A 144179-nucleotide genomic window follows, 5' to 3' on the forward strand; every position below is an offset into this window, starting at 1 on the left:
AGGGATCATTCTCTGCCCCGACGGGTTGACTTGACACATCCGAGCCACCGGACATTGTATTTCCTTTCAATGTCACATATGGGGAGAAGATGATGCTAGAACAGTTTTCTTCCTATGCGATATACTTTATGTTCTTCATGGTTCCAGAGCAGTTCCGTGGATAGGACTCGTCACGGCGTTTGGTTGTAAGGCCTATGTGTGCCAACCATAATCTTGGTGGGTTCCACAACTGGGCACGGGGCTTGGGTTGTACGATGACAGCTTACCCGACTCCACACTTTGTGAAAACAATTTCCACGGCTGATAAATCAATCATTTCTCTCCGATAAACAAACTAATCAAGTAAAACTATCTCAAGGAGATATCTCAACAACAATCTTCCAACGTCTTACAGTAAGTTTGTTGATTGTGATCTGATTCTTACCAGCCATGGTGATCCTTTGGTGCCATAGGGTGAGAATACAGTTCTGTGCCCCAGGACGGGCCACCCCAGGGTTTTGGATTCATCAGGGGCACTTCTTTGCCCCTGAATAAAATACATTTGTTGCCTCCTGCTGGAATTAAAGTTACAGACGGTTCTGGCTCTATCTATAGTTCTGATTTGGATTTGGAAAGAGGGAAGCAGAATCGGTCCAAGTTGGGCTGGCGTGCTTAGAGAAACATGACATTACAAACCCTGTAGTAGTAGTAGCAGGGCAGAAGGTCCGCACAGAGTAAGTGGATATATGTATGCAGGGGCCAGGGGGCCACTAGGCATTAAGGCCCCCAATGCCAAATGCAAAAAGCAGCCATCCTTAGGTTGAAGGCAACCACCGGGGGAGCCCTTCTGGGAAGCTCTTGGAAATGACTATTAAAAAAAAGATTGTGGAATTCGCTTACAAAACATACATTTTTTAAAAAAATACCACAAATTAAACCATTTTTACTTTTTAAGGCACTCGACCATTAATTGTGATTCTGCTTCTTGATTCACCATTTTTAAGCACTACGACTTTTTTTACCAGCTTTTGAGAATTCTAACATTGAAGCCTCCCGTTTTAACTGTTTGATCGCCGGGGTACGCTTCATATTAACCCCTGACTGCCGCCGAATACCATCCGTTCTACAAGAAGGCGACCCATTAGCCGGAATGTTTTAGTGAGATTAATGAATGGAAATCCAAGTATTTTAATCTCCATTTTTTGCTTGTGGTAATTGAATTACTCGGAGCACAAGATAATTACGTGAATGCAGGGCTGAACAAACAAATGCTCGCTACAATACTTTATCTGCGTAATGTGTTGATCTTGTAATTGCTTCTTTATCTAATATTATACTGAATAAATCAGGCGTCTTATTTTATTTATTATTGGTTAAATAAAGGGAATTCTCTGGCTGGAAATAATTTATCTATTTATTAATTTATTTGTTAAAAATTTAAAAAAAAATAATAATAAAAAAAAAATTATAATAAAAAATAATAATAAAAAAAAAAAAATATATATATATATATAGATTTAAATATATATATATATATATATATATATATATATATATAGATAGATATAAATATATATATATATATATATATATATACCGGTATGTATGTATCTATATTAGAAGGTTTAGATTTGTCTTTTTTGAGAAAGGATTGCAGCGTTTAAAGCCATAAATGATAAAATTTACAATTGGCACCGTTTTGCCGTATTATAAATATTCATTCTTTTCTGCAGTAGTGAAAACCTGATACTCTCCATGGAATTATTTCCTTATATTTTTATTTGGGGAAAAAAAGTGTTTTTGTTCCACATTCCAAATGTCTTCTCCGTAATACTCTTTGGCTGAACACCAGTCTAAAAAACACAAAATAAATAAAATAAATTTAATATTTTGAAACCTTTCGTATTCCGAGGGATTGCAAAATTGGCAAAAAAAAGGGAAAAACAAGGAAAAGAATAATAAAAAAAACAAAACAGTATTCTTATGGTATTATTAAAACCTCCTACAGAGTTGCTCGTTAGTAAATTATTATTATTATTTTAAATCTACCCCTTCTAAATTGCCTGTCCCTCTAAGATGCAGTTATTTTTAACCCTTCGAGCGCCAGGTGTGGATTGTTAGCTTGTTAAAGGGTTACTATGTTTTTTTTTATAAGGAAATGCGGCTTATTGTATCTGATTTTTTTGTATTTCTGCAACTCATTAATCATAATAATTATCGTACAGCGAAGCAGTTAATTAGTTATAGACCGCTGTATGTATGACGGGCGACAGTGTGCTGTATGTATGACGGGCGACAGTGTTTCGGAGGCGGAGGAGGAGGGTTTTTTTTTTTTGGAGCTTTCTCCAGCATCTTGAGGGAGGGATTGACAAGTCTGAAACACACAGTCCGTCCCCTCACACTCCTCCTAGCCCAGCACAGTCCACGCTTGATTCCTAGCGTGGAAATAAAACGAATTGCTAGTCGGTCGCCCGGATGGAGAGAAGGACAGGCATCTTCACGCGTGGAGGACCTTCTGAAAGCCTCGGCCGGATCTCCCGCAGCAGAGTCCGCTGCTTAACCGAGACAACTTGCTGACAGCTCGGATTCGACTGACATCGGAGTTCCAGAAATGATGCCGATGTGTTCGCAATGTGCCTTGTGGGGCTTTCAAGCAGAGTACGCGCTTCGTGAGGGGGAAGCAGGCTGCGTCCTGCCCAGGATTAGGGATTTTGAGTCTTCTTCTTCCGTGACAAGGCACAAGGTGTAGAAGAAGCTGTGGGCAGAACACCGTGAAATGTCTGCCCCCTTGAGCCCTGGTCCTCAGCCCCACTCATGGGATGTGGATTCATAAAGCCTCGCATTGGATTCGGCCACTTGGGAACACTGAGGGTTCAGCCCAAAGTCTCGCTCTTCCTGACTATGATCTTCCTTTTCACCTACTTTTTCTACTGCCTGACCGGGTCCTGCTGTGAGTCTCAGCCGGGTAACCCCTCTCCGCGGGCAGGGCTGGCGGCAGCCCATGCGCCGTCTTCTTCCATGGGGACCTTGGCCAGTGGTGCCCAAGACCCGTTGCACTCCGGTTCTGCTTTGGGGGGACTCTTGCGCTCTAGGTCTGTTCTCGGAGACCCAGTACACTCTAGCGCTGTTTCTGTGGAGAAGTTGCAGCCTGACATGGTTCTTAAGGACTCCATAGAGTCCAACTCTTATCTTCAGCGCTCTTTGCACTCCGGCTCCGCTCCGAAGGACTCCTGGAGCTTCGGTTCCGCACAGGAGTACCCTGCACACACAAACTCCGCAGGTGCCGAGGAGGCACGGAACTCTATATCCAATGGCTCTGCGGGGAGATTGACGGGACCATCTCATCCCACCAAAGCCGTGCACAGACACACTCAAAGCCCCGGTGCTGTCTCCATTCACACCGGCGCTGGGAGTAAGAAGTTCCCCCAGGCTATAATTGTAGGTGTGAAGAAGGGTGGAACCCGGGCACTGCTGGAGTTCCTTAGAATTCACCCAGATGTCAGGGCGCTGGGGGCCGAACCCCACTTTTTTGACAGATGCTATGACAAGGGACTGGAATGGTACAGGTAAGGACATTAATATGAGAATATAGAATTTGACAGCAGATCAGACCCATTTTTTTTAGGCTGTAAATCATTCTTTGGTCTCATTTTACATCCAGGAGTCATATTCCTATCCCGTGCATGTTTAAATTCCTTCACTGTGTTAACCTCTACCACTTCTGCTGAGAGGCTGTTCCATTTGTCCACCACCCTTTCAGTAAAAGGAAAACATAATCTGGATGTGCCTCTGGCTGAAACCTATGGAGAAAATCCCATTAACGCCAGAGGGTTTCATGGAGCAGCAGAAGTAGCGTCAGGTCCATCAAGTAGGAGATGGGTGGCTTCAGGATGACTTCTAGACACTCAGCCTGAACCCTGATGGTTAGACCACAGATACAGACAGCTGTAACGGTTTTGTTCTGGGATTCTCTTATATCCAGGATTAATAAACACAAAATACTAAACTCCACATGATATTGGAATTTCCTACTGCTCAGACTAGTTTTAGATTGTAAGCTCACGAGGACCCCCCATTCTTGCCAGGAACTCTGTATGAAAGTGCCATAAGGCTAGATGGCAGCTCACGGACAGGGTCCTCAACTCCTGCTGTATCTGTAAATGGATCGGTGTTGTTTAACCAGTTAACTCCCATATTTACGCTACGGAATATGTCAGCACGTCATAAATGAATAATAATAATAGCAAACACGAGCTAGAAGGTAACCGCGTACCTCGTGTGACCTCGGAAACGCTCGCTCTCCTGTAAGTTTAGGGCTATTGAGTTAATCGAAGCAGATTTAAAGTCATTTATAGATAACGGATGTCCCCGTTAGCAGCCTAATTTTTTTTAACACTTTCAATACCATAAGCTCTGGAATTCCAAGGGAACTTGTCAAAGCAACTGTTAGTAGCCAGAGGGCAAGTTGTAAAGATGTATTTGGGTCTGAAACTTTTTTTTTGTGGATTTTCTAATAAATAAATAAATACATAAATAAAATAATTTCTTTTAATGTAAATGACCTGTTTTGATGTTTGCTGAGTATACTGTTTATCAGGGTCTTGTTTCGCATGTTTTTTTTTATATATATAGGACCTGATGGGTTTTTGAATGGTCCAAAGTTTCGAGATTCTTAGAGGAAATATTTTTTCACCCCCTGGAATGTTCAGTGGATTTTTGGAACAAGAAATCTATACCAAGATTTTATTTTTTATCTAAAAAAAATACATTATAGTCTCTAAACACATTTTTTATATATATATATAAAAAAATATTAAGTAATCTGACCTCTAGTTTGGGAAAGTTAAGTTCTTGCATTTACTTTTTGTAAATATTTGTAGAGAATAGATAATGACATCTGGCGATGACATCATTATATAATCCTCTATATAACAGAGGATTCATTTAATACATTTAGAACGTTGGGGTCAAGGAGCGTGGGAAATAAGATGGAAGGGTCCATAAAATACTCTAAATTGTTGAGGCTGGAAAGAGAAAGACTCCCAGAGAGGTTAAGTTCCCTCATTGTATGAGCCTCTACCACCTCTGCTGGGACGTTGTTCCACTTATCTACCATCCCACAGATACTGGCTAGGCAGTCTGTTTCTACTTTTCCATTTCCCAGCTGTCCTGTATTGAAAAGACATCTCGGTTTTAACATGTTTGGGAAATCGAATGTTTCCCATTGTACTGTAATAATTAATATTGTTTGAACTTGTTGCCAACGGGCTTATAAAAAAACCAACTTCTTTTCTTTTTGGAGAAAATTCCAATAGAAATGCGAGTGTTTAGTAAGAGCTGTAAGAGGAGGTTTTTATGCTCTGTGAGCAATTTTATTTGGGCATTTAATGGAAGGAGCGTTGCGTTTGATCTGTGTCTGGGGCACATACTGTCCGTATTTCCTAGCCCTCCTTTGCCAAAAATGTGATAACAATACACAGCTTTATGGTAGCATAAAACACGCATCTAATGTATGATTACATGGGCTGGATCACCCCTGGCTATCGTTCGGATCCAGACAGTTTCCTCTTTCACATTGCAAGGCTGTTGCCGGTGCAGTCGGGGAAAAAGAAACATATAATCTGCCGGCAGATCGGCCCCATTCGGCCCCCGTCTAGTCAGCTGTTTCTCCTGCTGTAACGACTCAGACCTTAATCAGTCGTTGGTCTCGTCTTAGATTCAGGAGCCGTATGCCTATCCCATGCATGTTTAATACCCTCACTGTATTACCCTCTACCGCTTCTGCTGGGAGACTGTTCAGTTTATCTACCACCCATGTCTCCAAATTAGCATCATCGTCATTCCTTAGAAGCTAATGCTATTAGAAAATTACCAAACCGCACTTTTTCCTATAAATGTAGAACGGCTTAAGGTGCAGCTAAGTAGCAGATTTGTCATTTTCTACATTCCACTGAAGCTTTAAATATATATAAAAACAACTTTAAAGAAACATTTTTAATTTCCATGTGAACATCCTATCAGCGCCACCGTCCGTGTCACATGATGTTTAAGCATTCCCTTAAAAAATGATGAATTATGATCTTAATGCTGCATTTGGTCCTAAAAGTGTAAAAATCAGAAGAGTAGCTGGAACTGCAGCTTTAAATAACTTTGTGAAAATCCAAATGAATCGCAAATGTTGGGTCCGTCCGGGTTATTATTCTTAGTTTGGGTGTTTAATTCATTCGTTGATGATTCTGCCGATGAGTTGGGAGTCCGGGGTCGCTTCTTATTAAGTTTCCGTATGATATCTTCCGCCCCGAGTTGTTCGGAATCTCGCTAACTCGTTTCCAGGCTGTTGTTATTTTGGGTAAAACTTACTAATAGCGCTAACAAGAGGGTCATGGCCTCCGCAACGTGATACTCGTAGGATACTAAACACTCGGTGTCATGACCCTCGCAGGGTGCCGTCCGCGATAACCTGTTCCTCTCTAAATATGTCGAACCCCTGCAGGTCTCAGCTGCACATTACCCAGAAGCCTCTTCTCGTTCCAAGACTGCCTTGAAGTATCAGGACTTGTTCTTCAGTCTCAGGGTTGATGATCAGTGTCACAAAAACTGGAGTTTTTTTTTAAATAAATTTTATATTAATTTTTAGATTTATTTATTTTTTGATGCCAGCGTTTTTGCATTGGGGACAAAGTAAGGTTGTGGGAAATCCTTTTGTACAGCACTGCGGAATAGGATGGCGTTATAAAACATTGAATAATAATAATCGTTGTATAAAATTCCAGATACAGGTTCACTAAACGCAGCGTTGCTCGTTGCCGCAGCTCTCTTAGACCGCGATCTACAGTGTTTATTATACGTCAGATACTCTCCAAACACTTCTAATGCTTTTGAGAGGCTCCCCTGCCTAATCCTGAGGAGATTAGCGGCTCTTTGTAACGGTGCCGGCGTCTTCACGCCCCAGAAGCCGGTTCCGATAATGTTCTTAGTGTCAAACTGTCTATAAAGGGAATTAGGCTTCTCTGATACAGCGTGCGCTCTCATTCCTCCTGTCTGTCTCAATCTCCATATCTCAGAGATGGGGAGGGGGGGGTCAATGATATTGGCAGTTCCAGATACTCCGTATCCCCCCAGGACCCCCGGGTGTCACCGCGTTGGAAATCTAATCCGTAACTTTAGAGAAATCGCCCGAGAGTTACGAACATGTAGCAACCAGAAGAGGAGGATCTGCGGGAAACCAAACCGTTCATATTCATGAACTTCTTGAAATGGTTCCCCCCCCCCCCCCTGTTTTTAACAAACTGAGTGACGTAAGAAGGCAGATTACGCGGAATCCTGTGATTTATCCGCACGGTCGGGGATGACGGCTGAATTGTAGTGACAGGGAATACTCGATCAGCTTTTGTGGAATTCTTTTTTTTTTAGAGCTGGAAGGTTTCCCCATAATGGAAAAATTATATTTAAAAATATATTCAAAAACAGCTTGGTTACAGACATTACGTATTTCTAAATTCACATCATATTTGAACAACTTAATTTAAAGGTTATATTCCAAAGTGTTTTTACTTAGTACCCCATAAACTGCCCGTAGCAATGCTAAATATTCGTTAAAAATAAAACTCCTCTTGATGGGGTGCCTGCGACTCTCAGCTATATCCGGGAGCCTTCTAAATGAGCCGACCCCGACACTCTTTAAATAATAAGCCCTTTAAGTGCCCGACATGCAGATTCTATGTAGCGACTCATCAGATTTGTTAATCAAGTGACCCTAATACCGGTCGTCATGGAGACCTTGACTTGTCATTATTTAAAGATACACTTAATCGGGTCACCTGCATTCAAGCAGGGATATCACCCATAACATACTGGGAACAAAAGCACCAACTGGGAGTCTCATAAATGATCACAGCGGGGAGAATAGGAAGGAGTCAGGCTGTGCGACCAGGAGAATCTGCCCCTTCACCCTGAGACTGGGGCAAAAACCCTGAGATTCGGGGCAAAGTCTGAGCATGCTCAGGGGAGCTGCTATTATAATGGGGTTTTTTTAAGCCAGGGACCCCCCAGCGCTGACGCTGGGGTTGGGGCGTCTTCTAAGCCTAGCCATTAAAATTATTGGAAACACAAAAGAGTCCAACTCAGACCTTCTCTGTGAATTAGCCGAGTGTTCCTACTCCAGTTCAAGTGAGTGATGATGGGTTACGAGTACTGCTTTCAATTGGTTTAATGTGCGGCATTGAAGTAGTCCTCTCCTACAGAAAAAAAGATGGCAGCCGTCAGCAATCATCATTGCTTAAGTTTTATGAAGTCATTAAACGTTCGAAAACAAAACACCATCGAGGGATACTATAGACGGAGGCGAGTTCGCGTGAAGAAGGTTTGACTAATTAGTTATAAGACGGGGCTCACGTTTCTCTCCTGCCATCCATTGGCTTCGCCTGCCAATAATTCCTTCGAGTAACCGGCGCTCCCGTCAATGCCTCGTCAATGCACTTCCCCATATCGACTTAAACAATGCTAAACGCAACGTCGGAGCTCCCTGTGGGGTTTCTAGATGGGTTTAACCCTTTGCTGACACAATACACGGTAAAATGATCCTTTTTTTGACTCATCAAAAATGATTTGTTGAGAAAGCATCAACATATCCCAATCATCGAGTTGCCAAACAACATTACTGGCAGTGAGGGCTTACAACCTAAACTCACCCAGGATTGAATTCCCTTATCTATTTTACTCATGATAACCCTGCATGCATTTCATATCTAGAAAAACATCCAAAAAAAGATCGCATATAAAAGACTTAAATAAAAAAACACTACCCAGTGCGTAAGGTAAAGATGGCTCTGCCTGTAAGATGACAATTTAGTGCATCGTCCTCGTGGCTGTCCATGCCCGTGTTCATAGTGTTGTCTATTAATATATTCTGTGTCACTGTGGTAGAGCTTCCCTTAGCTTTGTTATCAGTCGCGATCTTGGCCATGAAATGAGCTACCGGCTGGGCTATCGGAGATCTCCGTGCCCCGGGCGGTGTCTTGCTTGCCCTGGGTTTGTATGAACGGGCAGAGGATGCGCATCCGGTTTCCTTAGATCGGTTTAAATGATACCATATGGGCAGTGGAAGCACCGGGACAGCCCCGCACCGGATCTGTCAGATGTCACTGCTTCCCGGCCGCGCTGGCCTCTTTCTACATTGGGTAGTATCAGCCGTGTGCCTTTCACATTGGCCGTATCCATTCTTGTTTGGATAATTAAGCAGGCGGCCACAAAGATTTACGTTATTTCTTTCGCTCTCCTGGACGCTGCCCCATCACAGGGGAAGTATTAATAGTCCAGGTTCCGAAATATGTAAACTGCTAGAATGGTCGTTGGTCTTGTCTTAGATTCAGCAGCCATAGGCCTATCCCATGCATGTTTTAATCCCCTCACTGTATTAGCCTCTACCACTTCTGCTGGGAGGCTGTTCCGCTTATCTAGTATCATCTCAGGTGATAGAGTACTCTTACCAGTCTTACCAGGCTCTTGATTGCTCTGGAATTATCATGCTCCTGTTGAAATGGCTTGGAAATTGACCGGATCAGGCTCATAACAACAGAGAATTCCCAAAGCCACACTAAGTCCCTCTAAAAATACCATCCACAACAATCTCACTTTAGTGTGATTTTTATATACAACCCATCACGTGTGTATAGCATAGAAAATGAGTGTACTGAGCGTGTGCAAGACCTGTACAGGAGTATGCTTCCTGCTTTAGTAAAGGTAGGTGGGGGAGGAGTTAAATAAAATAGACAAATCCAATATCAATTTAAGATGAAAACAGGGCTGGAGCGGACCTGTAACACCCTATGAAGATGATTTTTTTTCCTTCCTTATGAGGCTGAACAAATTAAGTTGCCTGTAAGAGGGGAAACATTTGTTACATGCAGGGTTGGTTATGGCGAATGTACCTGACAAAGTAACCGTATCAAAGCAGATGGCGAAAGCTACAAGGCGAAACATTTTAACAAGGCTCACCTTTAAAGTTCACGTTTCTCTTTGACATATGAAGTTGAATTCGTATCTTACCGGTCGACTTCATGCTTTTGCAAACAAATGCACTGGAATGGTGGATTTCAAACAATACTAAAAGCCCAACGGCGGTAGTGGCTGCACCTAATTCAATAATAATAATAATTATATTAATAATATTACATAAAATACCATTGCGTAATAGTAAATAATGCAATCTAAGCAATTGAAAAATGTTTAATCTAAAAAATACATTTTAAAGCATAATTTAAGACGTTCTAGACTGCTCTGTTTCCAGGAAAGGGGAACTCATTTTCATTCGCACCTTTTCACAAGAAAACTTCCTGAACATAGGGATGTGAAAGGCACACCAGGAAGTTACTGAATCCATGTGAAAAATATATAAACAGAAATCAAAAAGCGTATTGGTTTATTTGGTAAATTTGCTTCTTTGGCAGAATCTGGTTGGTTTTGGGGTCCCTGAGAGGGAGGGGTTCAGGAGGCTGTGGGTATAAAATATTTTTATGGAACACACTTTTATGCCGTAAAAGCCGAGTACTATATTCATGCCTGGAGCGACTCCCCCGTTGCGGGATGTGGGTAGGCGGTCTCGCTCATGTTGGTGGGCGGACCCCATGGCGTCAGTGGGCGGCCCGATGACATCAGTGGGAAGTGGGCGAGGAGTGGGGCATCCCCCAATGCTGCTTCCCGGGCCCCGGAGTTTTCCTGTAGTGACTCAGAGACCCGGGGAAGCTGTGCTTCACCCGAAGACTCCGGCGAAACCCAGGAGAGTTGCCAGGTATGATCATATTGCTCTATCAATATTTACCCGTAGTTAAGGTAACGAGTTTAACACGCCGATAACTGGCCGAGGAAAGCCTCGCAGGCAGTTCATGTTGGGCTTTTTATACTGTGTGGCATGAAGGCAATCAGGGATAATTTGTCTAATTGAAGACATCTTGTGCATTTCCTATTTGTTTCTTTCCATGATGTCTGAAGCAAGGACATGGGAATGTTTACAGCACGCAAGGCATGAGGGTCCCAGCGTTTCGACCGCAGAGGCCGTTAACACCAGCGGAAGTGGAAAACAAACTACTTTGGTCTCATCTTCTGGCATATTAAGGGCATGGACCTCTTCTGCGCATCCCCCGTGGATCACAGAGGCTTCCATTGCTCTCCCAGCCGGCACCAGACCCCCTCCACACATCGGAGATGCTTTTCAGGTTGACAGCACCCCTCACCCCCGGTACCCCCGATATTTTCACTGTATAAAGAGGAAGAAATGTGAAAATTGAGAGAAAAGTCTTCTTTTTCAGCCACCGGGTATATCTGTCATTATACAAACCTTTACATCCTACGTGTTACTAACAGAACGTACCCTTAGGTGACATTTGTAATACAGGAAGGCAGTTATTGCAGGATAAGTACAAATATATTGCAAGAGAAAATACCGGCTGCTATCATTAACCGGCTGCTAAAAAAAGCCAAGCTGTCTCACGAGCGGGAGTAACGTTTTCTGCAGAATTGGGTTTCTGAGCAACAGGTTGGTAAATCGAGGCAGCGAAGACCCCGTGTCCCACCTGCCCCGGAATCTGCTGCTGAACTCCAAAGAGCGCAATGCTTTCCCTTGGGCAGGACAGAGAATGGCGTCCGTTCTTTTCAGGCAGATGTCATTCATTTGTGGTCCCTCGCAGCATTTTATGTAAACGGTACTGGTCTGAAGGTTTAAAGCTCATCCAAGGCATCGCTGGGCTCACAGATCGCATGAGCCAGCGTAAGCCACATTGTTCTGAATTGTTTCCATGAGACATTTTTAAGCCAGGCGAGGTGTCTGCTGGCAAATCCTGTGGCGCACGTCCCAAGTCAAAAGGATAGTCTCGTCTCATACAGCCCCCCCAAATAGAGAATGCATATTAAAGGGAGAATTGTAGTCCCTGACAGCCTCACCAAGAAAGAATGCCTATTAGAAACAGAATTAGACAGGCGATAGGAACCATTCGGCCTATCTAGTCTGGCCATATGTTGTAAGTAAAGCACAAAAAATAAACGTTATCCTAGGAAGAAGCTGCAGTTCCAGATCTGCAGCAGAACATCTCCTCCGTGGTCCAATGATTCTTGCCACCGACTGACTGCTTGTACATTTAAAGGGACTTCTTATCTGTCATTAAAGTGCACATGATGGCTGGAGTGCCCCTGTAATGTACTCTGCGAGTATTTAATATGCATACATTAACCTTCTACTTTAGTAGAAGCTGCAGCTCCAAGCCAAGGATCTGGGAGTGGGGGGGCTAAGAGCAAAGATCTGGATTCTGGGTCGGATAATCATGCGTTCTCCAGAAGCCAGTTGTAGAAAGTTACACATCGAGAGTTCAAAGATCACCTGCAACAAATGCGTCCCCCCCCTCGAACAAGCATTTCAAAGCCCCTCTAGGGTATCAGTGGGCTATTGTGCGCTCGGCTCGCATTTTTAGGCTGCACTTGAAACGTGTAAACTGCGGGGGTTCAAACAGCTTGGGTTTTTGTTACATTGCTTTTCCCCGGAGGGCACTTTATTTCACTGTTCTGTATAAACCTGCGGCTTCCCCTGACCAGGAATTCACTGGGAAACTTCATCGGTTTCATGGACCAACAACAGACCCTCTCTCTTTCCTTAGGTCCGGCTCTAGGGTTTCATTAGAGCTTGAAAGGCAGAGTTCTTTCTCATCTAGGCTAACGGTTAAGTTATCTGATCTTCTTTTAAGGCAACATCTGGCATGTTGGGAACTCTTGCAGGAATCCGGGGGTTATGTTCACTGTTCACATACCAACAAACACAATTCATTGGACTTCTTTCATTCCGTGTTCAGGTTTCCTGACGCGGAGACAGCATGGGGAATATACGTTACGGTTTGGAATCTAGTAAAGCAACATGGCGTGTAAGAGAATCCAGAAGCCCATATCAGAAGGTTAAAGGGTATGTTTGCCCCGGGAAGCTTACGATCGATAGGCATGTCTGGCGGGGAGGCAGGTATCTGCCGTCGGTTGTGTAAGATGTCTTGGCGTAGGCGGCTTTGGTTTGGTCCGGGATGGGAATCTGCTGACGAAAAGGAAGTTCCTGAGATATGGAGATGGAGATTCCCGTATGGAGCGCATGCCTTGACGTCATTCCCATTGTGTGTTATTCTGTGAGAGATAGCCAACAGGCAGCAGTCCAGATGTTGTGGAACAGTAACTCCCATAATGCTTTAAGCAACCAGCCAATACCTCCCAACAGTCCCGATTTCAGGGTATTGTCCTGTTTGTGTGGGCAGTGGGGATCATGAGCCAGTTGGGAAGATCCACTGATCAGCGGTGGTCTCCCGGGTTCTTAAGACGCTCTGAAGCTGAGCGCTGCCTGTTCACTTCGGCCACTTGCCCCTCTCCCCGTCTCTTGCCTCGGACCCCTGGAATGTTAGGGTGGAAAGCCGCCCCCTAAACAGAAAATGAATGTGTTTATAAATGTGTAAGGAAGGCACACTCCATGACGTTAATGCGCATGGTGGCTGGGAGTTATTAGCTCGTAATTAACACGTTTTCATCCAAATCGCTTACGGGGATTCAGTAAATAAATGGAATCTGATTTTTTAAGCCTCGTTTTTTTAAATCAATTAGATCGTATTTTGTTATTTACGTTCCACGTACGAATACCCCATCTACAAATGTGATATTAGACGTACTGTACGCACCCTATATAATTATGATAATGCTAATGTGGTTTTGAGGATAAGAAACCTTTTTTAATGCCTATAAATAGTTCAAAAGGGATTTTAACTAGACTTGGGCACCAGGGGGCTCTTCGTGTTCGTCTTCGTGCTCGTCTTCGGGGAAAAAAAAATCTTCGTATTCCGCGAATATTCGCCCGTTCCTGTCTTCTCTTCGGGCGAATATTCGCGGACATTCTTCGTGCTCGTTTAATCTTCGTTTTCCTCCTGGTTGCCTAGCAGGGGTTAATACGGGGTTAATAACACATCACAGCAGCAGCAGCTGCCGTGAAGGTACGTGTGTGCAGCTCTATTGGTCGTTTCGGCAGGGGGCTGGTCTGGCATCAACGAGTGAATTGCAGAACTGCAGAATGCACTTCATTCGTTGATGGCAGGCGAGCCCCCTGCCGAAACGACCAATAGAGTTGCACACACATACCGAGGTGTACTGTCCATAGATGTTTAATAAAAGAATAGGGAATATTTTACATTTTTAAATTGATTTTGGACCACTTTACATGCCTAACATTTGCTACCTATTTACAATGGCATACTTTGCAACAACCCAACTTACTTATTGGACAGGACTGGAAAATAGCAGGACTGTCCACCAAAATCTTGGGTGTGTTGGCAGGTATGCTGATGGAAAAATGTTGGACAAGAACTAAAAAATAGCTTAGGGTTAATGTACGGTTATGTTTAAGATTAGTAGCAGTGCACTGGTTTGGTTAAAGATGGATTATGTCTAAATAATAATAATTTAATTTTAATGTTTTTTTTTTAAAAAAAAATAGGGGTTTATTTAAATGTATTTTAAAGTTAGATTTATTATTTAGTACTTGATTATATTTATTAAATGTTTATAGTAGCGTTACCTACCAAGCTATAACTACCTATGTGTATTTGCATTTTGCATACCTAGTTTAGCTAAATTAGATGGGACAGGACTGGAAAAAAGCAGGACTGTCCCTGAAAAAGTTGGGTCTGTTGGCAGGTATGTGGATGGAAAAATGTTATAGGGTGAAGTGTGAGTTATAGTGTTAATGTAATGCTATTAGTGAGTGAAGGCCAGGGCAAATAACAAGGAAAACGTCCTTGTGTTTTGTGCATTGTAAGTGTGTGTGTATGTGTGTTATGTGTGATGTCACTGTGTGTTATATGTGTTATATGTGTTATTGTGTGTGTTATGTTTGGTTGGTTGTGTATCAGAAGGAAAATAATGAAATGGAAAAGGAAATGGGAAAGGCAAATGAGTGGGCAATTGGCGACCCGCTCACCTGTTTCACCCCAGGGCAAAGCACCCAAACACTGTCAGTCTTAGACGTTTGGCAGCAGACTTCCAGAGCTCAGACACAAGGCCCTAGCGTAAGCTGGCCACTCCGGCGGAGGTAGCAGGCGTTGCCACACCGCAAACAGAGGCAGCCAGGGGGGAGAAACTGCCCTTACCATTAGGGACATTTTGGGCATGACTCTAGCCAGGAAGCGAACTGGCAGAGAAGAGATGCTGGCACCACCACCAGCAGCAGCATTGAAAAGGCGAATGAGTGGGCAATTGGCGACCCACTCACCTGTTTCACCCCAGGGCAAAGCACCCAAACACTGTCAGTCTTAGACGTTTGGCAGCAGACTTCCAGAGCTCAGACACAAGGCCCTAGCGTAAGCTGGCCACTCCGGCGGAGGTAGCAGGCGTTGCCACACCGCAGACAGAGGCAGCCAGGGGGGAGAAACTGCCCTTACCATTAGGGACATTTGATTCATGACACTAGCCAGGAAGCGAACTGGCATCGAAGAGACACTGGCACCACCAGCAGCAGCAGCAGCAGCAGAATTGGGAAAGGCGAATGAGTGGGCAATTGGCGACCCACTCACCTGTTTCACCCCAGGGCAAAGCACCCAAACACTGTCAGTCTTAAACGTTTGGCAGCAGACTTCCAGAGCTCAGACACAAGGCCCTAGCGTAAGCTGGCCACTCCGGCGGAGGTAGCAGGCGTTGCCACACCGCAGACAGAGGCAGCCAGGGGGGAGAAACTGCCCTTACCATTAGGGACATTTGATTCATGACACTAGCCAGGAAGCGAACTGGCAGAGAAGAGACACTGGCACCACCACCAGCAGCAGAATTGGGAAAGGCGAATGAGTGGGCAATTGGCGACCCACTCACCTGTTTCACCCCAGGGCAAAGCACCCAAACACTGTCAGTCTTAGACGTTTGGCAGCAGACTTCCAGAGCTCAGACACAAGGCCCTAGCGTAAGCTGGCCACTCCGGCGGAGGTAGCAGGCGTTGCCACACCGCAAACAGAGGCAGCCAGGGGGGAGAAACTGCCCTTACCATTAGGGACATTTTGGGCATGACTCTAGCCAGGAAGCGAACTGGCAGAGAAGAGATGCTGGCACCACCACCAGCAGCAGCATTGAAAAGGCGAATGAGTGGGCAATTGGCGACCCACTCACCTGTTTCACCCCAGGGCAAAGCACCCAAACACTGTCAGTCTTAGACGTTTGGCAGCAGACTTCCAGAGCTCAGACACAAGGCCCTAGCGTAAGCTGGCCACTCCGGCGGAGGTAGCAGGCGTTGCCACACCGCAGACAGAGGCAGCCAGGGGGGAGAAACTGCCCTTACCATTAGGGACATTTGATTCATGACACTAGCCAGGAAGCGAACTGGCATCGAAGAGACACTGGCACCACCAGCAGCAGCAGCAGCAGCAGAATTGGGAAAGGCGAATGAGTGGGCAATTGGCGACCCACTCACCTGTTTCACCCCAGGGCAAAGCACCCAAACACTGTCAGTCTTAAACGTTTGGCAGCAGACTTCCAGAGCTCAGACACAAGGCCCTAGCGTAAGCTGGCCACTCCGGCGGAGGTAGCAGGCGTTGCCACACCGCAGACAGAGGCAGCCAGGGGGGAGAAACTGCCCTTACCATTAGGGACATTTGATTCATGACACTAGCCAGGAAGCGAACTGGCAGAGAAGAGACACTGGCACCACCACCAGCAGCAGAATTGGGAAAGGCGAATGAGTGGGCAATTGGCGACCCACTCACCTGTTTCACCCCAGGGCAAAGCACCCAAACACTGTCAGTCTTAGACGTTTGGCAGCAGACTTCCAGAGCTCAGACACAAGGCCCTAGCGTAAGCTGGCCACTCCGGCGGAGGTAGCAGGCGTTGCCACACCGCAGACAGAGGCAGCCAGGGGGGAGAAACTGCCCTTACAATTAGGGACATTTTGGGCATGACTCTAGCCAGGAAGCGAACTGGCAGAGAAGAGATGCTGGCACCACCACCACCACCACCACCACCACCAGCAGCATTGAAAAATTGGAAAGGCGAATGAGTGGGCAATTGGCGACCCACTCACCTGTTTCACCCCAGGGCAAAGCACCCAAACACTGTCAGTCTTAGACGTTTGGCAGCAGACTTCCAGAGCTCAGACACTAGGCCCTAGCGTAAGCTGGCCACTCCGGCGGAGGTAGCAGGCGTTGCCACACCGCAGACAGAGGCAGCCAGGGGGGAGAAACTGCCCTTACCATTAGGGACATTTGATTCATGACACTAGCCAGGAAGCGAACTGGCATCGAAGAGACACTGGCACCACCAGCAGCAGCAGCAGCAGCAGAATTGGGAAAGGCGAATGAGTGGGCAATTGGCGACCCACTCACCTGTTTCACCCCAGGGCAAAGCACCCAAACACTGTCAGTCTTAGACGTTTGGCAGCAGACTTCCAGAGCTCAGACACTAGGCCCTAGCGTAAGCTGGCCACTCCGGCGGAGGTAGCAGGCGTTGCCACACCGCAGACAGAGGCAGCCAGGGGGGAGAAACTGCCCTTACCATTAGGGACATTTGATTCATGACACTAGCCAGGAAGCGAACTGGCATCGAAGAGACACTGGCACCACCAGCAGCAGCAGCAGCAGCAGCAGAATTGGGAAAGGCGAATGAGTGGGCAATTGGCGACCCACTCACCTGTTTCACCCCAGGGCAAAGCACCCAAACACTGTCAGTCTTAGACGTTTGGCAGCAGACTTCCAGAGCTCAGACACAAGGCCCTAGCGTAAGCTGGCCACTCCGGCGGAGGTAGCAGGCGTTGCCACACCGCAAACAGACGCAGCCAGAGGGGAGAAACTGCCCTTACCACTAGGGACATTTTGGGCATGACTCTAGCCAGGAAGCGAACTGGCAGAGAAGAGATGCTGGCACCACCACCACCACCAGCAGCAGCATTGAAAAATGGGAAAGGCGAATGAGTGGGCAATTGGCGACCCACTCACCTGTTTCACCCCAGGGCAAAGCACCCAAACACTGTCAGTCTTAGACGTTTGGCAGCAGACTTCCAGAGCTCAGACACAAGGCCCTAGCGTAAGCTGGCCACTCCGGCGGAGGTAGCAGGCGTTGCCACACCGCAGACAGAGGCAGCCAGGGGGGAGAAACTGCCCTTACAATTAGGGACATTTTGGGCATGACTCTAGCCAGGAAGCGAACTGGCAGAGAAGAGATGCTGGCACCACCACCAGCAGCAGCATTGAAAAGGCGAATGAGTGGGCAATTGGCGACCCACTCACCTGTTTCACCCCAGGGCAAAGCATCCAAACACTGTCAGTCCTTGGCGTTTGGGAGCGGACTTCCAGAGCTCAGACACAAGGCCCTAGCGTAAGCTGGCTACATTGGCGGAGGTAGCAGGCGTTGCCACACCGCAGCAAGTGCAACCAGGGGGGAGAAACTGCCCTCACCATCAGGGACATTCGAGGCATGACACTAGCCAGGAAGCGAACTGGCATTGAAGAGAGACACTGGCACCACCACCAGCAGCAGCAGAATTGGGAAAGGCAAATGAGTGGGCAATTGACGACCCGCTCACCTGTTTCACCCCAGGGCAAAGCATCCAAACACTGTCAGTCCTTGGCGTTTGGGAGCGGACTTCCAGAGCTCAGACACAAGGCCCTAGCGTAAGCTGGCTACATTGGCGGAGGTAGCAGGCGTTGCCACACCGCAGCAAGTGCAACCAGGGGGGAGAAACTGCCCTTACCATAAGGGACAATTAAGGCATGACACTAGCCAGGAAGCGAACTGGCAGAGAAGAGATGCTGGCACCACCAGCAGCAGCAGCAGCAGCAGCAGCAGCAGCAGCAGCATTGGAAAAGGCAAATGAGTGGGCAATTGACGACCCGCTCACCTGTTTCACCCCAGGGCAAAGCATCCAAACACTGTCAGTCCTTGGCGTTTGGGAGCGGACTTCCAGAGCTCAGACACAAGGCCCTAGCGTAAGCTGGCTACATTGGCGGAGGTAGCAGGCGTTGCCACACCGCAGCAAGTGCAACCAGGGGGGAGAAACTGCCCTCACCATCAGGGACATTCGAGGCATGACACTAGCCAGGAAGCGAACTGGCATTGAAGAGAGACACTGGCACCACCACCAGCAGCAGCAGAATTGGGAAAGGCAAATGAGTGGGCAATTGACGACCCGCTCACCTGTTTCACCCCAGGGCAAAGCATCCAAACACTGTCAGTCCTTGGCGTTTGGGAGCGGACTTCCAGAGCTCAGACACAAGGCCCTAGCGTAAGCTGGCTACATTGGCGGAGGTAGCAGGCGTTGCCACACCGCAGCAAGTGCAACCAGGGGGGAGAAACTGCCCTTACCATAAGGGACAATTAAGGCATGACACTAGCCAGGAAGCGAACTGGCAGAGAAGAGATGCTGGCACCACCAGCAGCAGCAGCAGCAGCAGCAGCAGCATTGGAAAAGGCAAATGAGTGGGCAATTGACGACCCGCTCACCTGTTTCACCCCAGGGCAAAGCATCCAAACACTGTCAGTCCTTGGCGTTTGGGAGCGGACTTCCAGAGCTCAGACACAAGGCCCTAGCGTAAGCTGGCTACATTGGCGGAGGTAGCAGGCGTTGCCACACCGCAGCAAGTGCAACCAGGGGGGAGAAACTGCCCTTACCATAAGGGACAATTAAGGCATGACACTAGCCAGGAAGCGAACTGGCAGAGAAGAGATGCTGGCACCACCAGCAGCAGCAGCAGCAGCAGCAGCAGCAGCAGCAGCATTGGAAAAGGCAAATGAGTGGGCAATTGACGACCCGCTCACCTGTTTCACCCCAGGGCAAAGCATCCAAACACTGTCAGTCCTTGGCGTTTGGGAGCGGACTTCCAGAGCTCAGACACAAGGCCCTAGCGTAAGCTGGCTACATTGGCGGAGGTAGCAGGCGTTGCCACACCGCAGCAAGTGCAACCAGGGGGGAGAAACTACCCTCACCATCAGGGACATTCGAGGCATGACACTAGCCAGGAAGCGAACTGGCATTGAAGAGAGACACTGGCACCACCACCAGCAGCAGCAGAATTGGGAAAGGCGAATGAGTGGGCAATTGACGACCCGCTCACCTGTTTCACCCCAGGGCAAAGCATCCAAAAACTGTCAGTCCTTGGCGTTTGGGAGCGGACTTCCAGAACTCAGACACAAGGCCCTAGCGTAAGCTGGCTACACCGGCGGAGGTAGCAGGCGTTGCCACACCGCAGCAAGTGCAACCAGGGGGGAGAAACTACCCTCACCATCAGGGACATTCGAGGCATGACACTAGCCAGGAAGCGAACTGGCATTGAAGAGAGACACTGGCACCACCACCAGCAGCAGCAGAATTGGGAAAGGCGAATGAGTGGGCAATTGACGACCCGCTCACCTGTTTCACCCCAGGGCAAAGCATCCAAAAACTGTCAGTCCTTGGCGTTTGGGAGCGGACTTCCAGAACTCAGACACAAGGCCCTAGCGTAAGCTGGCTACACCGGCGGAGGTAGCAGGCGTTGCCACACCGCAGCAAGTGCAACCAGGGGGGAGAAACTACCCTCACCATCAGGGACATTCGAGGCATGACACTAGCCAGGAAGCGAACTGGCATTGAAGAGAGACACTGGCACCACCACCAGCAGCAGCAGAATTGGGAAAGGCGAATGAGTGGGCAATTGACGACCCGCTCACCTGTTTCACCCCAGGGCAAAGCATCCAAAAACTGTCAGTCCTTGGCGTTTGGGAGCGGACTTCCAGAACTCAGACACAAGGCCCTAGCGTAAGCTGGCTACACCGGCGGAGGTAGCAGGCGTTGCCACACCGCAGCAAGTGCAACCAGGGGGGAGAAACTACCCTCACCATCAGGGACATTCGAGGCATGACACTAGCCAGGAAGCGAACTGGCATTGAAGAGAGACACTGGCACCACCACCAGCAGCAGCAGAATTGGGAAAGGCGAATGAGTGGGCAATTGACGACCCGCTCACCTGTTTCACCCCAGGGCAAAGCATCCAAAAACTGTCAGTCCTTGGCGTTTGGGAGCGGACTTCCAGAGCTCAGACACAAGGCCCTAGCGTAAGCTGGCTACACCGGCGGAGGTAGCAGGCGTTGCCACACCACAGCAAGTGCAACCAGGGGGGAGAAACTACCCTTACCATCAGGGACATTCGAGGCATGACACTAGCCAGGAAGCGAACTGGCATTGAAGAGAGACACTGGCACCACCACCAGCAGCAGCAGAATTGGGAAAGGCAAATGAGTGGGCAATTGACGACCCGCTCACCTGTTTCACCCCAGGGCAAAGCATCCAAGCACTGTCAGTCCTTGGCGTTTGGGAGCAGACCTACAGAACTCAGACACAAGGCCCTAGCGTAAGCTGGCTACACCGGCGGAGGTAGCAGGCGTTGCCACACCGCAGCAAGTGCAACCAGGGGGGAGAAACTACCCTTACCATCAGGGACATTCGAGGCATGACACTAGCCAGGAAGCGAACTGGCATTGAAGAGAGACACTGGCACCACCACCAGCAGCAGCAGAATTGGGAAAGGCGAATGAGTGGGCAATTGACGACCCGCTCACCTGTTTCACCCCAGGGCAAAGCATCCAAGCACTGTCAGTCCTTGGCGTTTGGGAGCAGACCTACAGAACTCAGACACAAGGCCCTAGCATAAGCTAGCTACACCGGCGGAGGTAGCAGGCGTTGCCACACCGCAGCAAGTGCAACCAGGGGGGAGAAACTACCCTTTCCATTAGGGACATCTGAGGCATGATTTCAGCCAGGAAGCGAACTGGCAAAAGATACTGGCACCACCACCAGCAGCAGCGTTGGAAACGGAAAAAGGTGAATGAGTGGGCAATTGACGACCCACTCACCTGTTTCACCCCAGGGCAAAGCATCCAAAGACTGTCAGTCCTAGGCGTTTGGGAGCGGACTTACAGAGCTCAGACACTAGGCCCTAGCGTAAATTGGCTACACCAGCGGAGGTAGCAGGCATTGCCACACCGCAGCAAGTGCAACCAGGGGGAGAAACTACCTTAAACATTAGAGAGAAAAAATTTAACTTTCCAAGCTAAGAGCTGGGTAACCCAATTTGGGCAGATTGAATTTAAGAAAGGCAATCTGCTCCATCAGATGAGGTGCCATGCGTGAGCGCTGTGGACTCAGTATGTTTCCAGTCATAGAAAACACGCGCTCACTTTGAACAGTGGTTGGCGGACATGATAGAAGCTGCTGCGCAACCCATGAGAGTGCAGGCCACACACTCTTCTTTTCATCCCAGTAGCTAAGAGGATCAACATTAGGAGCAGAAGGAACTTCACAGAGGTAAAGTTTGACCATTTCAGCAGCACTACTCTCCTTTCTGCTGCTAGCTCTGTCAGATGGTCCAACTATACTGCCAAGTGCCTCTTCCCAAAACGCAGCTGCTCCACTCAGCTGTGTTGTGCTGCTTGTGGCACTGCTGCTGATGCTGCTGCTAGGGGTAGCAGACCACATCATCTCTTCCTCCTCCTGCACCTCACCCTCCTCGGACAGCATTCCCATTTTACGCTGCCAGTCACGCACCTTGTTGACCAATTGCTCCCGGTAGCTACTGAGAACATTGAATTTCAAAGCTAGCTTTCCCTTAATTCTTGGATCACAAAGGCACGCTAGCATCATTTCGGGACTCTCTTCCATTCGCTTGCGAAGGTGTACTTTTAGCAGATCCTTCAGCTTCCTGACTATGGCTGCTACGTCAGGATGTAGAGTGCCACCTTGAACAGCCTCACGGTTTCCAAGGAACACATCCATCTTGCTGCCTAGATGGGAGAACACTGGGATTACCTGGGCCAGACTGGCAGTGTTTGAGCTTAAATTTTCTGTGGCATCCCTGAATGGTTTAAGGACTGCCACTAGCTGGGCGATCACTGTCCAATCCTCCCTATTCAATGGAGAGGTAATCCCTATATTGTGCTCTGAGGCAAGATTATGGATTGCCCTCTGCTGCTCCAAAATCCTCTCTAGCATGTCTAACGTGGAGTTCCACCGTGTACTGACATCCTGACGTAGGCAGTGTACGGGAAGACCTGACCTCTCTTGCTCTTCCCTCAAAAGTTGGCTAGCCTTAACACTATGGTGAAAGTGCCCAGCGATCTTTCTGCAGCGGGACAGAACTACTGCTGCCACATTAGTTCCTTCTGACATTGCTGCCTTCACTACAAGATGGATGATGTGGGCTGCACAGCGCACACCAACAATATGACCATCTCGCAGCGCTTTCACCATATTGGCACCTCCGTCAGTTACCACAAAACCAACTTCAACATTGGTGCCCGCCTCTGCTCCCACCCAAAGGCTAAACATTTTCCTAATCGCATGCAGAATATTTTGGGAAGTGTGCTTTTCATCCATCACTTCTGCATGGAGAAGGAATGATCGGTAGCCTGCTGCAGCAACTTCCTTAGACACACCGGGCTGCCACCAGTGTGCTGTCAAAGAAAGAAAGGCATGCTGGGCGCTAGGTGCACTCCACAAATCTGTAGTGAAATGAACACACTGACCAGCAGCCTTGGAAAGCTCCTCTTTCACTGCTGCAACACAGGACCGATACAGCGAGGGGACAATGTTCCTGCTGAAAGTGGAACGTGACGGAACTGTGTATTGTGGAGCCACAGCCGCCATCAATTGTTTGAAAGGCTCCCCTTCAATCATGGAGAAGGATGCCCCTCCAACAGCAATGAACTGACCAATAAGTCGCGTTACTTTATTGGCCTGCTGTTTGGGCATCGTTCTCTTGGAGTGGAATGCCCCAAATTCTTCCAGGGTGGGCTGGGCATGCAGTGCTCCAACCTGCCTTGGTCTCTGGCTGCCAGCACTAGTTGCTGCTGCTGCTGCTGCTGCTGCTATTGGCTCAGAAGAAGAAGCTGTTGGGGTTTTTCCACGGCCACCAGCTATGCTGCCTGCACTAAGTTTTACCTCTGCATCTTTCCCCAATAGCACAGCGTTGTGTTGAGTGCTGAGGTGATGCTTCATGCTAGCACTGGTAAAATGGCCAGACACTTTCCCTCTGCTTATTAGCTTCCCACAATGTTTGCACTTTCCATAGCGCCCTTCTTCAACATTTTCAAAGTGCTCCCAAATTGGGGCGCGCATAGCCTTGGAGTGTGCCTTGGGTGCTGCTCTTACTGCTCGGGGTGGATGAACAGAGGCAGAACTAGTGGTGGTGGGACTGGTGGTAACAGTACTGGCCATAGTGGGACTGCTAATTGCTTTAGATTTGCTAGGTTTTGCTGCTGCTGCTGGTGGTGGTGATGGTGATGATCGTAGCGGAGAAGGTGGAGGCTCAGGGGAAAATTGTGCACTAGTCATTTGGACACTGCTCCCTGAGGAATCTGATTCCTGACCACTCATCTCCTCTACTTCCTCTGGCTCATAGTCTAGCTCTTCATTAGCCAGATCGAATGGAATTCCTGCTAGGCTGGAGCTAAGACTGATATCGTCGTGAGACTCGTGACTAGTAGTAGTGCGAGCAGGAAGAATAGACTCTGCACTTGGCCTCTCAGTCTCAGGCTCCTCTGCTACCTCGCTAGGTGGAGTTCCACTATGTGTAGCCCTCTCTCTAACTGTCTTTACAAAAATTTTGTAAGGACTTGGTGGCTTGCTAGAGGTACTAGGAGGACATGGCGTGGCGGTACCAGTGGGAACAGTAGGCGCAGCACTAGTGGTGGTAGAGGCGGTAGAGGTGGGGGTGGTGGTGGTGGTTTTCCCTACAAAGGAATGAGATCGCTTTGGTTTGGGACCCCTCTGAGTCTTGCTGCTAATTTGGCTCTGCTTGGTACCTTGCATGCTGCTGGTGGATGGGGAAGATGCTGCTTGGGGCAAAAGGCACTTCTTTTTAGTCACTGGGCTGGTACTACTTGTGCTACCCTTTAACTTTGAACGTGCTTCTGGTGCTTTAGGCTTTCCGTAAAAAACCATAGAGCTTGTGGGCCTAGCCGCACTACTACTGCCTGCTTTTGGTGCCTTTCCTTTACTTGATGATCCTTCAAGCAATGCTTCCCCAAATGATAAGCGAGAGCTTGGCCTACTTGGCCGACTAGACTGACGCAAAGGCTGCATCTTAGAACTGGTGGTGGTGCTGGTGGTGGTGCTGGTGGTGGTGGTGGTAGATGGAGCTTGTCCCTCCTTAGTCCCAAAAGGAGGATCCATTTCAAATTTTGTGTTGTGTGTGTAGTGTAGTGTAGTGTAGTGTAGTGTAGTGTTTAAAAAACTATAAAAAAAAAATAAAAAAATAAAAATAAAAAAAAGGAAAAACGAATTAAAGACAAAAAAATTAGAGGAAGTTCTCTTCAGTGCTACTGCTTAAAAAGTAAAACTATGCACTACTGCACTGTGCTGTGTGCAATCTGCCAAAATCCTAAAGTTATTTAAATTATTAACTCAAGATTAACTATTTAATAACTAGCAGTATTTTATTTTTAATTTGAATTTACACGGGCCTAAGAGCTTAGCCTACTACTATGCTAGCCTAAAGCTATATTTCCTTACTATAAGTCTACCTCTAGGCAGACGCTCTCAAACCCACTAAGCTAAAGTGAGGTTAAATCAGATTCAGTATATGATTTATTAATTAATATTAAGTTATATAATATTAATAGATTAGAACTAATTTACTTATATATTATGTATTATAGATAGAAGAATATAGATTATGAATTAGAATTTAGAATTAGAATTACTTATATTATAGATTATGAATTAGAATATTATTATTTATAATATATTATAGATTAAGATTAAAGAAGATTAGAATTATTTTAGTACTACAGCTAGTAGCTTGAAGCTTTGCTTAGTACAGCTCGTCACAGTCAATTTTTCTTGAAAAGAATTAGAAATAAAATAAAATGTCACAGCAAAACAGTTATCTTCACTGCTTGCTGCACTCACTAGCCCAACAAGTTCACTTCACTGATGGACTGAGGTGAGCAAAACACTAAGGGTACTTTTAATAAAATTGAAATAAAATGTAAAATAAATGAGAAAATCTTTGCAAAACAGTTAACGTCACTGCTTGCTGATCAAAAAAAAACACAGCACTTATGCGGCTGCACTCACTAGCCCAACAAGTTCACTTCACTGATGGACTGAGGTGAGCAAAACAAATGAAATAAAATGAAAGATTAATTAAGAAAAATTGACTTGGTCTCTTACTGTTGCTAAAACAAAGCACAAACTATAGAGCTGCAGCACCAGTACTAATAAGATTAGCTGAACTATACGCTAGTAGTAATTAATTAATATTATTACTTTTATTTATAGCTAATTTAATTAACTATTAAGATAAGAAAGAATTAGAGAATTATTGATATTACTGATTTTAGATTAGACACTAGTAGATGTTCTGAATGTCTACAGTACACTCTACACTAGTATACTATTACTAACTATAACTGACAAATATATATATTTTATAATGAATTCAATTATTAATTATATTAATTAATATTACTGATTTTAAATTAGACACTAGTAGATGAATGTCTACAGTACACTCTACACTAGTATACTATAGTATATATATATATATGACTGACAAATATATATATATATATATTATAATGAACTATTAAATTATAGATTCTATTAAATTGTAATTTATAAATTCTATTTAATTTATTTAAGCAGGACAGGCAATAGGCACTAGTGCCAGCCCAGGGCAAGGGCACCCCAGTGCCACTGAGGCACTGGGTGCACTGTCAACTCAACAGCACTTACACTAAAGTTGATGACAAATTAATTTTAAAAAAATTAAATTAATCAAATTATTATTATTAAATTAATTATATTAAGTAGCACTGAAGTGAGGATGAAGTACACTGTGAGAAAGGCTTACCAGTCTCACACAGAACAGAACAATCTCTCTCTGTAACGCTCGGATGCAGCACAGCAGTGTTGCCAAAGCAGTCACAGCGAAAAATGAATGGATCTCTCAGGCAAGCTCTGGTCTTATAAAGGCGCCTTCAGAATTCAAAAAACAGCAGCACAGGCATTGGACGAGACCCTTAGCGTTACGTCACAAGAGTGAGCTGATTGGACAGACGAGGATCAGCTCACTCCTGTTTGAAATTTTGGCGGTTGCGCGGCAAAAACGAAGACGATCACGAAGAATCTTCGATTCTTCGTGATTGTGAGTCTTCGTCTTCGCCTACGGTTTGCCGGCACTGTATTCTGTTCTACGTTCCTTCGGAACGAACAAAAAAACGGCCTCTTCGTGCTCGTTTTCATGTTCGCCCGAAGACGAATGCACAAGTCTAATTTTAACATGTGTCTGGCCTGGGGAGGAATAAATACCCGCACTTTAACGTATTTTGACAATTTTTGCACTAGACACAATACTTTGGCCCTTTGTCTTCATTCCTGGGATATCTGCACCACCTCCGTGCCTCCAAGTGATTACTTCTGCTGCAGCTTCGGCTTTGATAATTGGACTTTAAACAAATTTGTCGGAACCCACAAAAGAATGTTTGTTTGAAGAATAATTACAGTCTAAAGATCTGACTCTCTATACTGCATTTAACCCTCCCTATACAGAGAGTACAGAGCATGTTTCCCAAAATCCCTTGCTGTATTAACCCATACCGCTTATGCAGGGAGGCTCTTCCACTTATGTACAACCTTCTCAGAAAAGTAAAACTTCTTTCCATTCCATCTCAGCCTCTAATCCTCTAGTTTTAGATTCTGGTCTCTTGTTCTAACTTTCCTCCTCCTTTGGAATAAACTTCCCTCCTGTACTTGTTTCTATCACATCTCCTCTCTCTCCTCCAAATTATACATATTTAGATTCCTTTATTTTAATTTTTTATGAATTTCCTTTTCTGCCCAATACTGTACAGCGTACCAAGATACAACTTACTATAGAGGGGATAATATACGTCTGCCCTTTTATAAAATGATAGGAGGTCCCCTAAACATAGTCCTCCCTGAAGGTGGCACTTATGATACTTTATAAGGGGTTTGCAGGGTTCTTCAATAGCACCACATTATTATTATTTTCATTATTAGTAGTAATAATAATAACAGTGATAAAAATAATAACAATAATAATATTATTATTTTTATTATCACTGTTATTATCTATTTATATAACGCTAACAATTTACGCAGCGCTTCATACAATACATACACTCGAGGGGTATGATACATTAGGTGACCGATACATTAGGTGGAGAGGCTCGGCTCGCAAGCTTACAATCTTGAGATATTGGGAAAGGTGCGAGTATTAAGTTCCCTACACTAATTAGTAAAGGTGCTTGTTTTGGGACTTTAACGATACGACGGGAAGTTTGCCCGGCGTGAGAGATGGCCGGTCCGGGATTGGGTCGTGCGACCTGACGCTTGACCTGCAAAGATAAGGTCCTGCAGGACACGTCTCTGCTCTAATGTGACGTCCATGAGGAGCAGCACCAGTCTATTATAACAGCTCTGTAATTATTGTAACATCAGTTGCCCATCAGGAAGAATAAAAGGGTTCCATTTCTCATAAAAAGAGTCGGAATGCAAACCTCAAAAGGGATTCCGTGCTACTGAAGGCTTTTAGCAGATACAGCCACTTTAAAGCGAGATTAAGGAGCGGAACAGACATTAAACCTCAACCTTCCTCTAAAGAGCAAACTGTAAGCTCTGCAAAACTGGAAAGAAACTTTCCGACTCGACAGAAAACAAAGTATCTTTTCATCTCATTAATGCTTCCCATGCACAGAAATCCGTTTTTTTTTTGTTTGTTTTATGCCATCGAGTCATTCAGATTCTGATTGAAAGGGAACGTCGACTAAACCGCCTGTAATTCCCAAACATATAAAAATCATTAGTTTTATTATTGGGATTAAATGAAAATTGCTATGAACGTCTGGTTCAAAAGTTGAGAGGTTCTACAAGTCGGCACGAAACATCCTTGCCGGGATTTAAATCCTTTTTCCTCCCCATAAAGGTTTTTCATCCCAAATGCATGTCCTGTATTACTGATGATGCCTCGCCAATGCTTCATTTTCCCCCCTCTGGAAGCCATGTCTGTTGGGATCACATATATATAAACGGAGTAAAATTATTCATCTCTCCGGGGGTTTATGTCAGTGCTTTCATAGCATCTGCCGATTGAGGAAGAGACGGGAATTATTGCTGCTGTCAGCATGTTTGATTACATATTACCCAAGCCAAGAGACCTGCGGAGGACCAGCGTAAATCTGTATTTAAAGAAAGGCTCCAGCGTTACTTGGGGGGGGGGATCTAATAATCCAGGTTACATCTGCCAAACCCAATTCCCATTTAGGTCTGGGGGGTACCTGGATCTTATTAACTCAGTTTGCTTGTCTGAACACTAATAAATCAGGTGTTGGAAGTAGTATCCATTTGTAATGCTCGGAGTTTTTGAAGCTTGTCATACAATGCGCTATGGACTATGATGGTGCTATATAAATCTTAATAAGTGATATACATCCTAGACCTTAAGATCCATTGAGAAGGGCCCTCCTTACCTTTTGTCCCTGTAAGTCCAAATTGTTATGTCCTGTTTTCCAAGTGTACATCGCTGGGGAACATGACGGCGCTATATAAATCAATAAAAAATATTAATAAATTGCAAATGCCAAAAATGTTTAAATGATGTTTATAAGGCACACAAAAAAAAATTAAGTTTTTGCCTAATGTGACTGCATCTAAAGTTTGTAGGGTATTGGATAAATCAGATGGGGCCAACACCATGTTAAGGTTTTTATTACGCTGCGGCCGATGGTAATCTATTTTTGTTTAAAAAATAAATAAAAATCCGAAACTATCCTTTGCTCTACGACCGCATAAATAGCTGATCATGCAGTATATCTGTCCTAAATGTTCTAGTTTTAAATGTTGTATTTTATAATCGAGTGTATTGTATAACTCTATATATTATTTGAGGGCAATTTCTAAGTTTATAGTTATTATTAATGATTTCGGATTAAGTATATAGCGCTGGTAAACGGTGTCTCTTACAGCGAGATGTCACCAAGAGACCCCTCCTCCCCCATTAAATATTCCAAAATTAACGCAAAATAACAGAATGAACTAAAAGTTTTAAGGAATTCCGACCCTGGGTCGTACCAGAGAGACGTACCGCGCGTGCTTGTAATACTGCGACAAGGAATGACGTTTTAAGTAGATATCCGTTTAATGCGATAATTTCATTCCTGCATCTAGTGGGAATAATTGATTTTAGATTGGGGTGGGGGAGTCCTGGCCGCAGGCTCACAACCTCGGCTAATTTTATTTTAGCTGTTTATTAGCCTGTCTCGGTCCCAGGAGAGGCTATAAACGTGGGCCATGTTGATGATGGAGAATGCGTCCGTCTTTACAACTTCGCAGACATTGAGCAAAGTCATTTGAGTTCGTTATTTAGTGCAAAGAATCAAATAATCGCAGGAAAAGGGGCATGCTTAGAATGGAGTTATTCTTCAAGATGAATGAATTTACACGATCCAGATTATAAACGTAAAAGAACAGAAATAATGAAGCCATGTAAGATGCAGAACTTGTGGCCTCATCCTTTTCATATTAGAAAAATACTTTCCGCCCCACCGATACACAGACAGTATGAGTCAACTCTGCCGGTCGACAAAGCCACCTAACAACCGGAAAAAAAACTCTGTCTGACTGCTCCCCCATAAAGTGTGCACATTGTCACCATACCTGGGAACTCCCAGGATTTGCCCCTGAGTCTTTTGAGTCTTTTGAAGGGGCAAATTCTCAGGGTCCTCTTCTCCGATCTCTGATCATATATAAGACTCCCAGTTGTTACTTTTTTCTCCCAGTATGTTATGGTTGATATCTCTGCTTGAATGCAGGTGATTCAGTTAAGTGTATCTATAATAAATGACAAGTCAAGGTTACCATTTGGGGTAACCTTGTCTCAGGGTCGGCTCATTTGGAAAGTTTGCAGATATACTCGTCACATATCTCCAGGCTCACCTATTTACCATGGTGGACCCCCGCTATGGTCAGGTCCCACCCTACTTTAGGCTTACCAGTCACTATAGTGAAGAGGTGAAGACCCCCAGATGCCCATATGATTCCTGGTGTTTCCCATGCGTTCTTCAGTCATGGAATTATGCGCATCAGAAACATTTACGAACTTCTGTTCCCATACCTGATCCAAACATCCGCCACTCCTTCCACTCTTCACCTTGAAATATCTGTTTAAAATATTGAGAATTAGGTTTTTTACATCATTGGCCTTTTTTTTGTTTCCACAAACCAGTAATACGTTAATAAGTGAAATATGCACCGGAACTTGGTTTAAAAAAATATCCCAGCCATCTTCTAAAGACCGGGATGCAGTAATAATGCCCAGATGCTTCGCACATGCGTGGCCAGGGACCCTGCCTTAAGCAGCGTTAGAACTTTAAAGGCAACGCGAAGCATTAGCGTGGATTAACTATATGTCTCGCTGCTCATTTATTAGAATATGTCCTGCTAGAGGCGCGTAATCCCGCTAAGTGTCTTCGCGCAGGACAATGTTCTGTGATTAGAACGAGCTTTATGGTCCTCTGGTGAAGAATAGAACATCCGTCTATGCCTGGGAGAAAAGCCACTTGAAACGCTTCCAGTCTACCTGGCGCAGTCCTCTCCATCAGTGCCGTAATTAGGCAGTTGGGGCAAAGGGCAAATGTTATGGAAATTATTTAAACCAGCCCCCCCCCCCCCCGATGCTAAGTGAAACTGCCTTGAAGTCAGCGGGAACAATTTTGATCCCAGACGGATCATTTCCTCATTAAGCGAGGATATTAGCATATGCATCTCCAGCTTAAAGGCAATTAAATTTCAACCTCGCTGGAGTGCGAGCGGGGAGGCAGACTCGAAAGTTGGCTGGCGGCCTCCGCACATACACAGCAAACAAATGCACAAACGGACAGAGAAAGGGGTACCGTTTACAGGAGGACCTCTGAAGCCCCCCTGCTGTGTTTTTAAGTGCCCTAAAAAAAAAAAAAAAACCATTGAAGCCATTAAAAGTTTAGACGGAGATTTCCTGTAGCCAGTCTCCAAAGATCTTGGCCGTGCTTTCCGGTTAAGACATTGGCACATGGTGCATTTGTTCGAACAGGGGGCAGAAGATATGTAACAGATGCCCCTTCCTACCTCTCAGGGTGAGACGTCGAATCTGGCAGGCAGTACAGGCTCCATCAGGAGTAGCCCTTATGGCTGGCATCAGGGTGGCTCTGTGCAGATAATTGACAAAAGCCTGGCTGACCCATCTGAGGTTAATTTTCTTATTAGCACTTGTTTGTGCGCGGTGGGCGACTGTTGGATGTATAATGCAGAGAAGCGAACATCGGCTTCGTGGAAGAAAGGGTACATCGCCAACGTGGAAGGTCGTCAGTCCTACGTGCAGAAGAATGCGTTGTTAATAACAAACAAAGGCACATGCGCTGCAAAGAAACATACTCGTTACCCACATGTATTAAACATTATAAATTTATAGCTACCTCCTACTCTAACAATAAAGGCTTCTACAATCAGCCTACAGAGAGTTCAGAGCTTACATTCTCCTGGAAGGCTGCTTATACAGAATGACCTTTACTGTACAATAAAAATAGATCTAAAGACGACGGACATAGAACTATAGAAACACAGAATTTTCCGGCAGATCGGCCCCCGTCTAGTCTCCCGTTTCTCCTACTGTAAAGACTTGAACCTTAATCAGTCGTTGGTCTCGTCTTAGATTCAGGAGCCATATGCCTATCCCATGCATGTTTAAATTTCCTTAAGGTATGAACCTCTACCTCTTCTCCTGGGAGGCTGTTCCACTTATCTACCACCCTTCCAGTAAAGCAGAACTCCCTTACATCGGGCAAAAACACTGGGGTCACTGGGAGAGTTGGCAGCAGAGGCTACAAGAAAGCTTTAACTCCTTGATTCACTGTACATTATGAAGGGCCAACACCAGCAGGTTCCTACCAGCAAGAAGGGCTGAGCTGGCCCTGTATAATGGAGAAATGACCCTGATTTAACTATACATTATACAGGGCCAGCCAAACGCTTCCTGCAGCAGAAGCTCGCTGGCGTTATTGGATCAGTAAAGACGTTATTGCTTTTAGTCTTAGCTTGTAAGCTGGTAATAAAACCCTTTTCCCATCAAACCGCATTACTGGTTTTAAAGATCATAAAGGTATATATTTAGGGGAGCCTGGCAAAAAAAACCCATATATTAAATAAGCCGTTTTTTCCCCCAAATACTATTTCATTTTGGGGAATTATTTCAGGCGGTTTCCGATCCCTTTTTTATATCTTTTCCCCGGATATTCTGGTAGCGGGGAGAGTAATTGTTACATTCAGAAAAGCTTCTGCTGCCATCAGCCCATTAAGAATCATTAGAACAGAGACCAGCGTTCAAGCAGTAATGAGACTTTGTGATGAGAAATCAATTTTTGCGTGTAATGGGATAAAAATGTAGTCTTGGAAAATCTATTCAGGTGCATTTTCAATATTGGATATATTTTTAATAATTAATAGTTTATATTTTTGCAAAAAAAAAAATAAAAAAAAAAGAAGCTACATAGACATAAATCAGCTTTTAACGATGTTTTAATATCTGCATGTTCGTCAAATTGGTTTCCTGTTCATGGCTGGGCATCAATTGACCAAATATAATATTTTCACACATATAAAATTACATTTTTTTGTAAACTTAGCTGTTTTTTTCTGTGTTGTATCTGATTTAGGATTTAGTGAGCACTCAACTCGTTAAGAGTAGTTAACTTTAAATTTGACTCCAAGTGCCACAAGCAGCCAAAGCTGGCATCGGGCTATGCTTCTCATCTGATGGCTAGAAGAATCTCCGGTGGAATAAGCAGAGACCAAGCTCTGTAGCGTAGCGAAGAGCTAGAAGGCCAAATCTCGGGACCAAACAGTCTGGAGCGGACTCCTTAGTACACATTTGATGATATATATAAGACTCCCAGTTGGTGCTTTTGCTCCCAGTATGTTATGGTTTGATATCCCTGCTTAAACGCAGGTGACTCAATGAAGTGTATCTTTAAACAGTGACGAGTTTCCATGACCGGTATTAGAGCCATTTGGGTCACACACATTTGGCGAGTCACTGCGTTCGTATCTTCCCGATGGGCTGTTAAAGGGTTAATATTTCAAGTGTCGCCGGGGCGGCTTATTTAGAAAAATTCCCAGGTATGACCATGAGCTGGCCTTGTCACCGCTGTCAACAGGTGCCACCACCCCCTGGGTCTGATGAAAAGATCTGTGGGAGAATTCATTTCTAATCTTTGATAATGTCTGTCGGAATTGCCTTGAATTTCACTCCAATGCAGTTTAGTACATAAGGTCTTGTAGATCACGACAATCCTGTTAGATCCTTAAAACATTCTGCGCCCGAGTCTTGAACCTTCTGTAGCAATCATTTCATATTAATGTATCAATGAGGTTAAAAGTGACTTTGCTGTCACGTAACAGAGATGTAAACATTTATAATGTTCCATCCTTAGATGAAACGTCTGAGTATCAACTGCGGCTAACAGGGGTCCTTTCCATTTCTCTTATCGATGTGTCCCACACACAGCCAAACTATGGACGTTTCCAAGTTGTTGAATGTTCCCTCTACCTGTCGGTTGACCCGTCTGTTTACCTGACAAGACATTACAAATTGATCTTTGTGATATAAGGCTGAATGTCTGCTGGCTTTACTGCAGATCGTACACCGCTCTTTGAATTGGCTTTAAATACCTCGAGGCTCTGTTTAGCATTCCAAAGATAGGATTCCCATAAGGTCACCCGGTATTAGCTGTAACTTTAATTAAAGTTACGAGAATACACAGAAAAGTGGAGCCTAATGCATGCTCGGCGTTCGGTGCCCAGTGCAAATCAGATACAAATGGGCGTTATCAATAATTAAGCAATGCAATTTAGTGAAAAGCATGGCAGACGTTAATGAAAATTGGTCTCGGAAAGGTTACGAGGCAGTAGAAGCAGCTGTTCTGCGAGGTAGGAATAGAATCAGTGATGGGGTCTGTAACGGAGGTACCGTCCGGTCTGCACTCCCTGTACAGGGGGTCTAGCAGACTCTGAGCTCAGATTCCTTCCCTTTTGTTCCCTGAGACTCTATGTATTGTTAAGGCATGTGGGGTGATGACATCATATTCCAGTATAGTCTCTATACTTGAGGACCACTGAAGATCTGTTCCTACAGATAGGGTTAGACTAAGGATTTTAATTGCCCCCGGCACTTTAAGGCCAGGGGCTACTACACGGCGTATGTATGGCCACCTGTTGGATACACGCAGCCGCACGCTATGTTCTTACACTTGCCCGGCTGCGTGTATCCAGTCCAAAGCTGTACAATATAGGGATGGGAATGGTCATTTGCCCAGCTGGTACGGTAGATGGCCAGTCCATGCCTGCCCAACGAACACAGATCTCCTCTCTCCTCACTTAGACTGCCAGGGCCACTCTCCTCCTTGCATTAACATCAGGAACCCCAAGATTATAGGACATGCACCTCTTATGCCAAAAAATGACCTGGAAATATAAGTCAGCCATAACCATGTGACAATACATATATATAAAGGTTCTATGCTTTATGCTGAAGACAACTGATAAAGGAGTAGAAATGCAACAAAAACCCCCCAAAAACACTGCATTTCCCCACAAACTTTCAGGGCACAAGAGGTTGGTAAGCGCTGCAGGTAATCGCTCAATAATCCTCCTTCCTCATCACATCACAGGGGACATTTTTTATTAGCTTATAATGAACATGATATGGAGGGCAGTTTCAGAGCGAGTCGCCGCGGATTATGAGTTCATCCAATGCGCTTCTTGTCTTGGAAAAAAGTTGGTTCTTATTTCAGCAAATATTATGACCCCTTTCTCTCTCTAATCCCCGGAGTCGCGAAGAGTGAAAAACATAGCTTCCCGTTTTAACCTTTAAACAAAGAGCAGCTATTGGTCTCCTCTGTTTCGGGTCAAACGAAACATTCTTTGTATTCAGCCCGTTTGTAACCGAATATTAGCGAAATGAACCGATGTAGGTTTATGTGGTTAAGCGCACCCTTGGGTAACATTATAACGTAAGCTGATGGCTATATTTAAAATGCATCCATTTACGTTTCTTCTTTTCTCTCTTCAGGAACTTAATGCCTAGGACTTCCGAGGGGCAGATAACCATGGAGAAGACACCAAGCTACTTTGTTACTTCGGAGGTTCCAAAAAGGATCTATAACATGTCCAGGGACACCAAGCTCATAGTGGTCGTTAGAAACCCAGTGACCAGGGCTATCTCTGACTACACGCAGACGTTGTCTAAAACGCCATCCCTTTCCAGCTTCCAAGCGCTGGCCTTCAAAAATTTCAGCACGGGAATGATTGACACGTCCTGGAGTGCCATCCGCATTGGGATTTATGCAAAGCACCTGGACAATTGGCTCCAATACTTCCCACTTTCCAAATTCCTATTTGTTAGCGGGGAGAGACTGGTCAGTGACCCGGCGGGAGAGATGAGCCGCGTTCAGGATTTCCTGGGACTCAGGAGGGTCGTCACGGATAAACATTTCCACTTCAACGAGACCAAGGGATTCCCTTGCCTGAAGAAGCCCGAAGGAAGCAGCAGGCCAAGATGCCTGGGCAAATCCAAGGGCCGGCCACATCCCAACATCGATAAGAACGTGTTGAAGCGTCTTCAAGAATTCTATAGGCCGTACAACATGAAGTTTTACCAAATGACCGGTCAGAACTTTGGTTGGGACTGATACTAATCCTGAGAGGCGAGGTGGAGGATGGACTGGGCCATATTGAAGGGTTCTTTTACATGTTTAGATCTTTTTTGCCTTGCCAATAACACAATGCCATGGAACTGAATCGAGAACCCGACTTAATGCTTCATTCCTTCCTATAGATAGAGACTTGCCTTAGCCTTTTTTTTAATGTATGTATATAATTACCTGTTGGAAATGCACCCAACAAGAGGATCCGTTCTCTGTAATCTTACCGCTCTCGTCAGTGGACATGTAAAGCTCAGATTTCTGGGAAAACATTATTAGCTTTTTATTATTGTAATAATTATTTATATCAGAGAGCACGGTCATTATGTATACTGAATGAGTAGAGCTCAACATTTGAAGCACAAGGGGAATAATAAACGCAATTATTAAAAAAAAAAGGTCTTTGACTTAACGTATTTGCTTCATTTTAATATGAATATAAGTTTTAATGTAATTTATGCTTAATTGGGATTGAACTGGTAGAGAATGTACAATAATATTACAAAGACACTGCTCGACAGTGACAGAACAGAGGTTTCTACATCAAAATTAAATTAAAACTGGGTGTATGACCTCACTACACTACTCTGATGTCATACTCTACCATTAAGAGTTTTACAGCCCGCCGTGTTAGGAAAGTTGGCCGCCAATCGATTAAGTTCTTAATTAATTATCTAAATATATAGGTTTTATAAAAATGTAGCTAGAATCAGATGAACAAAATATGACACCTTACAAAAAAGGGTTAAACAAATGATCTGCCCCTGCTTATGGTTTCTTTGGCTCATGAAACACGAACAGTAGGAGGGCATCCGTATTAATGAGGCTGTTTGTGTAATGAAAGGGGAGACAGGTCATTAACTTCTAAAGATTAGGATCTGATTAGGAACTTTATGTCGTAGTTCCCATTAGCCAATCATCTGTCTCGGAAAGGCTCTCACAGATGCCGTTGTTATTGAATTCCCTTCACTGCTAATTAATGGTTAAAAAGTACTGCGTGAAACAGCTATTTTGAAGTGAATGAGATGGAAAAAGTTCCCTTTTTTTGTCTAAATATAAAAAAATATTACAATCAAATAGGGCAATGAGTTAAAAGTGGTGTTCAGGCTGGGTAGACGTTTCATAGATGCAGAACGTGTCTTTTTTGGACAAGAAGTAGATGGTTTACTGTGAGATAAAGGGCGCGCATGACACAAAATCAATCGGACTAATAAACACAACACCTACTGTCTGCTTCGCGTGTTAACACTTTGAGGGTATCGGTGAAAGGTTCGTTTCACGAAGTAGTAGTTAGTAGTATGAAGACACTTCCCATCGGGTAAAATGGGTAGATTAGAAGGGGCGAATGGTTCTTTTCTGCTGTCAGATTTTATGTTTCCACGGAGATGTGTGTTAACATTAGCAATTTCTCCAAATTCCATGGAATTGTTGGGGAAGTAATTAGCGTAATTGCTGGATTAAAGTTGGGGAAATTCTGTATTTTATTGGTTTGATTTGGAGCCCTGTGGCTTAGATCGCATTTCACAGTTAGTATGTGAACTGTAGTTTGGGGAGACCTCGTTAGTTTATACAGCCAGCTCCACACCGGAGTCCCGCGACCCCGTGTGCGACGGCCTGATCTGTGTCGCTGCTGCCATATGGAAAGAGGAAACGTAACAACGGTGCTATTAATTCCCTGTTACAGGTGGGTTTCTTGAGCGAAAATGAGGTGAGATATGATTTTCTCAAGAAACGACCGCAGAGGCATTAAAACAGAACTTTTTTTCCCACATGGTCAGAATTTTGGGGGGGTTCACTGTGAAAACATGCTGTTTTACAAAAGGCTTTTTAGGATCTCGGTGCCCTTTGGTCGGTGACCCTTCGGGTGTGGGATGTTGGCCTCAATGTGTTGTCACACTTGTTGGCTTCCCTGAGTAATGGACTGTGTTACTCTTTCTGTTTTGTCTCTAGGCAAAGACATCCGACCAAATTATTCTTGCCTCGGTTTCCCAAGTACCCATAAAACTCTGGAAATACAGATAGTGATCCTATTTATCAGCTGAGTGACCACATTCAGACACATAGCCATTCATATGTAAAATCCCTGGGTCCAGCTTCCAAACAGCTTGTGAATGGAAGCTACACTAGTATCTTAGCAGGGACCTTTTCTATTGCCGCACAATACCATATAGACTATGCTATTAAAAGCATGTGAAACTACCCCCCCCTCCAAAAAAAAACACTGAAAGGCTCTCTTTGCTCTCATTAAAGAGGCTCAATAGGCTCCGGCACAGAATGGACCTAAGTACGGTAGCAGGGATTAAGACTTTTGAAGTGTTACACAAACTCTTCGCTGAAAACTAATTGCTGCCCTTGGCTCAGGCTGGTCAAGTATTGGTATTCATTGCATTAGAGCGGAATCACTTATTGGATTGTTCGGCTTTGCTGCCTGCTTCATTAAACCAGGACAAAGAAAAGAAATCTTACAAGGAAATAAACGAGTGAAAGGAGGAAATCGAGTATTGACTTCTTTATCATTATTTTTTTTTCAGTTTTCAGAGCTGATATTGAGGCTTATTAGATCAGGATAGACGCCAATTTAAGAAAACATGTCTGAGAAAAAGCTCTTTGGAAGGATTTTTTATTCCAGACATGGACCCATCACAGCCCATCATGTTAATACTCATGATGCCTCGCATCGTACTGTCTACCCCAATGTGGCATTACGGCACTAATGTGGCTTTCCAGCTATCCTTGAAGTGTTTCTATACTGCAGTAGACATGGTGTATTTCTTTTAAATGAGCGTAAGAGATATATGAGATATAAGTTGTACCCACGTGAGGTATTGATTTTATTATCCATATAATATTCCTCAATAACAAGAAAGAATATAAATGTTGTTCCCATGATACCTTTGCTTCATCACTAAGCTTTTGTGCAAGTAACATACACACACACATATATATATATATATATACACACAGATCAGAAATACATCACAGACTTTGTTACTGTTGTAATTGACTATTGTATTTTAATGGAATATCTTTATAGGTGTCCAGAGGGCCTTTATCACTCCCATCACTGCTGTGTTCCAATGGCACTTTGTTTTCGCTGAACCAAGTTTAAGTTTAAAAGGCTAATTGATCATGAGAAAAATGTTACAACTAGAAATTTTTTGTCTTCCTTGTTTTACAAAAAAACAGCTAAGTAACCCCAATGAATGGTCATTTATATATATATTTATATATATATATATGTGTGTATTATATACCTCTATGTATATATAAATATATAAACATATATATATATAAACATATATATATATATATATATAAACCTTATAAATGTATTTTTTGGACCACTATGCCAAAGCAGTGTTTTATTTAGGCTCGTTAGAAATCTCATCTAGCATTTTACGGGACGGATAAAGAAAATATACTTTACCCTGTAATTATGTGACACATTTTCTGTTGACAAATGATTGATCGTAGGGAATTACCATTAACGCTGTGCATTAGGGCAATCTATGTGACGTTTCATACTCGGCCTCTCGGACGTTTTGTTTTGTTAAATAATAAAAGTACGTAGTGAGCACTGAGCTCTGGGTGGTTCTGTAAGCATCACCTTTTTGCGACTTGTCAATTACAGTCAGCACGTATGGCAGGGTCATCCAGTCACGTCATTCTCACAGCCTATTACCAGTCTCTGCCTTTCTACACATGTGACCTTGTCAAACTTTTAGACAGAGGGCAACAATCACATGCTCGGAAGCATTAGTCCAGGGACAACTGTCCGTTGGGTCTGTGGAGCTACCTGCCACTGTAGGGGACTCTGTTCCACTAATGTCAATTTAATGTTCGTGAGAAATGATTCACTAACAGCCAAGATCAAATCGGATGGGTCTTGTAATGACAAGGCGGCTGTTTAGACAGCAAGTGATTGAGCGGTGACATCACCACAGGATATATAATATCAAACAAGACGACATTGGCTGTTTAATTATTATTATTATCTTTTATTTATATAGGGCCAACAGTTTCCGCAAGCACTTTTTACACTCCATACATTCAGACAGACTATGACAACTTGATACGTTAGGGAAAGAGGGCCCGGCTCGCAAGAGCTTACAATTAGATTCATTTGAATACATAATAGTTGATGGCGCAGCTAAGACTAACATTAGACTAAATGCAGCTAAACTATCCCTAGTTTATCATTCCATAAACAAAAATATGTATGTGACGCATAGGATTGCATTCCATTGACCGTTTTATACTTGTAAATTATATTTACGACCCAAGACTATATTTACAACAAGAAATTCCATCATTCCTGATGGAAATGTGGAATTTGAAAGGTCAAAGTAAATGTCAATGACTATTGAACAACAATTTCAGGAAGTTTCAGCAAATTGGTTTTAGCAAATTTATAAACATTCAATCAAAACTATTCATTTTAGCAGATATTCTGTACTTAATCGTTACTTCTTCCTTTAATGGGAAGTATTAAGGTACTTTTTTTTTATTTTTGAAAATTAAATCTTGACTATTAAAATGTATACAAATAGATTGTAAGCCTCTGAGCCGGGCCTTCTTTACCTAATGTATCGGTTTGTCTGTCAGTTCTAGTTTTTTCAGACCCTTTGAATGTACGGACTGTACGAAGTGCCCCGGAAATTGTTGGCGAAATATAAATAAAGGATAATAATAGTAATAATAACAATAATAATCCTCATTATCATTTTGGTCAATTTTTGGTTTTTTTTAGACAAGAAGTTCGTTTTCCTGCATTTTCAGATTCGGACCATCTTAATATTTCTCTAGAATATTTGTATGATCATCTCCATGGTGTTTGCAGCAAATCTAACACTGTGTCAAAGCTTTAAATGTAGACAGAAAAAAAAGCAACACATGGCACAATTAAAAAAATAAATAAATAAATTCACATATTTACGGAGTTCTGCTCAGTATATGTTTTTTTTTTGCCAGGGGTGTTCAGCTTGTGTTGTGATCCTGAAAAAAAAAAAAAAAAGATTTGCATTTGTGAAGCAGATGCTTTTTCCACGCTAATGCAGACCACCCATTCGTTCTATTTTTACAGTATGTTAGGAAGTAGCTAAAATTATCCAGGATATTGAAAGAAAAAAAAAATGAAAGAAGAAAAGGAGAGTCTGGTTTTCTGCATGATTACATTCCTACTCTGTAGAAAAGCCTCATGGATTCCCACATCGTGTACATGTTGTTTCAATCATTTCATTCATATGTGTCTGGCAGAGGTCAAAAACTCTCCATTTCACATAACAGCAAACAAATTCATTACTCAACAATAAAACAGGTCCCACACTGCTTACAAATACCACGGTTCTCAGAGGAACTGGGTATGAATTTACAAGCACACACTGAAAGTTCAAATTTTGTTTGAAAAAGAAGAAGATGGGAAAACTCGAAGCAGGAATTACTTTTTTTTAATAAGATTTGCATGGACGTCAGACGTCAAGGTATTGTAAGGGAGAAATATCGGTAAACACCAATCTGTTCTTCCACTAACGACTGGACTTGGAATAAAGCATCTATGTTGGATTTAATGACAGGAAGACTGAATAGAATAATGAAAGAATCGTGTAACCTCATTATAGTTAAGGTACTCCTGTTTCTAGTGGTGCCTTCTTCATATGCACTGATGTTTTGAAGCTAAAACCACTTTGTCCAACTTTTTAGCCTTTGAAGAAGTCACTACCTGCCACCAGGTGACCCAGCCCTGTATGTCCTTGTAAACTAGGGTCTAAACTAAGTGGCAACTAGCAGCCCCAGACTGGCCATCTGGCACACTGGGCAGATACCCGGTGAGCCACTGGTCAAGAGCGCCACACACCTAACCCAATTTGACACGGCTGGATAGGCCCGGTTACATACTGTACTACATGAGCATACAAAGTAGCATGCAGCCAGCATATCCAGCCGTCGGCTGCACTTACTTCTTATGGTGTGGCTAAGGACTATGAATAGTCCTAACATTATGTGTTGAGGGTTCTCTTGATAAAAGCCCCAGTACTATTTTGCTTTTATATATATATATATATATGACAGCTCCCTTTTCAGTTTTTTAATGTCCTCCTTGATTTATCTTTGCTTTCTGTGCTTATCGTTATGTTGACAGGATAGTTAATTCCACTAATACCCCATTAGATCGCTAAGGCTTAAGGTTAAAATAATTCATGAAATAGCGGTTCTGCCTTGCGTGGCCTATGAAGGCATGAATCAATGATTTGCTTTTCCTAAATGTGCTTTAATCTTATTCCTGATTGCGATAAATAGATTGATACTGTGACTTTTCAGGAGAAAGTGTAGCTGATAATGTGTACACGACTAAGCGGCGCTGGACAAGAACTATCAAAAAAAATCAATAGGAAACGACAATAAAATACTGGTGCAGTCAAGCATAAAATGACACCCTAGGCACCTTTATGTTATAGTCCATTTTTTATCAACAGAAATCATTTTTGCAAATCAAATGCGTTACGTATGCAGATACACAGCTTAGCTTATGTCATGGGATCCCCCAAAAAAGTATTTTAAGTGAAACGGGGTAAGCGTGTTAATTAGTTAATTGCTAAGTCATAGATATGTAATTGAATTTGTTTGTGGAAGTGCTAAAAATGGAAAATACTATTCATTTATGAGCAACACGCATATGCAGTGGCCCTTCCTACCTCAGGTAGCATTAATTACCCCCTGTATCTTTTGCTGAGCCATTTCCTTGACAATCTTGAAGGCTTGCTGCCAGGGGCGTGGTCAGGGGTGTGGCAGGGGGCGTGGTTTTATAATTTAGAGATTTTTTTTTTTTTGATCATCAGAGAGAAGAAACAAATGAAAGACGTTTGAGAAGAAGGAGTGAGACAATAGAAGCAAACAGACAAAGACAGATAGAAAAGGAGAGGAACATGAGAAAAGAACACGGAAGAGAGAAAAGAAATAAACGAGGAAGAAGAAAGGAGAGAAGGGAAATAAGGAGGGTGGGAGGAGTAAAAATTAGAACGAAGGAAAGAGAGAAAAACAGAATTGAGAAAATTGTGAGGAGAAACACAGACTCTGACACTCACAAATACACCCAAACACTCACACCAACAGACACTGACACTAAGACACATCTCACCCTGCGCAAAGCTCCAGCCCGTCTTCTATGCAGCTCGCACAGTGTGAGCTAGTGTGTTACTACCACTTCTATTTGAAAACTGCTTCCCGGACTTACCCTCTTTATTCCGGGATTGTCCCAGACCAACCCTGCTGTGTTTCAGGTTATAGTTACCTGTGGAAAGCAGGTCCCACCTTTTTGAACGCCAATGTTCTTTCTAACCACGTATAACCTCTCACTGTAAAAATGACATGCCATATGTTAGCAAAAGATCGCTTAGCTGAGGACGGGCTTACTTCCCCTAAAGAGTAGAATCACCACTGTTTGTTTCTGCCAAATAAGTAAACAATTCCTAAAAACAAAACATTTACTCATTGATTTTGTTTAAATATAGTACATTTGCAATTTTAGCCTTGCCTCACAAAATGTTTTTCTCTTCTTTTATACTAGTCCATAGCTTACCTAAAAGTGTTTAGACGTTGCCCAGGATACATATACATTGCATTCAAAGCCTGAATGTTTTTAGCCCATAAAACAAGAATTAGAATTCAACTCAATGTGTATACGTTACATTTCACCTGTGATATATATACATATATATATATCAGATTAATGCAGTTCTAAAACACATTTCTCATGTTGTATGTATATATTTTTGCACGACTATCGTCCTTTTTTAAATAAATGTAGACGTTTAAAAGCTAAGCCATTTTTCCCCTTTCTCTCTTATTTGCTGTTTGCAGTTTCTTGTCAGTTCAAAGGTATTGTCATCATAACATCTTTGCCCTGGGGTTGATTTGTTGTTCTGCGGCTCTCCGTGGTTGATTGTTGTTCCCTTACAATAAATAATACTCTTTCTCTACACATGTGAAACATCTGCACAATTGCTGCACTTCAGAGGCACAAAACATCTGTCACTTTAGTTTTGCTGTATAATTAGAGAAATGACTTTGGAATACTTCAAAAGTCACAAGGTTTTTAAAAGATGTTGTCAGCCAGCTGATCACTGGCCAGCTTGTTGCAAGAGCAGTTCACTTGGCGTAAAGGATTCTGCCCTTTTTGTCCAAAGGGCTTTTGTAGAACTTGCTTTTTTGTTATGAAACTTTATGTTTAGATGTTGCCGTTTCCTGTAATTTCACACAAACAAGTGCTGGCTTTTCCTGTAGATACTTGTTTTATGAGCATCTAAGACTATCTTGTGGACTTTTTTTAAACCTACTGGAATTATTGCTGTTAAGCTAAAATACTCCTTGCTTTTAAAAGAACAAATGTACGGTTTGAGTCACCCTCAAATGTGCTGTGCGGCAAACATGTTACGGCAGAATTGGCGCTTAAATTGCTCCCTTTAAATTTTCATGGTGTTCCCAGAATCTAATTTGGGTTGCAATTATTCATTTTTCCCCAAACACATCTTCCTGCATGTCATTTTCAAATCCGGTCAGCTCCAGCACTGATTGGCTGCTTCAAGAAGCCAATCGGTAGCAAGAATCGTCGGACCATGGAGGAAGAGGGCATCTGTAGGGCTGCAGTTTTTACCTCGGGTGTTATTTTTATTTTGAAGAAAGCATTGCAAAGTACTCCTTCTTTGAAGCCTATGGAGCCTAGTTATTGAATCATATTCCCTAAATATATAAACCCAATCCTTAGATCTTTTAGGCCATGGTCTTCATGCTTTGTGTAATGGCTTATTCATTACATAGACAAGACTGTTTATATAAAATAATTGATAGACTTTTTCCATGGGGAACATGCTAAACCATTCATAGAGCAAACAACCTAATTCAGCTCGCTAAGTTCATTCATTAACACTATTCAGTTTATTACACGTTCTCAACCATGTACGCTGAACACAGGCGACTCAAGGTCATTAACTGAGCGACATGTACTGCAGAAAAATCAAACGTTTGTACATCTGCCCAGAAAACGAGTTCATAAATAATGTGCATGTGATGAATAATGGGTATTTACATTATTCTTCTTAAAGCAAATAATCCAACGGAAACAAAGTATCCCTGGCCATCTGTGCAAGGCAATCAGCCATGATCATCAAGTGAGCTGTTACGGAAAGGTCATCCCTTAGTGCACCTCTTGTCAAATCGTAGTAATTATTACCAGGCTGCAAGTGGATGAGTGAAGATGAATGAATGATACATCTTAGTGTCCTACCCATTCATTTCACTTTCATTTTCTGGTATTTTGTATTTATTTATTTTTTTATTTACACAGATCAACAAAAATATTGCATAGGACAGACTGCAGAGGCCCATCAAATCAGAAAGAACAGAAGGTGTAATGACAGAATGATCGTCCTTACTGGCAGCATATAATGAGTGGTCCATGTATCAAGCTAATGAATGCCACATCGAGATGATTTAAAGAGCCTGGTCACAACAATGTCTAATCAGCAATCTTGATGGTTATTGACCTAACACATATTATATTCTGTTAACAGCATCTTCCCCATCCAAGAAAAGATTTCTAACTTGTAATTACTCGTATGGAACATAGTGATATAAATGGATTCTAGAAAGCACTTTGGAGAAGCTACCGTCAATGGTTGATTATTAAGAAAAGGCTTTTACATAATTATGAAGCCAAAAAATCAAAGGGGAAGTCTGTAGGATGTAGAAGCCAGATGAACTATTCTAGGAACATTTTTTTTATGATAGATATAACCATGTAGGGTTATATCTATCAAGATAAATGGTGTTAGAATACTGTAACCTGTATAAGAACATTTTGATCAAGAACAGGGATTTCTTTTCCTTACCAATGCAAATTGGTGCATGAGTTCATCATGACCTCAATTGACTTAAACCGGCCTTACCCAGCCATGCCCAGGTTTGTACGAGCATCTAGAGGCTGACAGTATACTGAGGAGCTCATTTCCATCTAGTCTATTGGCCTCCAAGTTCTATCTTTGAAATCAGTAAAACTCTGGAAAGCAATACCATGAACAATAAAGATGTACAAATACAGGAAACTTTGTATATGATTTGTGTAATGTTAAGAATTAAACTCTAACACATATTTTTGGGAGGATCGAAAAATAGAATTATAGTGCAATAAACAAGATATGGCAATATTCATGCATGCTAGTTATGCGGCTTTGAAATATAAAATGCTTTTGCTACTTTTCCATTTTAACTTAATACATACATATTTTTTGTTGAAGGTTTAATTTGTCAGAATTGTATTAACGATATTATCATCTGTGTCTTTGTTCTGAGAAAATGTTCATGAAAAAATAGCAAATTCTGGGAACTGCTTAATTTCCATTTTCACATATGGTTGAAGAAGTCAACAGTATGAACCATAGTCAGTTGCTTTTGATAAATTACTTTTGACAAATTACTTACGGACCATTTACAAAAGTTTTCAAATAATTAGGATTATTAATAAAATTATGATCAGTTTATAAAGCGCCAGCCTATCCAGAGCTACAGAGGGTAAAAATCCACATTTTAAACATAAGATCCTACAATACTAAGTTATTACATTACATTTATTTATGAAGCGCCGGCAGATTCTGCAGCGCTGTATACTCTGTATATATATTATATATATATGTAGAAAACGTAGGTACGTGACAAAAAGTACACATATTTTCAGTACCAGTATTCAGAATATACTATTTTCGGTACCACAGCAATGGGTTACATACCTGTCTTGCACATAAATGATTAAACAGCTTTCTATCAATTCATTTTGATTATTCACTGGACAAGGTCATCTGTGGAAAATAAAAAGGTTAAAGCATATATTGGTGTAGCAGATTTGTGAAAGGTCATCCCTTCATTTTCAAATGTCAGTTTGCTTACTGACCAGTAAAGCAGTATTGCCAGTTTAATAAGTCTTTTTTGACAGAAATGAATGTTTAAGTTGAATTCCATTTATCCTTTTTTTTGTAAATGTATTTTATTTCTTTTGGGACATAATACCATTTAAAGTTAAACTAAAACGAAAATGATAAAAGCAACAAATATCATTTGCCTGGAAATATAAATATTGTGCTATATTTTAAGATAAGTGTATATCTTTCAGCAGCGGCATTTATTTAAAAAAGTAATTTACAGGAACCAAACAAATCCAAGTACCTATTCATCCTCTCCAGCTGCCAATTTAAAGCAAAAGGCGTTTTGAACGCGTGAGGTTAAGTGACCAATTTGCAAGCGATGGGATTACGAGCACCTGAATTTTCACGTCGGCTCATGCTTTATCCTGAAACAGAACTTTCGTGCCTATACTTGGACTTACTATTAGTAATTAATATGTTTTTCTTGGTATGAAATCAGGCATGCACGCTCATTTCTGCTTGTGTCTGGGGAAGACTAGACAGAGGTCTTGTCGCAATCCGGTTATCAGTACTACGGAAAAAAGAATTAGTGCAATGTAAATGAAACCATATATTTTATCAGTAGTACAACGGGAAATAACTTTTCTGCTCCCAGACAAGGAGCTAAAAGGAGTAACTGTGAATTCTCCTGGTTTCAATATTTTTAGACATAGCTTAACCAAGAAGAGAGGACTATTAAGAGGTTCCTAGTATCTGAAATTTATTCTGGGGTATAATATTCTGAGTTTATAGCTTTGTATATCACAAAACAAAAGCTGCTTTATAGTATGCCAGCCAGGTCTTAACTTATAAAAAAACAATATGAAATAAAGTATGGTTCCTTTTGATCAAAGTGAGGAATATGTGGTATGAAGAATGAATGCCTGTCTTCTCTAAGTCACTGCTTGTGTATCCTGAGATCCTGAGGGTCACTCAGTCTGGAGCTGACCCCTTTCTATTCTACACTGCTGTGATCATATATGACTCCCAATTGGTGCTCTTGCTATGACTATGTTTTGGATGATATCCCTGCTTGAATACAGGTGCTTCAAACAAGTGTATCTTTAAATAATGACATGTGAAGGTATCCATGGGGACCTGTATTAGGCTCACTTAATTAACACATTTGATGGGCAATTAAATGGTTAATATTTAAAGAGTCTCTGGATAGGCTCATTTAGAAAGTTCCCAGATATAGGAATTAGGTGGCCTACACACAATATGATGCACTTAAAATGAAAACATTCACACAGCAAATAGCAATAGGTTAGTGATGGTCACAGTGAGGATTACATTTTTATCAATATAAAAGTTTTATGCTGAGACTAAATACCAAAATATATATAAAGAAACCCACATTAGCATGGAAAATGTGTTTCGGTTACACATCCTCTAAGGCTTTGTTGCATTGAAGTGTAATAGACACATCACTTTGTGAACCCCTCTACAGCTCAACTATAATTAATGCTTTGATTGTGTTTTAAATTAACAACAAGGTTTTTTCCCTTAAAGTAGCTCAGTATTTGCAGAGGAGCAACCAAGGCATAAGAAAAAAATGGATAAGATAAACTAAACAAAATCAGAATTGAAGAGTTATGCCAAGAACTTGTTGTTTTTAAATATGTCGCCCATCTGGGACTTTCCATCATTATTTCAGTTACACTGGTTACAGGGTCTTTGCTCAAACCTTTCACAGATTTGGTTTGCCCCTGAGTCTCACACAGTATAGAACTGACTCCTTCATATTCCACACACATCTGATAAACGGGTGTTAGATGTTGCCGGTCAGATCCGCACATCTTATTTGTGGTTCTAAGGTTGACCTCTAGTGGTCAGACTTTTCTTAACAGCCATGAGTGATTGCGGGAGAATCAGAGTGAAACTACATGGAATAAGGGAATTGGTCACATACTGGTTTGTGTAAAAAATAACATTTAGTAATGCAATGAATATTTAACATGCGCTGGAACATAGTATTGGTCTGATCTTATACTGACTTTATATAGAAACATGGGCTCATGAATCTAAACTAGATGGGGGCCGAATGGGGCAGATCTGCCAGAAAATTCTATGTTTCTGTGTTTAAATGTTACTAAACGCATAAAACAGCCATAAACTTTGTGTGGAAAATTCCTGGTCCCTTGAAGTATTCATACGTCCAATGTCTCCCTATCCTTTTTCTGATCTAAGTTTTACATCGTATGAAACTTGCAATATTCCATCATAAAAGCCTTTACCACCGATATGTTCATACAAACCTTACAGCTTAGCTTGTGAGCCTGCAACGTTTGCAATACCGGCCGTATTTAATTGTTCAGAAAGCCGAACAATGGCTTACTCACTGGGTCAGTAAAAAGCCTCCTGAAACGGAATAGCCTCAAACACAATGTGGCCGTCTGTCGCTGCCTCGGCACCTGTAACGCCGCTGCCTGAAATATCTCCAGCGCTCAGTCATCACTGTTTATTTCCCACCGAGCTTGTGTGTCAGCGGTGGGCATTAAATGCCTGCAACATTTGAATAGCTTGTGTCAGGTTAATGAAATAAAATTGCAGTGCTGTACGAGTAACTTAGCCATTCAGCTGACTATAATTAAGAAGAGATAGAAGGCAGTTACATTCTACTCAAAGGATTGAACAACTTGATACCGTGGCAGGCTATCTACGGCACAAAGACTGTGATGGCCAACAGTGTATCTTAACCCATGGTACGGGGACACCTTATGGGCCACCTAATGGGACTATGAAAAAATCCCATGGGGGGCTTTTTGTTGCTTGTGTAATCAGTAGGGTACCTAGGGTCTGGGTTTAGAAGGCTCTCATTTCAGCTTCACCTCTTTCAGCCAGACCACAGACCAAACAGGGCAATGACATCATCTGATGACATAAGGTGCCTCTTGAGTGAAGCTGTATATTTTCCGAAAATAAAACTGCAATTTGCAGCCTCTTTGGAAATATCCAGCTTCCATTTGGAACGTCGCCATTTGTGGCCAATGATGTCATGAGGGCCTGTACTGCCAAAAATAAGGTTGCCTTTGCAGCAATACGTGATACTCACGCAATGATGTTGCACGATGTGATGTCATCAACGTAGTGTTCTGAGCTCCAAGAGGTTTCCAGGTTCCATAAATTAAAAACACAAAGCATTAAGTATGTATTGTTAAAAAAATATACCATTATATGGGTACTTTCTAAGAAAGAAGCCCAAAAATGCTAATGTACATTTAACTAACCCTTAAACAATATCATTGTGAATTAAAAAATAATAAGAATAAGAATACTATCATTGTTATTGATTGTAAGAACAATTCTTTATAGTATATATATATATATATATGTATATATATATGTTTATTGTTTCAGCTTTATTTATTATAGATACGTCAATGTCTCGCGTTGCTTCTCCTTTATATATTCATATTAAAAGAAATATTTTACGTTTATAGATTTCACTGTAAAAATCCAGTCACTTTATAATGAATGACGCAAACCAACCTAACATTAATGAATTAAAATAAATCAGAGGCAGAGCTTCACTGCTAAGAAAGGGGGAAATTACATTTCTTTTCTTAAAAAATGTATCTAAAAATGAGCATTTATATCTTTAGTAGGTATTAGTATTCTTTTAAATTCTCTCAATTACCCAAAATGTTAAATATGTACTTTTGAGTATTTTGAATACGAGAATCCTGTGTTTCAGGAAAGATTTCCTTTTCCCCAAAAAAAGAAAAAAATGAATTAGTAAATCCAGAAGAAATCTTGACTAATAATCCAAGAATATATATATATATATAATTTAGGCAATTTGGATAAAATTTATATTTATGCACATATTTAACGTGGGATATGAAAATACCTGTCAGCGCATTAGCCATTTGTCATCATTGAAATAATTAAAAATGACTTTTTATTAAAATCACGACGTGCAGGTGGTAACAATTTTCTGTGTTTTAAGTGAAGTAATAAAAGGTCCGCACCGAGGAGCTGAAAGCACAATAACCTTCTAATCAGCCTCCTCTAGAGGTCAAAATAATTATTTTTCTTTAGGAAAAAAATTTCTTTGTTGAGGTAATTTTTTAAAATTAAAAATACATAGTGAATCAGTTTTAAGATTTTAACAATGAACTATTTAAACAAATTACCTCTTTTTTCCTATTAACGCTATTGTAAGGTTTTAGTGTTACTTTAATTCCATGTCTAGCCAGGTATAGTCTGAAATAAAACCAATAAATAAAAATCAAAAGAAAGTCTTTGTAATTAACAACTTTATTAAGCTTTGTAGACAAACATTAAGGCTTTTTCCCCTTTTTTTTATGAGGTTCACTTAAATGGCTTCTTTCAAAACGCACACCGAGTCTTTTTTACCCCAAGGCTGTAGTTAGATGGTATATTTTTAGTGACGCCATGACAGTCTCTCGGTTTTTCGTGAGGTAAGTCAGAGATTGAGGAAGGGAAGCTTCCCGCGCTCGGATCCCGTGACGCAGAAGAGCGGTGGGCGGGGGATTCATCTACGTACGAGGCGCGCGGGGGGCTGCTGGGAAAAGAGCGGGGAATACAAAGCACGAGCATTGCCATGCGTGACAGGGAGAAGGTTAACCCTTCAGACGGACGGTGCAAATACTCTCATTCCTTGTACAGTATTATGGCGCCAAATCTCGTCTGGCTCTATTTAACCCTTTCATTTTAATGGAATTCGGTGTTTTTGAGGTGGCCTGAAGCAATTTAGATATTAAAACTTTTGGAACTTCCCTTATCATTCATTGTACAAATAGCACCAAAAAAGGGAACATAAGACTGTCTGTATCTCTATGCAATAACCAAAGAAACAATGTATTTATATGTAACACAAATGTATAGACATTATTTTATTTTTAGACACAATGTAATATTTTTCATAGCAGTTCTGCATTTACCTGAAATTTAATGGGCGCTTTCATATTAATTAGCCCTTAAAGCCCTTGGTATGGAGATTAATACAAGATATAAGCAAAAGCTTGGCAAATGTAGAGGTTGTTTGAAAAACATTATTTTATATACGTAGGTTACCCCGGTTTAGCCATATTAAGCATTTTTAGGAACTTGGTGCCAGTGCATTGGAGAGCGCATTACATCATAACGCATGGGGATGACCTGATGTCAACAGATGATCCATACGCAAAACTTTCCATCTCTCCCCCTGATTATAAGCATTAAGGCACTGCATGTGTTAATTTAGCATTAAGGCACTGCACATGTTAAGCTGCATTAAGCCACTGTGCATGTTATGCTGCATTAAGGCACTGCGCATGTTAAGCTGCATTTAGGCACTGAGCATGGTAGGCTGCATTCAGGCACTGCGCATGTTAAGCTGCATTTAGGCACTGCTCATGCTCCTCACCTGGGGCAACTGCCCCTCTTGCCCCACAGGCAGTACCGGACTAGTCATCTGGCCAACAAGGGCAAATCTTCAGTGGGCCTCTGGCTGACTTCAGTCCATATACACGTTCAGCGTGCAGCCACCGGCTGAATATACCCGTATGCACGCTGTGGGAGCTGTTGGCCACACTTACATCATCGGTGGCCGCTGGCCTTAAGGTGCCAGGGCCGCCTCGTTGTCCCCAGTCCAGCCTGCCCACAGAAGTTACGGCCCTGGTATGGCTTTAAATTGCTTCGCCATTGATTGCAAATACCATTAAATTACCCAAGTCACCTTGTGATATCATAGCCAACCCTTTACATTAAATACCCTCATCACTTTTTCACTGAAGGTTTTCAATGTATTTTATTCATTTCTAGTGATTTAACCACTTATATGGAAACGAAAACCAAACCGAGAACTTCATCAGGCGCATCACTCATCCTATTCCTTTTTTGTCTTCTGTATCTTTGCAGGTTCAAAGATGGCGCAATCTAATTTCGATCAGAGATTTGTCAACATTTCAGACCTGCACCCTAATCTCTCCCGCCCAGTGGGTATCAGTAACGCTCTCTCTCCATTCCTGCGGTGTTCCATCTCATTGTCGCATTGTCACTGTGTTTCCCCCACAGCGGTACTAATGTTCCTCTGATCACAATTCTTTAATTGTTATCCCGTCTATACTTACACCGCGGGGGATGAAAACCGATGCTGGCGATGCTATCCAGAACTGTCATGGTACCCAGCCTCGCATCTAAGAGGCTCGCCAAGCCTTTGTCTGAGCGTATGAGAGAACCTTTTGTATCTTCCTAATTGCCGACTGAACAGATAATTGCTAAGACTCACCATAGTAAAAAAAAAAAAGTCATAATGCAGCGGGGGGGACGTCTGGTATTTTCCAGACTTGATGGCAAAATTTGAGCTGTTCTAGCTGTCCCTAGTAATTTTCCTCAACAGTTGTGTACAGCGGCACCATTAAATCCCCTTTGGCCTGTTTAAGATCCTCTGCTCAGTGAGGTTATATGGAGTGGCTTTAATCTTGACACTTTTGTCTCAAGCAATGGACGTGTTTATCATAAACAAGGCCAGTTTGTGCTCTTTTACACCCTCAATTCTACAGAATGTTTCCACAATCTTACATTTATGTATTTTAACTATTCTGTAATGGAGAATTATGACATCACAGGAAGTGATGTCATGGCCTCTTTGCGGGCAGAATCCCAAGCCGCCTAATATAATCAAGCGTTTTCTTTAGCAAGTTTGGTTCACATCAAAAAGTGATCATTTAAGAACCAGAAAAAAATGGGGAATTTGGGGGGGCATACGCACCTATTGTAGAATTTGATGGTGCTATATATATAATATTAAATAATAAAAATAATATAAAAAAGTGATAAGGCCACTTTAAATGTGAATCATATTTACACATAACCCCTTCATTTCTTTGTGAGCTGAATGCAATGAAATTGAGTTATTACCTGAGAAATTATATTTTTGGGGTATTAGAGGGGCGTGATGAATTTACCCCAAGGGAACCTAGATAAATACACATGGGCCCAATGCAGCCTGGGCACTCTGATGCACAACCCCAGCATCGTAGGAGGGTTCATTCTTACCACTGCCCCCCAATGCTTTGAATGAAATATCGGGGTGCAGGTAATGGAGCTCATTGAATGCCCACCTGTGCCCCAGTTAAATGCAAAACAGGTATTTCTTAAATATTATGTGCAAATTAGTTCGCTAATCTCTAGAACAGAGATAATTAGAGAATCGCTTTTAAATATGGTCACGACATTTGTTTTACTTTAAAGTCTCTTAGAGCAACAGCGGAAAACATTACAGGTAACTATAAATTTCAGGACTTACGCAGGAAATTAGATCAGGTTAGAAAACGACAACCATTAATATTTCCCTATTTTGTCCAAATTAATGGTTTCACAAAGCAGTAAAAAAATAAATGTCAGCAGCTCTGTACATTCTGCAAATACCAGCCTCTGTCTCCATAAAATCGAATAGTACAAGGTACAAATTTACAGGCTTCTGCGGAACAAACAGAGTTACATAATTGCTTTTCTGAAATACGTGTAACTTGTGGAGTCCGAGACCATGAAAGCTAATTTTCAAAGTACATCTGTGTTTTATTTGTGTATCACAAACCATTTTTATTTTTCAGCGCATAATAGGCATGGTAATTGGCAAAACAGATGTCAAAGGATTTCCAGACAGAAAAAGTTAAGCTTGTTTCATTAGTTTGGAGCGTTTTAAGAGCTGCATGCCACTGCGATTTTCTCTCTCTCTCTTTTTTTTAATGGCCATGGAGCAATGTATATGGTTACTTTTAATTTGTATCTACAAATCACTTAATTCGATGTGTCTTTAGATATATTTTGTAATTATGGGGGTTATACCATCTATTCGTAAGACAATAATTGGCCATTTTTTGTACAATGGTTGTGTCTTACTGGAATTAAGAAATAAAATCTTACTTTGGTTGATGTGTGTTTATATACACACTGTTGGAATCCCAGCTGTGTCATGGTTTCTAGGCTTATTTTGTTTTTTTGTGCAATCCATTCCATTTGTCGGCATGGTGATTGCCCTCTTTTTACTGCTCCATAATGGTTTTTTATACATTCATTAAACTCCATTAATTGGAAAAAGTTTTCTGTTGAACATATTGCTTTGGGCCAATGAAAAACGGGGTACAACAGGCAGATTACAGGAAAAGTGATAGGAACAAATGAATAGACCTATTAGTCAACAGCAAATTAAGTCTTAAATTGAAGTATATATATATGTAGACAAGGAAATTATTTTAAGGAAAATAAATTAGCTTTTCTTTTTTTTTTAAAAAAAGGGACCCTACACTTCTGAAAGGTTGTGTACTTCATCTAAGAAAGGGAGATGCACTTTTTGGGGGTCAGGATAAATCAGGATAAAGATTGATGGGTAACCGTAACCGTTTGTGGGGAAAACAAGGCTGAAAGAAGGCTAGGAGTAAAAGTAATGGAAATAAAGCATACAATATGATGAATATATAGGCAAGCAGACAAGAAAACAGAGAGGGCAGATGACAAGAGAGGAGGAATGAAGTGGAATATAAAAGCTGAGGGGGGACAAGAGGCTAAGAGGAGGACAGGGACATGTTTTATTTAAAAGAGCCCAGACAATTTTTTTATCTGAATTTTGTTTTATTTGGTTTGGGTATTTTTGTTTTTGTTATGTCCTTCTTCTGACCTCCTACTTTTTGCATATTCCAAAGTAGTCCATCAAATATTGTGATAAATGAAATTCATATACATTCTGAACTTGAACAAAATGGGAACATTCACCATACACTTTATGGCTGATATTATTATTATATTTATAATATTTATTATTTAGTATATTTTATTGCTATGCATACATGTTATTATTTTTTTTAATATATGTTATTATGTTTTATACTTTTATGTTATAGTCATCCCTATGATTTTCTTTCAACAATGTCTTCTTAGATATTGGATCTGAAAGGTACACATTTGGTTTCACCATAAGGGATTCTCCAGCATTCTTCATAAATGCATCGGCCTGGGGCAGAGAGGATTATATAAGATCTCTTTCTGGTAGCTTCCAGGTTGGAGACTGTGGTGAGTTTTGATATACCTCTTTTTTACTGTCCAGCCTTTTAAACCCACATTTTTGGGAACAGCAGGTAATAAGAGAGAGAAACACAGAAGAAAAAGACATTCACCTGCATTCTGGAAACTAGAGGGTCAGAGGCTTAGGGTTAATGTAAGGATTTTTTACTTTATTGAGAGGGTGGTAGATAAGTGTAGCAGCCTCGCAGCAGAAGTAGTAGCCATTAATACATTAAGGAAATTTAAAAATGCACGGGATAGGCATATGACTCCTGAATCTAAGACGACACCAACAATTGATTAGGATTCGAGTCATTACAGCAAGAAACATGGAATGATGGACTAGATGGAGTAAACAGTTCTTGTCTGCCATCACATTCAAAAGAGAGGACTTCCAGAATTCAAATTAAAGTCACTGGCCAGAAATGCAGAAAAAAATGGACACAAATGGTATCCATATTATTCTATACAATAAAGAAGAAACACTAAAAATATCACCTAAAAGGGTAAAAATCTATATAGATCATTAACGTGAGTATTTGAAGATAAAGTCCGTAAATTGTGTTTATATCTCCATAAACTAATTGCTAGAGTGCTGTTTGACTGCGTCCATAAACTGACACAATGCACATAAATATGGGAGCATGAATGAAAACAACGGCGACAATTACTTCTAAAGAGTAACTCATTTCTTCTCAGATTTGTTTGGTACACAAAGCCAACATGACATCGGGTAATTGAACCTCCCATCACATATCATATAAATGTTTCACAAACGGTTCAAAGACTGCGTGACAACCTGATTAGTGTTCTGCAACCCAATTGTACTTTGTTTAGACTGTAATAAGAACATATGTTTTATTTGTAAACATTGTAGTTGAAAGGCCTGCTTCATAAGTTGAAAACATGCAAGTTACGTGAGTGACATCCATTTGTTTCTCTCCCTTTTAGTTATTATTGAAAACCCCCTTGTGCAAACAAAAGATGTAGAGAAAGAAGAGAAATTCAATCCCTCAACACCAAGGTAAATTATATAGTCCTTTCTCCCAGCTCTCACGGGAACAATAAATATTTCCCTCCATTTAAATGCATTTAAAAAAATAGATTGAAAACACATGGCAATTGTCCATCGAATACTCAGCATCTCCTACAATGTTTACACAACATCAGGAGTGATAGATAGCATTTTGAATATGTTTATGAGTCTCATCGCGCTGCTTATGTAGCATTTTGATTGGATACAATGTACATGACAAGGCTGTTATGACAGAGACCCCTCTTTCAACGTAAAATAACTTTTTTCTTTTGTTTTAGTTATTACAGGTTGCTAATTAGCGAAGTTCATTCTTTGGTCAAGATTTGCTCCAAATTTGAAGTAGACAACGCTCTACTGTCCTTGGTGCACCTACCTACCAAAGATCCACAGGATTATTATTCCTTGGGTGACATTGTAGCCAACGGTCAGAGCCTAAATAGGAAAATCATTAATATTCTTGCAGCTGTGAGATCGGTAGGTTTATTGGGTCATTGCAAATTCTGTGTAAAATGAGATGTGGTGTAGAGAACCTGTGAGCTTGCTGTAAAGTTTCCAAGATTGTTTAGGTTAGAGTGTGCGGAGAAGCCTTTATCTGCAGACCTAGAGGCCACCATTGCTGTCATTCATGTGATATTTTGGGTGACTTTCCCGGGTCAAACACCACACTGAGTTGATGCTTTATGGCAATGCTAATAAAGTCTATTCCTCCATTGACTTTTATTAGTCCAACTGAGTGATTAAGACTGAGTCATTCTATTGTCAGGGTGTTTGTCTAGTAGTTTGGGATCCGGTAACAGAGTGAGAACTCATACAAGTGGCTAATATGCAGCTGCCTGAAAACACTATATTACATCTATCTATCTATCTATCTATCTATCTATCTATCTATCTATCTATCTATCTATCTGTCTGCCTGTCTATCCATTCACAGCACTATGTATGTGTGTTTATGGAACTTTAACTAAGCAGTAGTTTACCCTTCTATATAATTCATAATTCAGTTTGTTTTTTCCTCTTAAGGTTGGTGAAGTAAAAGGGTTTGTCACATCTGACAAAAGAAGAGGTCAGCGATGCGAAGTAAAGCTTTTTGATGATTTGGTTTCTTCTTTTGCAATGGTATGGTAAGTAGAGTCATTTATTTAAAATACAAATGTATTACAATCACATTTCAAGGCTGTGCAAGTAACAAGTAAACAAGTAAAAGCTGGCATTACATTTGTATTCCTTAAACTGACAATACCAAGCTCATAAAAGTTGCTTTTATATTCAAGTTAACGATTTTTAAATATTTTCCCAAAATTATGAACTGTCTGTCTTTGGCAATAATGCTGGTAGCGCGCTGTGTCAACCAACAATTTAAATACCCTAAGCTTTTACAAGGTGATATAAAATATTCCTGGTATTTCATTGCAATAAAAATAGTAGAATGCTCAATAAATATACATGCTAAAACAGCTAAAATGCTGTGCATGAGATAAATGCAGAGAGATAGGGGGGGTTTCCACTTCTATAATACCACAAGTACATTACCTTGCCCCAATAGTTTGTGTGGTTTGAAAGGGATCAGGAAGAAAAGAACTCAGTACACTTTGCATTATTGCCCATCCTTTGTAGAATAAAGTGGGTTACTTACAATGTTTTAAGATGATGCCTATATGTTACCCCGTGTTCTTTGTATATTTAGCTGGGACAACGAATCTATACAAATAGCACAGACCTGGATACCACGTGAAACAGGTATAATGTGTTTTCCATCACATGGATTATTTTGATCGCCGGATACATTTAGAATGTGATAAATGGGGTAATAATCTGCAAACCAGTTAACGGGAAAGCATAGTGGAAACCAAAATGGGGTGTGAGCAAGTTTACTGAACAGCAGGGACGGCCATGCACACCTCTGATGAGGTATGTTGGAACTCACATGTCAGTCATATCTCCTGGATCCCTGTTGATATAACAATAGTAAAGTAAATGCTATTACTGCGTACATGTGGGTAATAAATTTGAACAATAGTTATTCTTCTGGTAAAAAAAAAAGAGGGCAGAATAAAGAGATGTTTAAATGTCCATGTCTATTTGGATTTCATTCCCCTTTGTAAACAGGCTTCACTGTGTTTTCCAAGTTTATCGTTGCAGGTAAACATTGATTAACTATATAATCGATATTATGGACTCATTTTTTATATACATGTATATTTAGTTCTATTTGCTTCAGACATACGAATAAATTACGATGCCTTCCGAAATACTATGGTTGCAACAGTTGTGTCCAAAACTATATTTACAACCAATCCAGGTAAGCTAGCGCCAATATTATCTTATATTATTGATCTTTAGAGCGGGGCCCTCCTCAGCGTTTATTTCTGGAATTCCAAATTATTATGTGATGCACTGCTGTCCTGTGCTTCAGAATATAACAATGCTATATACATCAAGCAATAATAATTGTACATGTTTACTTTTGTATTCACACATACAAACTTGTCTTGAACTTTATTAACGTGTGTTTTATTCATGACATTTTATATATTAACTTATTAATTAACTTTTATGTAAAAAGAAACACAGAAAGATACAAATCATTACATCTTGTATTATTTTTTAACAAGACACACCAGAAGCACAAGCTTTGTTAAATTATGCAAGAGACTGCAATGAAACCGGATTGCTTGATGAGGAAAATGAAGATATTGCAAAAGATTCTGTTGACTGTAAGTGGAAACATTGCTACAGCTTTACACCTCAAGAGTTATTCTGCAAAAGTGTCACATGCTGAATCAGATGTGCAGAATTTCTGTTCTAGTCTAGTATATGAAAACCCTTTCTATAGAAACGCCTGCCAGCCTCTATCGGCTAATGGACAATAGCATAGTGCGACCTAGTGGCAAAGTGTGATTCTTACAGACATCATCTACTCTTCTTAAATACCTGTCGTACCCTAACTGTATTTTGAAATCCTTAGTACAGGCTATACGAGATGTATACACAGTGCAGCAAATAAAAGAGCGAGCCTCGCACAGCCTGGGAAAAAACGACCCCATCTACGGCATAGTGTTTGCTTACATATCTGCTCTGAATATCGATTGTGAAACTCACAAAGTAATTCGATATAGATGGTAAGTCAGTAAGTTATTTTCCCACCATAGAATTGTGTTGTAGTAAATATGTGATATATGGTATATATATACACCGATATACCGTAAACTGTACTAGATTGTAAGCTCTTTTGAGCAGGTGACCTCTTTACATTTTTGTTTCTGTATGTCCGAATTGTTATGTTATGCGCTGTTTAGCCATGTACAGTGCCGCAAAATATGATGGAGCTATAAAAACAAATAATAATAAATGATACCAACAGCCATTATGTTAGCAGTTGTCAAGCAATGAGGGAAGATTCTACATGAGAATGAAAGGCTTTGTTGTTATGAGCTCACAATGAAGTTGTATAAATATCGTGTCTATTTTCTGATTTACCAAGACCTTTTGTGCAGGAATTATTTGGGAGAAATTCAAAGAAGTATCTCTGGTGAGAATATTCTTTCCAGTTACTTTGTTATTTATCAGAGACAATTTTTCAAGTAAGGAACATAGAATTTGCCGGCAGATCAGACCATCTGCCAAGCCCTTTTTTCCTGCTGTAAAGACTGTAAAGATCAGTCGTCGGTCTCCAATTTAAGAGCCTTATGCCTATCCCATGTTGAAGAGATGTGAGCACATAGTATTCCTGACACAACAGAAGAGCTGTCACTGGACATACTTCTGTTTTGCTAGTGCACCTGGGTGCCTTGGGTCTATATGGGAAATTGTCATTGGTTGGTTGAAGTGTACCAGATTAACTTGAGCATGATGGGATTTGCTAGGTTTGCAATCTCTGATCTCGTTTGTAAATGTACAGCAATTATTGAAGAAGACCCCATGCATCTCAGTATACCAAATGTGATTCTGGATTATACATGCACAATGTCTGAGCTCCTTTGGTGACAGTTTATATGAAATATATTCACATCTCTAACGCCTCTCGCAGCTCTCAATGTCATTACATCATACCAGACCCCACAGCGGGCTGCACATATGCCTTCTGCAGCGACCTATCCCCCGACCCAAAAACCGTGATAACAAGCTTGGATTTAAAAGTGGACGTTACGGATCACACGGGTACGCTGTCCTGCATCTTATCTGGTAGCGTAGCTGAGGAAACGCTCTCGTGTAAGGTAAATATCAGTTTCCAACTTCCCACTCTTAATTTCATTCATACTTATTTATATGTGACTTCCACATCTTTACTGCTCTTACTGTAAAGAACACTTTTCGCTGCTTTAAGTGAAAATCCCCTTTTTTCACGTCTGAATGGATGACCTTATTTGCACCACCAATACGTGTTTACGTGTGTCCGTGTTTTTGATAATTTTGTATAGTGCCCATTCTGTCGTTGATTTCCACTCTTCTCTATTTGAATGTTGCTTCAGAGTCTACCAGCACTGTATCGATGTAATATCACAGCAGTGTATGTTCCATGCTTGCTGTATTCTGGGCATTTGATATATATAAGATACAATGTAGGGGCATCCTATACATCTCCTCCCTATCAATATTTTTTTCCCACCGGTCTAAGGAATAATGATTTTCTGAAGAAATTTCTTTATGTCTGATTTAGGTAGACAGGTTTTTCAATTTAACGGAAGACCAGAAAACCCTGCTGAAATGGAATTTTCTGTTGGAGCGTTGCAAAATCTATTTAAAGGTGGGAATGGCTGAATATATATTTGACAACATTACACTCAATTTCGGTTTCATTACTAAAGACCGTGCATTGAACCTAAACTAAGATTTAAACACAGTCGTATATTGCGGCTCCATGTTGCAAGTGCAACTAATATATTCTAGAAAGCTTCGGAATATACGCACCTGATTGAAATGCTGCTCCATCCTGCAGCGCTTTGTAAATTAATATCTAAAGCCAATCTACCAGCATATGTCAAGATGGGCAGAGGCGCATCAACAGATAACAACTAGATGATTCTAATTGTTTTATTATTGTGGGGTTTTTTTGTAATAAATTAGGTTTTTATGTTTCACAGGTATTTTTATCTACAAATTCCAGAAACGGAATGCGAGTTACAGCGCTTTCCTGCAAAATAGCAGATCCAGTCGAAGCGAGCAGACACTAGCAGGCAAAAGAAAATAAGTAAAACTTTTTTTCTCATGGATCCAAATGGTTTAATTTATTTATGAATTGGTTTCTTGGCACAATACAATGTTAATAATAAGTCATTTGCAATAAGTATGTATCAGCTGTTACACAAATTAGCTACGAATAGCACCCCAAAAATGTGTATTTGTTAATAATGCAGACAGCATTCTGTGTGTTTTCATTGTTAAAGTACAAACTTTATGTTATTTTCTTTGATTGCTTAGATGTTATGGTATAAAATTAATAAAAAATCTTCTTTGATGCATAAAACCTTTATAAATGAATGTTCCCACCTTAGAGAAGATCCTGAGACTTATGTAGTCTATGTGATAAATCAACAGAACTACTACTGGTCCACGTAAAAACCTTGAGATGCCACGATTTATCAGAATGGAGTCACCTGTTCTCAAGAAGTGATTTCAGCTACGTCTTACTAGTAAGAAAAGCACCAGATGAGAATCCGCTCAAGGCGGTGTGACCCTGAGAATCACCTCAAGGCCAAATTCATTACCACGTTAGTGGAGAACATTCTTTTTTTTTTTACATTCTCAAAAACGTGGCCACTCAAAAATAGACTGTTATTATTATATATATATTACATTATTATATATATATTACTAAAATCACACAGTCTGCCTTGTGGCCGAGTTCCATAATTACAAGCCGTGTTCCATATTTAACAGCACAATTGGTTATTCTAATAAATTTCATAAAACAATTACAAATAAAAGTGTTCCGATCATAACACCGATAACCGCATTGGATGCATTTAATTTTGCACCGCTTAATGCAATGCAGTTAACCCCGAGCAACCTTTACGGCTGTTTTTCGACTTTGAATTTCATACTAATAATATCATCGATTCCAGCCACCATCTCATCGTTCTCCTGCACTGAAGCCACCCCTTTTGGCGTTCCCGTTAGGATGAGATCTCCTTCTTCCAGAGATATGATCTTGCTGATATAGCTAATAAGAAACGGAATTGAGAAGATCATGGAAGACGTACTCCCTTCTTGCCTGAGGCTGTCATTAACCTTCAGCCATATTCTCAGATTATGGGGGTCTGGTATTTTGTCTTTGGGGATGAAGTCGCTGATAGGACAAGATGTATCGAATGCTTTTGCCAAAGTCCAAGGCAGCCCTTTCTCCTTGCACTTATCTTGTACATCTCTCGCCGTCATGTCCAGACACAAAGCGTAGCCCTCCACATGTTCCATCGCATGCGACTGAGAGATGTCTCTCCCACTCTTCCCAATCACAACCCCAAGTTCCACCTCGTGATGCAGGTTGCTGCTGTAGTAGGGCATGATCACTGCCGAGCCTTCCGTCACATAGGCCGTCGGCGATTTCAGAAAGAGGACCGGTTCTGTGGGGACCGCGTTTTTAAGTTCCTTGGCGTGTTCGGCGTAGTTTCTGCCGACGCAAATGATTTTCCGACCCCATTCCCAGAACCTGCTGAGATTCTTCGGTGAAGCCATGGCGGGTCAGGGGCTGTGGGGACCTCTTTGTGAAAATGGTTGCAAAAGAGAAGAAAAATGATAAATTAATGTTCATAAACCATTCTGGAGTCAATGAAATATTTAGGTTCCAAAGGGCCAAGCACAGTTATAAAAAATGATACCTACCTAGTGTCCCTGTTTAGTTTCTCCACTCTCTATTTTGGCCCAAACCCCTGATGCTCCTCTTTCCTCCCCTGATGCCCCTTTTTTCAAGGAGGTCAGAATGTTTGCTGGGTATGGGGGTATTGCAGGGTTCTACAGCCCTAAATGCCCTGGTAATGTGTGTAGAAACAGCAGGAAACGTCTCTATAAATTAAACAGGGGAAAATAAAACCCATTATTCTTCTTCTAAATGCCCCACTCAGATACACAAATAGCTACCAAAAGGGCACAGAGCCCCACCCAGTCATGCCTCTAACCACACCCCCTAAAAGAAAATAGTCCCTTTTTGGTAATTTGATATGTTGGGGGGTATGGCTGAACTAGGATTTGCTAGAGAGACCAGTACAATAACGAACACAAGCTGGGATGCTCAGTTCACTGGTGCTGAAAGGGTTACAGGCTTTTAACAGATCAGTGAACAGTCAGTGCTGATTGCACATTTCATATTGTTCACTACAACCCCTATCATCCTCAGCCACACCACGAATATCTGATGTGTTGCCAGGAGTAGCATTTCCTAACCTGCACACACTTCTGATATTCCATGTAACCGAGGTCCCTGCTGTAATGTTACAAAATAATCATTCCGTCTACAAAATAAAAGTAACATTTTCTGCAGCAACAAACACATGGATTCTAATACAATGTAACGGCTGATTGTAACCCAAGCTGATCATCAATACGAAAGAGCAGTCTCTGCTGCAGCTTACCTTGCAGGGCACTCTGAGGAACAGGAAGTAGTTCACATGGCGGTCACACGGGCAAAAGAAACACCCACTTGCCCTGGTGACAGAATCACTTTACAGCAGCTGCCTGTGGGTGTACTTGGGACGTGTATCCTATCACAAGGAGTATACTGTACTCTTTACACCTTTAACAACCCCCCTGAACATGTTAATTGGTACAATCCAGGAATACTTTATCCTTGAAGAAGTTATTTATTAAAACATAGAAGGTTTTTTATTAACCCGGTGAGCAGAACAGACTCTCAGGACCTTATTACTCAAACATTTATTATTATTTTCTCAATTATAGTTTCCGTCATGCTTTAAGAACATTAATGCGCGCGTGTTGGCTGAGCATCATGAGAGTTATTGCTTCACAACTGCTGGGTCCCAGTTACAGTGGTTTTTATAGCACTTCAGGGAGGTGGGAAAAGTCAGGCAGGGGGATACTTTTGTTTAAAGGGGTTTTATTGGGAGGGGGTGAGATTAGTGAGTTAAGGCACGATAAGAATTTGGGACCTATTGGTCATTTCTAAAAAAAAAATAAGGCATTAAAAAAAAAATATTCTATTGGCATAATCCATTTTCTAAATTTATTTTTACATTTCCTGCTGTTTCTATACACATTATTTAGGGGCTTTTAGGGCTGTAGAACCCTTCGATACCCTCATACCCAGCAGAAATTCCGAGCTCCTAGAAAAGAGGGGCATTGCATAATTTAGCATCTCGTGAATAAACTCCAGGCTCAGACCCCCCTGTGTGGCACCTGAGACGTTCGTACATGTTCCCGGAATGTGTCTTCCATTATTTATTCCTCCATTAAATCAGTTTTATATTCTGAGCAGATTAATTTATTTTCGAATACTGATCAATAACAAAAGACGGACAATCAGATCTTAGATTACTTCAAACATTTTATTTACAGATTATCGCGGCCACCAGGTTACCACCGAGATGTTGATCTTGGGTACGTAACGGAACACGGGATTTCATTTAAATACAAAATATATTCTTATGACTGCAGAAACACAGTTGGCTTCTTATGGCTGCAGGACCGTCAAAGATATCTTTATACCCAAAAGACAATCCTAGTCCAAAAACAAGTCTCGGAATGAATGAAAGCAAGTCCTCCGGCGGACGTCTGATCACGGTACATAATCTTCCAAATCATAGCAGGTGCCGAAAAATTTGGGAAGCACAGGAGCTTGCGCTCAGAGCCGAGATGACGACTTCTGCAAAAAGCGGTGGGTGTTTAAAACAAAAACGATGTAGAAGATGTATTTTGAAATCGAACCTTATTATTATTTAGATTGTTTATCTCTTTATTGCATTTCTTATCATCCGTATGTTGCTCTTTGATCGTCCCACCATTCCCTCTACCAAACACCTTGCGATATACAGCACACTAAGGCATAAATCACCCGTGGCACATTACAGAATAGTGTCTTATGTGTCAGGGGACCTTCATAACCTTGAATAAGCCACAAAAGCAAAATTAAAACATCAGTCAAATGTCTTTATTTACTGATGGAGATCACAATGAGACCTTCGAGAGCCCAGGAGATTTTTATTGCATACAAAGGAGACGGGGGGCCAGCAATGACGTTTCACAATGGCGGCTACAATAATCCTTGCATTTGTGGCCCTACACTATACAAAGTCTACTTACATTACAATATATTAACAATATATCTTTATACAGCAATCGTACCGACAGTTTTAGAGGCCTTTGCGTTGCTAACGGAAGTTAAACGATCACAGCGGACTCGGTAAAACAGGAATCCACGGGATTCTGGAGCGACGTATCGACGCGGGTTCGCTCAAATCGATTGATCAAAGGCTGAGATCTTATGGTTTAGCTTAAACAATATGGCAGCCCAATACCATAAAGCAATAGAACGTGACCGCGCATCCTCCGGCGAGATCATGCGTGTAATCAGTCCAGTCCAACGTCAAAGCCTCATTTCATCTTTATTAATAAACTCTACCTTATACTAAACTCAATAAACATATCAACAATACATGGTTAGTGGTTTTTGGCTTCTAGTGAATGAACTCCCTGAATTGTTAGAATGCACCAAACCCTCGCACCCTCAGATCTGTGATATCACGTAGGTGGCAGTGACGGTGCCACCAGGGTCACGAAGCGCTAAATGTGGGTCTAGGTTTATACTTGGGAACGTTGGGGAAGCAGTGGTTCTGAGTGTTCATCTTAGATGTCCCCCTGACGTCAACTAATGAGCGGGACCCCAAGCCCAATGGGTAGGATTGAGGGGGAAAAACTGTGTGGGGGGGGGACTGGGCAGGAATCGGAGGTATGGGGCAGGAAGACGTGCATTTAATTCCCCTACTGCCCAAAAAGGCACTGCTCCAGAGGGTCAGAGACCTCACCTCTAAGCCTCCGAAGAAGCGCCCAAGGGTTCCCAAGTACATTTATGTCACCCGCCTGGGCACATCCCTGGAATATATATACATTCATAATAAAACAAAAGACCCAAAGATCAGCGCTCATCAAGCTCGGTGCCACTGCTGGTAGTAATACGCTTTCAACACGTATGTCCAATGAATGCTTTAGATCCAATGAGCTGCAGCTTCAACTATCAAAACTATCCATTATTATTTGTCATATAAAACACGGCACCGGATTTAACACACAAGACATTTACAAGGTGAGGCTGTAGCGAGAGGAAGGTTGGGGAATATTCAGATTATAAGGCAAAGGGAATCTATTTCCAGTAGAAAAGCGAGTATTATATCCCAGAAATTACATATTACGTTTAAATATTTGTTTTATGGTACAACCAGGAAAGAAGGGTGTTAAATAGATTGTAAGCTCCCAAGAACAGAGCCCTCTTCTCCTTCCGTACTGGTACGTCTTAACATGCATTAATGTTAAATCACTTCAATTTGTGTTTGTTAAATTTTTTCACTATTCCCTACAGAAACAGCGGAATCTGCTGGTGTGTGATGTAAGTGTCTGTCCTAATCGTCCGTAACCTGGATACACTACTGTTCAAAAGTTTGGGGTCATTCAGCTGGTTTCAAGTTAAAGGAGGAAATTGCAAAAGGGCTTTCTAACCATCAATTATCCTTTTAAACTTACTTGGGTCAGCGAACACAACGTGCCACTGGAACACAGGAGTGATGGGAGTGATAAAGGGCCATTGGAACACAGGAGTGATGGGAGTGATAAAGGGCCTCTGTACACCTATAAAAAAATTAGCCGTTTCCAGCTACAACAGCCATTTACAACATTAACCCCGTCTGCGCTGGATTTCTGATCCATTTCATGTTATTGTAATAGAAAAAAATCTGCTTTTCTTTCAAAAACAAGGACATTTCTAAGTGACCCCAAACTTTTGCACAGTAGCGTGTGTTCCCAGGCAGGTGTGATGAATTTTATTATAAACATATCTTAAAGAAAAAGTTATTCCTTCTTGAAGAAAAGCATATTAAGTGATGAGAAGTACTCACAGAGTATTTGGGGTACTTGAATATGCATTCTTCTTTAGAATGTCCCTTTAACTCTTTTTGTGTGATAAAAAAAATAATGGTTACCATGATAAAAAAAACTCCACTTTGCCAGAAATCATGAAGATTAACCCCAATTTGAAAAAAAAAAGCAACATACTTTTAGTTCTTTTGGCAAATCATTTTCTTTACCCTTTCAGTGCCAGACAGTAGGGCTAAACCATGCATTTTTCATGGACTCTGTCCCCACACTGTCTTTCAAAACACTGAATACACTGGTATGTACACACAGACACACATATGTATTATATGTGCACCAAATAATAAATTACACTTTAATAAACCAACGTCCATGTAAGTACCCGCGCATGCAGATAGGTGCTTCAGAAAGCGTTTTTTTTTTTTCTTTTTTCAATATTTTGAGATTAGAAGGATGAAAATAATATGGTTAAAATAATTTGGAGGATCAGATGAACCCCTTTAAAAAGGAAAATAAAAGAAATGCGCAGAGCGCACACTCAGACACAGAAGGCGTATTTTGCAGACTTGCACTCAGTCTTTTGGCACCTTGAAATTATCTTTTTCTTTACGGATTGCACCCATGGTTGAAATCGGGTCATCTTTGCCGGCGTGGTGCTGCACGGACTTCTCTCTGTGTGAAAGACAGACTCGTATTTACTGCATTTACATGGACAGCCACGTCCCCTCGGTGCCCCATTCTGCCCCATCTAGTGCTTAAAACTGCCCACTAAGCCTTATAGAGCCTTCATGTCCCAAAAACCCACTTATGATTCTTCATGAACTTGGTTTTCATCCCGTCGAGGCCCAAACATACCTGCCTGATCTACGAAAATCCTCAACAAAAAGGGGTAAAAAATGTGTTTTCAGTGTCCCTGTGTATTTTTCTTATTTCTTACAAGAGATCAGAACCATAATACGGGGGACACGCGAATATAACATACCTCACTCTCATAAAGGGATTAAAAGTAAATTCTTCTGCAATGGTTGAAGGTATGGTGGGTTCTCCATTGTTGTAAGTCTCCTGAAAAAGGAAACAGAGACTCGAATCACTAAAACTCCATATTATATATATATACATACACATAAACATATACACACACACACACACACAACACACATATATATATACACACACAACACACACACATATATATATATATACACACACACACATACACACTGACGCCTAAAAGTTTGGGGTCACTGTAAGTTTGAGCCGGGCCCTCCTCACCTGTTGTCTCTGTAAGTCAAATTGTTATGTTTTATACTACTCGTTACGTTCTCTCCACCCATTGTACAGCGCTACGGAATTTGATGGCGCTATATAAAACAATAAATAATGTTTGTGTGTGTGTACACATATAACTGCATACCTATGGATTATTCATATCTTGCCTCCAATCTACAAACTCATTAACTGTGGAAACAGAAATCGGGAAACATGGAATACTGGCGGGTATTACCTTGGCCCACGATAACTTTTGTTTTATGGCCTCGTTGTTTGGTTCGACGTGACGTGCAAACTTTAAGTTGTTGATTGTGTATTCGTGTCCGCAGTAGACTCTCTATTTTTATGGAGGGGAAAAAAAAAGAGTAACTAGTTAAATAAAACAAATTACTGTTAGACGAAAAATAATTTTTATGGCATTTGCCGAAATAATTCCCACCTCGCGCAAGAGTTCTGGAGAGAAAAGGTTACACACCCCCCCCATTTCAGCTTTTATTAGTGAAATTTATACCGTTCAGAAAATAAGTAAAAATCAAACATTTAAAAAGGCAGAATTTAGTTCACCAGGTTCAGACAGACACAAAGAATTCTGGACTCGTTCTAAGATGAGCCGCTGAAACGGTAAGCGGTAAAGGAATTTAAGAAAGCTTACGGTGTGCAAAAAGCTATCCTTCAAAAAGGGCCAATATGTCGTTTTCTGCCATCATGATGTCAGAGGTTGACATCTTGTAGAAAGGGGCACAGCTTGCCTGAAAACAAACCTGACCCCGATTCACTTAAGAAGTAATGAAAAAACACTTCTGCTACTTGGGCAACCTACAGGAACTCATGATCCATTGTATGAGGAGAGATGATGTCATTTACCGTTTCGGGAGGAAGTTGACCTAATATCTCAACCAAGGCTTTGTACATCTCCTCCGCCGTCCCTTCAAAGAACTTCCCGCACCCAGCGACAAACAGGGTGTCACCTGCAGTGAGGAAGGACACCTGTTAAGGATAGATTTTTATTGTATCTACAATTACATTTCTGCAGGACTAACCGCCAAGGAGATTCACAGCAAGTAAATAATTTGGCCGCGGGTCGGAGTTAACCCTATATTAATTTTCTTAAAAAAAAAAAAAAAATCTCCATTAGACACGTTACTTTCCCAAGCAGATGTAATGAGCCCTACAGACACTAATAATAATGATAATAATAAATCTAACAATTATAATAAATATGATAATAAAATAAAAGCATTATTATTAATGAATATTAATATAATAGCAATAATAATAATAAATGTAATTATAAATACAATAAGAACAATAAGAAAAAATAATAAATAATATAATATCAATAATAAATATAATAACAATAATAATGAATATAATAATAATAATAATAAAAACATTAGGCTTGGGACTTTGCATGAAATTAAGAAGTAGAAAAATGATTGTCCGGGAAACCCTTTATCTCACAGATATAATTAGAGAAGCTGTGGAATCCGCACACAGCCGGAACCACATCGGGGACACGGTTCATATAATACGTGAACAATAAAACGGAGACGTTGCTCATTACGCTTTTATACAGAATATATCGGTGTTCCGTTTCTAGAGTCTAATCGAAGCAGAAAAAAAATGCTCGCTATTTGAATGAAAATTCTCCGCCGAAAGCAGAAGGATTCATTGGTCCCTACATGAGCTATAGAGAGCGACCCCTCTCTCCAGATCCAGACCCCCGGGCAACCGCGACGCACATCTTACCGGTGAATACCGCGGGGGGATCTGAGCTGTTCGGCTGCGTCACAAAGTAGCAGATATGGCCTGAGGTGTGACAGGGGGTGAAAAGGCATTTCACATGGAGAGACCCCACCTACAAAAAGGCAGAAAGACATACATTTATTCATATAGATCAGTTAGAACAATGTCATCAACTACAGTCCCTATCATCCAGAGTCAGAAGTCACCTGAGGATTATGGCAGCTATAGTCAGAAACCCGTGGGGCCCAAAATCTTCTTAAATAAACAAAACTCCTATTTATATTTACCTGAAATGAGGTCAGATGAGAGACTTTTTGGGTAAGCGCCCCAACTCTGCTATCTCCGCCGTACACCTTTAACCCAGAAACCAGCTTCACAAGTTTCTCGTTTCCGCCGGCATGATCCCTGAAAGCAACGAAGGCGACAATAATCCCTCTCTCTTGGCTTACTCTCAACACTCTCATCCACAACCAAACTTACACCGCCTAATGCTTAACATGCCACCACAATTTAAAAATAACTTTGGCCCCTCCTGAAGAAGCCTGATATTAATATCGTAATTTCTCAGGCCGTGTAACTGATAATTATAGGTTTAGGACATAATCATCATTCCATAACATGCCAACGGATTAGGACAGACCAGTGGTGGTGGGTTGTGAGGACGGTCGTCAGTTTCACTCCATGTTTCTTGACGGCATCAACCACCTAATGGAGAGAAAAAAAAAAAAAAGATAAGTTATGCTGTTTTGTTTTTTATATTGTAAAACTAGAGGAGAAAATAATCGCTGGATTTACAGCTAGAGGTGAAATTCCAAAAATGAATGATTTTCCAGTCTTGATTTATTTTTTATAATAGACAGATCCCTTCCTTACGTAGTACCCTATAGGGTAGTATTTTTAATACTTCTGGTTTAAGAGGTTTGGGGGTAGTGAACAGGTGTGGGGGGTTTATATTTTTTATATCTAGTGCTAGGGAAATGCGATACCAGGGCTTTATTTTTAAAAAAATATTAATATTTTATTTTTTGCTTTTTTCCTTTTGTGGGAAGAGGGAGAAACGTTTATCTTCCCTCTGATCACCTCTGCCCTGATCACACCGTGATCAGCAAGGCTCTGTAGACTTACATTGCTCATCGCAATGCATGCAATTAGCCAGCAGGTGGCGCAATCTGCAATCTCTCTTATCCTCCAGTGCTGAAGCTCACTGGAAAGGAATGCCCGATCATGTGATCAGGCACTCCTTATGTAACAGTTTAACAGGGCTCACTCCGATCACCGTGATGGCTTCTGCTGACAGGGGGAGTCCAGGTTGTCAATAGACAGCCTGACCTGCCATATAGTGAAGGGAGATGTCCTTCCCACTGCAAAAAAGTCAAGACGTACTGGTACTTCTCAACAGGCTTCTTAGCACAGCTTTTCAGTACGTAGCGGTACGTCTACATTGTTCTTACGGGATTAACCAATTTGGGGAAAAGTGATCCATCTGATTTAAGTGCGTTACTCAATTAAAGCATTGTTTGCGCATGTTACCTTTTGTGGCTGCACAGGGTCGACAATGGCCGCCTCTTTGGTCTCCTCATCGATGAGGAGGTACATGTAGTTGTCGGTTAGCGCCGGAAGAAGCTCAACTTTCATGTTGGCCTGAGAAACCACTTTGGAGTTTCTCAATTCGAAACTGGTTTGATCCTGCGCGCCGTTTCCAAAAAAAGCAGAGCCTGGCGGCACAGAAAAGGGGAGGAAGAACATATGAAGAGAATTAGAACAGGTTCATTTAATAGAAGTCATAGAACTATAGCCAGTCATTATGGCTAACTACTCTGCTGCTATGGCAACAAAATCTGGTTGGTTCTTAATCTGTTACATGAAGCAAAATGGGTTCAGCAGCATGTTGATAAAAGCCTCGGGCAGCAGGGATTATTTTTTGTGTGAAAATTAGGAAAATAAATTAAATTCAGTCAAAATGTCTAAACCGATACAAAAACAGTCTATTTTTAGTATATAGAACGGTTTTCAAATGTCTCTGGAATGCAAGGGGTTAAAATGGAATGTGGCTCCCATTTAGTGCAAGTTAACAATCCAGCAATCGTTAACCCCGGCCGCACGCGTGTTATGTTATGTACAACAAGCTGATCCTCCCCGGGGTGTCAGCGCGTAGTTTTCTGCCTCACTCTGACTCTGCAGTTTTGTTTGTTTGGATCGCGAACGTTCACCCCGAATCATCACACGAGAGCAGCAGCAACCTTGGGACGTCTCGAAAAACAGACCGAGCGACAAACACCTCCCTAAAAACAGCCTAAACCCCAGCGCTGTATACAGTAATATAACCCCCAGCGCTGTATACAGTAATATAACCCCCAGCGCTGTATACAGTAATATTACCCCCAGCGCTGTATACAGTAATATAACCCCCAGCACTGTATACAGTAATATAACCCCCAGCGCTGTATACAGTAATAACCCCCAGCGCTGTATACAGTAATATAACCCCCAGCGCTGTATACAGTAATAACCCCCAGCGCTGTATACAGTAACAACCCCCAGCGCTGTATACAGTAACAACCCCCAGCGCTGTATACAGTAACAACCCCCAGCGCTGTATACAGTAATATAACCCCCAGCGCTGTATACAGTGATATAACCCCAGCACTGTATACAGTAATATAACCCCCAGCGCTGTATACAGTAATATAACCCCCCAGCGCTGTATACAGTAATATAACCCCCAGCGCTGTATACAGTAATATTACCCCCCAGTGCTGTATACAGTAATATAATCCCCCCAGCGCTGTATACAGTAATATAACCCCCAGCGCTGTATACAGTAATATAACCCCCCAGCACTGTATACAGTAATATAACCCCCAGCACTGTATACAGTAATATACCCCCCCAGCGCTGTATACAGTAATAACCCCCCTAGCGCTGTATACAGTAATATACCCCCCCAGCGCTGTATACAGTAATATACCCCCCAGCACTGTATACAGTAATATACTCCTCCCCCCAGCGCTGTATACAGTAATATACCCCTCCCCCCAGCGCTGTATACAGTAATATAACCCCCCCAGCGCTGCAGACCGCCGTTGCTGTCAGTCATAGGATATTTTGGGTGATTTCCAGGCTCAAACACCACACTGACCTGACGCTTTATGGCGATGCTAATGAAGGTGCTGTTCCACTTAGATAAAACTTTAGCTAAACTCTCTAACACATTAAAACGCAACAGGCTGGTCATTTCTCTTCAATCTGAATTTTATATGACTAAAGTGTTATTCTGCACTTAACCGTGCCAGGAAGTACGTTTCTAACGCTGCATTTAGTTATAAAAGTATTTAGTTCACAATCAACAATCACAATATGTCATTGGGAAAAATTACTATAATTAACAGACCAGTTATGACAAACGCTATTTAGATTGTAAGCTCTTTGGGGCAAGTATCTCCTGGTACCTCATACGTCATCTGTATGGTTATAGGAACTGATGACACACACTAATATATATATATATATATATATATAAATAAAACTATAAATAAAAGTCTTGTTACACATTTATGAGTATTTTACATATATAAGAAAAAAGTTGTTCTGCTCCAGAAAACAAAACAAAAAAATAAAACTACAAAATATGTGTGAGTTGTAGTGAGACTATGGAATAAAAATAAATAGAAGATAAATCATAAATAAATACATAAAATAATATATGTATAACAATTTTTTTAATAAAATCATGTATTATAAAGTGATTTAAAAAAAACTAAAATGCTGCAGATCGACATCAACTGTCCGAGTTATTAGAGCCCCCAGTTTCTATTACATCATAGCCTTGTCTTATTTAACGTATATGGGAAATATCACTTGTATTTAGTATTTTAGAACTTTTCCCCGGCGGGACCAAAAAGTGAAATATGATCAGATACTAAATAAACTTGAAATAGTAAAGGGGGGGGGGTGTTTTTAGACAGTGATCAAGTTCTAAATGCCATGCAGTCACCATGGAAACCAAGCAAATGCTCCTACTGATTGCTCCACATTTAGCACCTGGCAGCAGTCACTTTATCTAAATTTACCCCAAACTTTCTGGGCCCTGCACTAAACGCCAGCTGTCATCTGACACCAACTGCTAGATTTTGCCCTGCAGCTTATAGAGTATTTCCAAGAGCTGACACTCGCCAATAACCTATTCGCTGCTGGACCGTGGCAGTGTGTGTGACCCTGACAGCCCCAGCCCTGCGCTCTGCATGTTGCATTATACGCTGTGCATGGTGGGGTCCTCCGGCCATATCCAGCCACATACCGACTCTGTAGCCAGCCCCAGCTCCCAGGAAGGACAGTGCGCACCACAGCCTCCTCCTGCACCCAGACAGCATCATCCTGAAGGGGGCCGGCTGCAAACTGCCCAACAGGAACTGCACTCGCTGCATGGGTGGATCCAGCGAGCGGAGCTTTACCTGCCTCGCCGCGCAGCCAATCGGCATGCAGGGCTGGGAGCTGCCAACCAGAAGGGTGCGACACGCCAGCGGGCGACGATGCCAACCACTGCGACGCCAATACAGAATTGGCCAATGAGAAATGAGACACGTCAGCCTTCAGCCAATGAAACCCACCGAGGCTACGAAAAGAACTAAGCGAGAGACCGGGGGACAGGTAGCCATGTCTGATGTGGGCAAATGCCAGTTAGAGCTAGAGTCAGGTGAATGAGCGTAAAGGAGAGTGACTTTCCACAGAGAATGGCTAATTATATCTATCTATCTATCTATCTATCTATACATACACATACCAAATATATATATATACATACAGTATATACTCACAAGACATGGGAAAAGCACTTAGAATAAAATTAACTTATTAAGCGATTATATTTTATTTTGCGTATCTCACTCCATTTTATTTAAAGAGCGCCAGCATATTCCATAGCGCTGTTACAATAGGGGTTCCCCCCCTACATATTAACCATAACATTAACACACGGTAAGGCATACTCATACCTGCAAACTCTCCAGATTTTTTAGGGGGAGGGGGGTATGTGCCTGGGGCTGACCGTCTTCACTAGGGATCATGGGGTATAAAGGATAATCTGCATGAGATCCCCTGGCTGTCAGTGTCAGCGCATAAACTGCAGCGCTGTACAATAGGATATATATATATATATATATATATATATATTACACACATATCCAGACATATTATAATAAAAAAGGGCACAGCAAATTTTTTATTGCATGTTTTTATTTGTTGAAGTGAAACGTTTTGACATTTATAACCATGTGAGACAGAAACACCTCACTTTAAACTCGCCCTGACCCACCCCTGACGCTCTCCCGCCCCGCCCGAGCCCTGACGCTCTCCCGCCCCGCCCGAGCCCTGACGCTCTCCCGACCCACCCCTGGCGCTCTCCCGCCCTGCCCGAGTCCTGACACTCTCCCGACCCACCCCTGGCGCTCTCCCACCCGAGCCCTGACGCTCTCCCGCCCCCGACCGAGCCCTGGCGCTCTTCCGCCCCTGACCCACCCCTGGCGCTCTTCCGCCCCTGACCCACCCCTGGCGCTCTTCCGCCCCCGACCCACCCCTGATGCTCTCCCGCCCCCGACCCACCCCTGACACTCCCCCGACCCCTTCTCCTTCTTGGTCCCCACTCACTTTATTCCTGTTTTTTCGCCCTTGGACTACTATTCACCCTCCCAGGCTGCCTCCTTAGCGATCAGAGAGCTTTTTCATGGTCTGCCCAACTCATTTAGAACAATATAAATTATCCAGGGCCAGACCTGGACCGCCTTGGCACTTTAAGGCCAGTGGCCTCCAAATGACGGCCGGTATGAGAGGCTGCTGGAGCAGCAGATATGGGGATACAGATTTATTGGTCCAGGAGAAGGCGGCATCTTTATTATGAATCCTTAGGCGTAGTTGCTTAGGCAGAGTCCAAAGAGGTCTCTCCTTCACATAGAGATTTATATAGCGCCATCATATTCTGTAGCGCTGTACGCCGTATAAACAGGACATAAGAAGTAGCACATAACATAATGTGAACTTTCAGAAACCCAAGGTGTGAGGGGCCCTGCTCACAGGAGCTTACAATCTAGTTACAGCATCCCATAAGATGCTGCCTATAAACTAACAGGGGACAGTAACCAAAGGGGCCTCCATACGACCCCCTTACATTAATTCCCCCAGTAGCCTCCCTTAGATAACTGCGTATCCCAAAGTGCGTGACTTCCCAGTTCTGGTACAGATCAGAGTGATGGGAGTTGGCAGTAAAGTTCTGCGCATGCGGGGTTGCCACTCACCGATGTTTCCCATCTCGCTTGCTCTTCCAGTCGGTACCGGGACGTTCTGCACGATGCTGATCAATCGCTATAGGGAGGCGGCTGCGCGCATGCGCAAAATTTAAAGCCCTGGCGCTGAAGCTCGAATCTTACGCACGCGCAGTCTGCTTCGAATTCCGCAAATGACAGCTGGTTCGAGGTCAGCCAATCATCGCAGAGAGGTGCAGCTTTACTAACCAATCAAAAGTGTTACACCTTGATCGCTTTGGCAGCCGCTAATGCTGAGCTTTGGCCCGGCCGCTACGGCATAGGCGGGCGCTGACAGCTTCACTGGTACAGGCTCAGCGGGGAACTGGGAGGAACTCGACAGGGTACTGGGAGGGACTGCGATCTAACTAACAGGAGACTGTGAGGGACTGGGATCTAACTAACAGGGGACTGGACAGGACTGGGATCCAACTAACAGGGAACTGGACAGGACTGGGATCCAACTAACAGGGGACTGGGGGGAACTTGACAGGACTGGGATCTGGCTGGTAGGGGAACTGGGGAGGACTATGAGGATCTGATGATGACTGGGATCCCACAAGTAGGGTATGGGGAGTGACTGGACAGGGATTGGCTGCTGACTGGAAGCAGAGAGGTGGCCCAAGTAACTGCCATGGGGTAATTATGTGCTCAGTGAGCATGGATCATGGGGCAAATCGTACTGCACAGGGGTGTAAGGGGTATGTGTACCTCCATAGCCTGCATAGCCCCTGGGGCAATTATACCCCGAGCTGGAGCAATGTACCAGGGGTATTTAATGCACAAACTGACAAATAAGATCTATTTTTTTTCTTCTTTAGAAATTTGTCCTTTGGGTTGATGAACGATGAAGGTGAAAGTGATCTCGGTTCTGGACGACAATTACATGTATCTGATCATCGAGGAGGAAACCAAAGAGGCTTTCGCGGTGGATGCTTCGGTTGCTAAAAAGGTGAAGTGTAGCGTGTGTCTTTCTTCAATCTAGATTGTAAGCTCCTGTGAGCAGAGCCCGCCTTACCGGTTGCTTCTGTAAGTCAAGTTGTTATGTTATAAATGACTTATTGTACGGCGCTACGGAATATGATGGCGCTATATAAAACAATAAATAATAATCTATATGATCATGTGCGTTTAATCCGAATTCTCTCCTCCAGTTAATCGAGATTGTGCGGAAAGAAGGCGCCAACCTAAAAGCGGTTCTGACGACGCACCATCACCTGTGAGTAGCCCCCGCCGCACGAAGGAACAGTCATGACTAAACCATATAGTGGGGTTTTTTTCCTGAAATTCCCAGAATTGTTTCTTTTCTGAAGGGATCACTGCAGGGGGAACCCGGATCTCACGCAGAGGTTTCCAGACTTACACATTTATGGAGCTGATGACCGTATAGGCGGACTGACTCACAAGCTTGTCCATAACCAGGAGCTGAAGGTAGATCGCCAACAGAGGGGGCTGGTACCTTCTGGCCCAGGGGGCAGGTAATGCTAAGTGGCCCCATCGGGCCCCCTGCCCCCACCAGGTAACTCACAAGTGCACTGACACACACTTATACATAAGTACACACTCACACACATACTAGCACACACTTGCACGCTCATGCTAACACATACTCCCTCTCGCACACACTTACACGAACACATTCATGCTCACACATATGTACTCACTCACCCCTGTCGCCCCCTTACCTCGCTCGCTGCTTTCTTTCTTTGTGAGAGTCTTTGTGAAAAATTTGGGATCGGCCCAGAGGGGCAATTGCCCCCCCCCGATCACCAGGGATCGGTAACCTATAGCCGAGCTGAGACCTCCGTTGCTATTACGCTCTTGTAACCGTTGTTAATTACCTTCGTGACTGCCGGTTTGCCTTCGCAGTTTGGAGGCATAAACGTGAGATGTCTCTTCACGCCGTGCCACACTTCTGGACACATGAGCTTCTTTGTGTGGGAGGATGGCTGCGCGGACGCCCCGGCTCTCTTTTCAGGTAACTGCCCCGGTTACAGACCTTACGGACCTGAACCCCCCCCCAAAAAAAATTCTCAGTGCTGTATGCAGTACTGGCCCCAGGGGCATTGAGAAAAACCTGGTTTTGTCTCTTTTTGTTCCAATAAACTCTTTATCTGCAGACCTGGAGCCGCGGTTGCTGTCAGTCATGTGATATTTTGGGTGACTCTCGCACCACACTGAGCTGATGCTTTATGGCAATGCTAATGAAGTCTGTTCGTCCATCAAAAAAATTGAAGAAAATTTTTAAGTGACCCCAAACGTTAGAGTGTGTTTTCTTACAGGGGACACCTTGTTTGTTGGAGGATGCGGGAGGTTTTTTGAAGGGACGGCGGAGCAGATGTACAAGAATCTGACGGAAACTTTGGGGACCCTGCCTAGCGACACTGTATGTAACCACTGGGATTTTTTTTAGCGTTTGTACATTTTTTAAAAATGTAACTTATTTAATTTTTTTTTTTTTAAAAACCCTGCACCTGCCTTCTTAATACACTACCCCAATACCACAAGCCATCTGCTAGCCGCCACGTCAAATGTATATTTGTTATGTGTGTTTAAACTGCCCCAATTAAATTTTACAGCGCTGCGTCATTTGCTGGCGCTTAATAAATAAACGCTAATAAGAATACATTCCCAATTTCTCCCTACGCCTCATGGAGACGCTTGCTTCCCTTAAACGTTTTGATTTCTGATTTTTATCTTTTACAGAAAATCTTTTGCGGCCACGAATACACCGTGAGGAACTTGAAGTTTGCGCTAAAGGTTGAGCCAGATAATGAGAGAGTGAAGGAAAAGCTTGCCTGGGCCAAGGTATGGATACCGGAGATAAGATACCAAGGTCAAGGGCTGGGTTCCTTGTTGGTTCTTTATTTATGTATCGAGAAACAGCCTCAAGTAGCATCTTTGCTGCTTTCATGAGAGCAAGGAAAGGGGCGGGGCCTTTAGCAGAAAAATGGCTCCCTACAGCCAAGAATACAGAAATTTGTCTCTCGATATGAGCAAAGCTGTAAAATCATTGAGGAAAATAAGTCCTTTGCTACAAACATAGTGTTAAAAGTTACAGCTGGTACCGATGGTCTCCTTTTCAGGCACGAGATGAGGATGACATTCCAACCGTTCCTTCTAGCCTCGAGGAAGAGTTTCATTACAACCCATTCATGAGACTAAAGTGAGTAGAACCATCTAGTACAAATCCATGAACGTTTCCTGATAAAGCTTAGATTGCGGCCATGGCAGTTAGGAAGAACTTTGTGGCGATTTGCTGGAGAACCATGACCAAAAAAAAGCGAATTCCACTTTTGTCCTTAGTGCCACATCTTCACTCTAACCTTTTCACGGTAGGGAAGAGGCTGTCCAGAAATTCACCGGTAAGATGGATCCAGTGGAAGTGATGAGGGTCCTGAGAAAAGAAAAAGACAATTTTAAAAAGAAGGAGCAACTGCCGATCCCAGCAATCCTGGCGTTTCAGCTGAGTCTTCTCAGTGAGTCGCGGCCGGCCAAGAAATGACCTCTTAAACATTACCTGCCAGAGCTTGTCGGAGGACGAAGTAATGGAGGAGCGCGCGTTATGGATTGGTGGCTAGAATAGGACTCATTTTTAAGAGAATAAATATCGGTGCAACTGAAAATTCTGAAGTCGTGGAACTATGCAAAATCTTATGAGCTGCCTGACCAGTTTAGTCCCCGTTCTCCATGAGCTCCTGAGGAACCCAGCGTCTGGCCGTACTGGTGAAAGGGTTCATCTAATTGGAGGCCACACCAGTGGCTGTCATTTCTTCTTGGTTCACTTGGAAGTCACTCATTAAGAACAATAGCTTTGTTAATCGGGATACCAAGGGTGGTCTTTGCACAAACTTCTGAGTTTTACCCCGGGAAGTCCTCCTGCCTTAATCAACTCCTCCGTAATCTGGCATGCTCTGGAGCTCCATGTTCGGATGGAGTTGTACTGCGGTACCAGTCATTCGGATCTGCATTTGCTTTGATATGATGCCCCGTGGAAAATGCCCCGATTTCACTGTGATTTGACTTGAGGATCTTTGTGAATGGGAGTTGAGAAAACTCAGTCTTCTGGTTGGATCAAAACAAACCAACGGGGGCTTTTAATTTGCACTTTCTGCTTTGCACACTGTGAATGTCGCAGGATCGTTATGCACTAAAGATTTGTGAGCTAGACGTCTCACGTCTATCCCCTGCACTCTTTGTAAATATAAATTTGTAAGGCTGGTATAAAAATAAAGGCTGACATCTATAGTTAGGATTGTTTGAAGGCTCTCGCCATCCAGGCAGAGCGAGGTTCTTATTGTCTATTTATTCCCTCATTTCGCGGTTGCTACATCTTGACCGGTGCTGGTGACATCCATTTCATTATCAAGCTAGTGTGAAGAGACGGTGCTACTCCGCATAGGGATCTTACAGCTCAGTCTCTCTAAATGGGGTCTGTCTTTGAGATTCCAAAAGGCGTTCTGGAGGAGACTGGGGGGGCTGCTGGAAGTGATACACGTCGCTTCGGCTGTGACGATGACGTATCTCAGCATCAAACCTTTTAATAAACCAGGAGAACGTCAGAGGTGGTTTGGGGTAAGTGGCGGAACGCTCGTATTATAAAGAAAGAAATATTTAAATATAAATAATGTTAAACATCTACAGCTGAGATTTTTTTCTTACTATGATATTAAACATTATCTAGTTAAAAGCAATAATCAGATCACATTTCAACAGTTGCACTAAAACATTCAATTTTCATTAACTTTTATTTGTTTTTTATTTCTTCTTTAAATGTACGCATGATCCAGAAAGAGGTAGAATTGAGCATCGAGGGAGATGTGTTTTAGGGGGGTCTAAATGAACAGGTCCTGTTTTGCAGTAAAGATATATATTATTTATATATACGGTACATTTATTTTCAGGTGTGACAGCGTGTTTATGTGCAGGACACCAATTCACTGCAAAGCCAACACCTATTGACTCTGGCGCGCGACTTAAAGGTTCAAAGGGCAGCGGCAGCCGTCAGATGTGGCGGCCAAATGCAGGTGAAGTTACAGGTAACCCCTTGCAGAACGTTGTCTAAACCCTATCTGCGTAGGCACAGTGTTGTAGTTATTAACCTAATGGAGGGTTCAGCAGAGCTGCTGGTTTAATTAACCCGTAGGGGGACACGAGGGGAGATTACAATTCAGAAAGCTGTGGTCCGAGGTATTTAAAGCCAAGGATATAGCTGAACTTGCACCATACCCGGTACATCTGTTCCTCCTCCCGCCCAGGCCCACGATAGGCGACCGGAATTAAACGGAAGACGAAATGAATTTTCACTATGAGAGAACGGGCAGAAGACCTGAACATTTAAACTCCCTCGTGCCCCTATACGTTATGAAGGGCCAGCTCAGCCCGTGTTGTAAGAGAAGCTCATTAGATTTGCCCCTTGTAATATTACTGATATTGTTCAAGTCTCCTATAGACCCCCTCTTTAGTAAGCTGACCCAAATAGATAAAGCGGTTCTCCCAGAGGACGGATGTTACAAGAGTCATTAACAAGCAGCCAATTCCCTTCGAATCATCTACGCCCCGGACCGTGGATATTGTAACTTTGTGACGATAAAAGAAGTTGACAAACAAAGGAGGGGAGAAAAAAAAATAATCAAACATCCTACAGTTACTGAATTAACAAAATCAATTTTGTTATGCAATCAAATCAACACTCATGACCTTCAGACGCGTTTAAATACATATTAGCACTGTCCCCACAAAGCGGGATCAGATCTTCAGACCAGAAGGCTCCAGGTGAGTACTACATTATTTGAGAATGTCCATCAGCGGTTTGTAAAAGGTGGTCTTCTGCTTCGTTATAGCCCCTACAGGCATTTGCCTTTTTAGATTCTGAGGACCGGCCCCTGCAGACTCAACGAAGCACGGCCCGATAACGTAGGTTTCCTGAGCTGTAGAACGGTCCTTCCGCGCCATGATGGCTGGCAAACCCTTTGAGGATCCTGGGTGTCCCAGACTCACCACTTAATGTTCAGACCCGTGTTTACTTTCTCCACCGCGTGGTACTGAGTGTGGAGAGTCTGTACGACCTGCGCAGAGTCACGGCCCCCAAGCCACCGCTCGTAGAGATGCTGAACAGCTCTGTTCTCCTCCGGAAGCTCAGGCCTCACCGTCTCGTAGAGCTGCTCTACCCGCTGCAGAAGATCCTTACTGGCTTCCCCTTCTGCTCTGATCTGCCCTCCACCATTTAAACAACCTGCAAGAGACCGATCGCAAGTCACAGACTGGACTTCTCAGCACTTCTAGCAGTAAACCACTCTGCTGACCCGCAGCCACATTACAGTAAAGTACCTGAGGGACACGCCATCACCTCCACGTAGTGATAAGTACAGCGGCCTCGTTTTAGCTTTTGGACGAGGTTCTGAATGTTTCGAAACCCGTAGGCCAACGCAAACTGCAAAACCACTTTCCCATCCTTCTCCAACGTCACCTCCTGGAAGTCTTTATTCCTAAAATTAAGAAACAAAATGCTTTTATTCATTAATAATTACACATTTCACATTTCAAGCTTGTGGTTGTTCATATACAGCCCTTGGCATTGAAGCCATTATATACTAACGTTTCACCGAGACAGCGGTCACCTGTGGAATTTGGGCTCTAATAAACTTCATGTAGTGCAACTCGTGTAGTGTGGCAGATAGATGAATACACAAGAACACAACCCAAAGTGAAATTTGTTTGGGTTCCAGCAAAATATGAACAAAAAATCCCCTTACTTTAAAGGCTTGTATGTAATGTGATCCACGCGGACGCCAAACAGTTCCTGGGCCGCGTGTTTAAAAATGTGCTCCAAGTATCCGCCTGATCCGCCGCCTCCGTGTCCGAGCGGCTCCTCGTCCACTGCGCTGCTGAACCTGTGACATAAAGGATCCTCATCAAATCACCAGCGAGGAGCTCTCGCTAGACCCAGCGGAGCTTTCCTGCGAGCCGCCACGGTAGCTGGTGGTAGCAGACTATCCCAGACATGGCCGACGGAACATAAAGTACAGAAGAATTGATTTCAATATTTATGAATTATTTTTAAGAAAAACGTATTTTAAAGTAATTGATTCATCCGGGAAATAAGACTATTTAGATGCTATAGATGCCGACGAAAAAAAAAAAAGGCTCTATAAGCAACTTGGTTTTCTGAACGATCGTCCTCTGCAGTCGGATGCTCCAGCGAGATAGGAATACGATTAGAGGCAAGTCTCACGGCTGTCAGACGCTAACGGTCTGCTGACTCATTATTCCTTATCGTATATGCTTTAAACACATTGCTACTGTATATTATATCCCCGAAAGGCTCATTTTGAGCAGCTTTGTGTCTGTTGGCTCCTTTCAATAACCTGCAGAGAAGTCCCCGTGTCAAACGAGCTCAAAAACCAGGATATTAATTCCCTGCAAGGCCGTTAAAGTGTTAACGCGCTAACAATATCACACAGCGATGTGTACAGCTTGGTGGATCAGTATCCAAATTTCTGGACCACAGCCGATTACCTTTACAACGACAGACGGGTACAATGCCACCGCATAGTTAAAAGGCTGAGATGCCCATGTGTCACGGCCACCAAAAGCCGCACGATCATTGGCCGCGGACGCGAGCGGGAATAAAATCATGATTTGTGGAAACATTTTGTAAAATGAAATTATCACTTCGCCTAAAACTCTATTTTTGCTTCCCAGAAAGTACGTGTCGTTAAGACTCAATACCTAAGACGTATTCCATCCACTGTTAAAAATCTTAAAAAAAAATAAAAAAATTAAAAAAAATAAAAACATTGGCCCTTTTGGTTTGTGAAAACCCAAGTGATTTTTAAGCTCATACAAGAGACATGTCGGATAACGTTAAATTAACCGCCAATACTTACAGTGTGTCTAGGGGCGAAGAACTGACCTCCGATAACGACACTCGCTCCTGCTCCAGCATCCGCATGACCTCGCCTTTAAAACACAATAGACGACTTAGTCTCTGAAAACGCACAAAATTCAGAAGTAACCGGGTTCCAGGAGACAGAGCGCTAAGAGACGCTTACCGGTCGTAATCACGCAGTCCACGTCGCGGGTCTCATACTCCTGGCTAAAGAAGTCTGGTCTGGAGGCTTCCAGCTTCTTGTCGTAACAGGGCATGACTGTGACGTGGTAGATCTGGTCGGGTTTTAAATTCTGCGACGAAAAGGTAAAAAAATGGTACAAAATGACAGCGATTGGCAAAAAAACAACAACAAAAAAAAGTTATGGTATTTCCATAAAAATCTAGCTTTAGACCAACAGGAGAGAAATGTTTACCTTTTCACGCGCAAAGTGACTCTTAACCAGGGACCCCATCACTTGCTGCGGGGACTTGGTGCTGCTGATGTACGGGATAATAAAACTTCCATGAGTTTTCTCTGCATAGCAGATCCATCCTGGAGAAAGAAGAAACGCTATGAATTCAGAGAACAAGGCTCATTAACATCCATCAGTGGCCAGTACGTCTGGTAATCTGTTCATAATCAAGTTCGAACGATCATAATCACATGACATCATGCACATTTTTGGCCCTGGTTTCTCCTGCCGTATAATAAACTCAGAGCCCATTCCAAAAGCTGTCCCTTTCCTCATTTTCAATGGTAGAAAAAGAATGAAAACACGTTAAAAACAGAGCTCTAATCGTTATCGAAACATAACAGCCCACCGGTATTACGATACCGCTATTCTAAACCTCCTAATTCCCAGACTCGGCAATGAAAGAATTTCATCGAGGCGCTTTGATGACATCACACAGGTCCGTGGCGGGTCACTGGCGTACCTGGACAGGCTGAAGCCAGCATGGGGAGAGTCTTTTCCTCCTTCTGTCGCTTGAAGCGCTTTATGAATTCTTCTTGGTTCTCCAGGAGGCTGAAGTTCCTCGAGAAAGTGGTGTCGAAAACATGATGGACTCCTAGCCAAAATAAAAGGTTTTTATGACCCCAAAAGTTCACACAGTATTGTCCAAATTCCAATGTTTCTCACAAAAAACAACTTCTAGCGTTATTAGGGTAAGGATGGACCCTCACCCAGCTGCTTGAAGAAGGCAGTCAGCTTGTGCGCCGTGTCCGAGACGCTCAGGTTAAACTTGGCCGCGAGGGACGCCCGAGACTGCGGAGACACAGAAACGACAACCAGCTTGTGTTGGGAGGAATCTTCCGTCTGGGGAGAAACAAAGAGACATCAGCGCTATATGCGGAGGCTACATGAACGTCACATGAGTTTCCCATAACATGATGGGGCCGAGTCTTGTGAAAATATTTCAGCTTCCAGAACATTCCAAATGATTTAAACTTTGACTTTCACGTTAAAATGAACTTTGGAACGTAAAGAAAAAATTATTTATTTATATATATATATATAATGATCTTATGGGGGGGGGCTTTGTGTACAGTAGTGTGGGGGTAGAATTGGGGGTCATTAAATCAGCGTACATCTTTAGGAACATGTCTCATGATGCTCAGTGAGCCTTAAAGCAGTATGGGATATGTAGTCCACAAAGATGTGCCCCATTGGAACCAGTTCCTCTTCACAACTTGCGCAACACAAGCACTGTACTTTTTAAAGCTCTTCTGATCGATATTTGCTTTTACACGACGCACGTAGCCCAGGTACTGAATACATTTATAATGAATTAAAAATTCTGTTGAAAAATCATAGAATGGGGCATTGCACTTGTTGCTATGGGAACTGCTCCACATCCACCTCCATGCAGCAGAACCCAGACAGAATCTCTCAAAGTAGTCTGGATGTCTAAACACAATGAATGGTTAACAGGAATATTCCATCGGTTGACACGGCGATTACTCCTAACTTGGCAACTTTGCTCCAGATCTGCTCCGGTTTCGCCTTCATAAATACGTCTCTAAACGCATTAATATAAGTCCGTCATGCGCAGGTTCGGAAACCCGCAGGCGGCGCACAAACCTCGTTCAGACGCAGGACTTTGTATAACTCCTCGTGGCTCTGCTGCGAGATCAGAACGCTTTCCGCAGACGTGACGCAGCCGCTGCAGGCCAGGCAGTCGTTAAGCGTAATCTTTGCCTTTTCCAGTTTTTCTGAGGTTCCGTCCTGCGCGGAAACCAAGCAAAAAAATAAAAAATAAAAAAAAAAGGCAAATAAATAAAGCAAAGAAAATACAGAATTAAAAATAAAAATAGAAATAAGTTTAGCATAAAGATATTCAGTCATTGTTATCCAGTCTATCCCGTTCGCTGTCCATGATGAATGTATATGAATAACGGATTTCGGGGAGAATGTAAGCGTTTTTGATCCTCACGTCAGCTGACCCGGATCTCAGGGTCTCAGATGCCCGGGGGCCGCTCTGTGATGAAGCTCGTGTTGAGAATTAAAGCAACAGCCTCAGAATCCCTGAAACGGGGGTAATACGCTGCGAAAGCAGAACTCTCCAAAATCAGGAAAAACCCACAAAAATAGAACATCAGCCCAAACTTATATATATTAAAGTTCTGTAATTTGTGGGGTCAATTCCCAGCATTTTAGTCATTGACACGGAGTGACTGACAGGTGTCACCGGCCACCCGACGCCCTCCTGTAATTAAAAGCTGTGACCGTCCCTTTAATTGGTTGTTTTACATTAAATTACCCCCAAAAGGGCTTTTAGACAACTTCTCACCTGAGTGATTTGAAAATAACTTCCGTCATCTTCAATTCGGATCTTGGCTGCCGCCTTCCCCGGCTTCTTCTCAACCTTAACGGGCTTGATGCAGTCCTGCAGATGGGACACCGCAACAAAAAGAACTTTATTAACAACGACAAACAGCGAGGCCCCACAAGGGGTTAATGCTAAATCCCGAATAAACCGAGACCAGTAAAGAAGAACACAAAGCGAGGCAACGATTACGAGATTTTAATACAGAGGGCAAAAGGGGAAGAATCAGCAGCATTAGATAAACACGGAGTGATGCCTGCTGCGGCAGTGAACAGGTTAAAAGGCGCGCAGACCCCAGTTACGGTAGAAGTGCTGGACATTAACTACTTGAATGCCAGGGGGCATGGAAGCGGGTCAGGTCTCCACAGGACGGAGTTTCGTTACCCGGGGTAACCCTTACCGGGAATCTCTCACCCACCCCTAGCAATAAACAGACCCGCTCCTCCACCGAAACCCCGGACTAACTGACCTGCGAGGGCCCGATGAAGTCATCCAGGTCAGTGAGCTGCAGCACACCGGAGAAGTGAGACGCCATTTCCGCCACACTACCGCAAAGCGCGTGATAAAGTGGCAGGCCGCGTCGCGAAATTGACGTACTAAAGCCACACCGCCTTAAAGTGCAGTGAAATGCGCATGCGCTTTATTAGCAGATGCCATTTCTTACGATGGCATCAATATAGTTGTAATTACGGCTAATACCTACTTTATTCAGCTGACTGATTTACGTTTTAACGGTAGCCATAAAGATTACTTGATGTAACGTGGCTGCAGTGACGCCCGTACGGTGAACCGACTTTACGCATGGGCGTCTAAACCGGGACGCCTGTGTCGGGGGCGTGGTAATGGGTGGGCCCTGCAACTGAAATGGGCGGTTGAGGGGTGTGGCCACCTGTCCATCTTACAGGGGGCTGCCAGAGAGGTCTGTGTTAGAAGAACACTATCTCTGGTTGTGACTGGATGAGTTTGTTGTGGAAGAACCTGACCTGCCGGCCCAGGTCTCTAAGTGCTCTAAGGGGTCTGTTGGGGCCAATAGAGGGACGGGCCCTGTCAGTTACAACCCTTGCAGTTACGCCAACAGCTAAGCAACAGCCAGTTACACTCTGAGCTCATGGACCACTGAGTGCGCTGAGCCCACAGACTCGTGGCCTCTGGTGTGGTGGGGCCCACACTCACAATCAAGTTCACTTTAGAGGAAATCAGAATGTTATCCAATAGATTCACTGCTTACAACTTCACAAAACGTGTTAGAAAATCTTTTATTTCTGTTACAAGGTAACAGTCATCGTTTTCCAAGATGGCGACAGGTGGACCAACATCCAAGAAGTTGTCAGTCACGTCACTTCCTGTCTCTGATTGGGGATGAATGACCTCATAGTGCACGTCATAGATGTGTTCCGTGCGGTGGCTTCAGACTGGCAGAAACCAGCTAGGTAAGCGTTTAGCTGGAAGAAGGAGAGAGTGCTGCAGCAGAGCAGAAGCGAGAGTCGTTACAGACGTGCTTTTCATTTATTTGTCCCACATTTTGAGGAGACATTCATTACTGAATAAGGTAACAGGAACAATGGAAATAATAAATGAAAGTAATAATAAACTGCATCTTAATCTTCTCTCCGCTCTACTTACTGGTGTTTGTAAAATGCGTTGGGGTCATTAATTGATGTTTCCTGAGTGGAGAGAAAAGACGTTTAGATTTGGGTAATTGTCTGGCTTATGTGGGGCAGATTTTCACTTGTTGCCAAAATTGTTCTCCAACTTGTCTTATTATTCTATAGGTGACAGAAAGATGGAGGAAGCTCCGCGGCCACTTCGGCCCGTTGTCAGATTTGATCATGACGCCCTGGAGTTCCAGGTGTTCAGAGGGTAAGTCTCTAATTTGGGTATCGGTAGGTGCGAAAAGCTCTGCTTGGGGGTAATTTACATTTAAAGCCCAACTGGCCTTATATTTAGATATGAATGAGGTTACAAGGAAATAGGCGGGGGTTGGCTGTCTCTAAGTGGGGGCTGGGACAGGGTGTGGCTTTAATGTGGCCACTCCCATTTGCTTCCCACGATTCCACTATAAACGTGTGAGTGTGGACCCTTTCCTGAGTGCAGCACCGCATCGATCATGGCAGCCGACACACTGCGTGCGATTCTAACTCTGTTTTATTGTCTCAATACAGATACAGATGGACAAAATTGTCCTGGAAGGGATGGAAAAAGAGCGAGGGGCTCTGGATCCCAAAACGGCAGAGGAACGCTCTGAAATTCAAACGCCAACCAGCCAAGCCACGGCCCGCTGGACGGAGAGTCTACTGAGTTCCTCCTGATTGACATCTGATATAACTGGAACTGTTTTCCAGAATATTGCGTTTAAATATAATCTCTTAAAAAGCCAAAGAAATGTATTTTTTCACAATAACCTTGGGTTCATTCGGTATGAAGTGGAGATCAGAATCCCAATCAAAGGCTGGAAGTTCTACGTCTCAATAAACGATTCATTAAAATTAAAAACATATTGATATATAGTGTAGTATTTAAATACAACAAAATGTGTGTTTTTTTATTGATTGTGCTCACAGATGTAAAATAAAAGCAATCTCTTTTTTATTTGTAGTGTTTATAATTTTGTGTGAAAGGGAAGTCACACTGATTGGCTTGCGTCCGGTATAGGGTTAAGCGCTAGGTATTTTCTTTTATATTTTAATATAAACCCCGTTACGTTACTCATGCTGTTGTTCCCAGAAATGCACCGTCGGGGTGCAGAGAGTTTAAATGTCCAATGGGTTTCGTGACGCACCTCCCGAGTGGACAAGCTCAGGCACGAGGCGAGAAGACTACACGAGTGACACGGAGCCTTCAGAAACCTCCTCCGAGACGCTCAGACATTCTGTATCTCCCAGCACTTGTCCCAAGGGTACCTGCGAATGACTCTTCGATAATCTTCCTTATCTTCAGCCCGCCTCGACCTCTGACCTGCCTGACCACATTTCCCCCCCTACTCTTTTGTATTTGACATTTGGGGGGACACCGATTATTATTACTCTTGGGTGATGTCCCCTTAAACTCTGGGAATCGACAAATACCCAAAACATTTACTTTATAAAGCATGTCGGACAAACAAGTGAACGGGCAGATTTCTTCTTGCATGGATTCATCCTTATTTTTTTTTTATTAAAAAAAAACCTCATTTTGCAAAACAACTCATTCCTTTGCCATCATCTCTGAGGTCCGGGAACCTTACCTTCCCATGTCCCACCATAAATCTATTGGCCGCAAAAAAGTAACATCTCCAGCCTCTTATTGGTGGAACGTATTACGGCAGGACACACCGAGGCACTCGATAATGGTCAGCCAATGTGAAAAAGAAAGACACAAAATTTACAAAAAAAACCAACCTTTTTATATATTCAAATGCATTTTATTAATGGAAAATATATTAAAAGCATTTCTGATCATGTAAACATAGTTTGATTAGGCATAATTATCATAAAACGTTATTTTGTAACATCTGATTATGTAAACATATTTTAATTGTAGGTTAGGTGAATTTCTGATAGGACCAGTGATCGTTTAACCTTTCTGCATGAAATTTATATCTCCTTCAGCTGGTGGGGTCGTGGCCCAAGGGCAGATGGCGGCGGACGTGTTGGCCGCATCTCCTGGTGAAATGCCGTAAGGTGGCAAGACTGGTGAAAGCCTTGGTCATAGATGTTGAAATGTTTCATTTCTTGCTTGGATGACACTAGTAGATGTTCAGGGAGACATCTGTGTCCTCCAGAAATGTATTCAGTGAATAAAACGTGTGAAATGTGTTTGTTACGGAAGGAACTAGGCGGAAGAGTGGCTTGTTGGAAAACTATCAGTACGTAGAATGCATTCTGCTTTATTTAATGGGAAAAAAACGATATTTCCATACTGGTCCTGAAGAAGGTAGTCCAAACACGTTTAGAATGTTGGTCTACTGGAAGGTATAGGAACCTTTCTATGGATTAATGTTACCTGTAAAAATTTGGGATTTAGGGAAATTTGTTACATTAATCTGCTGACATTTCTGGATCTGGACATTTTTCTGGATACTAGTTCTAACAACAATTCTGAGATGTCAATTTGTTTCAATTTCTCCGATGAAAATTACGTAATAAAATCATGTGATTTTTTTTGTCTATATAAATAGAAATACGAGTTCAATTTTAATTGAAGAATTTGTGCATTTTAGAAAGCAGAGAATAATTTTAGTGTGCAAACATATAGCTGTAGTGCAAATCTTTAGAGGTATATGTATCAGAAGCAGGCACGTGTGGTGTTTTCACCGTCATATTTTCTCAATGCATTTATATTTCAGATGGGTCCTCGGTGAGGGCCACAGTAGTAAGTGCTGCATGGCTTTGAATTCCTAATATAATTATTCCACAAAGCCGGAATTGGAGGTAGGAATGTTGCTAAGACAAATAATTTTTTTCTAAAATGAAATATTAACAACTCTTCATGAAATAGTGGTGAAATATCTTGATATTTTTGTTATTGAGGTATTGTGGTGTAAGGAATGAAAATATTTGGCTAAAACCCCCCGAAATGGTCGGAAGTTTATCTGCACTCACAACAATGCTGAATTTTGTCTTCGTAAACATCAGTGCCTTCATAGACTTTTCATGAAGTCTCGATCACTGAAGTACTTCGCTGCCGTTGGAAGACAAGATTTGTAGGATATTTGCAGATATGTGCGTTGATGTGCGAATAGGACGAGCGATTATAAGAAAGGACTGATCATTTGAACCACGAAGGCCGCTGTGCTAAACAGTAGAATGGATGAAATATGACACGGTGCGGCTCCTGACGGTTGAGTTGCTGAAAAGCGGACAAAAAAGAAACACGTGACTTAATCTAGAAAAGAACGGCCAAACAGCACCCATAACTTAACAAAACACATGCTAAAATTTAATAAAACAATGAAAATGTCCCAATTGTCTTTTTTTTGCTACATTGTTCAACAATGTATCGTAAATAGATCTGGTAAAAATAGCAATTTGAGAGAAGACCAAAAAGATAATGTTTTTTAGGCCTTTATTGCCACAAAAAGATAGATTTGAAGATAATTCTAGAAGAGAGAACGGAGGTCCCTATCCATAAAAATACACAGGCCCTGTAACACCTGTATCTAATGTGCTAAAGTGTTATCTTTCATATCGCTTGGACTTAAATATCTCTTTAGAAAGTTTTGGGTGGTTCACTTACCTAGATCGAGAACAATGAAGCCATTTGGAGTGGGTTCTTTTACTCCGGCCGGTAGGTTGAGGCCCAAGAGGTTGACCGCGGTCTGTGTGTTCATCGCGACCCAGCCTTTAATGAGATCGCTGCTGGCTATTGAGCTCAGGTCAGCCACGTTCTGTCCTAGGAGGTCTTTTATAGTGCTGGCAGCCAGATTCTGCATTGTTTGTGAAAAAAAGAAAGGTTCGGGTCAAATTCATGCAGGCTCAAGGGGCAACAGCAACGTCAACCGAACAATAAATCATATCCAGACACTCAAACTAACGCAAAAAGACACACACATTAACATACCTAGACACTCAAACTAACACAAAGACACACACACACTAACATACCCAGACAAAGACACATGGTCACACACTAACATACTCAGACAGACACACTGACATACCCAAATACACATGTCGCACACTAAAATGGCCACACACAAACATACCCAGAGATAGACACATGTTTATACACTGACACACACACACACACACACACATACTAAAATACCCAAAGACACATGTTCACATACTAAGATACCCGCCACACACATATTAACATACTCAGACAGACACACTGACATACCCAAAGACGCATGTCGCACACTAAAATGGCCGCACACAAACATACCCAGACGCACACACACACATACCCAGAGATAGAGACATGTTTATACACTGACACACACACATACTAAAATACCCAAAGACACATGTTCACATACTAAGATACCCGCCACACACATATTAACATACCCAGACACACACATAGTCCCATGCCGTCACGTACTGCGATGTTACATGACCCTGCTCAACTCAAAGAGCTGGAAACTTCCGTAGTAATAATACAAATACAATTTAAGCAAAAAAAATCATTTTTTGTATTACATACTATTGTATGTCGGAGAATTTGCTGGGCGATAGCAGCAGATCAGTGAGATTTATATAAATTCTCTGGAGGATTTGCTGGATAACAATGAGATGCACTTACCTTCACTTCCTCTGGATTCAGCCCGGCAAATACATTGATATCCATGTTCGGGGAATCCTTTGACAACTGAATTAAATCAGCAGCCCTCGCCCCACCTGCAACAGAAATGGTGTTCAAACTTAAGACCCTCTTGACCGCACCTCAATAAATAATAATTGAATTCTATTTTTTCTTCTGTTTGTACACTACTCAACACCATACTGCACTATATTTAAAGGAATAGTTTTATTCCCACGTTTACCCCAAAACCCATGCCAGCATGTTTTTGTAAAGCATTAATTGCAAACATTTAAATCTCATATTACTTTGCAGTTAATACATAGTCCAAGTTTAACTACAAAGTCTTTATAAGTTATGAGTGTAAAAATAAGTTATGAGTGTCTTATCATAAACTGAGACGTTTCCGTGTATTTGTAGGGACATGACTATGAATGGTCTACAAGAAAAAGAGTAAACATTTCGCTCTGATGATAGTGTTTCTATAAATCTAAATGGGACAGCATCCCAGCAGAGGTGGTAGAGGTCCATATAGTAAGGGAATTTAAACATGAATGTGATAGGCATATGGTTTTGAATCTAAGACACGACCAATGACTGATTAAGGTTTGAGGAATAATGAACTGACTAAGTTTGAATGGTCCCTTGATTTGTTATTTGTGGTTCCTGGAACCTCCGGCACCGTGTCTCTTACCTATAGCAGGCTGAAGAAGCAGGTAGTAGGCATATTTGGAGTCAGCAAATGATTGGTAGGCAGATTTGAGTTTGCTAAATAAGATATTCTTGTTGGTTTGAGAACAGGTGGATGTATCCATTGGCACCGTGCTGCTTCTGAAATAGAGAATGTTTTTCATTGAAATAGATTACCAGGAACAATGCCTTAAATGACTCTGTGTACATTGTTGGCACTATATACATAAAAGGTAATGATAAAAATAACAATGGCCATGCCATGTGTTGGGGGACTGGGGATCTTATCAACCCCAGCCTAGCTCTGACCTGAAATATTGCCAACTGTCCAAATAATTATTCCTAAAAATCACATATTATTATTATTGATCAGCTGGCTTTATTATTTATCTGATTATTTATCAGTTATTATTTATCAGGTGGGTTTCCTAAAGTGTAAAAAAAGGGCAAATAAATGAGTTCTAATCACTATGGAAACTCTTATTTGCTCAATTTGCATGCTAGCCTACCAGCAAAGCTAATGCTGATGGTACATCGATGACATACCGACAGAAGACTATTTTTATCAAGTGATAAGATGTAGAAGCATAAAGGGCTTGGGAATTCTTTAAAATACTACTAGTATTAAAAATGAATGATCTATAAACATAAGTGTTAGTCAAATTAAGAGTGAACAAATGTTAGATCTCTCAGAAGGAAACAATTCATATGCACAATACGGACCAATCTATCAATAAAAGGTCTTACCCTATAGCATCACTGCTAATTCTTCCAATGTTGTCCCCACTTAAGCTGCAGACCTTTGGTGCCAGGATGGTTAGAGTGGTACCATCTAAACTGGCCCTAGGTTGTTGTAGGTAACGAGAGACCAAAGCATTGACCTGCAAATTCCAGAAAAAAAAGACTGTTACAATGTTTAGGTAAATTTGCTCCGTGCACAGATATAAGGGGCACGTGATCATCAGCCCATATGCAAATGAGCACCCATATGCAAATAAGCACATATGAGTCAGAGGAACATCATATGTTCAGTGAATCATATTTAGATAGAACAATAGTTCCATAATTAGTTCATAAAGTTCTAAATGAGGAACGGTTGTCATGGAAACCTATGGAATATCGCTATTGATTGTTCCACATGTGCAACGAGATTGCTCTAAATATGATTGACGTGTGCTGTTATGAACACTATGTGGGTGCCCACATATTGCATAACCACATTAGTGTTACCTTTGTATCGTTACTTTCCCAGGACCCCTTTTCGATCAGAGATGATAAGGTCTGGAGTCTTGTAATGTTCCACTTGGCAATTTCATCAGTGCTATACATCCTAGCGATATTACCGAGCTGGAGGAGATAATCCTCTGGGATACCATTAGTGAACGCCTGTGTGAGGAAAAGCAAGGTGAAAACCATTTATTTTATATCCTTTTGCAGGACACACACGGCAGAACCCGATCTGCTAGTCCAGCGGCATGGAAAGTTGTCTTCTAGTGACCCACTGGGCATCTGCTCGGTGTGCCAGATGGCCAGTCCAGCCCTGCTGCCTATACCTTGGTATATCCCGGCTCCAGCTACCCGGAGGCGTCCCTTCTCGGGATGCGGGTAGGTAGGCAGTCACGGTGACGTTGGTGACCCCATTGGCGCCGGTGGGTGCTCCTGCTGACTTTGCAGGCAGTCCGCTAATGTTAATGGGCAGTTCAGCTGACATAGTGTGCGGGGCTAGTCCCACACGCATTGAATTGCCGAGGTTGGAAGGGAAGTTGGCGAAGAGTGCTCCCATGACCCGGAGAAGCGGCACTTCATCTGGAGAGCTCCCAGGTATGCTGCTGCCCACTCACTTTCTGTCATGCTTTGAGTGTGCCTGCTCTGGCTCTGAATGTCAACGTCGCAGCAAATATTAAAGATGCTCTTCCACTTGCTCAAAAAATAACCGAGCACTAGAATATGCTCATTTTATTATTTCCTTAATTCTTTTTCAATCACATAGACACCAAACAGTAATTTTTAAGATATATATATATATATATATATATATATATATATATGTCAAGAATTATGTGAAAAGTAATTAAATAGGAAAAGACCAATATATTTTTTGGTGGTGAGGCTGCATAGGAATTAGTAAGTGGAACAGCACCTTTAAATCCCTTTTTTTATCTCCAGACTTACCACATCCAGTTTTTTCCTCAATACAAGAAGCTGGCTGTCATCAAAAGCCAGTGATCCAAGAGTGTCCAGGTTATCGACCATTACGCTGGCGTCCAGACAGGTCTCCAAGGCACTGCTTGGGTAGCTGACGGCGATGAAATCTTTTTGTTTGACTATTATGTCTGTAGTGAGGTTGGTACAAGATGCTGTATGAAGGCATCAGAGAAACATTGATTAGTATTTAAAACCATGACCTCCAATGCTTTTAAAAGACAAAAAGTCACATATTGTTCGCAGTAATATAAATGTTTTTGGTTTTACGTCGGAAATAGATTTTCGGCTCATCTTATTTTTGCAAAAAGGTTTAACAGTCAACTCACGCAGTGCTCGTGTGCTAATCGGCGACTCCTTCAGCTGTTTCATGATATACGAGAACGACGTCTTATATTTAATTTTAATGTTGCCCAGGAAATTCGGGAAGAATTCTATCTTCAAAGCCTGTTAAGCAGAAAAATCATTAAATTATGGAAACAAAGAAGAATTACGGTATTCTTTAAACAGGGAATGTATGTATATTCAACAACAATTACATGCATTTTATTTTAGTAGCCCTCTTCATATGTGGAATTAAGTAAACATTCTTTCTTCTTCTGAACAGCATAGTAAAGAACATAAAGAACATGAAGATAGTTAAAGCTCTTCTTTGTTTCTTAAAGGTTGTGAGATCTGTGGTCAACGAGCCACGATTTAAAGGAATCTCTAGGCATTGATATGCACTGATATGTATATATAGTCGCTGCGTAGTCCCTGCATAGGCTCCACGAACGCTGCGGACAGAGGTTTGTTCGTTTCTTTCAATGAAAGCTCTTTCTTCAAGCAGTCAATCAGAGGCAGCAATTATCAGACCATGGTCGAGGAGGGCATCTGCAGCAGCAGGGCTGCAGCTTGGATGCCAGTTAAATGCTTTATTTATTTCTATTTTTTTCATTTTTGAGAGTACTTTAATATACATTCTTCTGTACTGGGGTGTCAGGGACAGTAAATGTTCCTTTAAGCACAAGTGTATCAGGCATCATTTTTGTGGATGTATGTGCTGTAACAGGGAGACCCCAAGCGTTATGAAGCAGTTATAAGTGACATTGTAGTACCATGGGGAGCTGCTGGAGAGTAGAGGTACTCAGGATACTAGCAAGATTTCCAATTTCTTTCAAGGTGGAGATTGTCCAGTTGCCTGGGTTCCTGAAAACAAACAAACCATAAAAAGTTGGTTAATTAGAGATGTTCTAGCGCATGGACCATAGTAGACCTACTATTCATACGGCACGCTGGGAGTTATGGGCCTTTCTGGTGAAAAGAGATAAAGGACGTTAACCCATTAATATAAAATTAAAAGAAAAACACAAATTATGCCTCTGCCTGGAAATGTTGCCCCCTTGATGAGTATAACTATTTACCACAGACAACAAGAATGCATACCCATTTATGTTAATAATCTTGCTGTTTATGGCTGGTTTTTGCAAGTCGGTAAAGGAGGAGCAGGACCTCAGAACCGTTAATATATAGGGGTCTGCTGCAATGATTTCAGATGCTGTCAGATCACAGGCCAGGAAGCCCAAAGTCTCCAAATTGTCCTTAGTAAGCGTGCCGGAAATTTTCTGGAGAAAAAATAAATTAATTAAAAATGATGTCATCCATACAGTTTTTATGACAGTTTGAATGTGGAAAAAAATAAGGTTATTACTATAAGAACTGTAACATAGGGTGCGCACAAATTGATCACTAATTATACTGATCACCCCCCTCAAATAAAATAAAAAAAATACATGTAGGTATCTGTAGTACAACAATGGCATAATCTAAAAGTTTTTTTTAAATAAATAAAAATGTCATGTTAACAACCAAAGGGTTTAGTAAATGAACTATTTTTTTTAATTCGTTAGCGTATGATGTCATTTCTACTTGTCCACATTTGCTGTGATGAGTTGTACAACTTAGCAAACCCACCTACTGTCCCAACCATACTAGGAGCTTATTATTCAAGCCGTGATGAAGAAGGCTGGGGGCTCTAAAATTATCAATATGCCCTATATTTGCACCAGTGAAGGAAACCTATGAAAAAAAGGAGTCTTACCAGACAGGTCTTTGCATTGGTGAGATGGGTTGTACGTATTGGAGATGTTCTTGGCAGCAGGTCAATATTAGACTTTCCCAGAAGACTGAAATAATCCTTACAATCTGGTAAAAATGTGTTGGAACTGGAACTATAGGAATTGAGAAAAATAATTCAATGTCCAGGATTTTGGTTAACCAAGGAACACTTTGAATTTGCTTTCAAGATTCTGGATTTGGAAGCTTACTAACTCTATCTACTTCAACCCAGGCAGCAACCCTTCTCATGTGCAAGTAGAAGACTCCAAGCCACACCATCAATAAACCTCCCCAGTATGATTAAATAAATATCCCGTAATACCAGTTTAAAATATTTATCCGGCTATTTAACATGTGTGGTACTGATTTCAAACACAACTTGAGTATTTAATAAAAGAACATTACCCAATGAAGAGAAGGACATCACTTGGATAACTTTTAAAGTCTGTTGAAACATCTGTGTTTGTGAGTCGCTTTGTGGCGCAGCTTAGCTAAATAAAGAAAACAAATGGCTCTGTAAATATTACATTTCTTTAAATCCAGAAATGAGAGTTTATTGGTGGTAACTGGTCATCTGTTTTGTTTTGGATTTACAGTGTCGGAGGATTTGACTTCTACCTAACTCCAGACACTTCAGTAGTGGACCATGTCACACGAAGGTCGGTAGGACAATCGTAGACAATCGTGGACAATGTTATCTGTCCAATCTGTGTTTAGTATATTTTAAACCAAATTAAAATTACACAAAATAGCCAAATCATATTCCCACTCTTCTGTTTTCTAATTATTGAGGAACCATCCTATAATGATGGAACATGATTGTACTAAACTTAAGAAGGGCACTGGACTGAGATGAAAAAGAAGAAGAAACCACCAGTTACGCTAGAGAAGTCTGGGTTCTGACTAAAAAAGAGACATGATTCTTCACAGTGAGGGTAGTAAAGTTCCGGAATACACTATCAATAGAGTTGATTTTACCTACTATGTAGGGTTTTAAGAATGAACAGGTTTCCTTTGTGGCAAAAAGGAGTTTTTATTGTAAGTGTATTAATGTAAATAATGTTTAGTTATTACTCATGGAGAATTTTTTCCTCCTTTCTGGGTGAATTTGGCATGGACGTAAGAAGTCATTTGGATCAATGCAGTTTTGGAAAGGTTCAGTCACCTACCTGGCTGCTTTGTAATGTCACATTTTTCATGGATTTTATGAGACTCTGAAACTGACTGTTGTTTAAACTATTAGTAGCGCCGCAGGTGAATCCTTGTAGGATGTTGACGGAGAGGCTACAACAGACAAAAAATAGATTCTTTGAAATAATATCAGAATATATGTATCCTGTATGCCACAGAAGCAGGACACCATGGGACATTCAATTGTGGGCTATTCAATAACTTGGGCATATAGAAAAGGCACCTATGTGTATTCTAGTTTCTCCTACATTATGGAGCCTCTTAGGGTAGACTCACAGAACCTGCTTTGTTGGAAGCCCCACATGACATCTGCTAACAATTTACAACCAGCCCACGTCGACCTGGATGGAGCCAGCCAATACCAAACACCCGGCATGGCCTCCTCATCATAATCTTCCCGGTCTAATCGTAGAGGCCATTAAATCGAGTGTTGTGTCCCATGGCCCAAGCCATATGGGATCTACTGTGCTCATTACTTCTTGGGCAACAGGTCACCTTCCACTATGGCTATTAGGCCTCATTCTAGGGGGGGACATCAATGTCATTGCCTTGGTATCCTGTATTGTTTTGACATAGACACCATTTTCACGGGCTGTTGTTATGGAAAATCTCCTAGAATGTAATATTTTGTGTTTAAGTCTATTTGCTATGAGATGAGTACCGAACTTGTATGTTGTGCTGGTTAATTACAGGATTCAAATTGTAGCAAGGATATATTGCTAAAGGACTGTCTGCACACTCTTTAGGACTTACTTGGAGTAGTCTGTAACATTATCCATTACTTTCTGGAAAAAAACTTGAGCCTAAAAAATATATATAACAAAAAAATAATATAAAAATGTATACATTCCTCAATTATGATCAATGATAAATTGTTCAAAATCCATTTACTGATCTGTGAGCATGAAATTCATACAGAAATGTCAGTCCTATGCTAACTGTTATTATTATTATAATTATTATTATTATCTTTTATTTATGCAGTTCTTCTTACAATACATTTATTCAAGGGGTATGACAGGACTAGAATTGACAGACTAAGACAAACCGATACATGAGGTGGAGAGAGCCCTGCTCGCAAGCTTACAATCTTGAGATCAAATCATAAACAATTCTGCATTGAAAACAAAATCATTTGCTCTCTGGAAGGAAACATCTTAACTGACAAAATAAGCAAAGTCTAGATACCTATCAGTCAGCGAAATGCATCAGCTAAAACACAGCCACTAAAATCATGTTATTCCTATGCTGCTTAGATTTTCAATGCTGGATTATTATATACCTGATGTTTAATGAAGACCTCGATACTTTGAAGGGATGGCTTTATTGTTTATGTGTGAGAATCATGATACATGACATCCAGGCTCATCCTCACCTGTTTGGACTTTGTCATATTTGTTCCCTACCCGGCTATTAGTTTCATTAGCATTACCTGGCTGGTTGTCCATTTCATCTGGCCAAGTTCTTGCACGTTGTTGATGGACATGATTAACCTCGATACAGGGATTTCACTTGCCAGGTTAGCAGGTACCACCTGGAATATGTTTTTTTTGGAGGCCAAAGCAACCTGTATCACCTAAAGGAGAAGGGGGTAGGAAAAGCAAAATGTCAACATTTTTGTTCCTGTGGTACTTTCATATTGTATAGTTTCATAATTGTGAGTGAAGACTGTTAGGTTCTTGATAGTCTTTTTCAATTATGAGTGATTTTAATCATTATACCCCCCTGATCCCCCTAACTGGAGCATGATTACCCGAAAAAGCAGGGCAAAATGGCAAATTGGTATGACAGCTTCTGAAAATCTGGATTGTTTTGCTTAAAATGGTACACTTAGGAGGTATGTATGTAGGTTCTTGTCAGTAGCATAACAACTAGGGTCGCAAGGATTGCAAGTGCGATGGGGCTTGCCTTTGTAGGGGGGCCCGGACAACCCCAGCGACCATTTGTCTGTCATTTCCAAAATGATTAAGATGGGGGCACCTAAGGGCAATTTTGGCACCGGGCCCTGTGGTCTCTAGTTATGCCCTAGACTCTTCTCAAACACCTACTCTGCTTGCATTAGCAAATAGTATCACAATGTATTTCTATAGATACCAACCTGTTGCACAAATCTCTGTCTTAATGTCGTTGTTGCCTGCTCCATGTAACTAACAAATCTCGTGTTATTAGCCAGAGCTGAAATGTCTGCACTTGTTAGATTGTCCATTGTATTGGCCTCAAGACCAATCACCAAACTACCGAGAGATCCTAGAGAAGTGGCATTAATCTAGAAAAGAAGAAAAAAGTTGGCAAGGAGAACATTTTTTCTAATTCAAAATATTATTTTCATTGATCTTTTCTACACCTAAAAACCAATATCCTTGTTTTACCGTAAATCCGACTTCTGTTATCTTCTTGACCACAGAAGACGCTTGAGCAACGCTCCAGGTCTCAATCTTGGACAAGGTTGGTAAACTCTGCTGCAGAGCGCTCCCAGTGGTTTTCTCTATTATTGCAGTGGGTGACAGTGCACCAGCTAATGAACCGAGCGTCCCCAGGGTCTCTGCTGTGAATGTACTCACTGAAGAAAGCAGAGATGCCAAAACCTGAAAAAATAAAGAAATGAGAAGTTTTCTAGATATTATACCCTTACACTATGTATACTATGTATATTGTATATATATATATATATATATATATATATATATATATATATATCCAAACCTCCTGCACTCAGTCCATCAGTGACATCTTATAACACAAACCCAGGTCCTGTGCTGATTGGCTATATATATATATATATATATATATATATACACTATATGACCAAAAGTATGTGGACACCTAACCATCACCCCTATATAAACTTGCTGCTTCACTGTCCAGTAGAAACTGAGAGACTGGACAGTGAAGTGCTGAAGTAAGTAGCGCGTAGTACACACACACATATATATATATATATATATATATATATATATATATATATATAAAATGTTTGATAATAGTAATTATAATAATAATAAATATTAATGATAATAAATACGAAAAATACTTACATCATTTCCTAGGGTGATGTTGGATATACTACAGTTCTTTAGGATATTTGCTGTTGCCAAAGCCTGACTTTCACCGACTGAGCCGATGTTTAGTTTACCAATTATGTAACATAAAATTTTTCTGGGAACTCTGTGAAGAAAATAATCACAAAAAGTCACGTAAAATATATTACTAAAGCTCCTCAGATGCCACGCCTCTTAGGCCATTTCAGATGTTAAAAGTGAAAATGCTTTGTTTTGTTTGCAGCTCTTTGCTTTTTTAACTGAAATGAATTCCACCACAGGGAGAAATAATGCTGTAAATATTCTTACACAACATGGAGGGAAAAGAAAGGAATAGGAAGGAGCCAATCAGAGCAGACTCTGTGACCTAAAGCCACTCCCACTCTTCCTGCCTGGCTGCAGAAGGATGCTAGAAGCTGTTCTGACTGGATTTTTCAGGTAATGTACATGCCTTCTGTAGAGCGGCTATTTTGCTGGGGTCTGACAGCCCCTCATATTACCTCAGAGCACGCAGGCCACACAGGTTATGAGAGGAGCAGCTCAGGCTAACACAAATCAAATAGGCCTACTGAGGAAGGTGCACCACCTGGGGGCAAAACACAGTATATTGGGAACCAGGCAAGCAGTGGGGCCCAGCCTACCTGATCTGTAACATATCTCCTCATTGGACCTAATGTTCAGTACCTGGGACTTGGGGCCTCATGGCCTGCTATCCATGTCTAGGGCCCTGCAGGCTTCCTGGGAATTTGTGCCCCCTTTTCTCCTGGATATTGGGGCCTGTAGCCCTATTGCAAGCTAAAGGTGAGTAGTGTGAGAAGCACGGGGCAGGGTAGTGGGGGAAGCATGGTGTGGAATGGTAGTTGGGTCTTGGAATGGAATGGGGCAAGGGGACTTTGTTTTTAAGTTTGATCAGGCCCACAGATTTCTGACAGCAGCCATAAATACAAGATGGGGGGATGAGGGCCTCATACCTTCCTGGTGCCCTGGAGCAAACTTGTGATAATCATTTTTTTTTGTATTGACAATAACACAAAGAAAACTTTCTTTTTGTAAATAATTATGCTAGTTTTGTCGCTCTGGCGAAGTCAAACACTCCATAATACTCGGTGACTCTGACTGGACGTACTTTGTTAACGATATAGATGGATCTTTCGATGCTATTAATTCTGAGAAGAATATCTTTAGCTCTTCAGAAAGGTTCAAACGTTCTATCAAAGCCAAGCAGGTCTGATCCACTGAAAAATCTTGAAGCTGTCAAACACAAAATGATGCTCTATAATTCAAAGTAATCCTCGCCACCATTCAATGAAAGAGTTAAGGGTTAACATTAAATATTAACCCTGTAATGGGTACATTAAAGTTATCGCTACTTAAATAAGCATAATGTACAGTATAGTTGCCCTAATACCGTATGTAAATTTACCTAAAAAACTCACAACAAAATGAAAAATATTAAAAATAAAAAGCCTTTCCCGATGTATGCTAGGAATAATTCTTTACAAATGGGGGTTATGTAAATAGTAATGTAACATTAAACATTTATTAAAATATCTAAAAAATGTTCTATTCAGTAATATTTTTAGCTTTTAATTTTTTTTTTAAATTCAATAATTTCTTTTTCCGGGATAATTAGTTTAAACTAGTCTTCTATGTAGCTTTAAAGATTTCTAAGTGGAAGTCAAATAGTTACCAGAGTCACATTATTAGTAAATAATCTTAGGTCCTCAGGCGTGCTATGGGTCAAATAGTCTCCGAGGTAGGTGAAAATCCAGGAAGCGGCACCTTCATCAGAGCTCACATAACACCTTGGCTTTGTATCTGATAAGAAAAAAAAATGATATTCGTGACATTTGCATATTATACTAGTATCTAGTGCACAGGGCCACCGCTGGCCACCTTTCTCAGATATGTCAGATTCCCACAAACAATACAACAAGTGCATAGACGAATAATGTAAAATATACCAGCTAGACTACTGGACCCAAGAGGAATCTTACAATGTAATGTATAAATGTCCAGATGCATTTGGCGTTGAGAACACTCTCACCTGAACGCAGTAGATATGTCTTGAAGACACTGTAGATATCTTGATGAGTGCTGGTGGTATAATTCCAATAGTGTATGGACAAGGCGTTGACCCTAATGCAGAATAGAAACAACAGTTTAATCCGTTCATTTATAAGAAAAGAAAGCTAGCATTTATTTCTTCTTTACGATTATAGAAAAGAGTGATTTTCAGAGACTCACAGATTCTTGTAGAAACTGCAGCTTGCGTTGAGAACCACCTCAACATTCAGGAGTTTCTTAGATATTAGGTGCAGATAGTCAGAGAATCGTTTGCTAAGCCATGTATCTAGTTCTGATCCACTGAGAGACTCCAAAGAATTCAGGAATGTTGGCCACACAGCCCTCAATACAGCCTCTGTGGTTGCGGAGCTCATGTTGACCTGGTAAGAATTCACAATTGTTCATAGATGTGATCTAAGTGATTTCTAATTACAAGCCAATTCAAGACACCCATGATGTATGCTATTGAGGGGTGGTTGTTACATAATATCAGCTACTCATGACCCTAGATCACCTTTCTTTAGGGGCATCATCAGAGGCAAAAAAGGAGAGGGGATAACTTTGTTCCTTATATACCCTAACCTTTTAACAGCTACCCAACTGACTGGTGAATGGGGTATTATACCCCTACTAGTTGTTTTTATTTTTTTGTAATGGCGAGTTATAATTAACTAGTATTTCTTTCAAATCCAATAAAGAATTCCTACATTATTAAAGACATTCTTATACTTTTCCTGGCCAAAGTCTCTGATTCCTGTAATGAATATGCCCATAACAGTATATACTTCAGCACGACTAGTTTGTGGCAAATTTCCACCACCTTGTTTATTTATCAAAGTATACTTACTGTCTTCAAAAGGTCCATTAATACTGACAAGTTACTGATTTCAGTGTAGTGTGACAATATAATTTCCCAGTGAATACTGCTTGTGTCTTGGTTGAGATAGCGTAACAGCTCATTTGGTAGCAACGTGTTTAGTTTCTGCAGTAAAGAAAAAAGTGGTTCTTTGTTAGATATGGAGATACAGAAGTTAGCGTCAAGATGGTGCCTTCAGGACAACATGCTGGGTTTGCTTCTATATCTGTATTTAACTATAAAAATGTTACAGTTAGCAGAATTGTTGGAACAGCACATTTTTGATAGTTTTTGGAGGCATAGCTACAATAGAGGTTTGTTCTGAATGGAACATCAGTGGAGCTGCTTAAAGAACCTCCTTGTGGCGGTCAGCTACAGAGCATCACTAGGTGGCCACACGGGAGCTGGAATGGAGCTCTGTGCTACAACACACAAAGGCTAACACTAAATTCTAACACATACTTTTGCTAATACCATACACTAACACACTCACACTAACTCCATATAACACTGTAACTCCAGTAACACTGTACAGTAGCACCAGGGGAAAATTAGCAATGGGGCATTTAACCCAGGTTCCCTGGTGGCAAGTGTCCCTCACTTGCTGCTAACTTGCAGAGCAATTGATGTATTTGTTTTCACTGTACATGGCTCTTTACTTGTAAGGTAAAGGTAAAGGTTCAAGTCACTGTGTAAGGTTCCCTCTCCAAGGAAGCTACAATAGAAATATTCTGCAGATAGGAAATGGAGTGTCTGTGTTTATGACACTGTGTATGCATGAGTGTATATTTATGTAGTGATATCTCTGTATGAATGCATGTGGTTGGGGCTATTAAGCCTATTAAGCACATCTGTGCATCTGTGTGAATGCATGTCTTGTATGTCTATTCATATTAACGTAACAATACAAACAAACGGAAATAGCTTCCAGGACAGTTGTAAAGATTTCTTTTTATACTGCATAATTTGGTGTCTTGGTTATTTTTTCACATTCAGTAGCTGTCATAACATTCATGAAGCTTTGTGAAAACAAATTTTTTTTTGCATGATGGCCCCCTTGCATTGACATATCCTGGCCTAGGTTAACTAGGCCGGCAGATACAGGGATGGCAGTCCCCCTGCTACAAAACTGGGGAGAAGATCGGCCTCTTGGGTGATGAAGCCCCCTGTGTCCCACTGCACAATGGGCCAGTTACAAGGACGATATTTGATCTCCTCAACTAGCCTATTTACACGATGGAGGCTGTGCCGTCTCAGCACAGCCTCCATGGACTACGTTAAAAGGTGCTGCACGCTGGAGTACATATACATACTTATGCAAACTTACTCTAACACCATACATATACTGTATATATATATATATATATATATACACACTTACTTCCATGCCCAGTGCAGGTCTCCTTCCCTACCTGCCGCTATTTACCCACTAAATAAACATAATGAAAAGATACCTGTGAGAGCAGCCCAGATTGAATCAGTGACACCAGCTTTTCTGAATCCAGAATGGCAGAAAAAGCCATTAAATAGTTGTCAACGAAAGTTTGAAAAGTTTCATTTTTGCCACACATTAACATTGAATCTGTAACAAGAAAAACATGAGAATGCTTTGTCTTTTTAAATAAATACATTTACACATAACAGTTAAAATTAAAGTAAATGTCTTACAAATAAAAAATATTATCCAGAAATTGCTCATAGGCATCAATTGAACATTACAGGGTAGGATGCCCAGAACTTTCCTTTTTAGTTTTGCATGTCATAAATAATCATATTCAATGTTATTTTAAAAACCCACTCTAAATAATTAAATGAATACCCAAGGACTTGAGAAAACACCTACATCCCTTGCATAGTGAAAAAAAGTAAAAACAATACAGTAGCAGACCACATATCTCCTGTATCATTCCGACAATTAGAATCTGGTGTCTTGCACTAATTTGCTTTTTCACCCAAAAATGCTGCAAAAAGTTTTTGGGATTACTTAAAAGATTGTTTAAAAACTATGTTAACAGCAAATTGAAGTTTCATTGGCAGCTGATTCTATATGTCTACTATTCAAGAGAGGACCTACCATTAGAAGATGCCTTCTTGCTTAAGTATATCTTAATGAAGTGATTGAAGATATCCTGTCTGGTGTCTGCTGAAAGTGATCCATAAACCAAAGAAAATCCCTTCACACTGTTGGAAAGAACACATACAGATAACGCTGGTAGATATCGCATTGTTACATAGTTTCCGGCAGTATGTTCTGGACGACCTTTTTGTCGTCCCTTCTGTAAAAAGCCACTTAAGGAGTAAGACTTACATTTCCTGGTAGGAGGAACAGGTGATGTTGGTTGGCAGAAGCTGAAGATGAGTTTCGTTGAAGTAAGGAAGCAAAACCACCAATTGATTTTGGAATAAGACTGCCCAGTCTTGTGTTTCATAAGAAACAAATTTGGAATTCAGATTCTCAAGAGTGATAGTCAATAGGATCTCTTTCAATTTTGTTATTTTTTCCACTGATACGTTGGCCTAGAGAGAAAGTAGACATTCTTTAATTGTCTTTGCATCCAGAACACACTTCAGACTTTTTTTGAAATTGATACCTTCACAAAAAGATACTCATGAAATCAAAAAGCATTATGTTTGTTCAATCAACCAAGCTATTTGTCTTTTACCTCTGTTGAAGCAGACGTGATGGCTTGGACATATTTAGTAATATTTTGCAGTTCTATTTTACTTAAAATTGACACCAACAAAGTTGTGTTTTGGAGAACATCTTCCTTAATGAGTATGGACGCTGTGTCATTTGGTGAGTTAACATTCTGAGTAAAAGAAAGAAAAAATACCTGAAGGTTTCAAATACAGTGTTTTGGCTGACAAATTATTCAACTAAATTAATATTTTCTCAACATAAAATAAACATTTTTAAGAGATGTTGAGTGACTTACTACAACAAATTGTGGATAGAAAATCCTGAGTTCAGTGATGGTGGCGAAAACATAAAATTCATTTAAATTCAGCTTAATCCACTCAGTTTGGCTGGTTGTTTGAGAAACACAAGCTGAACCTGAATAATACGATGGAAGTAGAGAGAAAGAAAGCACATTGACTTAATGGGAACATTCTAAAAACGCATACTTTTAACAGCAAAAGAGAATATTTCTTTGCCAAGAAATTCTACCTGGTCATTTACCAGAGGACCTACCATTAGAAGATGCCTTCTTGCTTAAGTATATCTTAATGAAGTGATTGAAGATATCCTGTCTGGTGTCTGCTGAAAGTGATTCATAAACCGAAGAAAATCCCTTCACACTGTTGGAAAGAACACATACAGATAACGCTGGTAGATATCACATTGTTACATTGTTTCCGGCAGTATGTCCTGGCCGAACGTTTTGTTGGACAAGATCATTAATGAGAATGTTTCATCAAAAGGTCCGTTCAGTGAAAAGCCACTTAAGGAGTAAGACTTACATTTCCTGGTAGGAGGAACAGGTGATGTTGGTTGGGAGAAGCTGAAGATGAGTTTGGTTGAAGTAAGGAAGCAAAACCACCAATTGATTTTGGAACAAGACTGCCCAGTCTTGTGTTTCGTAAGAAACAAATTTGGATTTCAGATTCTCAAGAGTGATAGTCAATAGGATCTCCTTTACTTTTGTTATTTTTTCCACTGATACGTTGGCCTAGAGAGAAAGTAGACATTCTTTAATTGTCTTTGCATCCAGAACACACTTTAGACTATTTTGAAATTGATACCTTCACAAAAAGATACTCATAAAATGAAATAGCATTCTGTTTGTTCAATCAATCAAGCTATTTGTCTTTTACCTCTGTTGCAGCAGATGTAATGGCTTGGACATATTTAGTAATATTTTGCAGTTCTATTTTACTTAAAATTGACACCAACAAAGTTGTGTTCTGGAGAACATCTTCCTTAATGAGTATGGACGCTGTGTCATTTGGCGAGTTAACGTTCTGAGTAAAAGAAAGAAAAAATAGCTGAAGGTTTCAAATACTGTTTTTTTGGCTTACAAATTATTCAACTAAATGAATATTTTCTCAACATAAAATAAACATTTTTAAGAGATGTTGAGTGACTTACTACAACAAATTGTGGATAGAAAATCCTGAGTTCAGTGATGGTAGCGAAAACATAAAATTCATTTAAATTCAGCTTAATCCACTCAGTTTGGCTGGTTGTTTGAGAAACACAAGCTGAACCTGAATAATGGGATGGAAGGAGAGAGAAAAAACACATTGACTTAATGTGAAAATTCTAAAAATACACACTTTTAACAGCAAATGAGATTTTTTCTTTGCCAAACATGTCTACCCATGGGTCATTTGCCAGAAGACCTACCATTAGAAGATGCCTTCTTGCTTAAGTATATCTTAATGAAGTGATTGAAGATATCCTGTCTGGTGTCTGCTGAAAGTGATTCATAAACCGAAGAAAATCCCTTCACACTGTTGGAAAGAACACATACAGATAACGCTGGTAGATATCGCATTGTTACGTTGTTTCCGGCAGTATGTCCTGGCCGACCTTTTTGTTGGACAAGATCATTAATGAGAATGTTGCATCAAAAGGTCCGTTCAGTGAAAAGCCACTTAAGGAGTAAGACTTACATTTCCTGGTAGGAGGAACAGGTGATGTTGGTTGGGAGAAGCTGAAGAAGAGTTTCGTTGAAGTACGGAAGCAAAACCACCAATTGATTTTGGAATAAGACTGCCCAGTCTTGTGTTTCGTAAGAAACAAATTTGGATTTCAGATTCTCAAGAGTGATAGTCAACAGGATCTCTTTTACTTTTACTATTTTTTCCACTGATACGTTGGCCTAGAGAGAAAGTAGACATTCTTTAATTGTCTTTGCATCCAGAACACACTTCAGACTTTTTTGAAATTGATAACTGCACAAAAAGATACTCATGAAATGAAATAGCATTCTGTTTGTTCAATCAAGCAAGCTATTTGTATTTTACCTCTGTTGCAGCAGACGTGATGGCTTGGACATATTCAGTAATATTTTGCAGATCTATTTTACTTAAAATTGACACCAACAAAGTTGTGTTCTGGAGAACATCTTCCTTAATGAGTATGGACGCTGTGTCATTTGGTGAGTTCACGTTCTGAGTAAAAGAAAGAAAAAACAGCTGAAGGTTTCAAATACTGTGTTTTGGCTGACAAATTATTCAACGAAATGAATATTTTCTCAATGTAAAATAAACATTTCTAGAGACGTTTAGTGACTTACTACAACAGATTGCGGATAGAAAGACATGAGTTCAGTGACGGTGGCAAAAACATAAAATTCATCCAAATTCAGCTTAATCCACTCCGTTTGGCTGGTTGTTTGAGAAACACAAGCTGAACCTGAATAATGGGATGGAAGTAGAGAGAGAAAGCACATTGAATTAATGAGAAAATTCTAAAAATGCATTCTTTTAACAGCAAATGAGATTTTTTCTTTGCCAAACATGTCAACCCATGGGTCATTTGCCAGAAGACCTACCATTAGAAGATGCCTTCTTGCTTAAGTATATCTTAATGAAGTGATTGAAGATATCCTGTCTGGTGTCTGCTGAAAGTGATTCATAAACCGAAGAAAATCCCTTCACACTGTTGGAAAGAACACATACAGATAACGCTGGTAGATATCGCATTGTTACGTTGTTTCCGGCAGTATGTCCTGGCCGACCTTTTTGTTGGACAAGATCATTAATGAGAATGTTGCATCAAAAGGTCCGTTCAGTGAAAAGCCACTTAAGGAGTAAGACTTACATTTCCTGGTAGGAGGAACAGGTGATGTTGGTTGGGAGAAGCTGAAGAAGAGTTTCGTTGAAGTACGGAAGCAAAACCACCAATTGATTTTGGAATAAGACTGCCCAGTCTTGTGTTTCGTAAGAAACAAATTTGGATTTCAGATTCTCAAGAGTGATAGTCAACAGGATCTCTTTTACTTTTACTATTTTTTCCACTGATACTTTGGCCTAGAGAGAAAGTAGACATTCTTTAATTGTCTTTGCATCCAGAACACACTTCAGACTTTTTTGAAATTGATAACTGCACAAAAAGATACTCATAAAATGAAATAGCATTCTGTTTGTTCAATCAAGCAAGCTATTTGTATTTTACCTCTGTTGCAGCAGATGTAATGGCTTGGACATATTCAGTAATATTTTGCAGATCTATTTTACTTAAAATTGACACCAACAAAGTTGTGTTCTGGAGAACATCTTCCTTAATGAGTATGGACGCTGTGTCATTTGGTGAGTTCACGTTCTGAGTAAAAGAAAGAAAAAACAGCTGAAGGTTTCAAATACTGTGTTTTGGCTGACAAATTATTCAACGAAATGAATATTTTCTCAATGTAAAATAAACATTTCTAGAGACGTTGAGTGACTTACTACAACAAATTGTGGATAGAAAGACATGAGTTCAGTGACGGTGGCAAAAACATAAAATTCATCCAAATTCAGCTTAATCCACTCCGTTTGGCTGGTTGTTTGAGAAACACAAGCTGAACCTGAATAATACGATGGAAGTAGAGAGAGAAAGCACATTGAATTAATGGGAAAATTCTAAAAATGCATACTTTTAGCAGCAAATAAGATTTTTTCTTTGCCAAACATGTCTACCCATGGGTCATTTGCCAGAAGACCTACCATTAGAAGATGCCTTCTTGCTTAAGTATATCTTAATGAAGTGATTGAAGATATCCTGTCTGGTGTCTGCTGAAAGTGATTCATAAACCGAAGAAAATCCCTTCACGCTGTTGGAAAGAACACATACAGATAACGCTGGTAGATATCACATTGTTACATTGTTTCCGGCAGTATGTCCTGGCCGACCTTTTTGTTGGACAAGATCATTAATGAGAATGTTGCATCAAAAGGTCCGTTCAGTGAAAAGCCACTTAAGGAGTAAGACTTACATTTCCTGGTAGGAGGAACAGGTGATGTCGGTTGGCAGAAGCTGAAGATGAGTTTGGTTGAAGTAAGGAAGCAAAACCACCAATTGATTTTGGAATAAGACTGCCCAGTCTTGTGTTTCATAAGAAACAAATTTGGAATTCAGATTCTCAAGAGTGATAGTCAATAGGATCTCTTTTACTTTTGCTATTTTTTCCACTGATACGTTGGCCTAGAGAGAAAGTAGACATTCTTTAATTGTCTTTGCATCCAGAACACACTTCAGACATTTTTGAAATTGATACCTTCACAAAACGATACTCATGAAATCAAATAGCATTATGTTTGTTCAATCAAGCAAGCTATTTGTCTTTTACCTCTGTTGCAGTAGATGTAATGGCTTGGACATATTCAGTAATATTTTGCAGTTCTATTTTACTTAAAATTGACACCAACAAAGTTGTGTTCTGGAGAACATCTTCCTTAATGAGTATGGACGCTGTGTCATTTGGTGAGTTGACGTTCTGAGTAAAAGAAAGAAAAAATAGCTGAAGTTTTCAAATATTGACAAATTATTCAACTAAATGAATATTTTCTCAATGTAAAATAAACATTTCTAGAGACGTTGAGTGACTTACTACAACAGATTGCGGATAGAAAGACATGAGTTCAGTGACGGTGGCAAAAACATAAAATTCATCCAAATTCAGCTTAATCCACTCCGTTTGGCTGGTTGTTTGAGAAACACAAGCTGAACCTGAATAATACGATGGAAGTAGAGAGAGAAAATACATTGAATTAATGAGAAAATTCTAAAAATGCATTCTTTTAACAGCAAATGAGATTTTTTGTTTGCCAAACATGTCAACCCATGGGTCATTTGCCAGAAGACCTACCATTAGAAGATGCCTTCTTGCTTAAGTATATCTTAATGAAGTGATTGAAGATATCCTGTCTGGTGTCTGCTGAAAGTGATTCATAAACCGAAGAAAATCCCTTCACACTGTTGGAAAGAACACATACAGATAACGCTGGTGGATATCGCATTGTTACGTTGTTTCCGGCAGTATGTCCTGGCCGACCTTTTTGTTGGACAAGATCATTAATGAGAATGTTGCATCAAAAGGTCCGTTCAGTGAAAAGCCACTTAAGGAGTAAGACTTACATTTCCTGGTAGGAGGAACAGGTGATGTTGGTTGGGAGAAGCTGAAGAAGAGTTTCGTTGAAGTACGGAAGCAAAACCACCAATTGATTTTGGAATAAGACTGCCCAGTCTTGTGTTTCGTAAGAAACAAATTTGGATTTCAGATTCTCAAGAGTGATAGTCAACAGGATCTCTTTTACTTTTACTATTTTTTCCACTGATACGTTGGCCTAGAGAGAAAGTAGACATTCTTTAATTGTCTTTGCATCCAGAACACACTTCAGACTTTTTTGAAATTGATAACTGCACAAAAAGATACTCATGAAATGAAATAGCATTCTGTTTGTTCAATCAAGCAAGCTATTTGTATTTTACCTCTGTTGCAGCAGACGTGATGGCTTGGACATATTCAGTAATATTTTGCAGATCTATTTTACTTAAAATTGACACCAACAAAGTTGTGTTCTGGAGAACATCTTCCTTAATGAGTATGGACGCTGTGTCATTTGGTGAGTTCACGTTCTGAGTAAAAGAAAGAAAAAACAGCTGAAGGTTTCAAATACTGTGTTTTGGCTGACAAATTATTCAACGAAATGAATATTTTCTCAATGTAAAATAAACATTTCTAGAGACGTTGAGTGACTTACTACAACAAATTGTGGATAGAAAGACATGAGTTCAGTGACGGTGGCAAAAACATAAAATTCATCCAAATTCAGCTTAATCCACTCAGTTTGGCTGGTTGTTTGAGAAACACAAGCTGAACCTGAAAAATGGGATGGAAGTAGAGAGAGAAAGCAGATTGACTTAATGTGAAAATTCTAAAAATGCATACTTTTAGCAGCAAATAAGATTTTTTCTTTGCCAAACATGTCTACCCATGGGTCATTTGCCAGAAGACCTACCATTAGAAGATGCCTTCTTGCTTAAGTATATCTTAATGAAGTGATTGAAGATATCCTGTCTGGTGTCTGCTGAAAGTGATTCATAAACCGAAGAAAATCCCTTCACGCTGTTGGAAAGAACACATACAGATAACGCTGGTAGATATCGCATTGTTACATTGTTTCCGGCAGTATGTCCTGGCCGACCTTTTTGTTGGACAAGATCATTAATGAGAATGTTGCATCAAAAGGTCCCTTCTGTGAAAAGCCACTTAAGGAGTAAGACTTACATTTCCTGGTAGGAGGAACAGGTGATGTCGGTTGGCAGAAGCTGAAGATGAGTTTGGTTGAAGTAAGGAAGCAAAACAACCAATTGATTTTGGAATAAGACTGCCCAGTCTTGTGTTTCATAAGAAACAAATTTGGAATTCAGATTCTCAAGAGTGATAGTCAATAGGATCTCTTTTACTTTTGCTATTTTTTCCACTGATACGTTGGCCTAGAGAGAAAGTAGACATTCTTTAATTGTCTTTGCATCCAGAACACACTTCAGACTTTTTTGAAATTGATACCTTCACAAAAAGATACTCATCAAATAGCATTATGTTTGTTCAATCAAGCAAGCTTTTTGTCTTTTACCTCTGTTGCAGCAGATGTAATGGCTTGGACATATTTAGTAATATTTTGCAGTTCTATTTTACTTAAAATTGACACCAACAAAGTTGTGTTCTGGAGAACATCTTCTTTAATGAGTATGGTCGCTGTGTCATTTGGTGAGTTAACGTTCTGAGTAAAAGAAAGAAAAAATAGCTAAAGTTTTCAAATACTGACAAATTATTCAACTAAATGAATATTTTCTCAATGTAAAATAAACATTTCTAGAGACATTGAGTGACTTACTACAACAAATTGTGGATAGAAAGACATGAGTTCAGTGATGGTGGCGAAAACATAAAATTCATCCAAATTCAGCTTAATCCACTCAGTTTGGCTGGTTGTTTGAGAAACACAAGCTGAACCTGAATAATACGATGGAAGTAGAGAGAGAAAACACATTGAATTAATGGGAACATTCTAAAAATGTATACTTTTAACAGCAAAAGAGAATATTTCTTTGCCAAGCATTTCTACCTATTGGTCATTTGCCAGAAGACCTACCATTAGAAGATGCCTTCTTGCTTAAGTATATCTTAATGAAGTGATTGAAGATATCATGTCTGGTGTCTGCTGAAAGTGTTTCATAAACCGAAGAAAATCCCTTCACACTGTTGGAGAGAACACATACAAATAACGCTGGTAGATATCGCATTGTTACATTGTTTCCGGCAGTATGTCCTGGCCGACCTTTTTGTTGGACAAGATCATTAATGAGAATGTTGCATCAAAAGATCCCTTCAGTGAAAAGCCACTTAAGGAGTAAGACTTACATTTCCTGGTAGGAGGAGCAGGTGATGTCAGTTGGCAGAAGCTGAAGATGAGTTTCGTTGAAGTAAGGAAGCAAAACCACCAATTGATTTTGGAATAAAACTGCCCAGTCTTGTGTTTCATAAGAAACAAATTTGGAATTCAGATTCTCAAGAGTGATAGTCAATAGGATCTCTTTTACTTTTGCTATTTTTTCCACTGATACGTTGGCCTAGGGAGAAAGTAGACATTCTTTAATTGTCTTTGCATCCAAAACACACTTGAAACTTTTTTGAAATTGATACCTTCACAAAAAATGATACTCATGAAATCAAATAGCATTATGTTTGTTCAATCAAGCAAGCTATTTGTCTTTTACCTCTGTTGCAGCAGATGTAACGGCTTGGACATATTCAGTAATATTTTGCAGTTCTATTTTTCTTAATATTGACACCAACAAAGTTGTGTTCTGGAGAACATCTTCCTTAATGAGTATGGACGCTGTGTCATTTGGTGAGTTAACGTTCTGAGTAAAAGAAAGAAAAAATAGGTGAAGGTTTCAAATACTGTGTTTTGGCTTACAAATTATTCAACTAAATGAATATTTTCTCAACATAAAATAAACATTTTTAAGAGATGTTGAGTGACTTACTACAACAAATTGTGGATAGAAAATCCTGAGTTCAGTTATGGTAGCGAAAACATAAAATTCATTTAAATTCAGCTTAATCCACTCAGTTTGGCTGGTTGTTTGAGAAACACAAGCTGAACCTGAATAATGGGATGGAAGGAGAGAGAAAAAACACATTGACTTAATGTGAAAATTCTAAAAATGCACACTTTTAACAGCAAATGAGATTTTTTCTTTGCCAAACATGTCTACCCATGGGTCATTTGCCAGAAGACCTACCATTAGAAGATGCCTTCTTGCTTAAGTATATCTTAATGAAGTGATTGAAGATATCCTGTCTGGTGTCTGCTGAAAGTGTTTCATATACCGAAGAAAATCCCTTCACACTGTTGGAAAGAACACATACAGATAATGCTGGTAGATATCGCATTGTTACATTGTTTCCGGCAGTATGTTCTGGACGACCTTTTTGTTGGACAAGATCATTATTGAGAATGTTGCATCAAAAGGTCCCTTCTGTGAAAAGCCACTTAAGGAGTAAGACTTACATTTCCTGGTAGGAGGAACAGGTGATGTCAGTTGGCAGAAGCTGAAGATGAGTTTCGTTGAAGTAAGGAAGCAAAACGACCAATTGATTTTGGAATAAGACTGCCCAGTCTTGTGTTTCATAAGAAACAAATTTGGAATTCAGATTCTCAAGAGTGATAGTCAATAGGATCTCTTTTACTTTTGCTATTTTTTCCACTGATACGTTGGCCTAGAGAGAAAGTAGACATTCTTTAATTGTCTTTGCATCCAGAACACACTTCAGACTTTTTTGAAATTGATACCTTCACAAAACGATACTCATGAAATCAAATAGCATTATGTTTGTTCAATCAAGCAAGCTATTTGTCTTTTACCTCTGTTGCAGTAGATGTAATGGCTTGGACATATTCAGTAATATTTTGCAGTTCTATTTTACTTAAAATTGACACCAACAAAGTTGTGTTCTGGAGAACATCTTCCTTAATGAGTATGGACGCTGTGTCATTTGGTGAGTTGACGTTCTGAGTAAAAGAAAGAAAAAATAGCTGAAGTTTTCAAATATTGACAAATTATTCAACTAAATGAATATTTTCTCAATGTAAAATAAACATTTCTAGAGACGTTGAGTGACTTACTACAACAGATTGCGGATAGAAAGACATGAGTTCAGTGACGGTGGCAAAAACATAAAATTCATCCAAATTCAGCTTAATCCACTCCGTTTGGCTGGTTGTTTGAGAAACACAAGCTGAACCTGAATAATGGGATGGAAGTAGAGAGAGAAAGCACATTGAATTAATGAGAAAATTCTAAAAATGCATTCTTTTAACAGCAAATGAGATTTTTTCTTTGCCAAACATGTCAACCCATGGGTCATTTGCCAGAAGACCTACCATTAGAAGATGCCTTCTTGCTTAAGTATATCTTAATGAAGTGATTGAAGATATCCTGTCTGGTGTCTGCTGAAAGTGTTTCATATACTGAAGAAAATCCCTTCACACTGTTGGAAAGAACACATACAGATAACGCTGGTAGATATCGCATTGTTACGTTGTTTCCGGCAGTATGTCCTGGCCGACCTTTTTGTTGGACAAGATCATTAATGAGAATGTTGCATCAAAAGGTCCGTTCAGTGAAAAGCCACTTAAGGAGTAAGACTTACATTTCCTGGTAGGAGGAACAGGTGATGTTGGTTGGGAGAAGCTGAAGAAGAGTTTCGTTGAAGTACGGAAGCAAAACCACCAATTGATTTTGGAATAAGACTGCCCAGTCTTGTGTTTTGTAAGAAACAAATTTGGATTTCAGATTCTCAAGAGTGATAGTCAACAGGATCTCTTTTACTTTTACTATTTTTTCCACTGATACGTTGGCCTAGAGAGAAAGTAGACATTCTTTAATTGTCTTTCCATCCAGAACACACTTCAGACTTTTTTGAAATTGATAACTGCACAAAAAGATACTCATGAAATGAAATAGCATTCTGTTTGTTCAATCAAGCAAGCTATTTGTCTTTTACCTCTGTTGCAGTAGATGTAATGGCTTGGACATATTCAGTAATATTTTGCAGTTGTATTTTACTTAAAATTGACACCAACAAAGTTGTGTTCTGGAGAACATCTTCCTTAATGAGTATGGACGCTGTGTCATTTGGTGAGTTGACGTTCTGAGTAAAAGAAAGAAAAAATAGCTGAAGTTTTCAAATATTGACAAATTATTCAACTAAATGAATATTTTCTCAATGTAAAATAAACATTTCTAGAGACGTTGAGTGACTTACTACAACAGATTGCGGATAGAAAGACATGAGTTCAGTGACGGTGGCAAAAACATAAAATTCATCCAAATTCAGCTTAATCCACTCCGTTTGGCTGGTTGTTTGAGAAACACAAGCTGAACCTGAATAATGGGATGGAAGTAGAGAGAGAAAGCACATTGAATTAATGAGAAAATTCTAAAAATGCATTCTTTTAACAGCAAATGAGATTTCTTCTTTGCCAAACATGTCAACCCATGGGTCATTTGCCAGAAGACCTACCATTAGAAGATGCCTTCTTGCTTAAGTATATCTTAATGAAGTGATTGAAGATATCCTGTCTGGTGTCTGCTGAAAGTGATTCATAAACCGAAGAAAATCCCTTCACACTGTTGGAAAGAACACATACAGATAACGCTGGTAGATATCGCATTGTTACGTTGTTTCCGGCAGTATGTCCTGGCCGACCTTTTTGTTGGACAAGATCATTAATGAGAATGTTGCATCAAAAGGTCCGTTCAGTGAAAAGCCACTTAAGGAGTAAGACTTACATTTCCTGGTAGGAGGAACAGGTGATGTTGGTTGGGAGAAGCTGAAGAAGAGTTTCGTTGAAGTACGGAAGCAAAACCACCAATTGATTTTGGAATAAGACTGCCCAGTCTTGTGTTTCGTAAGAAACAAATTTGGATTTCAGATTCTCAAGAGTGATAGTCAACAGGATCTCTTTTACTTTTACTATTTTTTCCGCTGATACGTTGGCCTAGAGAGAAAGTAGACATTCTTTAATTGTATTTGCATCCAGAACACACTTCAGACTTTTTTGAAATTGATAACTGCACAAAAAGATACTCATGAAATGAAATAGCATTCTGTTTGTTCAATCAAGCAAGCTATTTGTATTTTACCTCTGTTGCAGCAGATGTAATGGCTTGGACATATTCAGTAATATTTTGCAGATCTATTTTACTTAAAATTGACACCAACAAAGTTGTGTTCTGGAGAACATCTTCCTTAATGAGTATGGACGCTGTGTCATTTGGTGAGTTCACGTTCTGAGTAAAAGAAAGAAAAAACAGCTGAAGTTTTCAAATACTGTGTTTTGGCTGACAAATTATTCAACGAAATGAATATTTTCTCAATGTAAAATAAACATTTCTAGAGACGTTGAGTGACTTACTACAACAAATTGTGGATAGAAAGACATGAGTTCAGTGACGGTGGCAAAAACATAAAATTCATCCAAATTCAGCTTAATCCACTCAGTTTGGCTGGTTGTTTGAGAAACACAAGCTGAACCTGAAAAATGGGATGGAAGTAGAGAGAGAAAGCAGATTGACTTAATGTGAAAATTCTAAAAATGCATACTTTTAGCAGCAAATAAGATTTTTTCTTTGCCAAACATGTCTACCCATGGGTCATTTGCCAGAAGACCTACCATTAGAAGATGCCTTCTTGCTTAAGTATATCTTAATGAAGTGATTGAAGATATCCTGTCTGGTGTCTGCTGAAAGTGATTCATAAACCGAAGAAAATCCCTTCACGCTGTTGGAAAGAACACATACAGATAACGCTGGTAGATATCACATTGTTACATTGTTTCCGGCAGTATGTCCTGGCCGACCTTTTTGTTGGACAAGATCATTAATGAGAATGTTGCATCAAAAGGTCCCTTCTGTGAAAAGCCACTTAAGGAGTAAGACTTACATTTCCTGGTAGGAGGAACAGGTGATGTCGGTTGGCAGAAGCTGAAGATGAGTTTGGTTGAAGTAAGGAAGCAAAACAACCAATTGATTTTGGAATAAGACTGCCCATTCTTGTGTTTCATAAGAAACAAATTTGGAATTCAGATTCTCAAGAGTGATAGTCAATAGGATCTCTTTTACTTTTGCTATTTTTTCCACTGATACGTTGGCCTAGAGAGAAAGTAGACATTCTTTAATTGTCTTTGCATCCAGAACACACTTCAGACATTTTTTAAATTGATACCTTCACAGAAAGATACTCATGAAAAAGCATTATGTTTGTTCAATCAAGCAAGCTTTTTGTCTTTTACCTCTGTTGCAGCAGATGTCATGGCTTGGACATATTCAGTAATATTTTGCAGTTCTATTTTACTTAAAATTGACACCAACAAAGTTGTGTTCTGGAGAACATCTTCCTTAATGAGTATGGACGCTGTGTCATTTGGTGAGTTGACGTTCTGAGTAAAAGAAAGAAAAAATAGCTGAAGTTTTCAAATATTGACAAATTATTCAACTAAATGAATATTTTCTCAATGTAAAATAAACATTTCTAGAGACGTTGAGTGACTTACTACAACAGATTGCGGATAGAAAGACATGAGTTCAGTGACGGTGGCAAAAACATAAAATTCATCCAAATTCAGCTTAATCCACTCCGTTTGGCTGGTTGTTTGAGAAACACAAGCTGAACCTGAATAATGGGATGGAAGTAGAGAGAGAAAGCACATAGAATTAATGAGAAAATTCTAAAAATGCATTCTTTTAACAGCAAATGAGATTTTTTCTTTGCCAAACATGTCTACCCATGGGTCATTTGCCAGAAGACCTACCATTAGAAGATGCCTTCTTGCTTAAGTATTTCTTAATGAAGTGATTGAAGATATCCTGTCTGGTGTCTGCTGAAAGTGTTTCATATACCGAAGAAAATCCCTTCACACTGTTGGAAAGAACACATACAGATAACGCTGGTAGATATCGCATTGTTACATTGTTTCCGGCAGTATGTCCTGGCCGACCGTTTTGTTGGACAAGATCATTAATGAGAATGTTTCATCAAAAGGTCCGTTCAGTGAAAAGCCACTTAAGGAGTAAGACTTACATTTCCTGGTAGGAGGAGCAGGTGATGTCGGTTGGCAGAAGCTGAAGATGAGTTTCGTTGAAGTAAGGAAGCAAAACCACCAATTGATTTTGGAACAAGACTGTCCAGTCTTGTGTTTCGTAAGAAACAAATTTGGAATTCAGATTCTCTAGAGTGATAGTCAATAGGATCTCTTTTACTTTTGCTATTTTTTCCACTGATACGTTGGCCTAGAGAGAAAGTAGACATTCTTTAATTGTCTTTGCATCCAGAACACACTTCAGACTTTTTTGAAATTGATACCTTCACAAAAAGATACTCATCAAATAGCATTATGTTTGTTCAATCAACCAAGCTATTTGTGTTTTACCTCTGTTGCAGCAGATGTGATGGCTTGGACATATTTAGTAATATTTTGCAGTTCTATTTTACTTAAAATTGACACCAACAAAGTTGTGTTCTGGAGAACATCTTCTTTAATGAGTATGGTCGCTGTGTCATTTGGTGAGTTAACGTTCTGAGTAAAAGAAAGAAAAAATAGCTAAAGTTTTCAAATACTGACAAATTATTCAACTAAATGAATATTTTCTCAATGTAAAATAAACATTTCTAGAGACATTGAGTGACTTACTACAACAAATTGTGGATAGAAAGACATGAGTTCAGTGATGGTGGCGAAAACATAAAATTCATCCAAATTCAGCTTAATCCACTCAGTTTGGCTGGTTGTTTGAGAAACACAAGCTGAACCTGAATAATACGATGGAAGTAGAGAGAGAGAAAGCACATTGAATTAATGGGGAAATTCTAAAAATGCATACTTTTAACAGCAAAAGAGAATATTTCTTTGCCAAGCATTTCTACCTATTGGTCATTTGCCAGAAGACCTACCATTAGAAGATGCCTTCTTGCTTAAGTATATCTTAATGAAGTGATTGAAGATATCCTGTCTGGTGTCTGCTGAAAGTGTTTCATAAACCGAAGAAAATCCCTTCACACTGTTGGAAAGAACACATACAGGTAACGCTGGTAGATATCACATTGTTACATTGTTTCCGGCAGTATGTCCTGGCCGACCTTTTTGTTGGACAAGATCATTAATGAGAATCTTGCATCAAAAGGTCCCTTCAGTGAAAAGCCACTTAAGGAGTAAGACTTACATTTCTTGGTAGGAGGAACAGGTGATGTCGGTTGGCAGAAGCTGAAGATGAGTTTCGTTGAAGTAAGGAAGCAAAACCACCAATTGATTTTGGAATAAGACTGCCCAGTCTTGTGTTTCATAAGAAACAAATTTGGAATTCAGATTCTCAAGAGTGATAGTCAATAGGATCTCCTTTACTTTTGCTATTTTTTCCACTGATACGTTGGCCTAGAGAGAAAGTAAACATTCTTTAATTGTCTTTGCATCCAGAACACACTTCAGACTTTTTTGAAATTGATACCTTCACAAAAAGATACTCATGAAAAAGCATTATGTTTGTTCAATCAAGCAAGCTATTTGTCTTTTACCTCTGTTGCAGCAGATGTAATGGCTTGGACATATTCAGTAATATTTTGCAGTTCTATTTTTCTTAATATTGACACCAACAAAGTTGTGTTCTGGAGAACATCTTCCTTAATGAGTATGGAGGCTGTGTCATTTGGTGAGTTAACGTTCTGAGTAAAAGAAAGAAAAAATAGGTGAAGGTTTCAAATACTGTGTTTTGGCTTACAAATTATTCAACTAAATGAATATTTTCTCAACATAAAATAAACATTTTTAAGAGATGTTGAGTGACTTACTACAACAAATTGTGGATAGAAAATCCTGAGTTCAGTTATGGTAGCGAAAACATAAAATTCATTTAAATTCAGCTTTATCCACTCAGTTTGGCTGGTTGTTTGAGAAACACAAGCTGAACCTGAATAATGGGATGGAAGGAGAGAGAAAAAACACATTGACTTAATGTGAAAATTCTAAAAATGCACACTTTTAACAGCAAATTAGATTTTTTCTTTGCCAAACATGTCTACCCATGGGTCATTTGCCAGAAGACCTACCATTAGAAGATGCCTTCTTGCTTAGGTATATCTTAATGAAGTGATTGAAGATATCCTGTCTGGTGTCTGCTGAAAGTGATTCATAAACCGAAGAAAATCCCTTGACACTGTTGGAAAGAACACATACAGATAACGCTGGTAGATATCGCATTGTTACATTGTTTCCGGCAGTATGTCCTGGCCGACCTTTTTGTTGGACAAGATCATTAATGAGAATGTTGCATCAAAAGGTCCCTTCTGTGAAAAGCCACTTAAGGAGTAAGACTTACATTTCTTGGTAGGAGGAACAGGTGATGTCGGTTGGCAGAAGCTGAAGATGAGTTTCGTTGAAGTAAGGAAGCAAAACCACCAATTGATTTTGGAATAAGACTGCCCAGTCTTGTGTTTCATAAGAAACAAATTTGGAATTCAGATTCTCAAGAGTGATAGTCAATAGGATCTCTTTTACTTTTGCTATTTTTTCCACTGATACGTTGGCCTAGGGAGAAAGTAAACATTCTTTAATTGTCTTTGCATCCAAAACACACTTGAAACTTTTTTGAAATTGATACCTTCACAGAAAGATACTCATGAAAAAGCATTATGTTTGTTCAATCAAGCAAGCTTTTTGTCTTTTACCTCTGTTGCAGCAGATGTAATGGCTTGGACATATTCAGTAATATTTTGCAGTTCTATTTTACTTAAAATTGACACCAACAAAGTTGTGTTCTGGAGAACATCTTCCTTAATGAGTATGGACGCTGTGTCATTTGGTGAGTTGACGTTCTGAGTAAAAGAAAGAAAAAATAGCTGAAGTTTTCAAATATTGACAAATTATTCAACTAAATGAATATTTTCTCAATGTAAAATAAACATTTCTAGAGACGTTGAGTGACTTACTACAACAGATTGCGGATAGAAAGACATGAGTTCAGTGACGGTGGCAAAAACATAAAATTCATCCAAATTCAGCTTAATCCACTCCGTTTGGCTGGTTGTTTGAGAAACACAAGCTGAACCTGAATAATACGATGGAAGTAGAGAGAGAAAACACATTGAATTAATTTGAAAATTCTAAAAATGCATACTTTTAACAGCAAAAGAGAATATTTCTTTGCCAAGCATTTCTACCTATTGGTCATTTACCAGAAGACCTACCATTAGAAGATGCCTTCTTGCTTAAGTATATCTTAATGAAGTGATTGAAGATATTCTGTCTGGTGTCTGCTGAAAGTGTTTCATATACCGAAGAAAATCCCTTCACACTGTTGGAAAGAACACATACAGATAACGCTGGTAGATATCGCATTGTTACATTGTTTCCGGCAGTATGTCCTGGCCGACCTTTTTGTTGGACAAGATCATTAATGAGAATGTTGCATCAAAAGGTCCGTTCAGTGAAAAGCCACTTAAGGAGTAAGACTTACATTTCTTGGTAGGAGGAACAGGTGATGTCGGTTGGCAGAAGCTGAAGATGAGTTTCGTTGAAGTAAGGAAGCAAAACCACCAACTGATTTTGGAATAAGACTGCCCAGTCTTGTGTTTCGTAAGAAACAAATTTGGAATTCAGATTCTCTAGAGTGATAGTCAATAGGATCTCTTTTACTTTTGCTATTTTTTCCACTGATACGTTGGCCTAGAGAGAAAGTACACATTCTTTAATTGTCTTTGCATCCAGAACACACCTGAGACTTTTTTGAAATTGATACCTTCACAAAAAGATACTCATGAAATGAAAAAGCATTATGTTTGTTCAATCAAGCAAGCTTTTTGTCTTTTACCTCTGTTGCGGCACATGTAATGGCTTGGACATATTCAGTAATATTTTGCAGTTCTATTTTAGTTAAAATTGACACCAACAAAGTTGTGTTCTGGAGAACATCTTCCTTAATGAGTATGGACGCTGTGTCATTTGGTGAGTTGACGTTCTGAGTAAAAGAAAGAAAAATTAGCTGAAGTTTTCAAATACTGACAAATTATTCAACTAAATGAATATTTTCTCAATGTAAAATAAACATTTCTAGAGACATTGAGTGACTTACTACAACAAATTGTGGATAGAAAGACATGAGTTCAGTGACGGTGGCGAAAACATAAAATTCATTCAAATTCAGCTTAATCCACTCAGTTTGGCTGTTTGTTTGAGAAACACAAGCTGAACCTGAATAATACGATGGAAGTAGAGAGAGAAAACACATTGAATTAATGGGAAAATTCTAAAAATGCATACTTTTAACAGCAAAAGAGAATATTTCTTTGCCAAGCATTTCTACCTATTGGTCATTTACCAGAGGACCTACCATTAGAAGATTCCTTCTTGCTTAAGTATATCTTAATGAAGTGATTGAAGATATCCTGTCTGGTGTCTGCTGAAAGTGATTCATAAACCGAAGAAAATCCCTTCACACTGTTGGAAAGAACACATACAGAGAACGCTGGTAGATATCGCATTGTTACATTGTTTCCGGCAGTATGTCCTGGCCGACCTTTTTGTTGGACAAGATCATTAATGAGAATCTTGCATCAAAAGGTCCCTTCAGTGAAAAGCCACTTAAGGAGTAAGACTTACATTTCTTGGTAGGAGGAACAGGTGATGTCGGTTGGCAGAAGCTGAAGATGAGTTTCGTTGAAGTAAGGAAGCAAAACCACCAATTGATTTTGGAATAAGACTGCCCAGTCTTGTGTTTCATAAGAAACAAATTTGGAATTCAGATTCTCAAGAGTGATAGTCAATAGGATCTCCTTTACTTTTGCTATTTTTTCCACTGATACGTTGGCCTAGAGAGAAAGTAAACATTCTTTAATTGTCTTTGCATCCAGAACACACTTCAGACTTTTTTGAAATTGATACCTTCACAAAAAGATACTCATGAAAAAGCATTATGTTTGTTCAATCAAGCAAGCTATTTGTCTTTTACCTCTGTTGCAGCAGATGTAATGGCTTGGACATATTCAGTAATATTTTGCAGTTCTATTTTACTTAAAATTGACACCAACAAAGTTGTGTTCTGGAGAACATCTTCCTTAATGAGAATGGACGCTGTGTCATTTGGTGAGTTGACGTTCTGAGTAAAAGAAAGAAAAAATAGCTGAAGTTTTCAAATACTGTGTTTTGGCTAACAAATTATTCAACTAAATGAATATTTTCTCAATGTAAAATAAACATTTCTAGAGACGTTGAGTGACTTACTACAACAAATTGTGGATAGAAAGACATGAGTTCAGTGACGGTGGCGAAAACATAAAATTCATCCAAATTCAGCTTAATCCACTCGGTTTGGCTGGTTGTTTGAGAAACACAAGCTGAACCTGAATAATACGATGGAAGTAGAGAGAGAAAGCACATTGAATTAATGGGAACATTCTAAAAACGCATACTTTTAACAGCAAAAGAGAATATTTCTTTGCCAAGCATTTCTACCTATTGGTCATTTACCAGAAGACCTACCATTAGAAGATGCCTTCTTGCTTAAGTATATCTTAATGAAGTGATTGAAGATATCCTGTCTGGTGTCTGCTGAAAGTGATTCATAAACCGAAGAAAATCCCTTCACACTGTTGGAAAGAACACATACAGAGAACGCTGGTAGATATCGCATTGTTACATTGTTTCTGGCAGTATGTCCTGGCCGACCTTTTTGTTGGACAAGATCATTAATGAGAATGTTGCATCAAAAGGTCCCTTCTGTGAAAAGCCACTTAAGGAGTAAGACTTACATTTCCTGGTAGGAGGAACAGGTGATGTCGGTTGGCAGAAGCTGAAGATGAGTTTCGTTGAAGTAAGGAAGCAAAACCACCAATTGATTTTGGAATAAGACTGCCCAGTCTTGTGTTTCATAAGAAACAAATGTGGAATTCAGATTCTCAAGAGTGATAGTCAATAGGATCTCTTTTACTTTTGCTATTTTTTCCACTGATACGTTGGCCTAGAGAGAAAGTAGACATTCTTTAATTGTCTTTGCATCCAGAACACACTTCAGACTTTTTTGAAATTGATACCTTCACAAAAAGATACTCATGAAAAAGCATTATGTTTGTTCAATCAAGCAAGCTATTTGTCTTTTACCTCTGTTGCAGCAGATGTGATGGCTTGGACATATTCAGTAATATTTTGCAGTTCTATTTTACTTAAAATTGACACCAACAAAGTTGTGTTCTGGAGAACATCTTCCTTAATGAGTATGGACGCTGTGTCATTTGGTGAGTTGACGTTCTGAGTAAAAGAAAGAAAAAATAGCTGAAGTTTTCAAATATTGACAAATTATTCAACTAAATGAATATTTTCTCAATGTAAAATAAAAATTTCTAGAGACGTTGAGTGACTTACTACAACAAATTGTGGATAGAAAGACATGAGTTCAGTGACGGTGGCGAAAACATAAAATTCATCCAAATTCAGCTTAATCCACTCGGTTTGGCTGGTTGTTTGAGAAACACAAGCTGAACCTGAATAATACGATGGAAGTAGAGAGAAAGAAAGCACATTGAATTAATGGGAACATTCTAAAAATGCATACTTTTAACAGCAAAAGAGAATATTTCCTTGCCATGCATTTCTACCTATTGGTCATTTACCAGAGGACCTACCATTAGAAGATGCCTTCTTGCTTAAGTATATCTTAATGAAGTGATTGAAGATATCCTGTCTGGTGTCTGCTGAAAGTGATTCATATACCAAAGAAAATCCTTTCACACTGTTGGAAAGAACACATACAGATAAATCTGGTAGATATCGCATTGTTACATTGTTTCCGGCAGTATGTCCTGGCCGACCTTTTTGTTGGACAAGATCATTAATGAGAATGTTGCATCAAAAGGTCCCTTCTGTGAAAAGCCACTTAAGGAGTAAGACTTACATTTCCTGGTAGGAGGAACAGGTGATGTCGGTTGGCAGAAGCTGAAGATGAGTTTCGTTAAAGTAAGGAAGCAAAACCACCAATTGATATTGGAATAAGACTGCCCAGTCTTGTGTTTCATAAGAAACAAATTTGGAATTCAGATTCTCAAGAGTGATAGTCAAAAGGATCTCTTTTACTTTTGCTATTTTTTCCACTGATACGTTGGCCTAGAGAGAAAGTAGACATTCTTTAATTGTCTTTGCATCCAGAACACACTTCAGACTTTTTTGAAATTGATACCTTCACAAAAAGACACTCATGAAATCAAATAACATTATGTTTGTTCAATCAAGCAAGCTATTTGTCTTTTACCTCTGTTGCAGCAGATGTAATGGCTTGGACATATTTAGTAATTTTTTGCAGTTCTATTTTGCTTAAAATTGACACCAACAAAGTTGTGTTCTGGAGAACATCTTCCTTAATGAGTATGGACGCTGTGTCATTTGGTGAGTTGACGTTCTGAGTAAAAGAAAGAAAAAATAGCTGAAGTTTTCAAATACTGTGTTTTGGCTGACAAATTATTCAACTAAATGAATATTTTCTCAATGTAAAATAAACATTTCTAGAGACATTGAGTGACTTACTACAACAAATTGTGGATAGAAAGACATGAGTTCAGTGACGGTGGCGAAAACATAAAATTCATTCAAATTCAGCTTAATCCACTCAGTTTGGCTGTTTGTTTGAGAAACACAAGCTGAACCTGAATAATACGATGGAAGTAGAGAGAGAAAGCACATTGAATTAATGGGAAAATTCTAAAAATGCATACTTTTAACAGCAAAAGAGAATATTTCTTTGCCAAGCATTTCTACCTATTGGTCATTTACCAGAGGACCTACCATTAGAAGATGCCTTCTTGCTTAAGTATATCTTAATGAAGTGATTGAAGATATCCTGTCTGGTGTCTGCTGAAAGTGATTCATAAACCGAAGAAAATCCCTTCACACTGTTGGAAAGAACACATACAGAGAACGCTGGTAGATATCGCATTGTTACATTGTTTCCGGCAGTATGTCCTGGCCGACCTTTTTGTTGGACAAGATCATTAATGAGAATCTTGCATCAAAAGGTCCCTTCAGTGAAAAGCCACTTAAGGAGTAAGACTTACATTTCTTGGTAGGAGGAACAGGTGATGTCGGTTGGCAGAAGCTGAAGATGAGTTTTGTTGAAGTAAGGAAGCAAAACCACCAATTGATATTGGAATAAGACTGCCCAGTCTTGTGTTTCATAAGAAACAAATTTGGAATTCAGATTCTCAAGAGTGATAGTCAATAGGATCTCCTTTACTTTTGCTATTTTTTCCACTGATACGTTGGCCTAGAGAGAAAGTAAACATTCTTTAATTGTCTTTGCATCCAGAACACACTTCAGACTTTTTTGAAATTGATACCTTCACAAAAAGATACTCATGAAAAAGCATTATGTTTGTTCAATCAAGCAAGCTATTTGTCTTTTACCTCTGTTGCAGCAGATGTAATGGCTTGGACATATTCAGTAATATTTTGCAGTTCTATTTTACTTAAAATTGACACCAACAAAGTTGTGTTCTGGAGAACATCTTCCTTAATGAGAATGGACGCTGTGTCATTTGGTGAGTTGACGTTCTGAGTAAAAGAAAGAAAAAATAGCTGAAGTTTTCAAATACTGTGTTTTGGCTAACAAATTATTCAACTAAATGAATATTTTCTCAATGTAAAATAAACATTTCTAGAGACGTTGAGTGACTTACTACAACAAATTGTGGATAGAAAGACATGAGTTCAGTGACGGTGGCGAAAACATAAAATTCATCCAAATTCAGCTTAATCCACTCGGTTTGGCTGGTTGTTTGAGAAACACAAGCTGAACCTGAATAATACGATGGAAGTAGAGAGACAAAGCACATTGAATTAATGGGAACATTCTAAAAACGCATACTTTTAACAGCAAAAGAGAATATTTCCTTGCCATGCATTTCTACCTATTGGTCATTTACCAGAGGACCTACCATTAGAAGATGCCTTCTTGCTTAAGTATATCTTAATGAAGTGATTGAAGATATCCTGTCTGGTGTCTGCTGAAAGTGATTCATAAACCGAAGAAAATCCCTTCACACTGTTGGAAAGAACACATACAGATAACGCTGGTAGATATCGCATTGTTACATTGTTTCTGGCAGTATGTCCTGGCCGACCTTTTTGTTGGACAAGATCATTAATGAGAATGTTGCATCAAAAGGTCCCTTCTGTGAAAAGCCACTTAAGGAGTAAGACTTACATTTCTTGGTAGGAGGAACAGGTGATGTCGGTTGGCAGAAGCTGAAGATGAGTTTCGTTGAAGTAAGGAAGCAAAACCACCAATTGATTTTGGAATAAGACTGCCCAGTCTTGTGTTTCATAAGAAACAAATTTGGAATTCAGATTCTCAAGAGTGATAGTCAATAGGATCTCTTTTACTTTTGCTATTTTTTCTACTGATACGTTGGCCTAGAGAGAAAGTAGACATTCTTTAATTGTCTTTGCATCTAGAACACACTTCAGACTTTTTTGAAATTGATACTTTCACAAAAAGATACTCATGAAATCAAATAGCATTATGTTTGTTCGACCAATCAAGCTATTTGTCTTTTACCTCTGTTGCAGCAGATGTAATGGCTTGGACATATTCAGTAATATTTTGCAGTTCTATTTTACTTAAAATTGACACCAACAAAGTTGTGTTCTGGAGAACATCTTCCTTAATGAGTATGGACGCTGTGTCATTTGGTGAGTTGACGTTCTGAGTAAAAGAAAGAAAAAATAGCTGAAGTTTTCAAATATTGACAAATTATTCAACTAAATGAATATTTTCTCAATGTAAAATAAAAATTTCTAGAGACGTTGAGTGACTTACTACAACAAATTGTGGATAGAAAGACATGAGTTCAGTGACGGTGGCGAAAACATAAAATTCATCCAAATTCAGCTTAATCCACTCGGTTTGGCTGGTTGTTTGAGAAACACAAGCTGAACCTGAATAATACGATGGGAGTAGAGAGAAAGAAAGCACATTGAATTAATGGGAAAATTCTAAAAATGCATACTTTTAACAGCAAAAGAGAATATTTCCTTGCCATGCATTTCTACCTATTGGTCATTTACCAGAGGACCTACCATTAGAAGATGCCGTCTTGCTTAAGTATATCTTAATGAAGTGATTGAAGATATCCTGTCTGGTGTCTGCTGAAAGTGATTCATATACCAAAGAAAATCCTTTCACACTGTTGGAAAGAACACATACAGATAAATCTGGTAGATATCGCATTGTTACATTGTTTCCGGCAGTATGTCCTGGCCGACCTTTTTGTTGGACAAGATCATTAATGAGAATGTTGCATCAAAAGGTCCCTTCTGTGAAAAGCCACTTAAGGAGTAAGACTTACATTTCCTGGTAGGAGGAACAGGTGATGTCGGTTGGCAGAAGCTGAAGATGAGTTTCGTTAAAGTAAGGAAGCAAAACCACCAATTGATATTGGAATAAGACTGCCCAGTCTTGTGTTTCATAAGAAACAAATTTGGAATTCAGATTCTCAAGAGTGATAGTCAATAGGATCTCTTTTACTTTTGCTATTTTTTCCACTGATACGTTGGCCTAGAGAGAAAGTAGACATTCTTTAATTGTCTTTGCATCCAGAACACACTTCAGACTTTTTTGAAATTGATACCTTCACAAAAAGACACTCATGAAATCAAATAACATTATGTTTGTTCAATCAAGCAAGCTATTTGTCTTTTACCTCTGTTGCAGCAGATGTAATGGCTTGGACATATTTAGTAATTTTTTGCAGTTCTATTTTGCTTAAAATTGACACCAACAAAGTTGTGTTCTGGAGAACATCTTCCTTAATGAGTATGGACGCTGTGTCATTTGGTGAGTTGACGTTCTGAGTAAAAGAAAGAAAAAATAGCTGAAGTTTTCAAATACTGTGTTTTGGCTGACAAATTATTCAACTAAATGAATATTTTCTCAATGTAAAATAAACATTTCTAGAGACATTGAGTGACTTACTACAACAAATTGTGGATAGAAAGACATGAGTTCAGTGACGGTGGCGAAAACATAAAATTCATTCAAATTCAGCTTAATCCACTCAGTTTGGCTGTTTGTTTGAGAAACACAAGCTGAACCTGAATAATACGATGGAAGTAGAGAGAAAGAAAGCACATTGAATTAATGGGAAAATTCTAAAAATGCATACTTTTAACAGCAAAAGAGAATATTTCTTTGCCAAGCATTTCTACCTATTGGTCATTTACCAGAGGACCTACCATTAGAAGATGCCTTCTTGCTTAAGTATATCTTAATGAAGTGATTGAAGATATCCTGTCTGGTGTCTGCTGAAAGTGATTCATAAACCGAAGAAAATCCCTTCACACTGTTGGAAAGAACACATACAGAGAACGCTGGTAGATATCGCATTGTTACATTGTTTCCGGCAGTATGTCCTGGCCGACCTTTTTGTTGGACAAGATCATTAATGAGAATGTTGCATCAAAAGGTCCCTTCAGTGAAAAGCCACTTAAGGAGTAAGACTTACATTTCTTGGTAGGAGGAACAGGTGATGTCGGTTGGCAGAAGCTGAAGATGAGTTTTGTTGAAGTAAGGAAGCAAAACCACCAATTGATATTGGAATAAGACTGCCCAGTCTTGTGTTTCATAAGAAACAAATTTGGAATTCAGATTCTCAAGAGTGATAGTCAATAGGATCTCCTTTACTTTTGCTATTTTTTCCACTGATACGTTGGCCTAGAGAGAAAGTAAACATTCTTTAATTGTCTTTGCATCCAGAACACACTTCAGACTTTTTTGAAATTGATACCTTCACAAAAAGATACTCATGAAAAAGCATTATGTTTGTTCAATCAAGCAAGCTTTTTGTCTTTTACCTCTGTTGCAGCAGATGTAATGGCTTGGACATATTCAGTAATATTTTGCAGTTCTATTTTACTTAAAATTGACACCAACAAAGTTGTGTTCTGGAGAACATCTTCCTTAATTAGTATGGACGCTGTGTCATTTGGTGAGTTGACGTTCTGAGTAAAAGAAAGAAAAAATAGCTGAAGTTTTCAAATACTGTGTTTTGGCTAACAAATTATTCAACTAAATGAATATTTTCTCAATGTAAAATAAACATTTCTAGAGACGTTGAGTGACTTACTACAACAAATTGTGGATAGAAAGACATGAGTTCAGTGACGGTGGCGAAAACATAAAATTCATCCAAATTCAGCTTAATCCACTCGGTTTGGCTGGTTGTTTGAGAAACACAAGCTGAACCTGAATAATACGATGGAAGTAGAGAGAGAAAGCACATTGAATTAATGGGAACATTCTAAAAACGCATACTTTTAACAGCAAAAGAGAATATTTCCTTGCCATGCATTTCTACCTATTGGTCATTTACCAGAGGACCTACCATTAGAAGATGCCTTCTTGCTTAAGTATATCTTAATGAAGTGATTGAAGATATCCTGTCTGGTGTCTGCTGAAAGTGATTCATAAACCGAAGAAAATCCCTTCACACTGTTGGAAAGAACACATACAGAGAACGCTGGTAGATATCGCATTGTTACATTGTTTCCGGCAGTATGTCCTGGCCGACCTTTTTGTTGGACAAGATCATTAATGAGAATGTTGCATCAAAAGGTCCCTTCTGTGAAAAGCCACTTAAGGAGTAAGACTTACATTTCTTGGTAGGAGGAACAGGTGATGTCGGTTGGCAGAAGCTGAAGATGAGTTTCGTTGAAGTAAGGAAGCAAAACCACCAATTGATTTTGGAATAAGACTGCCCAGTCTTGTGTTTCATAAGAAACAAATTTGGAATTCAGATTCTCAAGAGTGATAGTCAATAGGATCTCTTTTACTTTTGCTATTTTTTCTACTGATACGTTGGCCTAGAGAGAAAGTAGACATTCTTTAATTGTCTTTGCATCCAGAACACACTTCAGACTTTTTTGAAATTGATACCTTCACAAAAAGATACTCATGAAAAAGCATTATGTTTGTTCAATCAAGCAAGCTATTTGTCTTTTACCTCTGTTGCAGCAGATGTGATGGCTTGGACATATTCAGTAATATTTTGCAGTTCTATTTTACTTAAAATTGACACCAACAAAGTTGTGTTCTGGAGAACATCTTCCTTAATGAGTATGGACGCTGTGTCATTTGGTGAGTTGACGTTCTGAGTAAAAGAAAGAAAAAATAGCTGAAGTTTTCAAATATTGACAAATTATTCAACTAAATGAATATTTTCTCAATGTAAAATAAAAATTTCTAGAGACGTTGAGTGACTTACTACAACAAATTGTGGATAGAAAGACATGAGTTCAGTGACGGTGGCGAAAACATAAAATTCATCCAAATTCAGCTTAATCCACTCGGTTTGGCTGGTTGTTTGAGAAACACAAGCTGAACCTGAATAATACGATGGAAGTAGAGAGAGAAAGCACATTGAATTAATGGGAACATTCTAAAAATGCATACTTTTAACAGCAAAAGAGAATATTTCCTTGCCATGCATTTCTACCTATTGGTCATTTACCAGAGGACCTACCATTAGAAGATGCCTTCTTGCTTAAGTATATCTTAATGAAGTGATTGAAGATATCCTGTCTGGTGTCTGCTGAAAGTGATTCATATACCAAAGAAAATCCTTTCACACTGTTGGAAAGAACACATACAGATAAATCTGGTAGATATCGCATTGTTACATTGTTTCCGGCAGTATGTCCTGGCCGACCTTTTTGTTGGACAAGATCATTAATGAGAATGTTGCATCAAAAGGTCCCTTCTGTGAAAAGCCACTTAAGGAGTAAGACTTACATTTCCTGGTAGGAGGAACAGGTGATGTCGGTTGGCAGAAGCTGAAGATGAGTTTCGTTAAAGTAAGGAAGCAAAACCACCAATTGATATTGGAATAAGACTGCCCAGTCTTGTGTTTCATAAGAAACAAATTTGGAATTCAGATTCTCAAGAGTGATAGTCAATAGGATCTCTTTTACTTTTGCTATTTTTTCCACTGATACGTTGGCCTAGAGAGAAAGTAGACATTCTTTAATTGTCTTTGCATCCAGAACACACTTCAGACTTTTTTGAAATTGATACTTTCACAAAAAGATACTCATGAAATCAAATAGCATTATGTTTGTTCGACCAATCAAGCTATTTGTCTTTTACCTCTGTTGCAGCAGATGTAATGGCTTGGACATATTCAGTAATATTTTGCAGTTCTATTTTACTTAAAATTGACACCAACAAAGTTGTGTTCTGGAGAACATCTTCCTTAATGAGTATGGACGCTGTGTCATTTGGTGAGTTGACGTTCTGAGTAAAAGAAAGAAAAAATAGCTGAAGTTTTCAAATATTGACAAATTATTCAACTAAATGAATATTTTCTCAATGTAAAATAAACATTTCTAGAGACGTTGAGTGACTTACTACAACAAATTGTGGATAGAAAGACATGAGTTCAGTGACGGTGGCGAAAACATAAAATTCATCCAAATTCAGCTTAATCCACTCGGTTTGGCTGGTTGTTTGAGAAACACAAGCTGAACCTGAATAATACGATGGAAGTAGAGAGAGAAAGCACATTGAATTAATGGGAACATTCTAAAAACGCATACTTTTAACAGCAAAAGAGAATATTTCCTTGCCATGCATTTCTACCTATTGGTCATTTACCAGAGGACCTACCATTAGAAGATGCCTTCTTGCTTAAGTATATCTTAATGAAGTGATTGAAGATATCCTGTCTGGTGTCTGCTGAAAGTGATTCATAAACCGAAGAAAATCCCTTCACACTGTTGGAAAGAACACATACAGATAACGCTGGTAGATATCGCATTGTTACATTGTTTCCGGCAGTATGTCCTGGCCGACCTTTTTGTTGGACAAGATCATTAATGAGAATGTTGCATCAAAAGGTCCCTTCTGTGAAAAGCCACTTAAGGAGTAAGACTTACATTTCTTGGTAGGAGGAACAGGTGATGTCGGTTGGCAGAAGCTGAAGATGAGTTTCGTTGAAGTAAGGAAGCAAAACCACCAATTGATTTTGGAATAAGACTGCCCAGTCTTGTGTTTCATAAGAAACAAATTTGGAATTCAGATTCTCAAGAGTGATAGTCAATAGGATCTCTTTTACTTTTGCTATTTTTTCTACTGATACGTTGGCCTAGAGAGAAAGTAGACATTCTTTAATTGTCTTTGCATCTAGAACACACTTCAGACTTTTTTGAAATTGATACTTTCACAAAAAGATACTCATGAAATCAAATAGCATTATGTTTGTTCGACCAATCAAGCTATTTGTCTTTTACCTCTGTTGCAGCAGATGTAATGGCTTGGACATATTCAGTAATATTTTGCAGTTCTATTTTACTTAAAATTGACACCAACAAAGTTGTGTTCTGGAGAACATCTTCCTTAATGAGTATGGACGCTGTGTCATTTGGTGAGTTGACGTTCTGAGTAAAAGAAAGAAAAAATAGCTGAAGTTTTCAAATATTGACAAATTATTCAACTAAATGAATATTTTCTCAATGTAAAATAAAAATTTCTAGAGACGTTGAGTGACTTACTACAACAAATTGTGGATAGAAAGACATGAGTTCAGTGACGGTGGCGAAAACATAAAATTCATCCAAATTCAGCTTAATCCACTCGGTTTGGCTGGTTGTTTGAGAAACACAAGCTGAACCTGAATAATACGATGGGAGTAGAGAGAGAAAGCACATTGAATTAATGGGAACATTCTAAAAATGCATACTTTTAACAGCAAAAGAGAATATTTCCTTGCCATGCATTTCTACCTATTGGTCATTTACCAGAGGACCTACCATTAGAAGATGCCTTCTTGCTTAAGTATATCTTAATGAAGTGATTGAAGATATCCTGTCTGGTGTCTGCTGAAAGTGATTCATATACCAAAGAAAATCCTTTCACACTGTTGGAAAGAACACATACAGATAAATCTGGTAGATATCGCATTGTTACATTGTTTCCGGCAGTATGTCCTGGCCGACCTTTTTGTTGGACAAGATCATTAATGAGAATGTTGCATCAAAAGGTCCCTTCTGTGAAAAGCCACTTAAGGAGTAAGACTTACATTTCCTGGTAGGAGGAACAGGTGATGTCGGTTGGCAGAAGCTGAAGATGAGTTTCGTTAAAGTAAGGAAGCAAAACCACCAATTGATATTGGAATAAGACTGCCCAGTCTTGTGTTTCATAAGAAACAAATTTGGAATTCAGATTCTCAAGAGTGATAGTCAATAGGATCTCTTTTACTTTTGCTATTTTTTCCACTGATACGTTGGCCTAGAGAGAAAGTAGACATTCTTTAATTGTCTTTGCATCCAGAACACACTTCAGACTTTTTTGAAATTGATACCTTCACAAAAAGATACTCATGAAAAAGCATTATGTTTGTTCAATCAAGCAAGCTATTTGTCTTTTACCTCTGTTGCAGCAGATGTAATGGCTTGGACATATTCAGTAATATTTTGCAGTTCTATTTTACTTAAAATTGACACCAACAAAGTTGTGTTCTGGAGAACATCTTCCTTAATGAGAATGGACGCTGTGTCATTTGGTGAGTTGACGTTCTGAGTAAAAGAAAGAAAAAATAGCTGAAGTTTTCAAATATTGACAAATTATTCAACTAAATGAATATTTTCTCAATGTAAAATAAAAATTTCTAGAGACGTTGAGTGACTTACTACAACAAATTGTGGATAGAAAGACATGAGTTCAGTGACGGTGGCGAAAACATAAAATTCATCCAAATTCAGCTTAATCCACTCGGTTTGGCTGGTTGTTTGAGAAACACAAGCTGAACCTGAATAATACGATGGAAGTAGAGAGAAAGAAAGCACATTGAATTAATGGGAACATTCTAAAAATGCATACTTTTAACAGCAAAAGAGAATATTTCCTTGCCATGCATTTCTACCTATTGGTCATTTACCAGAGGACCTACCATTAGAAGATGCCTTCTTGCTTAAGTATATCTTAATGAAGTGATTGAAGATATCCTGTCTGGTGTCTGCTGAAAGTGATTCATATACCAAAGAAAATCCTTTCACACTGTTGGAAAGAACACATACAGATAAATCTGGTAGATATCGCATTGTTACATTGTTTCCGGCAGTATGTCCTGGCCGACCTTTTTGTTGGACAAGATCATTAATGAGAATGTTGCATCAAAAGGTCCCTTCTGTGAAAAGCCACTTAAGGAGTAAGACTTACATTTCCTGGTAGGAGGAACAGGTGATGTCGGTTGGCAGAAGCTGAAGATGAGTTTCGTTAAAGTAAGGAAGCAAAACCACCAATTGATATTGGAATAAGACTGCCCAGTCTTGTGTTTCATAAGAAACAAATTTGGAATTCAGATTCTCAAGAGTGATAGTCAATAGGATCTCTTTTACTTTTGCTATTTTTTCCACTGATACGTTGGCCTAGAGAGAAAGTAGACATTCTTTAATTGTCTTTGCATCCAGAACACACTTCAGACTTTTTTGAAATTGATACTTTCACAAAAAGATACTCATGAAATCAAATAGCATTATGTTTGTTCGACCAATCAAGCTATTTGTCTTTTACCTCTGTTGCAGCAGATGTAATGGCTTGGACATATTCAGTAATATTTTGCAGTTCTATTTTACTTAAAATTGACACCAACAAAGTTGTGTTCTGGAGAACATCTTCCTTAATGAGTATGGACGCTGTGTCATTTGGTGAGTTGACGTTCTGAGTAAAAGAAAGAAAAAATAGCTGAAGTTTTCAAATACTGTGTTTTGGCTGACAAATTATTCAACTAAATGAATATTTTCTCAATGTAAAATAAACATTTCTAGAGACATTGAGTGACTTACTACAACAAATTGTGGATAGAAAGACATGAGTTCAGTGACGGTGGCGAAAACATAAAATTCATTCAAATTCAGCTTAATCCACTCAGTTTGGCTGTTTGTTTGAGAAACACAAGCTGAACCTGAATAATACGATGGAAGTAGAGAGAGAAAGCACATTGAATTAATGGGAAAATTCTAAAAATGCATACTTTTAACAGCAAAAGAGAATATTTCTTTGCCAAGCATTTCTACCTATTGGTCATTTACCAGAGGACCTACCATTAGAAGATGCCTTCTTGCTTAAGTATATCTTAATGAAGTGATTGAAGATATCCTGTCTGGTGTCTGCTGAAAGTGATTCATAAACCGAAGAAAATCCCTTCACACTGTTGGAAAGAACACATACAGAGAACGCTGGTAGATATCGCATTGTTACATTGTTTCCGGCAGTATGTCCTGGCCGACCTTTTTGTTGGACAAGATCATTAATGAGAATCTTGCATCAAAAGGTCCCTTCAGTGAAAAGCCACTTAAGGAGTAAGACTTACATTTCCTGGTAGGAGGAACAGGTGATGTCGGTTGGCAGAAGCTGAAGATGAGTTTTGTTGAAGTAAGGAAGCAAAACCACCAATTGATATTGGAATAAGACTGCCCAGTCTTGTGTTTCATAAGAAACAAATTTGGAATTCAGATTCTCAAGAGTGATAGTCAATAGGATCTCCTTTACTTTTGCTATTTTTTCCACTGATACGTTGGCCTAGAGAGAAAGTAGACATTCTTTAATTGTCTTTGCATCCAGAACACACTTCAGACTTTTTTGAAATTGATACCTTCACAAAAAGATACTCATGAAAAAGCATTATGTTTGTTCAATCAAGCAAGCTATTTGTCTTTTACCTCTGTTGCAGCAGATGTAATGGCTTGGACATATTCAGTAATATTTTGCAGTTCTATTTTACTTAAAATTGACACCAACAAAGTTGTGTTCTGGAGAACATCTTCCTTAATGAGAATGGACGCTGTGTCATTTGGTGAGTTGACGTTCTGAGTAAAAGAAAGAAAAAATAGCTGAAGTTTTCAAATATTGACAAATTATTCAACTAAATGAATATTTTCTCAATGTAAAATAAACATTTCTAGAGACGTTGAGTGACTTACTACAACAAATTGTGGATAGAAAGACATGAGTTCAGTGACGGTGGCGAAAACATAAAATTCATCCAAATTCAGCTTAATCCACTCGGTTTGGCTGGTTGTTTGAGAAACACAAGCTGAACCTGAATAATACGATGGAAGTAGAGAGAGAAAGCACATTGAATTAATGGGAACATTCTAAAAACGCATACTTTTAACAGCAAAAGAGAATATTTCCCTGCCATGCATTTCTACCTATTGGTCATTTACCAGAGGACCTACCATTAGAAGATGCCTTCTTGCTTAAGTATATCTTAATGAAGTGATTGAAGATATCCTGTCTGGTGTCTGCTGAAAGTGATTCATAAACCGAAGAAAATCCCTTCACACTGTTGGAAAGAACACATACAGATAACGCTGGTAGATATCGCATTGTTACATTGTTTCTGGCAGTATGTCCTGGCCGACCTTTTTGTTGGACAAGATCATTAATGAGAATGTTGCATCAAAAGGTCCCTTCTGTGAAAAGCCACTTAAGGAGTAAGACTTACATTTCTTGGTAGGAGGAACAGGTGATGTCGGTTGGCAGAAGCTGAAGATGAGTTTCGTTGAAGTAAGGAAGCAAAACCACCAATTGATATTGGAATAAGACTGCCCAGTCTTGTGTTTCATAAGAAACAAATTTGGAATTCAGATTCTCAAGAGTGATAGTCAATAGGATCTCCTTTACTTTTGCTATTTTTTCTACTGATACGTTGGCCTAGAGAGAAAGTAGACATTCTTTAATTGTCTTTGCATCTAGAACACACTTCAGACTTTTTTGAAATTGATACTTTCACAAAAAGATACTCATGAAATCAAATAGCATTATGTTTGTTCGACCAATCAAGCTATTTGTCTTTTACCTCTGTTGCAGCAGATGTCATGGCTTGGACATATTCAGTAATATTTTGCAGTTCTATTTTACTTAAAATTGACACCAACAAAGTTGTGTTCTGGAGAACATCTTCCTTAATGAGTATGGACGCTGTGTCATTTGGTGAGTTGACGTTCTGAGTAAAAGAAAGAAAAAATAGCTGAAGTTTTCAAATATTGACAAATTATTCAACTAAATGAATATTTTCTCAATGTAAAATAAAAATTTCTAGAGACGTTGAGTGACTTACTACAACAAATTGTGGATAGAAAGACATGAGTTCAGTGACGGTGGCGAAAACATAAAATTCATCCAAATTCAGCTTAATCCACTCGGTTTGGCTGGTTGTTTGAGAAACACAAGCTGAACCTGAATAATACGATGGGAGTAGAGAGAAAGAAAGCACATTGAATTAATGGGAAAATTCTAAAAATGCATACTTTTAACAGCAAAAGAGAATATTTCCTTGCCATGCATTTCTACCTATTGGTCATTAACCAGAGGACCTACCATTAGAAGATGCCTTCTTGCTTAAGTATATCTTAATGAAGTGATTGAAGATATCCTGTCTGGTGTCTGCTGAAAGTGATTCATATACCAAAGAAAATCCTTTCACACTGTTGGAAAGAACACATACAGATAACGCTGGTAGATATCGCATTGTTACATTGTTTCCGGCAGTATGTCCTGGCCGACCTTTTTGTTGGACAAGATCATTAATGAGAATGTTGCATCAAAAGGTCCCTTCTGTGAAAAGCCACTTAAGGAGTAAGACTTACATTTCCTGGTAGGAGGAACAGGTGATGTCGGTTGGCAGAAGCTGAAGATGAGTTTCGTTAAAGTAAGGAAGCAAAACCACCAATTGATATTGGAATAAGACTGCCCAGTCTTGTGTTTCATAAGAAACAAATTTGGAATTCAGATTCTCAAGAGTGATAGTCAATAGGATCTCTTTTACTTTTGCTATTTTTTCCACTGATACGTTGGCCTAGAGAGAAAGTAGACATTCTTTAATTGTCTTTGCATCCAGAACACACTTCAGACTTTTTTGAAATTGATACCTTCACAAAAAGACACTCATGAAATCAAATAACATTATGTTTGTTCAATCAAGCAAGCTATTTGTCTTTTACCT

At 40.4% G+C, this 144179-nt stretch overlaps 7 protein-coding genes and 1 long non-coding RNA gene across 11 annotated transcripts; 3 read left to right on the plus strand and 5 right to left on the minus strand.

Annotated features, from left to right (window-relative positions):
• The first annotated feature begins 2337 nt into the window (after nt 1-2337).
• HS3ST6 (heparan sulfate-glucosamine 3-sulfotransferase 6) lies at nt 2338-37142 on the plus strand. The gene is made up of 2 exons (XM_053471522.1): nt 2338-3545; nt 36114-37142. The coding sequence occupies exons 1-2, from the start codon at nt 2794-2796 to the stop codon at nt 36730-36732; spliced, it is 1371 nt and encodes a 456-aa protein (XP_053327497.1). The 5' UTR covers nt 2338-2793; the 3' UTR covers nt 36733-37142.
• A 16427-nt stretch (nt 37143-53569) lies between these two features.
• Nucleotides 53570-63039, plus strand: MEIOB (meiosis specific with OB-fold). The gene is made up of 12 exons (XM_053472023.1): nt 53570-53648; nt 56583-56714; nt 57657-57729; nt 58020-58215; nt 58762-58862; nt 59426-59478; nt 59945-60040; nt 60354-60455; nt 60707-60860; nt 61769-61955; nt 62399-62485; nt 62823-63039. Exons 1-12 carry the CDS (start codon nt 53570-53572, stop codon nt 62910-62912), a joined length of 1350 nt encoding a protein of 449 aa, XP_053327998.1. The 3' UTR covers nt 62913-63039.
• A 504-nt stretch (nt 63040-63543) lies between these two features.
• On the minus strand, nt 63544-65328 carry FAHD1 (fumarylacetoacetate hydrolase domain containing 1). Of its 2 annotated transcripts, none has more exons than XM_053471535.1 (2): nt 65307-65328; nt 63544-64438 (listed from the first exon to the last, which is right to left on the minus strand). In XM_053471535.1, exon 2 carries the CDS (start codon nt 64411-64413, stop codon nt 63751-63753), a length of 663 nt encoding a protein of 220 aa, XP_053327510.1. In that variant the 5' UTR covers nt 64414-64438; nt 65307-65328; the 3' UTR covers nt 63544-63750. The 2 variants fall into 2 exon arrangements, with proteins under 2 accessions (XP_053327510.1, XP_053327509.1); XM_053471534.1 differs by lacking the exon at nt 65307-65328 and adding an exon at nt 64561-64689.
• Nucleotides 65329-66222: 894 nt separating this feature from the next.
• Nucleotides 66223-78218, minus strand: HAGH (hydroxyacylglutathione hydrolase). 2 transcript variants are annotated; one of them, XM_053470653.1, is made up of 10 exons: nt 78075-78218; nt 73318-73502; nt 72428-72492; nt 72075-72192; nt 71791-71899; nt 70906-71009; nt 70277-70378; nt 69755-69834; nt 69360-69444; nt 66223-66553 (listed from the first exon to the last, which is right to left on the minus strand). In XM_053470653.1, exons 1-10 carry the CDS (start codon nt 78085-78087, stop codon nt 66533-66535), a joined length of 882 nt encoding a protein of 293 aa, XP_053326628.1. In that variant the 5' UTR covers nt 78088-78218; the 3' UTR covers nt 66223-66532. The 2 variants fall into 2 exon arrangements, with proteins under 2 accessions (XP_053326628.1, XP_053326627.1); XM_053470652.1 differs by lacking the exon at nt 78075-78218 and adding an exon at nt 76085-76231.
• Nucleotides 76374-81690, plus strand: HAGHL (hydroxyacylglutathione hydrolase like). 2 transcript variants are annotated; one of them, XM_053470655.1, is made up of 9 exons: nt 76374-76480; nt 78902-79032; nt 79235-79299; nt 79394-79511; nt 79950-80058; nt 80363-80466; nt 80787-80888; nt 81167-81246; nt 81420-81690. In XM_053470655.1, the coding sequence occupies exons 2-9, from the start codon at nt 78928-78930 to the stop codon at nt 81583-81585; spliced, it is 849 nt and encodes a 282-aa protein (XP_053326630.1). In that variant the 5' UTR covers nt 76374-76480; nt 78902-78927; the 3' UTR covers nt 81586-81690. The 2 variants fall into 2 exon arrangements, with proteins under 2 accessions (XP_053326630.1, XP_053326629.1); XM_053470654.1 differs by lacking the exon at nt 76374-76480 and adding an exon at nt 78286-78386.
• Nucleotides 81691-83727: 2037 nt separating this feature from the next.
• CIAO3 (cytosolic iron-sulfur assembly component 3) lies at nt 83728-89350 on the minus strand. Its single transcript, XM_053470651.1, has 11 exons — nt 89249-89350; nt 88744-88839; nt 88035-88178; nt 87137-87269; nt 86890-87021; nt 86388-86506; nt 86135-86264; nt 85970-86042; nt 84836-84973; nt 84411-84568; nt 83728-84315 (listed from the first exon to the last, which is right to left on the minus strand). Exons 1-11 carry the CDS (start codon nt 89312-89314, stop codon nt 84077-84079), a joined length of 1428 nt encoding a protein of 475 aa, XP_053326626.1. The 5' UTR covers nt 89315-89350; the 3' UTR covers nt 83728-84076.
• Nucleotides 89351-93273: 3923 nt separating this feature from the next.
• LOC128502265 (mesothelin-like) lies at nt 93274-109837 on the minus strand. The gene is made up of 26 exons (XM_053472025.1): nt 109806-109837; nt 109217-109323; nt 108597-108724; nt 107134-107268; nt 106467-106666; nt 106267-106358; nt 105910-106037; nt 105346-105470; nt 104217-104346; nt 103551-103766; nt 103280-103447; nt 102614-102757; nt 101935-101984; nt 101160-101274; nt 100396-100481; nt 99974-100103; nt 99319-99497; nt 98991-99081; nt 98223-98340; nt 97864-98048; nt 96922-97077; nt 96439-96572; nt 95696-95832; nt 95005-95099; nt 93994-94183; nt 93274-93606 (listed from the first exon to the last, which is right to left on the minus strand). Exons 1-26 carry the CDS (start codon nt 109835-109837, stop codon nt 93509-93511), a joined length of 3369 nt encoding a protein of 1122 aa, XP_053328000.1. The 3' UTR covers nt 93274-93508.
• A 940-nt stretch (nt 109838-110777) lies between these two features.
• Nucleotides 110778-111336, minus strand: LOC128502405 (uncharacterized). The gene is made up of 3 exons (XR_008355106.1): nt 111233-111336; nt 110959-111105; nt 110778-110813 (listed from the first exon to the last, which is right to left on the minus strand). It is a non-coding gene; the product is annotated as an uncharacterized LOC128502405 (long non-coding RNA).
• Between the last annotated feature and the right edge of the window lie 32843 nt (nt 111337-144179).

Source organism: Spea bombifrons, chromosome 7 (assembly GCF_027358695.1).
Source record: "Spea bombifrons isolate aSpeBom1 chromosome 7, aSpeBom1.2.pri, whole genome shotgun sequence".
In the NCBI taxonomy this organism is placed as follows: Eukaryota; Metazoa; Chordata; class Amphibia; order Anura; family Pelobatidae; genus Spea; species Spea bombifrons.

Bases quoted from the DNA above. Each gene is read 5' to 3' on its own strand.
- LOC128502265 (XM_053472025.1), bottom strand. From the start codon at position 109,837: ATGTCCAAGCCATCACGTCTGCTTCAACAGAG. The intron at 107,269-108,596 runs GTATCTTTTCAT...TCTTTACTGCAG, and splicing joins AATCTGGGCTGCTCTCACAG to AAACTAAACACGTTGCTACC. The intron at 93,607-93,993 runs GTAAGTGAACCA...TCCGCTTTTCAG, and splicing joins CTTCATTGTTCTCGATCTAG to CAACTCAACCGTCAGGAGCC.
- CIAO3 (XM_053470651.1), bottom strand. From the start codon at position 89,314: ATGGCGTCTCACTTCTCCGGTGTGCTGCAGCTCACTGACCTGGATGAC. The intron at 87,022-87,136 runs GTGAGGGTCCAT...TATTTTGGCTAG, and splicing joins TGCCTTCTTCAAGCAGCTGG to GAGTCCATCATGTTTTCGAC. The intron at 84,974-85,969 runs GTAAGTATTGGC...TTTATGTCACAG, and splicing joins TCTTCGCCCCTAGACACACT to GTTCAGCAGCGCAGTGGACG.
- MEIOB (XM_053472023.1), top strand. From the start codon at position 53,570: ATGGCGCAATCTAATTTCGATCAGAGATTTGTCAACATTTCAGACCTG. The intron at 58,216-58,761 runs GTAGGTTTATTG...TTTCCTCTTAAG, and splicing joins TTCTTGCAGCTGTGAGATCG to GTTGGTGAAGTAAAAGGGTT. The intron at 60,456-60,706 runs GTAAGTGGAAAC...TGAAATCCTTAG, and splicing joins TGCAAAAGATTCTGTTGACT to TACAGGCTATACGAGATGTA.
- HS3ST6 (XM_053471522.1), top strand. From the start codon at position 2,794: ATGGGATGTGGATTCATAAAGCCTCGCATTGGATTCGGCCACTTGGGA. The intron at 3,546-36,113 runs GTAAGGACATTA...TTCTCTCTTCAG, and splicing joins AAGGGACTGGAATGGTACAG to GAACTTAATGCCTAGGACTT.
- FAHD1 (XM_053471535.1), bottom strand. From the start codon at position 64,413: ATGGCTTCACCGAAGAATCTCAGCAGGTTCTGGGAATGGGGTCGGAAA.
- HAGH (XM_053470652.1), bottom strand. From the start codon at position 76,211: ATGCAGCGAGTGCAGTTCCTGTTGGGCAGTTTGCAGCCGGCCCCCTTC. The intron at 73,503-76,084 runs GTATGTGGCTGG...CTGTGCCGCCAG, and splicing joins TGGGGCTGGCTACAGAGTCG to GCTCTGCTTTTTTTGGAAAC. The intron at 69,445-69,754 runs GTATGTTATATT...TCTTTCACACAG, and splicing joins AATCCCTTTATGAGAGTGAG to AGAGAAGTCCGTGCAGCACC.
- HAGHL (XM_053470655.1), top strand. From the start codon at position 78,928: ATGAAGGTGAAAGTGATCTCGGTTCTGGACGACAATTACATGTATCTG. The intron at 79,033-79,234 runs GTGAAGTGTAGC...TCTCTCCTCCAG, and splicing joins ATGCTTCGGTTGCTAAAAAG to TTAATCGAGATTGTGCGGAA. The intron at 80,059-80,362 runs GTAACTGCCCCG...GTTTTCTTACAG, and splicing joins CGCCCCGGCTCTCTTTTCAG to GGGACACCTTGTTTGTTGGA.